The sequence below is a fragment of the Lithobates pipiens genome, unplaced genomic scaffold (genome assembly GCF_037356315.1).
Source record: "Lithobates pipiens isolate NorthernLeopardFrog02 unplaced genomic scaffold, aLitPip1_a1.2 Scaffold_10, whole genome shotgun sequence".
NCBI lineage: Eukaryota > Metazoa > Chordata > Amphibia > Anura > Ranidae > Lithobates > Lithobates pipiens.
The window spans coordinates 32,539,452-32,667,231 of NW_027507686.1; the positions used below are offsets into that span (position 1 = coordinate 32,539,452).

Genomic DNA, 127,780 nt, shown 5'->3' on the forward strand with positions numbered 1-127,780 from the left:
GAACACCGTTTAAATATGCAGGAGCGACTACCGTATGTGTTTTCTTTGCTGCGCGAGCTCGCAGTGACGGGGGGCGGTTTGAAAAAAAAATTATTTATTTTATTTTTATATTAAAAAAAAATTTGTGACAGTAATAGGTGGTGACAGGTACTCTTTATGGAGGGATCGGGGGTATAAAAGACCCCAAATCCCTCCTTTGTACTGCAAAGTATTCAGATCACCAAAAATGGGATATCTGAATACTGTATATTTTTTAAAATCCGGCGTCATTGGCAGCCGAGTAAACATCGTTGTGACGTCGCTTCCGTGTTTACATCAAGGAGACTAGAACGAAGCTGTTTCTGGCTTCGTTCCAGTCTGTCACTAGCTGCTGCAAGAGCCGGATCGTCGATCAGCCCTACCGTGCCACCAGGAGGCCCGGGAAGAGCGGCGGGAGATGTCCCTCCGGCTCCTCTGGGATAACAACCGAGTGGCTTTTAGCTGCATTGGTTGTTATTCTCGGGAAGCCGATCGCCCGCTTTAAACAATGGTGCCTGGATGATGCCTGCTGCGGGTATCTACCCATTATAACCCTCGAAAGCAGAGTACGCACATCTGCGTACACTTGGCGGGAATGGGTTAAGCACTTGTATTGTTTTTAAGGTTTAATACATTTCATAATTGGGGAGCGTGGTTACAAAACACATATCCATCATCTGGTTTGTAGGAAGGAATGGAGGGGCTGGTTTACGGGAAGGAATGATGGGCAAGTCCACGGGAAGGAATGATGGGCAGGTTTATTAAAGAGAAACTGCAACACATAGTGCTGGTCCCCAACTCTCCAGAGGTTGGCACAGCTTCTGAACACATGAATAGCTGTGTACATAAAATGTTTGCTTCAGAGCTTCACAGATATCCAATACATAGTTTGAACATCCAAATGGTGGAAAACTTGGAGCTCTGGAAAAAAAAATAAAAAATACAATTCTTTTACCTACAGGAGAGAGAACATAAAGTCCTGTCTTCAAGCTCCAAGTATGATATAGATATAGATAGACTTTTTAGGATCTCCAAGGACACAGGAGCCATGGACATGGTTTTCTTTAAAAAGCTATTCAAGTACCCAGAGCAAAAAAAAAAAAAAAAACAGGATAAAACAGCATAAATTGATTGAAACTTTTATTAACAGATAACGATGTACAGCTCATATAATTTAGGTGTAATTTAGTTTAGCATGTATAGGGTTACACCTAGCTGCCATCTGTGACTGTGCCATTATTTGCAGCTTTTCATTTGAAGTTTGCCTACAGCCTAAAAAATGTGATGGAGGCCATAGTTTATCTTCATTGTAAATAAACCTGATAACTGCATCCCAGAACCGCTTTCAAAGATCCCAATCCAGCAAGCTTCCATCTTCCCCCGGATGTACTCTTATGACTATTTTATCTTTGGCAACTGTCAGAAGATGGCAGCACTTGTGATGGCTGCAGGGGGAGGCGTGTGTTTTGGGGTGGTATAATATCAGCTATCCAGGCACTAACAGGTGTTTTTTTCCATTTTCATGTAAAACTCTTTTTGAACAACATGTGAAACTATGATATAAGAAATATATAAAATGACTGCTGATCATGGCTATAGCTAAGCTGTGATTAGCTACCTGTAATCCTTATTTCCTGTATAAAACTCCCAGTGGCTAGATCAGTGATGGTGAACCTTGGCACCCCAGATGTTTTGGAACTACATTTCCCATGATGCTCATGCACTCTGCAGTGTAGTTGAGCATCATGGGAAATGTAGTTCCAAAACATCTGGGGTGCCAAGGTTCACCATCACTGGGCTAGATGGACAGAAGAAACAGCACCCCATGGAAATCGTTAGACACCTTGTTGTAAGGCACCTTACTACATGCAGTGTGCACAAACCTGCAATAAAAAAAAAAAACAAAAAAAAACACACCTTTAGATCTGCTGCCCCCCCCCCCCCATTAAAAATATGTCAGTTTGCATCGTGTAAGGTACAGACAGCCAATCACCTCCTCTGCTTCGCTCCAAAACTAAACCTCCCTAGGCTGCAACTAAGAGGCAAATGTGTTAGTGAGGCAGATGTTGGTGTGACTGCAGGGACCCCAATTCCAAAAAGAGGCGTTGGTGTTTGATGGAATAAACTTCCACTTTTTTATGGGGGTGGGGGGGGGGGGAGCCATGGATCTACAGTAGTCTGTCACTTTAAAATAATATCCTGGGAGAGGGATATTGATCTGCAGGAGACAGCCATCCAATCTGAACTACACAGAATAGATTTGCAGAAGACGAGGGCTGGCAGATTTGAACTGGCTGAATGGTTGCAGACTCCAGTGCAGCTCTCATGGGACAGCAGGAGCAATGAAAATAACCATTTGCCTTTATAAAATATATTAAAAATGTTTAGTATTGAACATGCAGGGCATGAGGACACTTAGTGTGTGTAGACCTTACATCATCGAACCTAATAGCTGGAGGACGTATTTTGTGATTCTGGGAGAGGTATCTGGAAGAAGCACCTAATAGGTGAGCCAGTCCTGCTGGTCGATGTAGCTGGCTGTGTCTGAACACAAAATTAAAATCTTCCTTTGTGTTCAGTGCAATTTGCTTAAGCGTGTTAAAGTACATAAAGCAGAAATTTCTTCCCAGAGAGGAGGAACAGGAGCTGCAGGCCACAGGCTGATCAGTGACCAGTAGACTCCTGAGATTAGCACATCCTGTAGTGCAGGTCTCCAGTGAGATCTCTGCTGTGTCACAATATGGAAATACAAACCCATCCTACAGAGGCTCTGCAGCTGAACAACTTGTCACAGAGGCTGCGGTTTAACTCTCCTCGTCTTCTTCTTTATCCCTCAATCCTTCGCTCTGACGTACCCTTCCTGTCATCTCCAGCAGAGCCTGTGCCTCCGGATCCGCATCCAGTACACTCTTCTTGTTTTTGGCCTGAAAACATAATTATTTGGTTTTATGAAGTCAAAGTTCCCAACAGTGAGAGGGTCAGCGCACACACAGGATGTTGGGGGAAAGTAGTTAGGACCCCCATGGTTCTAGTTAGACAGCCCACAGATGTTATTAGGTGCCAAAGGGCATAGTTAGGCGCCCCATGGACACAGTTAGGTGCCTCATGGATGTAGTGAAGCTTCCTGCACCATGGGCAGTGGCAGGAATAGGGCCTTGTAGCAGTGAGAGAAATAGTGCCCTAGGGGTCAGAAAAGGGAAAAGAAAAAAGGGAAAAGAAAAAAGGGAAAAGAAAAAAGGGAAAAGAAAAAAGGGAAGAAAGGCGGCGCAGAAGAGCAACTGGGAGACAACAGAGTGCGGTCACCCTATATCAGGAAGTACCTGAACAAATACCTCTGTGGCAGGATCCCCAGGGATTTTTTTCAATGAAAGCTGCATATTTAACACATAGAAAACATTCTTTTGAAATTAAATTAACATGTCAAAGCTTATACAAGATTTTAATGATTGGGATTATACAGGCTTTAAGTTGGCTCCAGAGATGCCGTTTCCATGCGGAGTGGCTTTTATTTTCATCCTGGCACACGCTTTCATGCCCGACTGTCCTACTACCTAAATTTCTCTAGCGTTCGGTATCCAGCACTTTTTTCACTCCAAATTTTTACTGAAATCTTATGAATTTGGGGACTTTATTTACATTTATGGACTTCAATTATACTCATACAGTTATTACTGCAATACTTTGATCGGCTATTATTGCACTTTGTTTATAGCAGTTTTCTAAAGTTGTTCATGTTTTTGTTTGTTTTTTTTGCACATATCACATTCATTTAACACTTGAGTAGATAATACACATTAGCAGCGCCATTTCCATTTACACATTATTGCTTTTCAATGATCAGCGTCGCCAGCATTGGGGAAAAAATAAAAATTTGACAGGCTGGTTGTACACGCATCAATCACTAGACCTTGTCTACAACCAGCCTGCCCATACATGGATCTAAATTCATTTGGTTCCTGCAGAACTGGCTGAATTTTGAATCCATGCATGTCCATCCTTAAGAAGCACTGTGCATTAAATCTGGCCACTTGGGATAGGGGAGGGTATAAATGGCTGGCTTTCTAGTACACAGCTGTAATGTTTTTTCCAAAGAATCAATAGTTTACCAATTACACTGCACTCTAGTGAGTGTATAAATCCTGAATAATATAATCTGAGGTTATGCGCACGGTTTCTTTAATTGCCTCAGATTGGCAGAAGTACCAGCACAGAAGGTTACTATTGAGCTATCCTTGGCTTACTTTCTTCTGAAAATACTAGTTGCCTAGAACAAGGTTACAGCAAATGAAAGTCAGACATAAATCACAGAGGGCTCATAGTGGATGCAGCAATGGTATGAAGCTGAATTTCCTGAGGACTTTTCCTTCCTACCTGTAGGTGTTCCGGCAGCTCTCCAAGTGCCCAGACCTCCATGGTGTCTATAGTGAAATCCTCTTTGGCGGACAGCTGGGGACTGTTATAGGTGGTACACCGCGGCTTGGCTTTGCTGTGTCCTTTCCCAAAGTTGCTATCGATCCACAGACCAAAATACTCATGTTGTCCTCCCATGCCCTGCCGGAAACCAAACACACTGACATTAAGGACATGTACGTCAGTTATTTAGCAAGCTGTTTAATACATTTGCTGCTTTTGTTTTTTTTATTATAGGATAGCAAATGGTAAAATGAACCAATTATTAATATACTCACATTTTTTTATTAAATTTATTTTTAATGATGTAATTGTATCTTACAGCTACTGTATTATTTAGAGGCCATTGTCATGCTGCACGGACATCAGCATTTATTTTATTTTTTTTTGGAGAATGAACCTTAAAAAGGGGTTGTAAACCCTTGTGTTTTTTCACCTTAATGCATTCTATGCATTAAGGTGAAATAACTTGACAGTGACCACCCCCCCCATTTTACTCACCCGAGCCCTTTGTTTCCTCGGCGGAGACGCGCTCACCTTCTCTGCCCAGGGTTCTCGGCTCTTGATTGGATAGCAGCGCAGCCATTGGCTCCTGCTGCTGTCAATCAAATCCAATGATGCGGGCGTCAGGGGTGGGGTTGAATCCGGCATTCCGTGTCTATGGACGCAAATGCTGGACTCGGGAGCGCGCCCACAAGTTAAACCCCCCCCGGAGAGCACTTCTCCTAGGGGGTTATACGAACGGGGAGACTCTGTGCAAAACAATCTGCACAGTGGAGGCAAGTATGACATGTTTGTTATTTTTTTTAAAATAAAAAATTGGGTTTACAATCACTTTAAGGCTTTATGCGATTACCATTTCACACATTAGCTGACATATTGGTCATATGATTGGAAGCAACTCTGGTTCCTGATCGTTAGTGGGGACCCCCAATGTCAGGTGCTACCTGTCAAATGGAGAACTGAGAATTGCATTCCCTCTGCATGGGGCATCTTTCATGGGAATGTTAATCTACAGATTGCATGCAGGATTGGTTAATAGACAGAGGGAGGCAGACACTCACCAGTCCATTTGGAATGGTCTGTTGTCCGTGGTTCAGGTACATGTAGTGATCATTATAACCACTGTAGGTGTAGATATCAAGATGTGGGGACACAGTAAAGAGGAAGCATCTGCTGTCTCCTATAGAGGATAAAAATATTGAGTTGTTACATAATGGAGGTTCCGCAATATCATCAAGGGGAGGGGCTCAGTGCTGGCACATAGATGTGGCTTAAGATATCCAGACACATAAATTGACAGTTGCTCAATCCTATCCTTTTTTGCCAACACCAATGGGCCAGCAAGTACAGTGTGTGGGAGGAGGGGGAAACACCCCAGCAGGCACAGGGTGGGTCTACTCACTGGGGCAATAACACAATCAGCACCAGTATAATGACCAAATTATTAATAATGACTAGAAACACTGATGGAAATAATGAAGGATATAGTAATCATATTAACCATTGGTGTAATTTAGAGATGGGGAATGGAAGAGTATTGTCACTGCTCTAGCAAGGCACTGGTTAATCACTCTAGTTGCCTATCCCGGCCCAGTTACGGCCCCGGTCGCCTATCCCGGCCCAGTTACGGCCCCGGTCGCCTAACCTGGCTCTATTATGTACTTGTGCTCTTATAGCACTGTTCCCTTGCCCTAGCTGTCTTATGGCACTGGATCCACTGTGCCTTTGCTAAAGCACTGATCCTAACCTTGGATCTACTGTGGTACTAGTCACCTATTCTGACTCGGTTATGGTAAGTTCCCCTGTCATGGCTCTGTTATTTCTTAAAATAATGTCTTTCCCCACTTACTGAAGGTTTGAATCTAGTGCCTCATCTCTGCCCTTCAGTGACAGTTATGTTTCCTTGCTCTGTCTCTGTTTTTGCACTGGTCTCTGCCAAGTCTTGCTTATGGCACTGGTTCGCTGTTGTAGCTTTGTTAAGGCACTAATCCTGTATCTTTGCTCTGTTATGGGACTGATCTCCTATTCAGGCTCTGCTATGATGCTTGCCTCATATCCTGGCTCTGTTATGGCACTGGTCCCTTACCCTAGCTCTCCTATGGTACTGGCTCTGTTGTGGCTCTATTTAGGCACAGATTCCATATCTTTTCACTGTTACAATACTGGTCCACATAGCTTATGTCAGTGGTCCCCTGAAGTAGCTCTGTTTTGAAACTGGCTTTGGTATGGCACGGTTCCCCTTCCATATCTCTGTTAAGGCACTGTTCGGTGCCATGGTTCTGTTATAGCAATGGTCCTTTGCCATGGCTTTGTTGTGGCAGTGGTTCCCTATAGTAGCTCTGTCAAGGCACTGTTCCCCCGCCAAGACTCTTATGGCATTGGTTCCCCATCCCAGATCTATTGTGGTACTGATCCTCTATCTTCTCTTATGCCACTGCTCATCTACTTTAGTTCTGTTTCAGTGCCTTGAAATAGTTTTCATACCCCTTAAAATGTTCCACATTTTGTCATATTACTAAACTAAAAACATAAATGTATTTTATTGGGATTAGACCAACACAAAGTGAATCATAATTGTGGAAGGAAAATGATAAATGGTTTTCAACATTTTATTACAAATGAATGTTTGAAAAGTGTGGCGTGCATTTGTATTCATTCATTTGTATTGTATTTGTATACTTTGTAGAACCACTTTTCACTGCAATTAAAAAAAGTATTTGTGGGTAGGTCTCTACCAGCTTTGCACATCTAGAGAGGGATTTTTTTTGCCCTAATCCATATTAGTGATGGACGAACTTCCGACGGGACGTTTCGCGAACGCGAAACGCGAACGGGCACAAACGTTCGCGAAAACGACCGTTCGCCGCGGGCTCCATTGACTTCAATGGGAGGCGAATTTCGCAAACCTTTAGGTCGAATTTGCGGCCACGGGGTAATTATTAGGGGGTAGCACGTAGTCCCACCACCTGGACAATAGCATAATACATGTATGAGGTGAATTTGGGATCGATAACTACAAGCATTTTTTTTTTTATTTGGGAAATTGTTCTGACAATTCAGGACTATGGAGCTAATGAAGGCAATGGAGGAGAGGGAAGGTCAGGGACCAGGGTAGGCAAACAAGAGGGTGCAGGAGATACAGAGCACTGACAGCAGCACCGTAATACAGAGCACTGACATCAGCACCGTGACATACAGCGCTGACAGCAGCTCCGTGACATACAGCGCTGACAGCAGCTCCGTGACATACAGCGCTGACAGCAGCTCCGTGACATACAGCGCTGACAGCAGCTCCGTGACATACAGCGCTGACAGCAGCTCCGTGACATACAGCGCTGACAGCAGCACCGTGACATACAGCGCTGACAGCAGCTCCGTGACATACAGCGCTGACAGCAGCTCCGTGACATACAGCACTGACAGCAGCTCCGTGACATACAGCGCTGACAGCAGCTCCGTGACATACAGCGCTGACAGCAGCACCGTGACATACAGCGCTGACAGCAGCTCCGTGACATACAGCGCTGACAGCAGCTCCGTGACATACAGCACTGACAGCAGCTCTGTGACATACAGCGCTGACAGCAGCTCCGTGACATACAGCGCTGACAGCAGCACCGTGACATACAGCGCTGACAGCAGCTCCGTGACATACAGCGCTGACAGCAGCTCCGTGACATACAGCGCTGACAGCAGCTCCGTGACATACAGCGCTGACAGCAGCTCCGTGACATACAGCGCTGACAGCAGCTCCGTGACATACAGCGCTGACAGCAGCTCCGTGACATACAGCGCTGACAGCAGCTCCGTGACATACAGCGCTGACAGCAGCACCGTAAGCAGCCCCAGGAGGAAGTCAGCACAGCACAGGGATGGTGTGATCCCCTCATAATAAGAACCCCCAGGAGGAAGTCAGCACAGCACAGGGATGGTGGGAGCCCCTCATAATAAGAACCCCCAGGAGGAAGTCAGCACAGCACAGGGATGGTGGGAGCCCCTCATAATAAGAACACCCAGGAGGAAGTCAGCACAGCACAGGGATGGTGGGAACCCCTCATAATAAGCAGCCCCAGTAGAAATATGACACCGCTCAACCTCTTCAAAGAGGAGGGTAGGGGCATATAGTACGGTGTGCTTTTTTGGGTCAGGGAAGTGAGCCAAATGAATTAAGAAGGTCTGTGTGCTTGATTCCAAAAATTGTTTATAGACATATACATGGTCTACTGATCACATGTGTTGAATTCCTCCGAGATCCATGCCTCATTCATTTTTAGAAATGTGAGGTAGTTAACACTGTCGTGAGCTAGGCGAGTACGCTTATCGGTCACAATCCCCCCTGCTGCGCTGAACGTCCTTTCGGACAGGACACTGGATGAGGGGCAAGCCAACAGTTCGATTGCAAATTGGGCAAGCTCTGGCCAGAGGTCAAGCCTGCCCACCCAGTAGTCTAGGGGTTCATCACTCCTCAGAGCGTCCACATCGGCCGTTAACCCAATGTAGTCGGACACCTGACGGTCTAGGCGTTCCCTGATGCTGGATCCGGATGACACCTGTCGATGGGTCGGCTGAAAGAATGACCTCATATCCGAAGTCACCAACACATCTTCAAACCGGCCTCTTCTTGCAGGCGCTGTTGGATTGGTACCCGCAAATCCTTCTCTGGGAGTGGGAATTGCTCCTCTGCCAGCGCACGCAAAAGCAGAATGCAGCATTTCTCGAAGCAAGGCCTGGAAGTGCTGCATTCTGACAGCCCTCTGCGACGGCGGTAACATTTCCGCCATTTTGTGTTTGTACCGGGGATCTAAGTACGTTGCCACCCAGTACTGGTCCTTGACCCTCATGCTTTTTATACGGGGGTCCCTATTAAAACACTGGAGCATGAAGGCCCCCATTTGCACTCAAGCGGAAGGTATGTGGTGGTGGTGGTGTTGTTGGTGGTAGTGTCTTTGGGGGTGCACATAGCAGAGAGTGAAGAAGAGGGTGCAGATCGAGAGGATGAGGAGGGTGCAGAAGAATAAGGCTGAGTGAGCCACTCAACCAAGTCTGGTGCGTCCTTTAAAGTAATTGAACGCACCTTCTGCAACTTCCCACTTTGGCTCAAGGCTGTTGCTCCTGCCCTACCCCTACCACCCCTGCGGAAGGGCCTGCCTCTTCCTCTGCCTGTCATTTTTTAAATCACCCTGTGACAAAACTCTTAGTCCCTATACCGCTGAAGGACTGCTGCAGTATAGGGCAGCGGTCAGCAGTAGTGCACGTCAACCCTATGTATTGTGGACCGATAGCGGTCCTTACAGAACAGCAGACTGTACTGCACTCAGGCCTATGTACCGTAGCACCCTATACCAAGTTACCAGTCCTTATAAAAACTTTTGTGGACCAAGCAGGTTGTGTGTTAGTGATTAGCAGACTGTACGTCAGTCCCTATACCAATGAAGGACTGCTGCAGTATAGGGCAGCGGTCAGCAGTAGTGCACGTCAACCCTATGTATTGTGGACCGATAGCGGTCCTTACAGAACAGCAGACTGTACTGCACTCAGGCCTATGTACCGTAGCACCCTATACCAAGTTACCAGTCCTTATAAAAACTTTTGTGGACCAAGCAGGTTGTGTGTTAGTGATTAGCAGACTGTGCGTCAGTCCCTATACCGCTGAAGGACTGCTGCAGTATAGGGCAGCGGTCAGCAGTAGTGCACGGCAACCCTATGTATTGTGGACCGATAGCGGTCCTTACAGAACAGCAGACTGTAACGCACTCAGGCCTATGTACCGTAGCACCCTATACCAAGTTACCAGTCCTTATAAGAACTTTTGTGGACCAAGCAGGTTGTGTGTTAGTGATTAGCAGACTGTACGTCAGTCCCTATACCAATGAAGGACTGCTGCAGTATAGGGCAGCGGTCAGCAGTAGTGCACGGCAACCCTATGTATTGTGGACCGATAGCGGTCCTTACAGAACAGCAGACTGTAACGCACTCAGGCCTATGTACCGTAGCACCCTATACCAAGTTACCAGTCCTTATAAGAACTTTTGTGGACCAAGCAGGTTGTGTGTTAGTGATTAGCAGACTGTACGTCAGTCCCTATACCAATGAAGGACTGCTGCAGTATAGGGCAGCGGTCAGCAGTAGTGCACGGCAACCCTATGTATTGTGGACCGATAGCGGTCCTTACAGAACAGCAGACTGTACTGCACTCAGGCCTATGTACCGTAGCACCCTATACCAAGTTACCAGTCCTTATAAGAACTTTTGTGGACCAAGCAGGTTGTGTGTTAGTGTTTAGCAGACTGTGCGTCAGTCCCTATACCGCTGAAGGACTGCTGCAGTATAGGGCAGCGGTCAGCAGTAGTGCACGGCAACCCTATGTATTGTGGACCGATAGCGGTCCTTACAGAACAGCAGACTGTAACGCACTCAGGCCTATGTACCGTAGCACCCTATACCAAGTTACCAGTCCTTATAAGAACTTTTGTGGACCAAGCAGGTTGTGTGTTAGTGATTAGCAGACTGTACGTCAGTCCCTATACCAATGAAGGACTGCTGCAGTATAGGGCAGCGGTCAGCAGTAGTGCACGGCAACCCTATGTATTGTGGACCGATAGCGGTCCTTACAGAACAGCAGACTGTAACGCACTCAGGCCTATGTACCGTAGCACCCTATACCAAGTTACCAGTCCTTATAAGAACTTTTGTGGACCAAGCAGGTTGTGTGTTAGTGATTAGCAGACTGTACGTCAGTCCCTATACCAATGAAGGACTGCTGCAGTATAGGGCAGCGGTCAGCAGTAGTGCACGGCAACCCTATGTATTGTGGACCGATAGCGGTCCTTACAGAACAGCAGACTGTAACGCACTCAGGCCTATGTACCGTAGCACCCTATACCAAGTTACCAGTCCTTATAAGAACTTTTGTGGACCAAGCAGGTTGTGTGTTAGTGTTTAGCAGACTGTGCGTCAGTCCCTATACCGCTGAAGGACTGCTGCAGTATAGGGCAGCGGTCAGCAGTAGTGCACGGCAACCCTATGTATTGTGGACCGATAGCGGTCCTTACAGAACAGCAGACTGTACTGCACTCAGGCCTATGTACCGTAGCACCCTATACCAAGTTACCAGTCCTTATAAGAACTTTTGTGGACCAAGCAGGTTGTGTGTTAGTGTTTAGCAGACTGTGCGTCAGTCCCTATACCGCTGAAGGACTGCTGCAGTATAGGGCAGCGGTCAGCAGTAGTGCACGGCAACCCTATGTATTGTGGACCGATAGCGGTCCTTACAGAACAGCAGACTGTAACGCACTCAGGCCTATGTACCGTAGCACCCTATACCAAGTTACCAGTCCTTATAAGAACTTTTGTGGACCAAGCAGGTTGTGTGTTAGTGATTAGCAGACTGTACGTCAGTCCCTATACCAATGAAGGACTGCTGCAGTATAGGGCAGCGGTCAGCAGTAGTGCACGGCAACCCTATGTATTGTGGACCGATAGCGGTCCTTACAGAACAGCAGACTGTAACGCACTCAGGCCTATGTACCGTAGCACCCTATACCAAGTTACCAGTCCTTATAAGAACTTTTGTGGACCAAGCAGGTTGTGTGTTAGTGATTAGCAGACTGTACGTCAGTCCCTATACCAATGAAGGACTGCTGCAGTATAGGGCAGCGGTCAGCAGTAGTGCACGGCAACCCTATGTATTGTGGACCGATAGCGGTCCTTACAGAACAGCAGACTGTACTGCACTCAGGCCTATGTACCGTAGCACCCTATACCAAGTTACCAGTCCTTATAAGAACTTTTGTGGACCAAGCAGGTTGTGTGTTAGTGTTTAGCAGACTGTGCGTCAGTCCCTATACCGCTGAAGGACTGCTGCAGTATAGGGCAGCGGTCAGCAGTAGTGCACGGCAACCCTATGTATTGTGGACCGATAGCGGTCCTTACAGAACAGCAGACTGTAACGCACTCAGGCCTATGTACCGTAGCACCCTATACCAAGTTACCAGTCCTTATAAGAACTTTTGTGGACCAAGCAGGTTGTGTGTTAGTGATTAGCAGACTGTACGTCAGTCCCTATACCAATGAAGGACTGCTGCAGTATAGGGCAGCGGTCAGCAGTAGTGCACGGCAACCCTATGTATTGTGGACCGATAGCGGTCCTTACAGAACAGCAGACTGTAACGCACTCAGGCCTATGTACCGTAGCACCCTATACCAAGTTACCAGTCCTTATAAGAACTTTTGTGGACCAAGCAGGTTGTGTGTTAGTGATTAGCAGACTGTACGTCAGTCCCTATACCAATGAAGGACTGCTGCAGTATAGGGCAGCGGTCAGCAGTAGTGCACGGCAACCCTATGTATTGTGGACCGATAGCGGTCCTTACAGAACAGCAGACTGTAACGCACTCAGGCCTATGTACCGTAGCACCCTATACCAAGTTACCAGTCCTTATAAGAACTTTTGTGGACCAAGCAGGTTGTGTGTTAGTGTTTAGCAGACTGTGCGTCAGTCCCTATACCGCTGAAGGACTGCTGCAGTATAGGGCAGCGGTCAGCAGTAGTGCACGGCAACCCTATGTATTGTGGACCGATAGCGGTCCTTACAGAACAGCAGACTGTACTGCACTCAGGCCTATGTACCGTAGCACCCTATACCAAGTTACCAGTCCTTATAAGAACTTTTGTGGACCAAGCAGGTTGTGTGTTAGTGTTTAGCAGACTGTGCGTCAGTCCCTATACCGCTGAAGGACTGCTGCAGTATAGGGCAGCGGTCAGCAGTAGTGCACGGCAACCCTATGTATTGTGGACCGATAGCGGTCCTTACAGAACAGCAGACTGTAACGCACTCAGGCCTATGTACCGTAGCACCCTATACCAAGTTACCAGTCCTTATAAGAACTTTTGTGGACCAAGCAGGTTGTGTGTTAGTGATTAGCAGACTGTACGTCAGTCCCTATACCAATGAAGGACTGCTGCAGTATAGGGCAGCGGTCAGCAGTAGTGCACGGCAACCCTATGTATTGTGGACCGATAGCGGTCCTTACAGAACAGCAGACTGTAACGCACTCAGGCCTATGTACCGTAGCACCCTATACCAAGTTACCAGTCCTTATAAGAACTTTTGTGGACCAAGCAGGTTGTGTGTTAGTGATTAGCAGACTGTACGTCAGTCCCTATACCAATGAAGGACTGCTGCAGTATAGGGCAGCGGTCAGCAGTAGTGCACGGCAACCCTATGTATTGTGGACCGATAGCGGTCCTTACAGAACAGCAGACTGTACTGCACTCAGGCCTATGTACCGCAGCACCCTATACCAAGTTACCAGTCCTTATAAGAACTTTTGTGGACCAAGCAGGTTGTGTGTTAGTGTTTAGCAGACTGTGCGTCAGTCCCTATACCGCTGAAGGACTGCTGCAGTATAGGGCAGCGGTCAGCAGTAGTGCACGGCAACCCTATGTATTGTGGACCGATAGCGGTCCTTACAGAACAGCAGACTGTAACGCACTCAGGCCTATGTACCGTAGCACCCTATACCAAGTTACCAGTCCTTATAAGAACTTTTGTGGACCAAGCAGGTTGTGTGTTAGTGATTAGCAGACTGTACGTCAGTCCCTATACCAATGAAGGACTGCTGCAGTATAGGGCAGCGGTCAGCAGTAGTGCACGGCAACCCTATGTATTGTGGACCGATAGCGGTCCTTACAGAACAGCAGACTGTAACGCACTCAGGCCTATGTACCGTAGCACCCTATACCAAGTTACCAGTCCTTATAAGAACTTTTGTGGACCAAGCAGGTTGTGTGTTAGTGTTTAGCAGACTGTGCGTCAGTCCCTATACCGCTGAAGGACTGCTGCAGTATAGGGCAGCGGTCAGCAGTAGTGCACGTCAACCCTATGTATTGTGGACCGATAGCGGTCCTTACAGAACAGCAGACTGTAACGCACTCAGGCCTATGTACCGTAGCACCCTATACCAAGTTACCAGTCCTTATAAGAACTTTTGTGGACCAAGCAGGTTGTGTATTAGTGTTTAGCAGACTGTGCGTCAGTCCCTATACCGCTGAAGGACTGCTGCAGTATAGGGCAGCGGTCAGCAGTAGTGCACGGCAACCCTATCTATTGTGGACCGATAGCGGTCCTTACAGAACAGCAGACTGTACCGCACCCAAGCCTATGTACCGTAGCACCCTAGACAGACCAAGTTACCAGTCCTTATAAGAACTTTTGTGGAACAAGTGAGTTGTGAATGATTAGCAGACTGCAGCAGAAGGGCAGCAGTCAAGTATAATATTCTTTCTATATTTGGAAGAAAGAATATTATACGTGTACAAGCCTATTACCGTACCACTGATACCAGTCCTGAAAAGAACCTTTGTGGAACTAATAGTAACAGCAAGTCTTTAAAATTATCCTCACTGCCTGACACACTGCTTCCTGCCTGTCCCTATACAAATTGGCAAAAAAGAGTAGGCTGGAACGATTAGCTGGAACAGCTCTTTTGTGGACCTGATAGTAACAGCTAATGATGATGATGATGATGATGATGAAGAAAGACTAATCTGGCTGAGCTGTCCCTAAAATAGCAGCATACAGCGCTCTGTCCCTTTATCTAAACTGACAAAAGAAACTCAGGCTGCTGACCTAACACCTATACCAGTCCTGAAAAGAACTTTTGTGTACCAAATAGCTAGCGTTTTCTCTGTCCCTACTCCACACAGGATCCTTTCCCTACAGTGACAGAAGAAAGAATGTAAAATGGCCACCGGATCGGGTGTATTTATAGGTTAGGGGGAATGTCCAAGTGTCCATGAGCTGTCATGTCTCAATTGGTTGTCCTGTAACACATGATAAACGTGTCACGAAAGGTTAAAGTTCTTGTATACATTAAACACGTAAGTCCGCCGGGGCGAACGACGGAAAAAGGCGTTCGAACCCGCGGACGGCGAAAGTCGGAAATTCGCCGCGAAACGACCGCCGGGCGAACCGTTCGGCCATCACTAATCCATATGTCCCTCTTTCTTTACTTTTTTCTGTCACTACTCACTCTGTCACCTGGCATTCAGACTGGGTCATGTCATACACAGCCACTTTCCCCCTCCTTCCCCTTTTTCTTCCGCCCTCTTCCCCCTCCCCCCCTTTCCCATGCTAACCCTCTCCTACACATCACACATCCACCCCAACATTTTCTTTTTTCAACGCATTTTTCTTTCACAATTCTCAGATTATCTGTAGTTCTTACCATGCATTTTTTCACCCATTAGGCTCAGTTTTATATTTCCATATTCGTTTTCACTTACTAAACGCCCTTGTTGTCCCGGTGGTTGCCTGTGTGTGCATTCTGTGGGCCTCCTCGCCCTTGGATGGGCCTCCTCAACTCCCGTATCATCGCTTTGGGTGCCTAGGCTTTCGGCGCTGCACTTTTGACTGCATGGCTATGTGTAAGTGACCACTAGGTAGGGGTATTTCAATCTCCCCATGTTCCATCATTGCAAACATTAATTTACCACTACTCTGTATTTTCAGACCAATCACGAGCTTGCTCCTGACGAGCGGTAGTAAGCCGCGAAACGCGTAGAGCCAATAATCGCCGTGTATTTTGGTACCCCAATTTCAACTAGCATCAATTCTTGAAAAATTGCATCAACTATGTTGTTTTTTTCTTTACTAATCCACTGCAACAACCAAGAAGTCATAGATTCAAAGTTGTTGCCTACATTGTATTATTTGTTTAATTTATTTCCATATTTGGTTGTCTTATGTATATAATGGAGGTGCGCTTTTATAACCTACTCTGTATTGGTCAGTAAGATTATATAAAACAAAATGTCAATGTTAATAATGTGTCTGTCTGTGCACCTCTTTAATATACATGTAATTTTGTCACATCATATAATCGCATAACAATATTTCTCCTTTTTTTTCAATAAAAGACCCCGTACTTCATTTAAAGTCCCGCTTAGCTCTTGTTTTTAATTTTATATCTTATATCTGATAGGGATGGAGGCTATGACCTCATTTAAAGTCCCAAAATGTCCCCCTCCCCTTTTCCCATCATGTTACTAAAAACATAAATGTATTTTATTGGGATTAGACCAACACAAAGTGAATCATAATTGTGGAAGGAAAATGATAAATGGTTTTCAACATTTTATTACAAATGAATGTTTGAAAAGTGTGGCGTGCATTTGTATTCATTCATTTGTATTGTATTTGTATACTTTGTAGAACCACTTTTCACTGCAATTAAAAAAAGTATTTGTGGGTAGGTCTCTACCAGCTTTGCACATCTAGAGAGGGATTTTTTTTGCCCATTCTGCTTTGCTAAATAGCTCAAGCTCTGTCAGATTGGATGGAGAGCGTCTGAACAGCAATTTTCAAATCGTGCCACAGATTCTCAATTGGATTTAGGTCTGGACTTTGACTGGGCCATTCTAACACATGAATATGCTTTGATGTAAACCATTCCATTGTAGCTCTGGCTGTATGTTTAGGTTCGTTGTCCTACTAGAAGATGAACCTCCGCCCCAGTCTCAAGTCTTTTGCAGACTAACAGGTTTTCTTCTAAGATTGCCCTGTATTTGGCTTCATCCATCTTCCCATCAACTCTGACCAACTTCCCTGTCCCTGCTGAAGAAAAGCATCCCCGCAACATGATACTGCCACCACCACATTTCACGGTGGGGATGGTGTGTTCATGGTGATGTGCAGTGTTAGTTTTCCACCACATAGTGGTTTGCTTTTAGGTCAAAAAATTTAATTTTGGTCTCTTCTGACCAGAGCACCTTCTTCCACATGTTTGCTGTGTCCACCAGATGGCTTCTAGCAAAATGCAAACTGGACTTCTTATGGCTTGCTTTCAACAATGACTTTCTTCTTACCACTCTTCCATAAAGGGTAGATTTGTGGAGAGCACGACTAATAGTTGTCCTGTGGACAGATTCTCCCACCTGAGCTGTGGATCTCTGCAGCTCCTCCAGAGTTACCATGGGCCTCTTGGCTGCTTCTGATGAATGCTCTCCTTGCCCGGCCTGTCAGTTTAGGTGGACGGCCATGTCTTGGTAGGTTTGCAGTTGTGCCATACTCTTTCCATTTTCGGATGGATTGAACAGAGGTCCGTGAATTGTTCAAAGCTTGGAATTTTTTTTATTACCTAACCCTGCTTTAAACTTCCCCACAACCTTATCCCTGACCTATCTGGTGTGTTCCTTGGCCGTCATGATGCTGTTTGTTCACTAACAAACCTGTGGGCTTCACAGAACAGCTGTATTTATACTGAGATTAAATGAAACACAGGTGACTTCTGAAGGCACTTGGTTCTACTAAATTTTAGTTAGGGGTATCACAGTAAAGACGGCTGAATACAAATTCACGCCACACTTTTCACATATTTGTAAAAAAAAAAAAAAAAGTGAAAATCATTTATCATTTTCCTTTTACTTCACATAAAATCCCAATAAAATACATTTACGTTTTTGGTTGTAAAATGACAAAATTAGGAAAATTTCAAGGGGTATGAAAATGTTTTCTAGGCACTGCATGACACTGGTCCCCTGCCATTGCACTGTAATTGCACTGGTTCCCTATGCTGGTACTGGTCTCCAGCCCTGGCTTTTTTTAATGGCCCTGGTCCTGCCACAGCTCTCTTACGGAACTAATTCCCCACTGTTGCTTTGTTTTGGTAGCCTAGAATCTCACCTTTAAACTGTGGTTTTACCTCCCAGCTCTGCGAGGCAAACCCTCCAAAGATGAAGCCGTCAGAGTCCCGGAGAACCAGCAGGCTTGGTCCCTGGTCCACCAGGTGTCCACAGAGCTGGGAGAAGCTCTCTCCGTGAATCTGGGTGGAGAAGAGGAGACGCCAGCGCTGCTGTATTTCAGAGGGGAGGTGAGAATTCAGAAACATGACGGAAGGGAGGTCCAGGAGGCTGCAGAAGGACATCTGCTTCCCTTTCTTACATTTTGGTACCAGAGAGCTGAGGTCCAGCTGGTGCTCTGTGCTCTCCTTCATGATGGACAAACCCAGCGTCACCACGATCCGCAGGAACATAGAAACCATTGGAGCCCTGTACAGCCAGTCTGTTATAGAGGTCTGGGTGAAGGAGGAACTAAGGCACTCCACCTCTTTAAGGGACTGTTCACCTGGAACACAGAAGGTGAGAAGAATTGTCTGTAGCTCAGTAAAACAAGGAAGGGAAATATCAAAAAGGTGGAAATATCACATACCTGCTGAATATAACTGTGACAGCAGCTGTGCCGCCAGAGTGAGCGTCCCTGATTTACAGTCGCGGGTGTTTTCCAGGTTCCAGCCGTTCAATGCATTTTTTCGCTGTAGTACGTAAACCACCGCCCAAATCAGATCCTCCAGGAACTGGGGAAAGAGAGACGGTCAATTCCTTGTTACAGCGCATGTTCACTGAGATCTGCATTATTCCATTAAATCAAAAAGACTGGCTGCTCAGCCATCATGCTAGAGGGAATGATAGTCAGACTGAGGTCCAAGGGCCACACAATAAATACCAAAGGGCCACACATGGCCTTCTGGCTGCAGGTTGGGAACCAGGGATCTGAATCCTGATAAAAAAATAAAAAATAAAAAAAAAGTTACTTGTTCCTTAACCACTTCAATACCGGGCCAATTCTGACACTACTCACTTATATGTAAAAAATCTAAATTTTTTGCCCTTCCGCATCGGTCAGAGTGAATGGGGTAGCCTCCAACCCATTTAAGATCAGCAACGGGACGAGGCAGGGTTGCCCACTCTCGCCACTCCTGTTCATAATCTCCCTAGAACCCCTGTTACAACATATTAGGCTCAACCCAGACATAAGAGGACTCGAAACGAGCACTTACCACCACAAAGTTGCGGCATACGCAGACGATCTGCTATTCTATGTCGCCAATCCCCACACCTCATTACCAGTTTTGATGTCAGAAATACGCCACTACGGGACGCTCTCAGATTTCAAAATTAATTTCCAGAAATCTGAGGCATTAAAATGTCTCCCTACCCCCCAGCTCCCGGGCTTCTCTTGGCAGCAACTTTCCCTTCCGGTGGTCTCCCCAGGCGAATAAATATTTAGGCACCAGAATCCCATCGGAGCTGCACCTTGTCTATCAACTTAATTTTCAGCCACTTCTGACCACCTTTTCCTCAGACTTAGAGAGGTGGAAGAACCTAGCAATCTCCTGGTTCGGTAGAAGCAACGTACTGAAGATGAATATCATGCCACGGTTGCTTTATCTTTTACAAGCTCTACCAGTGAGACTACCACGGACTTTTTTCCATAAAATGCGCTCGATAATGACCAAATATATCTGGCAAGGCAAGCCTGCGCGGCTTAAAAGCTCCCTGTTGCACCGACCCAAACTTAGAGGGGGGATGGGTCTCCCTGACCCTGCGCTTTATTGCACAGCAGTTCATATGAACAGGGCAGTAGACTGGTGCCGGCATAAATCACATAAGCTTTGGGTCAGTCTGGAACAGAAATCGGTACTAGCACCTCTTGAAGGCTTGCCATGGAGTGGAGGGAGGCCTCCCAGTTCCTTCCCTTCCCACCCATTAATAGAAACCACTCTACAGGAGCTTCACAGATATTTTAGATTTACCAAGACGCCCAGCTTTCCCTCTCCGATGGCACCCATAATCGGACATCCGAAATTCTTGCCAGGGATCTCTGACAGGTCTTTTCGGATCAGACCAGAGCAGAGCATCGTTAGAGCCTCCTCATTCTCCGGACCTTCAGATTGGAACAACCTCTCGAACATGTACCCTGGCTTTGGCTTGACTGCTCTGGGAAGGTGGAAACTTTTACAGCTTTCGCACTTTCTCAGATCCCTGCCGGATGCTGCAGGCTTTCGCAGATCACGCACACCCTTTGAAGATCTGTGCATGGGAGAGGAACCGGTCCGGAAATCCCTTTCCTACTCATACAACATTTTGCAGACCAGCGCTTCCCTAGATGATCCCCCATACCTGAGGAAATGGGAGAGGGATCTTAATGTCCAGTTTACTGATGACCAGAAGAGTAGAATCCTATTTTGTGCGCATAAGTCCTCTTTATGCAGCAAATACCAAGAAATCTCCTACAAAGTGCTGACGCGCTGGTACAGGACCCCTTCGGTGCTAGCGTCGATATTCCCAGGACACAGCCCCCTATGTTAGAGATGTGGAACTCAGAGTGGCACGATTCTACACATCTTCTGGGAGTGCGCAGTGCTGACGCCCTTCTGGAGTCAGGTACTAGGAATCATCCATAAACTCACTGATATTGATCTGAAAGACAACCCAGCGGCAATACTATTGAATTTGACCCCAATGTCCAGTAGGCGCTATCGTAAATCTTTGCTGAATCACCTCCTCAATGCGGCCAGGGCATGTATTCCCAGTATGTGGAAGCAGAGGTCCCCTCCGACGGTGATGCAGTGGTTTGCCAGGATTAGCGATATACAGCGTATGGAACGACTAACGGCGGCTATAGGGGAAAGAGAGGAGGAACATAGTGTGCGGTGGTCACACTGGGATCTGTTTCGATATTCAGACGGCTTCAAATCTTACACATAAACAGACAGTCCCTTAGGGGCAATGGGGCCTTGGGTCGGCGGCCTCACCTTCTCCCCCCCCCCTCCTCCCTCCCCATCCTTATTCTTTCTTATAAGCTACCCCCTCTTTTCTCTTGCGACACCATGGGTGTCCTTCATCTTTCCTCCTCATAAAAACGAAAATCCTCCTGAATGCGATACCCCAGCTTGGTGCCGCCCCCAGCCTCATGGGTGCGAGCTCCATAGCCTAACTAAAACGACAGGGACTTGCTCCAGTCAATTACATTAAGTAACCTGGTCGCTGTAAGGCGAGGGGCACGATAGTCCTCCCTTTGGGGAGGCCCTACTACACGTGATCTCCCAGAATGCGAATGCAGCACAGATATATGTGCAACATGTTTTGGGTACCTAGATATTCCCTCCCGATCAGTAGATAGCATTGTTGGTTAGATTGGAGCTTTTGGACACATATAGTTGATAACGGCTATTCGCATCACTCCATCACAGTATGTCTGGATAGACTTCAACAGTTTATTCTTAACAGTATATTTGGACTGGTGTGAGCTCTCATGATCCATTATTGTAAGTTCCAGCTGATTGTCATGTCGTTTTTTTATATGTTTGTTTGTATAAATCTGCATTCTTTAAATAAAAAAAAAAAAAAAAAAATAAAAAAAATAAAAATTTTTTGCCAGAAAAATTTCTAATATATTATATTTTTTTTAGCAGAGACCCTACAGAATAAAATGGTGGGTGCTGAAATTTTTTACATCATATGATATTTACGCAGTGGTTTTTCAAACGCTTTTTTTGCAAAAAATACTCTTTAAAGCAGAGTTCCACTCATATAAAAGTCAACAGCTACAAAAAGTGTAATCAGACGCTCACCTGTCCCACGGTCCAGCGATACGGGCGAGTGAAGCCCCGCTCCTCTCAGCGGCACCGGCATTCTGACTGTGGGCACCTGCCTGTGGCTTCACAGCTGGGCACACACTGCGCATGCGCGAGCTGTGCTGCGCGCTGTGATTGGCCAGGTAATCTTCTGGGACCTGTGACGTCCCAGACGATTGCACGGAGGGAGGGGGTGAGAGGTGAACATCCTTCCGGTGCTGCAAAGCCCCGGGAGGAAGTGGGAGCTGGGTCCCTCTCCTTTTGTAGTTTTCCCTTTTTGTAATATCCGCTCCTGCAGCTTTCCAGTGAGTTTTTGAATACACATTTTTGATGCATTTTTGCCCCTGCTTAAACCGAAGAGCCGGTTGTTAAGGAGTAATCAGCGTCCCTGCTGACAGCTAAATGCTAATATAAAAAAAAAAAAATTGGCAGCAAATAAGAAAAATTTAAAAAATAATGTTGTGGAGTCCACCACAATCCATAATAGGCCCTTCGGGTCTGGTATGGATTTTGAGAGAAACCCCCATGCCAAAAAAAAAAAAAAAAAAAAAAAAAGAAGAAGGATAGAAAGAACACGTGTTCCCCCCCAAATTCCATACTGGACCCTTACGCAAGCATGCAGCACAGAAAAGGGGAATGAGCGCCCCCACCTCCTGAGCCATGCCAGGCCACATACCCTCAGTATGGGGGGGCTTTTGGGGCCTCTTTCAACCCTAGCCACTGGTTGTGAGGGGTCTGCAGGTTGGGGGCTTATCGGCCTCAGGATCTGATCTGAATCTATGCTTATTGGAATCCCCAAATCCTGGCCTCCCTATGTTAATGGGTATGGATTTACTTCAGGGGACATTGTTAAACAAAAACAAAGGAATTGTCAAAAACGGTCTGTGTGTTTTATTTATTTTTTCACACTTTTTTTGGTTAATGAGTCCAGATTCCGATAAGACCCTGCTCACAGACCCTTGCAACCACCAGCCAGGGTTATAGGGGAAGAGTCTCCCTACCCCAAAAGCACCCCCCCCCCAAATTGTTGTGTGAAGGTGGCCTGGTATGGTTTGAGGGGGGGCGCTTGCTCATCCACCCTTTCCTGGGCTGCATGCTCCGATAAGGGTCTGGTATGGATTTTTGGAAGGACCCCATGACATTTATAAAAAAAGAAAAAATGTAAAAAATTGGCACGGGGTTCCCCTTAAAATCCACAGATGTGAAGCCATGTTAAATGGACTGTAGTGGGTTTCTGCAAAATGCACTAAAAAATACATAGATGTGAACCTAGGCTAAACATGTCATGCTCGTGAAATGGTGCCAAACTACAATACCTAAATATTACAATAGGTTGAATAAAGACACCAGTCAATCCAGTTCAACCTGAGTGAGTGTGGGCGCGTGTCTACAATTGTCCTTATCCCTGTACATTGTGTCTCATAAAGATACTCCTCTATTATATATTATTTAAGGTACCCATATAGCGCCATCAATTTTTGCAGAGCTCCACACATACATCACACAGTCACATTGGTCCCTACCCTCAAGGAGCCCACAATCCAAGGTCCCCAACACACATTCATATACTAGGGCGAATTTTGGACAGAAGTCAATTAACCTACCAGCATGTCTTTGGAGTGTGGGAGGAAATTGGGGTATCCGGAGGAAACCCATGCAGGCATAGGGAGAACATGCAAACTCCAGGCAGGTAGTTTCGTGGTTGGGATTCGAACCAGTGACCCTTCTTACTGCTAGGTGAGAGTGCTAACCACTACACCACTGTGCTGCCCAAGCCCAAATTGCGATCTCGATTCAACCCCCCCCCCCCCCCCCCCTCACAAAAACTTAACCTGACATTTCCTTGATTCTATGTGACAAGTGCAGAGCCATTCTCTGCTCACAGCTGTCAAACATTTGCTGGCTTTTTTTTTTTTTTATCAACATTCCACCCAGCCCTGGGAGATGAAGAGAAACATTCTAAAAGAACAACATTTTACAATAGATCAAAGGGAAGAACTTCTGTCTTCCCAAGCTTTTTACTGACACGTGTTGCTTACGAGTTAAAATCTGTATTTTCTGCAAGAAAATTTAGGACCACCAAACATTATATAATTTTTTTTTTTAGCAGAGACCCTAGAGAATAAAATGGCAGTTGTTGCAATATTTTATGTCACACTGTAATTGCGCAGCGGTCTTTCAAATGCAATTTTTTTGTTGAAAAAATACTTCAATGAATAAAAAATAAAAAAATAAACATTAAAGTTAGCCCAATTTTTTTGTATTATGTGAAAGATTATATTACGCCACGAGAATCGTGATCTTTATTCCAAGCAAAAAAATAAATAAAAAAAACATGATTCTCATTTTAGCCAGAATCGTGCAGCTCTAATACAATCCATCCAAACATCTCTATAGGCAACACTTTAACCACTTGAGGTCCGGGCCATAGCTGAACGATGGCTACAGTGCGGACCTCAATTTCCGGGAGGCCGTCATAGGACGTCCTCCCCTGTGCACGCGCCCTGCAGGACACGTGGGGAGTGCGCTGTGATCACCGAGTCACGGAGACTCGGCTGATCACCGATCCTAGTTAGGGGCCGATCAGCCAATGGCAGCTGATCACATGATGTAAATAAAAGGAAGGAGGGACATCTGCCTCCTCTGTGCGATTAAGTACCCCCCTGCCAGTGCCACCTGTCATTGTCACCTGCCAGTGCCCACAGTGCCACCTATCAATGCCCAATGGTGCCAATCAGTGCTGCCTATCAGTGTAAGCAATCAGTGCCCATCACTGCCGCCTCATCAGCCTACATCAACGAAGGAGAAAAATTACCCGTTTGCAAAATGTTATAACAAAATATAAAAAACAAAACAAAAAAAATAATTTTTTAAAATTCGGTCTTTCAAAGTGAAAGTGATCAAATACCACCAAAAGAAAGCTCTATTTGTGAGAATAAAATCATAAAAATGTAATTTGGGTACAGTGTTGTATGACCGCGCAATTGTCATTCAAATTGTGACAGCGCTGAAAGCTGAAAATTGGTCTGGACAGGAGGGGGGTTTAAGTGCCCAGTAAGCAAGTGGTTAAAATCCCTTAAAAGGTACCAGTTTAGAGTTACACAAGTCTGGAGCCAACATTATTGTTCTCACTCTGACATGGTTTACATATACTTGCAGGACCTTATGTATGTATTTGCATGTGAGCACCGGGGGAGGGGGCACTTGAATTTTTTTTCTTATTAATTTATTTTATTTACCCCAGCTCTCTCCCTGGCCTCCAATGCAGTCCACCAGACACAGATCGGTCTGATCGGCTGTTTCCCTGGCCGTTAACAGCCAGGTGAACAAAGAACTGAAACCAGAAGTGACAAAATCCTGCTTGCTTCTGGTTTTTGAGGTCACAGAGACAAAAAGATCAGTTCATTACCTGCTGTGTAGTGCAGCTGATGCGCACTGGCTGTAGCGGTCGGCAGGAAACCCCCCCTGCCACTACCGCCCGTAGAAGTGATCGAGTCAACCACCTCGAGTCACTTCTGCTTTACAGGGAATTGCCGGCTGTAAATTTTGATACCAGGATGATACCTGCATGTGAAGACATCATCCTGGTGTAACCGCTTCACTCCCAGAACGTCACATGACATCCACCCGGGTGAAATGGTTATTCCTTTTTGCGGCAATGGCTGTCAAATGTTAATATAAAGGCCCGGCTCCACGTTCCTAGGGTGACAACACTGCATTTGTACGCATTGTGTGTCACCCTTCTATGCATGTTCCTGATGAGAACTGTGAGTGGAACAGATGATGCACACAGCTTGCTGCAACATGTCCAGCTTCAGCAACAGGCAGCGATCACAGCCAGCACAGGGATGTCCACAACATCTGTACATCCTGGAGCCAGAAAGCACAGCCCTGCATGGGGAACGGATTAAAATGCCTCGTGTGAACCACACCTCATTATCAGGATCCCGGCATTATGGCGGATTTAGGGTGTGGTGTAAGACCTTTCCAGTGTCCATTGGCCACATGGCACACTGATGTCTGTGCAGTTGGCCAAGGAGTGTTATGGGGTCACAATGACTCTGGTATCAGGGAGGTGGCCCAATGTGGAGCTACATGTGACAACAACATGGAGGCTCACCTTCTGCACCTCTTGTCCCGTCACTTCCTCTCTGTTGTCTGGTGTCATCATGTGAACGGCAACGGCTCCTTTCTCATCCGCTGTTCCTCTCAGAATATCGACAATGAACAAAGCGTATTGCTCCCTTCTAATCTCCGGGGTGGCGGGAGAGGCCTTGCCGGTGGGGTTCTCGCTCTGTATACCATGGAAGATCCGATTAGACATGGTGCTGGGCAGGGAGCTTCCGATGGAATCCTGGGAAAAACAGAGGTGTCTGGATTTAGGTGATGATGGGATATTTCAGATCAGAGTCTCCCCCTCTGCAGGAAAATATCATGCAGCCTGGAAACTCCCCTTCATCCACTAGATGGTGATGTACATGTAGATAATGATTTCCCTGAGAAAACTTTGCCCCCTGCTAGGCCCAAACCCCTCTACCAACACAAATGTTCACCCCCAACTAGGCTCACATACCCTAATACCAACCTTTAACCCTTCTCACCAAACAAAAAAATCACCCCCTCAGGCCCAAATTCTCCCCCCCCCCCCCCCAACACAAATCTTGGTACCCAGCACCCCACCCTCTAAAGCCAAAATCCCCCCTCCCAACATGAATCTCGGCACCCCTCCCTTTCAGGGCAACCCTCCCCCCTCAAAATTTAAACGTTAGTGTAGCAGCTTTGCAGTGGAAGGGTGAGCATAGAGCAACTTCCCTTGGACCAACCAAAATACCCCCTCCCAACTCAACTCTTGGCATCCAACCCCCCCCCCCCCCCCCCCCCCCGGCCAAAATCTCCCCTCCCAACACAAATGTTTACCCATCCTCCTCCTATTGCCAGGTCCACATACATACACCGCCCACCAGGCCCAAGTCACCCCTCCCAACACAAATCTCTATCTCCCAGGATTAACTCTCTGCCCAAATCTTCGCTTTTACCCCATGCAGGCCCCAAAATGTTTGTTCTTTCACATTTTTGATTTTGTTATTATTATTATTATTATTATTATTAATAATAATAATAATAATAATAATAATTAAAAAATCCAAAACAAACATTCAGATAATTTCTATTATAATTAAAATATTACGTTTATTAAAGAGAGTTTGTTATCCCCCTTCAGACTGAAGGGGGGATAGCCTGCACAAGGGTAGGCAGATGAGGAGGGAGCAGGGCTCGAGTCCTGCGGGAACGCATGGGAACGGCGTTCCCGTACTATTCCCACAGCGGGAACGCCGTTCCCATTAGCTGCCTGAGGCTATGCAGCGCGTAGTTCGCCGCCGCTCCTCAGCCGCCGAGTGACTGGTTGCTAGGCAGGGGCCGCTCCGCATCTAGCAACCGGTCACATGACTTCGGCCGTGCACGTGGGCACGCACTGACGCGAGTCAGTGGGCAGGCTGACACACGCTGCGCGCCTGCTTGGATCCGGAGTTCCGGACTGTCCCCCCCCTCCTCCCCTCTACCCAGTGCCAGTCAGTCCTGGCCTCCTGGGGCCACACGCTGCACTTTTCCAGTTTACTTCTCCTTCTCTACCAGGTTAGTCACTAGTGTGTAAGTTGTACTCTGCAATACCCTGCCAATACTCATCAATACTCTGCAATACCCTATCAGTATCGATACCCTGCCGATACCCTGCCAATACCCTGCCAATACTCTGCCAATACCCTATCAGTATCGATACCCTGCCGATACCCTGCCAATACCCTGCCAATACCCTGCCAATACCCTGCCAATACCCTGCCAATACCCTGCCAATACCCTGCCAATACTCTGCGATACCCTGCCAATACTTTTCAATACATACCCTGCCAATACCCTGCCATACCCTGCCATACCCTGCCATACCCTGCCATACCCTGCAGGGTTTTTGGAACAGGGTGTATTTGTGGTAGAAATTCCCTGCGAGGGAAAGATCATCACCCATTGTGTTGATTGTTTTGTTTGGCACGTTATTTTGTTTTTGTAAACTGGCACTTTACAATAAATGTTGTACTGTATTTTCTGTGAAGTATATATGCATATGAGCGTACCTTTTTTTTTTTTGGTGGGGGAGTGGATCTTGGGTGGGAGTTCCCACACTTTTTCCCAGGACTTGACCCCTGGGAGGGAGTTGTAGTAGTCAAGGTGGGAAATAATCAAGGAGTGAATAAGTTGTTTTGGGGTGCCGTTAGTCAGGAAAGGGCTAATTCTGGAAATTTTGAGGAGGTTAAGGCGGCAAGATGTAGCCAAGTGATTGGATGTGGGGGCTGAAGTAGAGGTCAGAGTCTAAGATTACACCCAGCAACCTGGCATGTGTGAAGGGGCCAATGGTTGTGCTGTTGATCGTAATGGCAAAGTCATGGGGAGGGGACTGAGAAGAAGGAAACATAACAAGCTCACTTTTAGAAAAGACTGGGTTTGAGGAAGTAGTCATCTATACTGATATGTTGCTCAGTAAGTTTGTGATATGTGAGGAGATGAAGGGGCGGTGTTGAGGAGTGGAGAGATAGATCTGGATGTTGTCGGAAGCCATGATGGGTTATAAACTAGCCCAGGGAAGCGGTATACAGAAAGAATAGGAGGGGGCCCAAGGATGGTGCCTTGAGATACCCCAACAGAGAGGAAGAGGAGATGGTGGTGTATGTGACACTGAAAGTGCACTGAGGTAGGAGGAGAACCATGAAAGAGCAGAGTGACAGAGGCAAAAGGAGTGGAGTTTTTCGAGGAGGAGTGGTCAGTCAACTGTGATGAGGGCCGAAGAAAGGTCCAAGAGTATGAATATGGAGTACTGCCTGTAGTTTTAGCAGTTAGTAGGTCGTTGGCGAGTTTTAGTAGGGCAGTTTCAGTGGAATGTTGTGGGCAGAAGTGGACTGCACGGGATTGAAAAGGTTGTTGTCAGTGAGGTAGTAACTCATATGGTTGTGGACAAGGCAGTCAAGAAGCTTTGAGGCAAATGGGAGCAGGGAGATGGGTCTCCAGTGAGGGGTTTTTGTTTTTTACCAGGGTAGCCAGTGCATGTTTGAGCAGGGAGGGAAAGGTGCCAGAGGAGAGGGAGAAGATGATGAAGATGTAGTTTAGAGAGTTTAGGATAGAGCAGGAAGGTGGTAGCAGTAATTGTGAGGGGACAGGGTCTAGGATCCAGGGGACAGGTGGCCCATGGAAAGGAGTTTGGCAGCTTCCTCAGTGGTAACAGGGCTGAAGCAGGAAAGTATTTAGTGCAGTGTTGGACCTGATGTGTTGGTTGGGGGGAGGAAGCTGGACATCTCATCACAAATTGTGCCGCTTTTGAAATGATTGGCACAATCTCCTGGGCAGTAAGCAAGTTGGTGGGTGGAGGCAGTGAAGTAAGGAATTATGGGTAGAAAAGAGTTGACCAGCTTTAGATGAGAGGGTTTTGATGAGAGAGAGAGGTGTAGTAGGTTTGTTTAGCAGTGTGGGGGCAAGAGTTGTATTTTGAGAAGGTCAGATTTGTAGAGGGTGAAATCTTGCAAGGATTAAAGAGGAATTAAACCCTGATGAGTTTACTTCCTCTTTCATTCCCTGCAAAGGTAAAGCATAATGGACTACTATGCATCGCATAGTAGTCCATTATGTGTCACTTACCTGACACAGGAGCCAGCGAAGTCACCGCTGTCCCCTGTAGTCCGGCGCATCCATCTTCTCAGTGGGTCTCGCTGCTCTGCCGCTGTCATTCGGCGAAGCCGCAATGACGTCAGTCCCGCGCGTGCGCACGGGAGCCACCACGCGCGGCATATTCGCTGTTGACGGTGCCGCGCTCAGTGCGCCTGCGCGCCGCTGTCTACGGTGCATGCGCTGTCTTTCGGCAAATATCTCCTAAACCGTGTAGGTTTAGGAGATATTTCTTGGACCTACAGGTAAGCCTTAATCTAGGCTTACCTGTAGGTCAAAGTGTGTTGTAAGGGTTTACAACCACTTTAAGTTTTACCCCCAGCGCGCTCAAGAGCGTAGTTGCATCTCCTGAGACTTCTGATGTCGTCCGTTTGCCAGGGTTGTAACATACCAGGCCTGATTTTGCATGTAGAGAGAGGAGCGACTGTGTCCAGGAAGGTTAAAAGTATTTTCTATGTTAAGTTGTGCTATGCTCTCATATGAGGGAATACTAGCAATAAACCTTAATAATGCAAAATTTTTATAATATATCTCCGTACATAAATAAAAATTGATTGGCTAATTGATTAGATCATATTTTAAGGCAATTTTCTAAAATGTGAAATGAACACACGATACACCCAAGAGTCGTGGTTAAAAGAGATAAAGACCTCCACCTCTGCACACACTGCCGCCAAATTACTTACTGACTCCAAATGATCTCCTATTACAGGAGATCACACTGGCTTGTGGCTTAAAGCGAAGTTCCACCCAAATTGAAACTTCCACCTCATTTGTCTCCTCTCCCCCTCCGGTGCCACAATTGCCACCTTTCGGGGTGGGGGTGTCCTTGACAGGTATCCTGTTCCCACTTCCGGGAGTCCGGGCCCCTGACATGACTCCGGGGCTCCCCTCCCTGTCGCCGAGCCAGTAGGAGAGAGGAGCGGGGCCTGATACATGCGCAGCAGGGTTCCCGGCGTGAAGCCGTAAGGCTACACTGTCGGGTTACCTTACCCGCAATGGTGGCGGTAGCACCTGACAGCTGATGGAAACATCAGCTGTGGTGCCAACATCACGGGACTCCAGGACAGGTAAGTGTCCCATTGTTAAAAGCCAGCAGCTGCAGTATGTGTAGCTGCTGGCTTTAATTTAGTTTTTTTGGGTGGAACACCGCTTTAATACCCAGCCAGGGCCTTTTGAGAGATGAAACCGTGATCTCAGCATCTTCACAGAATGTAATCTTTCAGGGGCACATGTTGCCCATTGATCCCCGAAAAGACATAAAAGCTTCCATAGTGTAAAATCCAAGGTTACTTTATCTAAATAAGAAAGTATTGCATTTGCAGTTAAAACAATAAGATTGCAGTATAAACAAGCTGGCTGGCTCTCGATAGCAGCCCCAGTCACTCCGTGACCTGTATGAACGTGGTGACGTCAGCATGTTGCACCACCCTACGCGTTTTGTCACCTCGGTCGTCGACCTGGGCCTGTTGAGTGGCACTATGTGTCCCATAATGGTTGTATTCAGAGCTCACTTACCGTCAGTCTTATCCACACAAGAAAGGAAGCAAGCTTTAGTGGTATTCAACAGGCCCCAAGACGATGCCAGGTGTGACAAAAACGTGTAGGAATGAGCGACGTGCTGATGTCACCATGCTCACGCAGGTCCTGGAGTGACAGGCTGCTATAGAGAGCTGGCCGGCTCATTTATACTGCAATTTCTTATTGTTTTAACTGTAAGTGCAATACTTTATTTAAATAACGTAACCTAGGATTTTACACTAGGGAAGCTTTTATGTCTTTTTGGGTATCAATTACATTCTGTGAAGACGCTGGGATCACCGTTTCATCTCTCAAAAAGCCCAGGCTGGGTATTAAGCCACAAGTGAGTGTGATCTTCTGTAATAGGAAATCATCTGGAGTCGGTAAGCGGCAGTGTGTGCAGAGGTGGAGGTCTTGATTTCTTTTAACCACGACTCTTGGGTGTATCGTGTGTTAATTTCACGTTTGAAAAATCACCTTAAAAACAGTGGACTATTTAAAACATGATCAATTAATCAAATTTTTATTTATGTATGGTGTCACTATATATAAACATTTAGTATTATTAAAGGTTTATTGCTAGTATTCACTCATATGAGAGCATAGCACAACTTAAAGCGTTTGTATAGTCAAAATGTTAACTTTTACCAACAGGTAAGGCTATAATAAGGCTTACCTGTAGGTAAAAATATCTACTAATCCTGTACGGTTTAGGAGATATTCTTCTCGCAATGAGCCGCTGATTTCAGCGGCGCATGTGCACAGGGGATTCTCGTCTGAAAGCCCGGCAGACTCCGGACTTTGCCGGAAAGAAGTCTCCCGTGCGCATGCGTGGGAGCGACAACATCGCAGCTCCCACCACCCACATCACTGGAGCCGCGATACCCGGAAGACACGCAGAGGCAACATGTCAGCTCCCTCAGAGCGCACCAGGTGAGTTACCGACGCCTTGTTCTAAGGTGTGCATTTCATAATGAGCTAGTATGTGATACTAGCAGTGCATACTAGCTCATTATGCCTTTTGCCTTGCAGGTGTATAAAAAGAGAAAAAGAAAATTGGGGTATACAACCGCTTTAATATAGAAAGTTGTTTATTTTGTGCGTATCTCTCAAGTTGCAGCTTTGCTTTCTAACAAAAATAAATAAATAAATAAAAATAAAAAATACAAACTTATTTATGTTCCATCCATTCACTTATTCACTTGTTATTCTTGTCTGATAAGTGCAGTAAATTAAATTTTATTCTATTTGACAGGTTAAGAGTATGTTGTAGATGAAAGTGGTCAGGTCTGGCAGGACAGGGGTGTGATTTTATCATAGAGGCAGTCAGGAGGGGTGGAGAAGGTTCTTCAGGTAACGGTTTGCAGTATGGGAGGCAGTATGGGAGGGAGGAGATAGGGAGAGTATGAAACGGAGAAGGTTGTGACTGGAGAGAGGAAAGCGGATGTTGGAGAGATTGCAAGGAGTGCAGAGGTGGGAGAATATGAGGTTGAGAGTGTTTAGAAGAGAAGATAAAAATCCTGGAGTTGAGTAGCTGAGAAGTGGTTGAGGTGTTAACATTGATTGGAATATTAAAGTCACCTAGGATGATGGCAGGTGCTTCAGAGGAGAGGAAGTAGGGTCCCCCGGAAAGTGTGACACCGGTCCAGGAGGCCGATAAATGACTTCCATCCTTAGACAGACTGGAGAAAGAAGACAAATGCAGCGCACTTCTAAAGAGCAGAGTGGAAGAGAGGGAGGTGTAGAAGGAACTTGGAAGGTGCATTGTGGGAAGAGGAGAACCCCAACACCGCCTCCTTTTTGTCCGCTTGGTCTGAGTGAGTCCAGAGGAATATTACACATTATTTGCATTATCTTATATCATGTGATTTAGCGGAGTTACTCCACAAGATCCAGGAGACGAGAGCCGATTGCTCCGCCCCCATGGGAGTCCTACCTGGAAAGCAGCCAATCCCAGGCTTTTCTTGGTGGAGTCTTTTGCTTGACATAGCTTTTCGAAATTGCTCTGAATTTCAGCCTGGTCAGCAGGGGGGACCCGCGCCATGCGCTTCTGGAAGACGCTACTTTCTGCGTTCCCCATCGCCGGTCACCGCAAAAAAGACCCACTGAAAAATCAAAATATTCAAAATGAGAGAAGCATGGGCAGAATACACCAACAGAGAGGATATATAGGGGAGGGTGGAGCATGAAATACACCAGACAGAATATATAGGGGAGGGTGGAGCATAGAATATACCAACAAACAGGTTATACAGGGGAGGGTGGAGCACAGAATATACCAACAGACAGGTTATACAGGGGAGGGTGGAGCATGGAACATACCAGACAGACAGAATATATAGAGGAGGGAGGAGCACGGAATAAACCAACAGACACGATATATAGGGGAGGGTGGAGAATGGAATATACCGAAAAGAAGACCCATCTTGATTTTCTAGGAGGGCTGCAATATAAGCCCTAACCCGAAAAGAAGCCCTAGTTAAAGTTCTTGTAAAATCATGTAATCCACGCTGTAAAAGGATCATATAAATGTCCAGTGCGTGTCTATATGTAACATTATTGTAGAAAATACCTAATTTATAGAGCCGCTGGGTGCTCACGTGACCTTCCCGCCGGATGTTAGCGGCCCCGCCCTCTGCAGTGCTCGGGTGGGAAAGAAGAGCTCCGGCGGGTCATGTGAGCGCCCAGCGGTGCTGTAAATAAGGTATTTTCTACAATTATGTTACATAAAGACACACACTGAACATTATATAATCCTTTTACAGAACGGATTACATGATTTTACAAGGACTTATTTTGGGGATTGCAGAGATGCCGACTCCTGAGCTGACAGGGAGGGAGGGAGGGGGAGAGAAGACGGGAACCTTTTTAAAAACATTTTAAATGTTTAATTCCTGCGGAAAAAAAAAAAAAAAAAAAAAGTAGATTATTGAACATAAATATAGAAGATATTCTCTAAAAATAAGCCCTAATGCATTTTTTGTGTAGCCAAAATATATATAAGAGCCGGTCTTATTTTTGGGAAGCCGGTACTGACAGACGGGATACACAGAGGATAGAAATAAACACTTTTGGGAAGGGGGGACCCAGGATATACCAACAGACACCATATACGGGGGGGGGGGGGGGGGGATATCAGACTATGTGCAGTACATACAATTTAGGATGTAGCAGGGAGAGAAGCGGGGACCACCATACGAAGCTTGGCGTGTATACGGGGAGTCACTGGATATATATCCCAGCACTGGGCACAGCCGTCTCCCCTCCCCCTCCCATAAATACTCCGCTCAGAAATTCCATGACGAGATCAGATATTGATCTGCAGAGGAGGAAATCAGAACACTCAGCTGATTGGCTGGAGAGACAATCCCAGAACTCCGAACCTCACCAATCACCAGGACTGTCAGTGACAGGACAGTGCGGTCTCCTGTGTCAGTGACAGTGCGGTCTGATAGGGAAGCTGGCCCTTATGTACCATGTACAATGTCACCTCCATCCCACAGAGTGTATTTATAGATAATACTGACACTCCTCTCCACTGTTACCTGTAAACACGCAAGTGTTCAGGGAGGGGCTATGTTATGGGTGATGTAGGGGGTGGGGGGTCTACATTTATCATCACTTCATTCTAATGGGGGGGGGGGAACTGACCACACACACCATCATAGGATAGGGTTACAGACCGCTCTCTCTCTCTCTCTCTCTCTGGTGACCGCACTCCTCTCTCTCTCTTTCTGGTGACTGCACTCCTCTCTCTCTCTCTCCGGTGACCGCACTCATCTCTCTTCTCTCTCTCTCTCTCTCTCTCCGGTGACCGCACTCCTCTCTCTCTCTCTCTCTGGTGACCGCACTCATCTCTCTCTCTCTCTCCGGTGACCGCACTCATCTCTCTCTCTCTCTCTCTCTCTCCGGTGACCGCACTCATCTCTCTCTCTCCGGTGACCGCACTCATCTCTCTCTCTCCGGTGACCGCACTCATCTCTCTCTCTCCGGTGACCGCACTCATCTCTCTCTCTCCGGTGACCGCACTCATCTCTCTCTCTCTCTCTCTCTCCGGTGACCGCACTCATCTCTCTCTCTCTCTCTCTCCGGTGACCGCACTCATCTCTCTCTCTCTCTCTCTCTCTCCGGTGACCGCACTCATCTCTCTCTCTCTCTCTCCGGTGACCGCACTCATCTCTCTCTCTCTCTCCGGTGACCGCACTCATCTCTCTCTCTCTCTCCGGTGACCGCACTCATCTCTCTCTCTCTCTCTCCGGTGACCGCACTCATCTCTCTCTCTCTCTCTCTCCGGTGACCGCACTCATCTCTCTCTCTCTCTCTTCCGGTGACCGCACTCATCTCCTCTCTCTCTCTCCGGTCACCGCACTCATCTCTCTCTCTCTCTCTCTCGGTGACCGCACTCATCTCTCTCTCTCTCTCTCCGGTGACCGCACTCATCTCTCTCTCTCTCTCTCCGGTGACCGCACTCATCTCTCTCTCTCTCTCTCCGGTGACCGCACTCATCTCTCTCTCTCTCTCCTGGTGACCGCACTCATCTCTCTCTCTCTCTCTCCGGTGACCGCACTCATCTCTCTCTCTCTCTCTCTGGTGACCGCACTCATCTCTCTCTCTCTCTCTCTCCGGTGACCGCACTCATTCTCTCTCTCTCTCTCTCTCCGGTGACCGCACTCATCTCTCTCTCTCTCCGGTGACCGCACTCATCTCTCTCTCTCTCCGGTGACCGCACTCATCTCTCTCTCTCTCCGGTGACCGCACTCATCTCTCTCTCTCTCCGGTGACCGCACTCATCTCTCTCTCTCTCTCTCCGGTGACCGCACTCATCTTCTCTCTCTCTCTCCGGTGACCGCACTCATCTCTCTCTCTCTCTCTCGGTGACCGCACTCATCTCTCTCTCTCTCTCTCCGGTGACCGCACTCATCTCTCTCTCTCTCTCTCCGGTGACCGCACTCATCTCTCTCTCTCTCTCTCCGGTGACCGCACTCATCTCTCTCTCTCTCTCTCCGGTGACCGCACTCATCTCTCTCTCTCTCTCTCTGGTGACCGCACTCATCTCTCTCTCTCTCTCTCTGGTGACCGCACTCATCTCTCTCTCTCTCTCTCTCCGGTGACCACACTCATCTCTCTCTCTCTCTCTCCGGTGACCGCACTCATCTCTCTCTCTCTCCGGTGACCGCACTCATCTCTCTCTCTCTCCGGTGACCGCACTCATCTCTCTCTCTCTCTCTCCGGTGACCGCACTCATCTCTCTCTCTCTCTCTCCGGTGACCGCACTCATCTCTCTCTCTCTCTCTCTCCGGTGACCGCACTCATCTCTCTCTCTCTCTCTCCGGTGACCGCACTCATCTCTCTCTCTCCGGTGACCGCACTCATCTCTCTCTCTCCGGTGACCGCACTCATCTCTCTCTCTCTCTCCGGTGACCGCACTCATCTCTCTCTCTCTCTCCGGTGACCGCACTCATCTCTCTCTCTCTCTCCGGTGACCGCACTCATCTCTCTCTCTCTCTCTCCGGTGACCGCACTCATCTCTCTCTCTCTCTCCGGTGACCGCACTCATCTCTCTCTCTCTCTCCGGTGACCGCACTCATCTCTCTCTCTCTCTCCGGTGACCGCACTCATCTCTCTCTCTCTCTCCGGTGACCGCACTCATCTCTCTCCGGTGACCGCACTCATCTCTCTCTCTCCGGTGGCCGCACTCATCTCTCTCTCTCCGGTGGCCGCACTCATCTCTCTCTCTCCGGTGGCCGCACTCATCTCTCTCTTTCAGATGACCGCACTACTCTGCACTCATCTCTCTCTGGTGACCGCACTTATATCTCTCTCTCTCTCTCTGGCGACCGCACTCCTCTCTCTCTCTCTCTCTGGCGACCGCACTCCTCTCTCTCTCTCTCTCTCTGGCGACCGCACTCCTCTCTCTCTCTCTGGCGACCGCACTCTCTCTCTCTCTCTCTCTCTCTCTCTGGCGACCGCACTCCTCTCTCTCTCTGGCGACCGCACTCCTCTCTCTCTCTGGCGACCGCACTCCTCTCTCTCTCTGGCGACCGCACTCCTCTCTCTCTCTGGCGACCGCACTCCTCTCTCACTCTCTGGTGACCGCACTCATCTCTCTCTCTCTCTCTCTCTCTCTCTCTCACCTCTCTATGGGCTTCTCTCTCTTCCCGTATCATCACAAGCCCCGCCCCCAGTCCAGGGATTCCTAGGTGCTTGCTTCATCCACCAATCAGATCACAGAGTTGGGCGGAGTTAAAGGCCGGGCGTAACGTTCTCCCTCCTCCATATTCGAGACTGGAAAAAAATGGCAATACCCCGCCCCTTCTCTGACATCACTTCCACCGGATGACAGACTCGTGCCAGGGCTCGGCTTTCTGCCAGGTTCAACGTTCTGTCCAAACAAAAGCACTGATTCCGCCCCGCCCCGCCCCTAGGACTCTGTGAAATGACAGTTCATATCAGACGTCTCTCCCTTCTAGCCCAGTAGGGTGATTGTATTTAGTTAGTGATGGAGGGGGAGGGGAGATCTTTATATCCGCACTGATGAGGATCCTGAAAGATCTCTTTACTCTTTTCCTGCATTTTCTGCTTGTGTCACAGAGACAGGAAGGGATGAGAAATATTGCCTGGTTGTCACCAGAACAGGAAGTTCTGAGAAATCCCCTCTCAGTCAGTTGTCACCAGAACAGGAAGTGATGAGAAATCCCCTCTGTCAGTTGTCACCAGAACAGGAAGTGATAAGAAATCCCCTCTGTCAGTTGTCACCAAAACAGGAAGTGATGAGAAATGCACTCTCAGTAGGTTGTCACAGAACAGGAAGTGATGAGAAATCCCGGCATTCAGTTATCACCAGAACAGGAAGTGATGAGAAATCCCCTCTCAATTGTCACAGAGACAGGAAGGGATGAGAAATATTGCCTGGTTGTCACCAGAACAGGAAGTGCTGGGAAATCCCCTCTCAGTCAGTTGTCACCAGAACAGGAAGTGATGGGAAATCCCGTCATTCAGTTGTCACCAGGATAGGAAGTAATGAGAAATCCCCTCTGTCAGTTGTCACTAGAACAGGAGGTGATGAGAAATCCCCTTTGTCAGTTGTCACCAAAACAGGAAGTGATGAGAAATCCACTGTCGGTCAGTTGTCACCAGAACAGGAAGTGATGGGAGATCCCCTGTCATACAGTTGTCACCAAAACAGGAAGTGATGAGAAATCCCCTCTCAGTTGTCACCAGAACAGGAGGTGATGAGAAATCCACTCTGTCAGTTGTCCCCAGAAAAGTAAGTGATGAGAAATCCCCTCTCAGTCAGTTGTCTCCAGAACAGGAAGTGATGGGAAATCCCCTGTCATTCAGTTGTCACCAGAATAGGAAGTGATGAGAAATCCCCTCTGTCAGTTGTCACTAGAACAGGAGGTGATGAGAAATCCCCTCTCACTTGTCACCAAAACAGGAAGTTATGAGATATCCCCTCTCAGTCAGTTGTCACCAGAACAGGAAGTGATGAGAAATCCCCTCTCAGTCAGTTGTCACCAGAACAGGAAGTGATGAGAAATCCCCTCTGTCAGTTGTCACTAGAACAGGAGGTGATGAGAAATCCCCTCTCACTTGTCACCAAAACAGGAAGTTATGAGATATCCCCTCTCAGTCAGTTGTCACCAGAACAAGAAGTGATGGGAGATCCCCTCTCAGTTGTCACCAGAAAGGTGATGAGAAATCCACTCTGTCAGTTGTCACCAGAAAAGTAAGTGATGAGAAATACCCTGTCATTCAGTTGTCACCAGAACAGGAAGTGATGAGAAATTCACTCTCAGTCAGTTGTCACCAAAACAGGAAGTGATGAGAAATCCCCTCTCAGTCAGTTGTCACCAGAGCAGGAAGTGATGGGAAATCCCCTCTGTCATTCAGTTGTCACCAGAATAGGAAGTAATGAGAAATTCACTCTCAGTCAGTTGTCACCAGAAGAGGAAGTGTGGGTTATTCTGCCAATGGAGACACCTGTTCTGGTGGCAACTAGTAGAGGATTCCCTATCTCATTGGAGAGATGTCCTCTCACTTTCTGTTGTGTTTTGGACAGGAAGTGGTAACCCCCCCCCCCCCCATAGGACACAAATATTATCTAATAATTGTCATTCCTCCTCCACCCAGTACTAAAATAATCTCTCTTTACATGTAAACTTTGTCTCGGAGACACTCAGAGAAGCTCGGAGACACTCGCAGCTGGGTGGGGCGTGTGTCAGAGCACCTACGTTTATGAGCCTCACCAGCAGTGGTTGTGGAACGAATCATCTGAGTTTCCATTATTTCCTATGGGGAAACTCACTTTGGTATACAAGTGCTTTGGATTACAAGCATGTTTTACTGTGTAGGTTTAGGAGATATTTCTTGGGCCTACAGATAAGCCTTAATCTAGGCTCACCTGTAGGTCAAAGTGGTTTGTAAGGGTTTACAACTATTGTAACAATTCATGGCACTGCAAACGCAATGAGCCATTTTCACGTGTTTTTTGAGAGTCTGGAAATGATTGTGGAATTTTCCCAGAACACGAAAACCTTACTCACGAGGCCTTACTCTAAATATGAGTGCAGCAAATTGCACACAGGGCTCAGCGGGGGTGTAGGGATGTACCCAGACACAGAGGGGAAGGGGAGAGCACTCAGACTAGTTTTATTGATTCATTTTTTTATTTATTTTCATTTCTCGCACACATCTTAAGGTTTAACTAACGGAAAACCTTTTGTTTTGGATAGAGTGCAGAGGGATTAGAACACCTGTCAGGTTTTTATTGCTGTCTGTGCCTCCTTTAGGGAGATTCACCCTCTCTATTTTTCATGTTTTCCATTACCACTAAAAGTGAAAGAAAATCCCAAATTTTGGGTTGTCACCAGGACAGGAAGAGAGGGGTAATGTCTCCAATGGGGACACTAGTTCTGGTGACAGCCAGGGATTACAAAATTGAAAAGTTCTTCCACTTAAGGGCCGGTTCACACTGCGGGCGATGCGAGGCGACACCGACTTGCCTCGCCGCGACCTCAGCGGCGACTTGCAAATGACTTCTGTATAGAAGTCAATGCAAGTCGCCCCGAGGTCGCCCAAAAGTAGTACAGGAACCTTTTTTCTGAGTCGGAGCGACTCGAGTCGCTCCTCTCAGAACGGTTCCATTGTACAGAACGGGGGCGACTTGTCAGATTGCGGCGAGGCAAGTCGTGTCGCCTCGTGTCGCCCGCAGTGTGAACCGGCCCTAAAGAGGAAGACAACTCTGATGGGTGTTACTTCCTCTTTGTCTCCCTGCAAAGGTAAAGCATAATGGGCTAGTATGCATCGCATAGTAGCCCATTATGTGTCACTTACGTGACACAGGAGCCAGCGATGTCACCGCTGTCCCCTGTAGCACGGAGCATCCATCTTCTTCCGGGTATCGCTGCTCCGGCCACTCACAGAGCCAAAGCATCGATGATGTCACTCCCGCGCATGCGCACGGGAGCCCCTGCTAATGGCATATCTCCGTCAGCAGCAGCATGCCCAGTGCACCTGCGCGCCGCTGTCTATGGCACATGCGCCGTAGACAGCGGTGCCTGTCTTTTTGTAAGTAGCTCCTAAACCGTGACGGTTTAGGAGATATTTCTTGGACCTACAGGTAAATCTTAATCTAGGCTTACCTGTAGGTCAAAGTGGTTTGTAAGGGTTTACAACCACTTTAAGGGAGACTCCATTTCCTGAATAATGTTTAGCAGCCCTCCAATGTTTTCCTCTCCCTCCTGTGCTGTTTTTTTTCAGGTGAATAAGCAGTTTGGTATCGCAGACCAGAACCCTCAGGGGGACCATCACCTGGGTCATCCCCAGAATCTCCCATCCTCACTGAGCCAGGCAATCCTCATCCTCACTGAGCCAGGCAATCCTCATCCTCACTGAGCCAGGCAATCCTCATCCTCACTGAGCCAGGCAATCCTCATCCTCACTGAGCCAGGCAATCCTCATCCTCACTGAGCCAGGCAATCCTCATCCTCACTGAGCCAGGCAATCCTCATCCTCACTGAGCCAGGCAATCCTCATCCTCACTGAGCCAGGCAATCCTCATCCTCACTGAGCCAGGCAATCCTCATCCTCACTGAGCCAGGCAATCCTCATCCTCACTGAGCCAGGCAATCCTCATCCTCACTGAGCCAGGCAATCCTCATCCTCACTGAGCCAGGCAATCCTCATCCTCACTGAGCCAGGCAATCCTCATCCTCACTGAGCCAGGCAATCCTCATCCTCACTGAGCCAGGCAATCCTCATCCTCACTGAGCCAGGCAATCCTCATCCTCACTGAGCCAGGCAATCCTCATCCTCACTGAGCCAGGCAATCCTCATCCTCACTGAGCCAGGCAATCCTCATCCTCACTGAGCCAGGCAATCCTCATCCTCACTGAGCCAGGCAATCCTCATCCTCACTGAGCCAGGCAATCCTCATCCTCACTGAGCCAGGCAATCCTCATCCTCACTGAGCCAGGCAATCCTCATCCTCACTGAGCCAGGCAATCCTCATCCTCACTGAGTCAGGCAATCCTCATCCTCACTGAGCCAGGTAATCCTCATCCTCACTGAGCCAGGCAATCCTCATCCTCACTGAGCCAGGCAATCCTCATCCTCACTGAGCCAGGTAACTCACCTTGGCCCCCTGGTGTCTGGAGAGGGAGAGTTACAGCACGCGACCTCTCTGGTGTAACGATAATAAAGATGCAAGCTGTGACCTATCTTGTAAAGATTACAAATGTATAATTTTTAAGGCAATGACCTAATGAAGGTCCCAAAAGCTCAACTCAACGTTGGCCAATAAAGAAGATCACTGTAATCCGACCTCCGAATTTCCCTTCACTTTAATTGCCCACTCTGATTTCACTGCACACTGTGAGCTTTCCTTAATGTGCATTAGAAGCTGCAGCAAGTCAGAGAAAGCCCATCTCATCTTCTGGCTGGAGGATGTCCAACATCATCTAGTCCTTTCCTCCCCAGCCTGACTGAGCCTGGCTTACACCTTTCATTCATTTGATTCATGAGCATTCATTTGATTTCAGTTCTTTCAATCATGGAGGCTCAGCACCTGGGTGTTCCTTAGGACAGTCTGTATGAAGATGCAGCCTGTCTAGGAATGCCCACATCTCCAGCCTGACACCCACCCATCAAGGCAACTCCTGCCAAGAGCCAGCCCACTGCTTCCATCAGGATTGAAGGTTTTTAAGAGGAGTACTGGGGCCGGGTGCTGAGGTGTTTTCAGGAAGCTATGAACAACACCTTGCTGGTCCCTCCCACCAGCCATGATCTGCCTGCACTGCAGAGAGAAGTACAGGGTCTAAAATAAGTTATATAATACAAATTAAAAAGCTTTATTTAAAAATGTCATTAGAAAGTTGATGAGGAGGGAAGCGAGGCAAAATATGAACAGACTGAACTTTAGCGTTATATCAAAATGTTGTGTATTAATAAAACTTTACATGGTGGCACATGAAGGTGGTAGAAGAGAGAAATGGAGAGAATGGGGAGAAGAAGGAAGAGAGAAAGACAGAGATTGATGGGGGGAGAGGAGGCCAGAAGAGATGGAGAAAGAAAGAACTATCTCTGTGTGATTGGATATGCAAATTGAATGTTGGGTTCCATCACTTTTTGGGGGGGGGGGGGTGTCCTTAGAGAAATATAGGAGGACGTATAGAATGAAATGGACATATGAAGAATAGATGGAAGTCTACAGCTCGATGTGCTCTCCTCCTTCCTCCACCCTTCTGGAAAGGATCTTGCTCCAGAAATTGAACTTGTCCTCCTTTAGCCGGGCAGATGCTTTCTGCTTCAAGTTAATTTCCAAATATTGTTCCTTTTTGTCATACAGAGGCCATTCCACCCGACCCGGTCCATTGGGGTTACTGCCAGGAATAAGATAATTCACATTTTAATTTAGAGCATCATATTAAAGGCATTTGTGTCTCACAATCTGTCTAAAACTTAGGGGTCTATTGAGCAACAACAACAACAAAAAATCGGGTAAAAACAAATGTTCTTTAGGCTAATTCCTCTTCTGAACAAATGCTTTTTTTATTATGGGCAGTAGTAAAATACTATACTATGGCCACTAGATTGCCTTGAGGAGCATAAGGAATACATGCATCTTTGTCAGTGGCGTAACTAGAACCTTCAGGGCCCCGATGCAAGAAACCATGACGGGCCCCCCTGAACCCCAGCCAGGGCCCTTCCCTCCGAGTCCGGCGGTGGAACTCCAGTGCGTGGTCACAGGTATGACCTTTGTGAGCCCCGTAGTTCCACCACTGGTATCAGTAGTTTTTTTTTATTTTTTTATTTTTAGGTGCCCCATTGGGGGACTGTCCCTGTCTGGCTGGGGAGAACAGACATCAGACTGAGTGGCAATGCATGGAGCAGGAGAGGGGTACTCTGAGGAGCCGGCTGAGGACACAGGTCATGCAGGGAATGCACAACTAAAGAGCAGCCAGTGCGATAGTAGAGCATGGAGCTCTTCTAGTCACCCTCCACCTCTAGCCACCCATGTGCATGGTGCACTGGTACCCCTAGCTGCCTATGCTGCTGCCGGCCATATGTAGAGGGGGCTGCATGGGCCCTCTGCATCACAGGGCCCGGTTGCGGTCGCAACTGCTGCACCCCCTATAGTTACGCCCCTGATCTTTGTAACAAGAAATACAATGTAACAATTCTAGAGAGCATCAGTAAATAAATGGAACTATTGGTTCTGTAGAACATAAAGTCCTACAAAGTTCTCAGAGCAGATCTGTTTTGAATCTGCCGCCTCATTCTCTTCATGTTTAGGATCTACAAACCAACAACAATGATTCTATGAAGGAAGGACCACGCGTCTTCTTACCCGTTCCGTGCAAAGTTGGCCCAGTATCTCATGATGGTTCTGGAGAGGGCCTTCTCTTCATCAGTTGCATCACCTTCATGGAAAAAAAAACAAACACTTTAAATCCAGAGATTTGAAGACTTTATAGCCAAAAAAAAAAAAGGCAACGTGAAGAGTAGAGTAAGCCATAGTAGGTAGATCAGACTGGGATGACAGATCCTAGATATGGGATTTGACATCATACCCAAGGCAAGGAACCTTTGAAACAAAGCTTTCCTTTCCTTTGTGCCCCATAAACTAAGCTCTTCTAACCTATCCTCCCATCTTCTCAGCTGGAGGATACCTCCTTAGTTCTGACACCAAGTCCAGCCACATCTCATCAAAATGTTCCTTTCCAACTGGCTGGGTCTCTTCCCACTGCCTACGGGCGTGCAGTAGAACCTCATAGTCTTTTATGGAGACATCTTCTGTCTTCCAAGTGGCGCTAAAGACCCATACACACTATCAGTTTTTCCTTCAGATTTACCAAAACCATATAATATGAGGTCAAACCTTAGGAGTTTCAATGTGTATGCAATCAGGCAGGCCCTTGCATTACATGGTTTTGGTAAACCTGAAGGAAAAACTCAGCAGAAAAACTGATAGTGTGTACGGGGCTTTAGACGGCAGAAAGAAGAGGCCTGACCTGCCGAAGGTGAAAATCATGCCATGACACGGCTGGACTTTGTGCCCGATCTAGGTAAGTGTGCAGCTCAGAAGGTTGAAGGGTGGCTTAAATGAGCCCAGTGGGGGAAGGGGAGGGAAAAAGAAAGTTCCTCACCCGGTAATGTTCTATAAGGTTCATTAACTGTTGTCGGGAATATTAGAAATGTAAACCATTATTTTGTAAATTATAGAGGGGAAAACAAGATTAGGGCTTGAAATACACTCATACATCAAAGTACATCAATCGCCAGTGAGCCTTTATTTATTTATTTACTTAATTTATTTATCTGTTTATTTATTTTGTTACTTATCTGTTTGTTTGTTTATTTATGTGTTTATTTAATTCATTTAGTTATCAATTTATTTAGTTATCCAAGAAACGTAGTTATCTGTTTATTTATTTTGTCATCTGTTTATTTATCTATTTATTTAATTTAGTGATTAATTTATTGTTATCTTTTTATTTTTAATTTTAATTTTTTTTTTCCCTCAAGCAAAAAAGGGTTTATTGAGCATTAGAAATAATACATACATGTTCCAGAGCAAAGCCAATACACAAGATCATCAGAGTAAAGCTCACAGGGAATCAATGCATTATACACCACCTTTTACATAAAGCTAAACCTCTTATCTACGTATTCAAATAGGACAATACTCATCCTCGTATGGTACACCCATATAATCATCATCTTTGAAATATTTATTTAGTTATCTGTTTATTTTATTTTGTTATCTTTTTATTTGTTTATTGAATTACCATAATCTAGTTATCCATTTATTTAGGTATCAAATTCATTTAGTTATGTGTTTTTTATTTTTTTTATTTTGTTATCTGTTTATTTATTTATTTATTCGGGTATCTATTTATTCATTTATTTAATTAATTTAGTTATCCATTTATTTAGTTATCTAATTAGTTTACTTATCTGTTTATTTATGCAATGTATTTGGTTATCTGTTTATTTTTTTAATTTAGTTATCTACTTATTCATTTATTTATCTATTTGATTTAGAGTTATCTGTTTGTTTATTTTAGTTATCTGTTTTTTATTTATATAAGGCATTTATATACATTTGTAATAATCGGACTCTCCGCTATTGAATTGTTAATATAATGCAATCTTAGCTTTCAGGAATTACTGATTTTTTTAAATTTTTTTTATTATCCGCTAGTATTCTCTCCCTGCCAGAACAGGTCATGTCAGCTCAGTGTCAGGCTGTAAGGCCCCCCCAGAGGCTGTATTGGTGCCTGCCTGAGTGCAGGTCTGATCACAGATACTCGAATACACTGTTAGGATAAAAAGGTAAATTGGGGATTACATGAAATAAAAATGAAGGGCTTTGTTAATTGAAGGTTTACATCCAACCAGCAGCCCAGGCAGAGCTTAATGTGGTTGTAAACCTCAGACATGAAACATGAACAAAGCATATTCCTCTATAGTGTGTTTTTGTCTCAATCCAGAGCACTAAGTATCATTTCTGTCGTCTGCTTCATTCTCTTGCTATCTGCATGAGTCACTTCTGACATGTTTTCCTGACACCAAAAGAAAACTAGTGACAGGGAGGGGAGGGAGCTCCAGCACACAGCCTGTGATTGACAGCCTCAGCTCTGTTCCTGTGTGCCTTAACGGCGGCATAGTGAGCTGTATTTACCTGCAAAGAGAACACCGTCTCTCAGGAAGGGACCTCCAAACACGTAGACAATCTCATCCACGTGATCCGCCTTCACAAAGTCCGGCCGGACTCCATCAAACAGGGACGGGCGGTGCTGGTATTCATAGAAATAGACAGGAAGTCCGGCGTCTGTTCAATAAGAGATGGAGAGTCACAAAGAGGTCAGTCCGGCCTAAAGTGGAGCTGTCATCATCTATAAAGGGGGTTATGTACTACAACTGGAGAGTGCAAAATCTGGTGCAGGTCTGCATAACCCAATCAGATTCCAGGTTTTATTGCCAAACCTTTATCGAACAAGCAGAAGTTAGAAGCTGATTGGCTACCATACACAGCTGCACCCGTTTTAGTAAATACTCCCCAAAGGCAACATGCTGAGTAATGTGCCAATAAAGCCCTTCTACATATTTATTACTTCTTACAGAGATCACGGTACCCCCCCCCCCCCCCCCCTGACAAAGCCTCCATCTGCTTTTCCCTCCAGAAGGACAGTACCATCTTTGCTCAGGCATCATCCAGGGTCACCATCTACTCCCTGGTCTGAGATGCCTATTTAGAGATTGATCATTGGTGTAAATCCTGGTGCCTGTGCCATTCTTGGCTGTGGTCCCAAATGTCTGAGACTGCAAGAGAATAAAATGGTGGTTGTTGCAATATTTTATGTCCCACTGTATTTGCGCAGTGGTCTTTCAAATGCAATTTTTTGGGGGAAAAAAATACACTTCAATGAATAAAAATAAAATAAAAATTAAACAGTAAAGTTAGCCCATTTTTTTTGTATAATGTGAAAGATGATGTTACGCGAGAATCGTGATCTTTATTCCAAGCAAAAAAATTGAGATTTTCATTTTATCCAGAACCATGAAGCTCTATAATGTACCTTTGTAGCACAAGGTGAGGGGCTGCTGTTGCTGTCTGATCATAGGGGGAGTGGAGACTGAGGAAATGCTACCTCCTACCTGCAGCAGTCTGATCGTGGGGGAGGGGAGACTGAGGAAATGCTACCTCCTACTTGCAGCAGTCTGATGACATCATCTCAGTATAAGCAAAGTCACAGTAAAATTACTTACATATACATATCTCAGGTGATTATTAATGATACATACGATCATATAATATTTTCACAGCTGCTAATCTGGTAAGTCGAAAAAAAAAAAACCTTCTCTGTCTCATAGCACTGATTGGGGTTTGAGTCCTGGTTAACATTGGTTAACATTGGTGCGATGTGGGAACACTGCAAATCCACTGCGGGTTCCCGCATCACACCTGACTCGCAAGTAGTGTTAATTTTGTGGACTAAAACATTTTAGTCGACTAACTTAATACCATTTTAGTCTACTAAAATACGACTAAAACTAAAACAATTGAGATGACTAAAATGCGACTAAAACTAAAATGGCATTTTAGTCAAATAACTAAAATGGGACTAAAACTAAAATGAAATTTGACGTCAAAATGAACTCTGGTCTGTAGTGCATGTTCATCATATCTGAATACCATAAATAATAACCTATTCGATTTTTCACTCCAGCAGTAAAGAACGAGTTTGGAAATTGTAGAGAAATGTTTAAATAATGCATTACAATTTAACTGCACCCATTCGATTTTAGACAACTAAAATGATTTTAGTCGACTAAAAGGCACTGAAAATTTAGTCTACTAAATATGACTAAAACTAAAACAATTGCAGAAGACTAAAATAGGACTAAAACTAAAATGCCATTTTAGTCCTAAGACTAAAATGAAATGCAAAATTTCTGCCAAAATTACCACTGCTTGCAAGGCAGTTCACACTGCACTATGTGAGCTGCTGGGAGTGTCAATAGAATTTTAGTGACACACCAATTTCAGTTTGCATATCACATTGTGAACTTCATTAAAATGGGAACTGTAGAAGTTCTTGCACTGAACCTGCAACACCTCCAGTCCTCATCTTCTCTTCTCATTATTATCACTCTGTTTGGGTGGGTCCAGCCTTGGCTCAGATCACACAATCTACAATGGCTCATGTGGCCCTGAACACACCCAGACACTCCTCTGCTGCTCACTGGCCTTTGGGCTACAGGAATGGGATTTGGAATGTCGGCTGTTCTATCAGACTGGGAAACCAAAAATAAAAATGTGCTGTGCCAATGTCTCAATTTCTTTTTTTTATATATAATCATCAGCTCCATCTAGTGGCCATAATGCAGCATTTTTTCTTAAATACCTCAATCAGCAAAATACTTCATTATGACCACTAGATGGAGCTGATGATTATAGAAAATACACATTAGACACAATATGTGACAGTTGTGTGAATGTTTGAGGCATTCGCAGAGCAGTTTTTTTTATATATAGAGGCCTTATAATCTACAGACAAGTAGCTATTTATGTGGTTTATAAGTGGCGTTTGTGTTTGGGGGGGTCATGGGGTGTTTTTATTTAGATTCTGTGATGGAAAGATCCATGAGGATGTTCCTGGCTGGTCATGTGTATTCCAGTCCGATAATCAGCACCAGAATATAAAGATCCAAGAAGAGTAATTTGAACCAATTCAGCCCATCCACCCCCTTCATACCGCGGTGATAGTTGGCGACTCTGCGTGCAGGAACAATGAACAGAACATCTCCACAGATATCCAGGAAACGGTCACGGAATGAAAACGGATGGCTGACATCAGAGAGGTATTCATCCAGGACAGAAGGGAGCACAGCAGAGCTCAATCCCTACAAATTATAGCAATATCTTATAATCAGCGCAGTGATGTCATAGAAAGGAGGATATCAAACTGTAACCCTCACAATGTGCATTAGAAGCTGCAGTAAGTCTTCAGATGTAAAGCGTGTATATGATCTAAATTATTTATATTTATTTATTAAAATGCTTAACCTACGGAGTCTTAACCAAAGGCCTCGATGCACAAAACAGAAGACATTGACACTAAAAGACCTTAGGAGAACCAACATACAGAATAAAAGCCTGGGGGTCTGTCCATCACACCCCATTAAAATTAGGTGACTCCAAAAGCTTCTACAAGAAGTACGCTTTTCAATTTCTTTCAGAATTTCATAAAGTCATTCCAGAGTCTCAGTTCCAGAGACAAGGAGTTCCAAAATTCAGCTCCTCGTACATCACTCGTTCTCCCTCCGCATGTTTTCTTTTTGAATTTTTGAACCTTCAATATGGCCAAGTTCGCCGATCTCAAGGATCGGGTAGGCACATACTTGATCAATTTTTCCTCCAGGCACTCTGGGCCACATCCATGCAGTGCCTTAAGGACAAGACATTGGGGTTTGAACAGAACCTGTTCTTTCACGGGCAGCCAATGCAGGGCTCTAAGAGATGGAGTGATGTGGTCACGACGACCAACACCGGTCAGTAACCTTGCGGCGGCATTCTGAATCAACTGGAGCTTGTAGATGGTACAAGCAGGCAAACCCAGGTACAGGGCATTGCATAGTCCAGTCGACTGCTGATAATGGCATTGACCACGGCGATCTTATCAGAGTCTGCGATATAGCGAAAAGTCGACCTTAGGAGTCTGAGGTATAAATGTCATAAACTCACCACCTGATTTACCTGAGGGCGCAGGTTCACCCTAGAGTCAAAGATGACACCCTTGTCCCTGACCTGAGTGGCCAGGATCGGTGGTAATTGGTGGTATATATACTATCTGCAGAAGTGAAGAAGCCACACTTTGACGTGGTTTGGCTGGATAAATGCTCTTAAAATGAGTGTAATTCCCAGGCTCATTTATGTTTTACATACCATACCCATAACACTCCCACAGATATTCTTTAAGCAAATAAGAAGGGCTGTTATGACCTTTGTGTGGGGAGATAAACATCCTAGGTTGGCATATGAGATTTTGAGGAGACCAAAAACGGGAAGGTGGGGTGGGACTTCCAGATACAGTGTCTTATTACAGAGCCGTGGCCCTGATTGGTATTATGAATTGGTGCCACGACTCTGCTAGGAAACTCTGGTTGCCCCTGGAGAAAACACTAGCAGGTAGGAACTTGCCTGGAGCTCCTTGGATTCCGGCTTCCTATAGGGGGTTGTCGGAACATGTATCAACATTGACAAAGACAACATTATGTATCTGGGACAGAATGAACAGTACGGGAATGTTTGCTCCCCCAATATCCCCCATGATACCATTGGAAGGATTTCCCTGGTTTCCTCCAGGGGAAAAGAAAGGGAGTTTAGATCGTTGAGGAACGGATGGGAAGGGAAACTGTGCTGGCGTGGCCCCACGGGGGAAGTTGCTTCCATTGGTAGATTTGGTTCAGATATTGGGGAAAGTATCAATGGCTGAATGGAAATATCGTCAGTTGATGGACCTGTTTAACCACTTCCCGTCCAAGGATGTCATATGATGTCCTGGACTTTCAGTGGGAATATCTGAATGATGACTGCAACTACATTCAGGCATCATTGGTGTGCAGACACCCGGCATGCTTATATTGGGTAGTTTATTCAGCTGCCAAACCCCCAACCAATCACAGCCTGCCTCTGGCACATATCCCCTCCTAATCACAGCCAGCCTCTTGAACACAACCCTCTGACCAATCACAGCCTGCATTTTGAACACACCCTTGGACCAATAACAGTCTGTCTCTAGCACGCACCCCCTCCCAATCACAGCCTGCCCTTTGAACACACCTTCTGACCAATCACACCCTCTGACCAATAACTGCCTTTCTCTAACACAGACCCCCTCCCAATAACAGCCTGCTTCTTGCACACATCCCCTCCCAATCAAAGCCTGCCTCTTGAACATACTTTCTGCTCTTTCAGACTATAGAAATCAGGTACAGTGTGTGTCTGCACAGTGTCCTGTAACCCCACCATCAGAAAGAAGAGATGCATGGTCACATAACAGAACTTTTTAATAAATAATATATATATATATCTATCTATAGATATATATATATATATATATATATATATATATATCTATAGATATATCTATAGATATATATATATATATGATGCATTAAGGTGAGAAAACATGAAGGTTTACAGTACCTTTAAAGTTCATGTCTGTGTAAAGGTAGGCGTCCCAATACTTTTGGTAATACAGTGTATGTGTCAAATAAATACATTCAATTAAGAAACAAATTAAAAATACATAAAGAAAAAAAATTAAGAATTAAAAATAAATTAAATCAAATAAAAAAATTGGAAACATAAACGAAATAACATTTTAAAAAACGTTATAGAATTAATTAGAGTTTTGTTTTTATAAACTTTTATGAACCCGCTGTAACTCACCAGCATGGGAAGTTTATGGAGCGCCCGCTGTACCAGCTCCCTATTCATTCCTTCTGTTATTTCCGTCAGATTGAAAATCTGCCACAAAAGTGAATACATAAATAGTCACACTCAAATATCATGTGATATTAAGATATTAATCCCCTCCATGAAGAACCTGGGGGGGGTTGTAGAATAAACTTGTATACATTTTAGGGTGGATTTATAGAAAAAATTTGCAGCGCTATTTGTCCTGTGAAAATGCATGTAGATGAATTCTGTGTGAAGGGGCAAACTCGAATGTTATTAGGTTCTTGTCTCTCCAGGTCAAATGTTTTTCATCCAGAGGGAAACAGAGAAATATGGCACTATGGCCACTAGGTGGAGCTGATGATTATTGTAAATTCACTGTCTGCTCATTGTGAATTGCTTGGAATCGAACATAGATCGGGAATGATTACTCATTGAGTGCAGATGAGGATAGGGGGGGGGGGGGGTCCTTTCAGAACATTAAGGTGTAAAGTCCAGCTGCTTTTTTTTTTTTATTGGCCAGAGCCTCTGCCAGGTTTTTATTGTTCAGAAGGACACATCCCAGAGGAGCTGAGATTTTAGCACTTAATTGTTAAAAGCAATGAAGAGAAGATACAGTAATAATTTGACACATTGGCTCTGGTGAGGTGGTTCACATGAAACAAGGATCTCCGCCAAAGGTATCTGCAATGGGAATCAGAGTCGAAGGAGCGAAATGATAAAGGAGTTCAAGTGACTTTGATGGTTCACACCAGGGGCGTTGCTAGGTCTGCAAAAGATCTGGGGCGAGAGCCCATAGCAGCGTAGTAAAGAAAGTCATACGCTTGGGCGGGCATACAAATGTCATATACAGTAATATACGTGTAATATACGTGTGTATATATATATATATATATATATATATATATATATATATATATATATATATATATATATCTATCTATCCCCAGAGAGCCCCCCTTATATCAGAGTCCCCAGAGAGCCTCTCCCACTTACATCAGGGTCCCCAGAGAGCCTCCCCCTTAAATCAGGGTCCCAGACAGCCCCCTCACTTACATCGGGGTTCCCAGAGAGCACCCCTTACATTAAGGTCCCCAGAGAGCCTCCCACTTACATGAGGGTTCCCAGAGAGCCTCCCCTCCCCTTGAGGACCCCTGCAGAGACTTGGGGCTATAGCCCCAAAAGCCACCCCCTAGTGACGACACTGGTTCACACTAAGATCCATCACTATTTTGATTAGCAATAGATCTAAAAAAAAAACAAAAAAAAAACACTTGTGTAGGTGGTAGTATTGCCATTAAACTGCCTCTGAAAAGTGATCTCACGTGGAGCACTTTTCAGTGGGGTAAACACTGCCACCAATGTGTATGAGGCCCAACAGAATACATATTGGAAGAACTGCTGTAGTACTTGTTGTGTAACTTTGGACGCATAAAGTTGCATGACAAGTCTCAGCCCATTGTTTTTAATGGTATCTGTTTGGATCTATGATTGAAAGGGTTCCTACACCACTTTGATGCGACTTGAGTGCCAGAGAATGTAAAGTTGCATCAAAGTTGCTCAATTTCCAGTCCCACAAGTGTGAATGGAGCCTTAAACACACAATTCTTGTCTTGTGGAAGCCTCTGTGACATTGTTCTCACTTTCTCTAGGACCTTGTGAATGAGAGGTCCCTGTTGGGTGATGGTTGGCGGGGGATGGGATATGGATGACATTACCTGGGGCAGCATCCATCCGAATTCATGGTTACAGACACCCAGGAGGAGGGGGACTCGGTTGCTCTCCTTGTTGGCCAGGATCTCCTCCACCGGTTTAGGAAGGAAGACACCGTCCACGCAGATCGGCAATGGCAGGAATCCCTAAAGAAAGAGAAAGAGGCGATGGATACTGTGCAGATGAAGGGGCGGAGTCACATCCCCTGAAACGCGTTGGTTTATTCATTATCTCGGTGTGACACTTCACTTCTATGTTCATTCATCCTTCTCACCACCCAAGGTGACCATGGAAGCTCCACAATGTGTAGAACCCACCAAGCCAATATTCAGATCCCCTATATATACACCCCGCCATCATTTTGGATGAAAACAAGAATATAGAATACAGAAACCTCCAGGATCCAGCACCATCCATCAACTTCCCCCGAGAAATCATCTGTCACTGTCTGAGATTTGGGAAAACTTGACTTTGCTGTGAAATTGGCAGTTTTACATTTGCCACAATTTGGGAAAAATTCTCCTCTCATTTCACCTGTGCGGAAACACACTGCGAGACCAGCGAGAAGGACACACAAGCAAATGCAGATACCGGCAATAAATCAGAAGCTTACAGTGCCTTGAGAAAGTATTCATAGAAAGAAAAGAGAAAGTATTCATACCCCTTGAAATTTTCCACATTTTGTCATGTTATAGGTGGACGGCCATGTCTTGGTAGGTTTGCAGTTGTGACAACTCTTTCCATTTGCGGATGATGGATTGAACAGAGCTCTGTGAGATGTTCAAAGCTTGAGATATTTTTTTTATAACCTAACCCTGCTTTAAACGTCTCCACAACTTTATCCCTGACCTGTCTAGTGTGTTTCTTGGCCTTCATGATGCTGTTTGTTCACAAAGGTTCTCTAACAAACCTCAGAGGGCTTCATATAACAGCTGTATTTATACTGAGAATAAATTACACACAGGGGACTCTATTTACTACTAATTAGGTGACTTCTGAAGGCAATTGGTTCCACTATATTTTAGTTAGGGGTATCAGAGTAAAGGGGGTGAATACAAATGCACGCCACACTTTTCACATATTTATTTGTAAAAAAAAAAAAAATTGAAAACCATTTATCATTTTCCTTCCTCTTCACAATTATGTGCAATTTTGTGTTGGTCTATCACATAAAATCCCAATAAAATACATTTAAGTTTTTAGTTGTAACATGACAAAATGTGGGGAAAAAAAAGGGGGTATGAATACTTTTTCAAGGCACTGTATATAGCATGCCATCACTTGGTGCACTGGACCTATTATTTAACCACTAGCCGCCCACCCATAGTACATTTACTGCAGGTGGGCAGCAGCTACAGGCTAAGCGACATGCGGGTACATCACTTGGCACATGCACACTAGTGCGCCACCATCTGATGGATACAGTGGATCATGGTGCTCGGTACCCAGCTGCTGTGAGCGGCATGGGATCATTATAACCAATCATAGGGATCACATCATGTTATGTAAGCACATTGTCATGAATGGCTTTTATCAGCTTGCTTACTATTGTGGTGCTGTGATTGTTCCACAGCTATCACATGGTACAAGGCAATTCATAGTAGCGTTTTGTGTGATAGTTAAAGTGGAGTTCCACACAGTTTATTTTTTTACTTTTTTCCCATGAATATCTTTTTTTAATATTCTTAGTTATATTACTCGTGATTCATATAGATCGCCGCTCGATTTCCGATTTCCCATACTAATATAACTTTTATTCTGCCTTGCTGGCATTTTCCATATTGCTTGTGGGCATGTGAAGCCCACAAGCACTAATTTACAGGATAAGGTGCAGCTGAGCGACCAGCATGCACCGCTCGTTCTCGCGCATGCGCAGTAATGCTCTGTAGCGGTGCGGTAAAGTATACAGGTTGCCATGACAACGGGCGTCGTCGTCGGACGTGCACACCCCATTGTTACCCTGTTTCCCCTAAAATAAGACCTAGTGTGATTGTCGGTGATAGCTGCAATAAAAGCCCTACCCCCCCAAATAAGCCCTAGTTAAAGTCCTTGTAGGTCTTCTTTTCAGGGTAGGGCTTATTTTTGAGGAAACAGAGTAGGGCTTATTTGGGTGGTAGGGCTTATATTGCAGCCAACACCGACAATCACGCTAGGTCTTATTTTAGGGGAAACAGGGTATGGCAACCTAGCCCTCGGCGCTGCCCACTGCCTCCTGGGAAATGATAATACACATTTCCCAGGAGCATGTGACGTCAGGAGCCTAGGAGATGAAGGAGACAGATTTTGAGGGACCACATAGCAACAGGGATAAAAAGGTAAGTTAGGCTGCTTTCACACTGGGGCGGTATTCAGGCGTTACAGCGCTAAAAATAGCGCCTGTGTAACGCCTGAAAAAAACCGGCCCCTTTAACTCCAGTGTGAAAGCTGGAGGGCTTTCACACTGGAGCGATGCGCTGGCAGGACGGTGAAAAAAGTCCTGCTAGCCGCATCTTTGCAGCGGTGAAGGAGCGGTGTATTCACCGCTCCTATACCGCTCCTAGCCATTGAAATCAATGGGACACCACGGCAATACCGCGGGCGGGTTTAACCCCTTTGCGGCCGCTAGCGGGGGTTAAAACCACCCCGCTAGCGCCCGCACACCGCCGCTAAATCGACGGTAAAGCGCCGCTAAAAATAGCGGCACTTTACCGCCGACGCCGCTCCCGCTGCAGTGTGAAAGCAGCCTAAAATAAAAAAATTCTCCAAATGTTTTTTTTTATTTATTTCATGCACATTAATTACTTTTTTGGGGGGGGGCGGGGGGGGGGGGGTGGAACTCCACTTTAATAGTAAGCAAGCTGTGATGAATGAAAGCCATTCATGATAGTAAAAGGATTGCTTATAACAGTGGTCATCACTGTTATAAGCAACCACAGTGTAAAAAAAAGAAAAAAATCCCTAATCACCCCCCCCCCCCCCCCCCACAGTAGTACAGTGTTATTATGGTGACACATTAAACTACATTAAACTAGTCTGATGATAGTATGTAAAAATAAATTGTAAAAAAAAGAAAGTTACAATCAACCCAGCGCTGTGGGCTGTGATTGGACACAGCTAATCAGCAGGTCCTGGTCATGAATCATTGGCTGGGACTTGCTGACAGATTCCCGCTGTGAGGGGCGTACATGCATGTGCCCTAAACAGTACATTGTAGGCCGGACGGTCTGCAAGTGGTTAAGCAATAGTAATAAAAGTTAAAAAAAAAAGCGTAGCTTTTTGCTTTTGTTCTGTTTATTTATTTTTTCATTGTTTGAGTTTTTTTTAGGCAATACAAGTCCAAAAAATTCTTTGAACATTTTAAAGAGAGAGCAACACACATGCCCTCAGTGTTAAAAGTGTAAAATTTGCTATTTATACTTTAGTCCTAAAAAAGCTTTTAAAATATTTTTTTTTTTTTTTTTTATTCCTAGAGAAAGTTTTATTTTTTTTCACTTTTCTAGCTGTATTTTATTATCTTTAAAGAGACTGTGTTTTGTTTTGTTTTTTGTTATATTATTCAATATATTGTCCTGTTACATGATTTATAACATGAAAAAAAATGAATTAACAGAAAAACACACTATAAGACCCCTTTCACACTGTCAGCGCTTTTGAAGCGTGACAGCGCTAAAAATAGCGACTGTATAGCGCCTGAAAAAAGTGGCTCCATTCACTTTGGTGTGAAAGCCCAAGGGCTTTCACACTGGAGCGGTGCGCTGGCAGGACCTCACAAAAAGTCCTGCCAGCAACTTCTTTGGAGTGGCGAAGAAGCGGTGAACTCACAGCTCCTCCACCGCTGCTCCCCATTGAAATCAATGGGGCAGCGCTGCGATACCGCCGGAAAAACGTCGCTCCGGCTGCGTTTTGCGTGTGGATTTAACCCCTTTTCGCCCACTAGCGGGGGGTTACAACTGCCCACTAGCGGCCGAATAGCGCCACTAAAATGGCGGTAAAGCTTCGCTAAAAATAGCGCCGCTTTACCGCCTACAGCTCGATGTGAAAGCCCCCTAAAGGAGAAGGGGAAAAATACATTTGTGTGTTGTTTCTTTACCAGGAGTCCTGGAGTTTAAAAAACTCAAAAACAACCCCAGCAAAGGAGAAAGAACAACGCTGAAATAAAATGGGACACAAGATACGCCACGCAGCTCTGAGCCTGTCATTGAATATGACGTACCAGTTTTTCAGTGGCAAACAAGATCTCCTTCTCCGACTTCAGCTTTAGGCACTCCACCACCGAGGACACGTCACAGCCGGAGACCTCCGACACCACCTGCAGGAAGGACACACAAACCCCAATCAGAAATCTCATAAGTAAAAACTTTAGCAAAAAATAAAGTCCTGAGGCTTTACACAATAAGCCATAGTTGGTGGAGGAATTCTTCTGTCTGGATAGAGAAGAGTCTGGGTTGGCAGAGGTTGTACCAGGGGATCCTAGTGTCTCTGACCCATCAGAATCTGTGTCTTTTGTGCCCTCTGTGGTGTCAGTGTCCGCCCAGTCTGTGGTTCCCCAGTCAGTGTTAGAAAGTGTGGTTGTCAAGTCTGTGTCTGAACCTATTGTTTCTCCTAGTGTAGTGAAGGCAGTGGAGGGTGCTGGACCAGAGTGTATGGTGGTACCAACCCCTCCTCCGCGGCGTGGCAAAAGTGCGGCTGGAGGTCGGCAGACACCAAGGGATGGATTGGATGATGGTGGACAGGGAGGTAGGAAGGGGAAGGGAAGGGGGAGGCTGGCTGGTGCAGAATGCGGGGTGAATGATGTGGAAGTCGGGATGAATGATGTGGGGGGAGGGGTTAATGGGGGGGGGGGGTTTCGGAATCACATCCTGATGGTGATTAAATTTCAAAAGGTTTCTTAGCCTGGATTGTGTTTAACCCCTTCCCGCCGAGCGTACGCAGATGTGCGTACTCAGCTTCCGGGGGTATACCGGGATGATGCCCGCACCTGCAGGCATCATCCCGGTACCGTTTTTTTCAGCGGGTGATTGGCTTTCCAGCCATAACAACCAAAGTGGCTAAAAGCCGCTCGTCCCCCCCTCCCGCCGCTGTTACCGATTCCCCTTTCCGACGCCTCCGGCTGCTGGGGAGGGACTGGAACGAAGCCGTAATCGGCTTCATTCCAGCCTCCTAATAGTAAACACGGAAGCGACGTCATGATGTCACTTCCCGTTTACTCGGCTGCCAATGGCGCCGGTTTTAAAAAGATATACGGTATTCAGAATCGCCGTTTTCAGCGATCTGAATACATTGAAGTGTAAAGGAGGGGTGGGGGGTCTTTTAGACCCCCCATCCCTCCATAAAGAGTACCTGTCACCACATATTACTGTCACAAGGGATGTTTACATTCCTTGTGACAGCAATAAAAGTGATCAAATTTTTATTTTTATTTTTTTTAAAAACAATTTATTCATTTTCAAATAAATAAAAAAAAAAAATAAAAATGTTTAAAGCGCCTGCCGTCCCCGCGAGCTTGCGAAGCAAAGAAAACGCATACGGAAGTCGCGCCCGCATATGTAAACGGTGTTCAAATCACACATGTGAGGTATCGCCGTGATCGTCAGAGCGAGAGCAATAATTCTAGCACTAGACCTCCCCTGCAACGTTAACCTGGTAACCGTAAAAAAAAATTAAAGCGTCGCCTATTGAGATTTTTAGGTACCGTACTTTGTCGTCAATCCACGAGTGCGTGCAATTATAAAGTGTGACATGGGTCAAAGGTTTTGCTCTAAGAAGAAAACAAATGAAGATTGTCAATCCTGCCATTTGTAATAACTGATGTGGGGACAATATCCATAAGCCAGGAAGTAGGGGTACACCACCTGGATAGCCTGAGATCCCTGTTTTCTGCTGTTTGCCTTACAGCAGTAAGGTAAGGGGCCATTTCATTTGATGTGTGTGTACACACTGGTTTATTTGGCACCTTGTACCTGGAGAAGCACTGTACGAAGCATGTGGCACTTTATATGCTGTTTAAGGGCCGGTTCACACTGCAGGCGCGGCGAGGCGTCTCCGACTTGCCTCGCCGCGACCTGCGGCGACCTCAGCGGCGACTTGCAGAGGACTTCTGTATAGAAGTCAATGCAAGTCGCCCCCGAAGTCGCCCAGAAGTAGTACAGGAACCTTTTTTCTGAGTCGGAGCGACTCGAGTCACTCCTCTCAGAACGGTTCCATTGTACAGAACGGGGGCGACTTGCGGGAGCGAGGCGAGGCGAGTCGTGTCGCCTCGCATCGCCCGCTGTGTGAACCGGCCCTAAGAGACTGTTGTTTTCCTTTTCTTTAGTTTATATATTTTAATTGCACTGTGTGATTCACGTTTATGTTATTATCAATACAGTTTGCAGCGTTTTTGTGAGGAATAAGTTTGTGTGCATGACATATTCCCACTGGTGTATGCGATTTTTAGAGACACTGGACACTCTGTTATTGTGAAAATGTTTTATATTTTAAGTATAATTTGCAGCACTTGACACTTTATTTATGGACTACTCCTGATCACGATAGATGAGTTCACATTACTGTGCAGTCATATGTAACTGTGTATGTAATTATTAGGCACTTTAGATTTAATGTGATTTCTATCAAGCACTTGGACACTTTTACATTGTATGTTTAGTTTAATTTTCAGCATCTGACACTTTATTTACGGACTACGGTCTGGCACGATAGTTGGATTTATAGTATTGGTATATGCAACTTTGTATGCAATTTTGTATGCAGTTGAGAGTCGTTTATGTATTTTAAGGGAGCGCAACATCACTTATTTGATTTTTGTCACACATTTTTCAGTGGTAGGGCCGGTTCACACTGCGGGCGATGCGAGGCGACACCGACTTGCCTCGCCGCGACCTGCCGCGACCTCAGCGGCGATTTGCAAATGACTTCTGTATAGAAGTCAATGCAAGTCGCCCCGAGGTCGCCCAGAAGTAGTACAGGAACCTTTTTTCTGAGTCGGAGCGACTCGAGTCGCTCCTCTCAGAACGGTTCCATTGTACAGAACGGGGGCGACTTGTCAGATCGCGGCGAGGCAAGTCGTGTCGCCTCGCATCGCCCGCAGTGTGAACCGGCCCGTAGGGTTTTTACCTCTGTCTGTGTTCTGCTGCAACCCACCCCTAGTATTTAGTGAGATTTGTATATGATAGCGCAGGGAAATCCCAATTTTATCTACTTTATTAGGTACACCTCTTCAACTGCTTGGTAACACAAATTGCTAATCAGCCAATCACATGGCAGAAACTCAATGTATTTAGGCATCTAGATGTAGTTAAGACGACTGGCTGAAGTTCACACCGAGCATCAGAATGGGGAAGAAAGGGCATGTAAGTGACTTTGAATGTGGCATGATTGTTGATGTCAGGCGGGCTGGTCTGAGTATTTCAAAAACCACTGGAATTTTCACACACAACCATCTCTCATGTTTATAGAAAATAGTGGGAAAAAGTAAAAATATCCAGTGAGCGGCAGTTATGTGGAGGAAAATGCCTTGTTGAGGTCAGAGGAGAATGGGCAGACTGGCTCTAGATGATAGAAAGGCAACAGTAACTCAAATAACCACTTGTTACAACCAAGGTATGCAGAGTACCGTTTCTGAACACACGATACATCAAACGTTAAAGCAGATGGGCTACAGCAGCAGAAGGCCACACCGGGTGCCACTCTTCTCAGCTAAGAACAGGAAACTGAGGCTACAATTCGCACAGGATCACCAAAATTGGACAATAGAAGATTGGAAAAAACTTTGCCTGGTCTGATGAGTCTCGATTTCAGCTGCGATGTTCAGATGGTCGGGTCAGAATTTTGCGTAAACATGAAAGCATGGATCCATCCTGCTTTGTATCAACAGTTCAGGCTGGTGGTGGGGTAATGATGTGGGGGATATTTTCTTTGCACACTTTGGGCCCCTTAGTACCCATTGAGCATCATTTAAACCCCACGCCCTCCCTGAGTATTGTTGCTGACAATGTCCATTCCTTTATGACTACAGTGTCCCCATCTTCTGATGGCTCCTTCCAGCAGGATAATGCCCCATGTCACAAAGCTCAAATCATCTCACCACTGGACAATGAGGTCTCTACTTCAATGGTCTCCACACTCACCAGATCTCATCCAATAGAGCACCTTTGGGATGTGGTGGAACGGGAGAATGACATCATGGATGTGCAGCCAACAAATCTGCAGCAACTGTGTGATGTCATCATGCTAATATGGAGCAAAATCTCTGAGGAATGTTTCCAACACCTTGTTGAATCTATGCCATGAAGAATGAAGGCAAAAGGGGTTCCAACCCGGTACTAGCGAGGTGTACCTAATAAAGTGGCCTGTGAGTGTATACAGTATATACTGTGTATAAATACTAGGGAGCACCAGTGCTAACTACCAAGCCACTGTGTATGCTATCCACTACACAATTATTGTATAAGGCAATGTATGATGGTGGACTTACATTACGGTAGAAGGTGAGTTCCTCCGGCTTACTGACCGCCATCCCCGGCATCGCCACTGTACCGCTCTCAGCGATGGCTTTGTGAAAGAGTCCTTTTGTTAAAGGAGAGAGCACCTAAAACAGGGAAAGATAATAAATACTGTATATACATATGAAGCATCAGACTGATGAGCCCCAGAATAGGAAAGTAAGTCGGGCCGGAAATTTGAAGTCCAGCAGCCTCAGATACATTTGGACGAGAGGTGGTGAGTGAGCTCACCATCCATCCCTGTCTGTGACTGAAGTCTGCTGGAGTAAGTACACTAATGCCGCGTACACACGGGCGGACTGTATGGCGTACTTAGTCCGTCGAAACACATTTCAGCGGACAGTGCGCTCGTGTGTGGGCTTCTGCGGACTTTTTCAGCGTGCAGTCCGGAGTACTAAGAATTTTGTTTTTTTCGAAATTCTGTCCGTCGTACTTTGGTTTCAGCGGACAATCCGCTCGTCAGTATGCTAGTTCGACGGACTAAGAATGGCGCATGCCCAGAAAGGATTTACACGGCGGAAGGGTGCTTTGCTGTGTCTTGGACTTCCTATTTCTAGTCCCGTCGTACGTGCTGTACACGTCATCGTGCAAGCTTTCGACGGACTGTTTGTGCATCCGTGTGTGGTCAAGTCCGTTCAGTGGAAACTACGACGGATTGTCCGTCGGATTGTATGACGGACTAAGTACGCCATACAATCCGCTCGTGTGTACGCGGCATAAGGCAAATCAGGGTTCTTAGAGCACCCTTACATCAGATTTCTCCTTTACACCAGAGGCCACAGTGTTTCCCCTTTACATCAGAGTCTTCTCCGTACATCAGAGTTCTCAGGGTCCTCCCTTAAATCAGGGTTCACAGAGCATCCCTTATGTTAGAGTTCTCCCTTACAGTGAAAGGGAACTCTGTGGACTCTGATGTAAAGGGGAACTCTTGTTCTTAACTTCATATGATTAGAAATGTTATTTAATAGCAAAATATATATATATATATATATAGTTTATACTATAAAAAAATTGCAGTGCGCCGCTAAAGTTTTCAGGTTTGACTTGAAGAAAAGGTGGCAACCCTACTTCCCCCTGCCTGCAGCAGACTGATCACCGGGGGAGGGGAGACTGAGGAACTTCTGCCTCCTGCCTGCAGCAGATAGATGACATCATTTCACCCTAGGCAAAGTCACTGACTGGAGATCAAGCATGGCTTTTTAATAAAAAATAAGGTGGAGGTGATGCTTATTGGTGTGTGCAGCCCAGAACACAAACACACATGCGTATAGATCAGCAAAGCAGTGGACTGTGTCAGTAGAGCAGAGATTGGTGTCAGTAGGGCAGTGGACGGCGTCAGTAGTTTTTTTTTTAACTATTATTTTATTTATTTATTTTTTATATTTTTTAGGAGCCCTGTTGGGGGGCTTTGGTGAAATATCAAGGGTCTAAACCAGGGGTCTCAAACTGGTGGCCCTCCAGCTGTTACGGAACTGCAAGTCCCATTGTGTCTTTGCTTGAGGGAGTCATGCTTGTAACTTTCAGCCTTGCAATGCCTCATGGGACGTGTCGTTTCGAAACAGCTGGAGGGCCGCCAGTTTGGGAACCCTGGTCTAAACAGAGAGAAAGGGACTGAGGACAGAGCTTCCCCAGTCCCTTTCTCTGCAGCCTCAGCTGCACTGGACAGTGAATAAATAGGGAGTGCTCTGTACTGAAGTTTACTATGCTTCAGTTAAAACTGAACAAAGGAGCGATCAGTACAGATCACTCAATGTGCTCATTCATTCACCCATGCTGAAACATCCCCCGCAGCAGCCGATGGGAGAACAGACAAGAGAAGCTGGCAGCACTAGAGGGGGGAGAGACAGGGGATGCCAGGAAGCAGGGGGAATCGGCACTGCACAGGGTGATTAAGGTGTGCCCAGGCACTCCCAGCACACCCTGTGCACACACCAATGGTGATACTATTGCTGTATGAAATGTCAGGAAAGTGACAAAGCCAGAGAACTTGCATTTTCTTCAGGAGGCCAGCACTGGCAGCCCCCGGTAATAGTGGCACTTAAAGTCTAATAAATTGCTTGGCCTCGCTGGTGATCCTCAGTTAGTTGCCAAATTGGATCTTACCAAAGCTGAGACGCTGACTCCCCCAGCAGACTCCCCGAATATGGTGACAGAGTGCCGATCGCCCCCGAATTCAGCGATGTTCTCCTGCACCCAAAGGAGGGCCGCCACCTGGTCCAAGAAGCCCAGATTGCCGGGCAGCTCATCGTCTCCGGTACTGGAGGAAGAAGCAAATACATAAAAATTACTAAAAATCTGCATGCAGGAGTTTCCACAATGCAGGGCAGGGCCATGCCCAGGCATTGAGAAGACATGTCGGGTGCATTTACAGCAGCGTGGTGGGGCGATCGGGGTCTTCATTTGAGTTTTGTGCTTTAAAATTAAAGTGGAACAAAAATTGAGAGCTTTACCTGAAAAATCCCAGAATTCCCAGCCGGTACTGAATGGATACGACAACCACGTTCTCATAGACGCTGAGCGCAGAACAATCAAAAAGACTGGCTCCAGCCACCACCAGCCCGCCCCCGTGTATGAAGAACATGACCTAAAACCACAAGAATGCCGAGTGACATCACAAACTGAGATAATGTACAAATCACTATCACTCTTCATATTTATGTAGCAATTGTTGAGTAACATGTGGTGGAAAATCAGCAGTTTTGTTGCCTTTTGTTTGAACTCCAGCTCCACAGCAGAGCGCTGAGCATAGTCAGGAAATCACATTCATTACAACAGGAGGTTTGTCTATAAAACTTTTGTTGAATCACAGAATATACAAAACTAAATGCAAAGCTGAATAGTCTCTACATGTTTCGCCATACAGTAAGGCTTCTTCAGGAGAACTTTGATATCAGATGTTATACATTGTAATCACTATAATGAGAAAATATACAATTAAAAACACTCAAAAAACAAAATACAATTATATATTATATATTTTTTTTTTGTGTTTTAATTGTATATTTACTCATTATAGTGAGTACGATGCATAACGTCTGATATCAAAGTTCTCCTGAAGAAGCCTTACTGTATGGCGAAACATGTAGAGACTATTCAGCTTTGCATTTAGTTTTGTATGTTCTGTGATTCATCCTGTTGAATGTTTATTCTACGTATTCATTCTATTTTTACTTATTACATTTATATTTTTCTATATTGTTATTTTCGCGCCTCAAAAGTCCCATGAAATTCTCCCTAAATTTATTTATCACTTACTCTCAGTGCAGCTAAATGGGGGGATACAAAGTGAGATATTGAGAGAGTAGATTGAATTATAGACACAGTAAAGGAAATTTATGCAGATGAGGCTCTTTGGTTGGATTCTAAGGTATTTTTGGGGACCAAATGTACACAGAATTTTAATGAAAGTATATATTTACTTATTGTTTTACTCTTTGAATGTATTTACGCTTTAAGTTTGCATCACCATCACCAGCGGCCTCCTCTTTTGATGCGATACTCACAGGTAACTTTGATTTCTTTTCTCTGTCGCTCGGAGTGAAGATATTCAGATAAAGGCAATCCTCCGACAATGGAGGCATCTTAAATGGAGATTTGTAGTAGGAGGCAATTCCCTCCATAATCTCTACATGTTGCAAACACCTGAAAGACCAAAATACAAGATGATGACGCAGACGCAGAATATACCTGGATTGTGTCTCTGCTGGTGTAATGTTCAGGCTCTGCAGTCGGTTTGACAGTGGGGTCCTCCTATGAAAGTCTGCCAATAGGGGGTGGTAGAGGCAGCCCTTCTGTACAGGGTCCGGGCCCCATCAGTTCAGAAGTGGGGAAAGGGAAGGGACTTTTTAATTACCTTTGGGCACATCAGTAATCCCACGGCACAGCAGGCAGAGTAATCCTCTGTGCCGCGGATCATGGCATATAAGAGAAGCACAGTCAAAGCTATTTTGCCCATACTTCTCCTATGGATCCCTGGAGTGCAGTTTGTTCTGCACTCCTGTGACCCGTTTTCAGCAGACAACGGGCTAAAGCCTGTTGTCTGCTGACGACGCTCAGCCAATCCAGGCTCTGGAAAGATCCTGACTTCAAAGTCACAATCCACCCAGATGCCTGGACCAGGGTTGCCAACCTCCCGCAGCATTTTTGACTGACAAAACATTGAAAATTTACTGGCGGGGCACATTTTTTACTGGCAACCTGAGAAACTTCAGAACTTATATTGAAAAGTTTTAGACTAACACAGTGAATATTTGAACAGTATAAACATGATATGTAAACACGGACAATACCTATTACAGGGATATGTAATTAGCGGACCTTCAGCTGTTGCAAAACTACAAGTCCCATCATGCCTCTGCATCTGGGTGTCATGCTTGTGGCTGTCAGAGTCTAGCTATGCCTCATGGGACTTGTAGTTCTGCAACAGCTGGAGGTCCGCTAATTGCATATCCCTGCCCTATAACAATGTCATTTTCTTGATTTACACTTAAAAAGTCAACACATCTTAAAATTATCAGCCCCCAATATTTACTAGTAGGTGTAAAAAAAATCACAGATTTTTACAAACTGTCAGTAAATTTACCGGCGGTTGGCAACCCTAGCCTGGACCAGCAGCTGGCTAAGCCTCTCAGCGTGCCACGAGAGCCTGAGCAAGCTGCTCCCTCCTCCTCCTCCACAGCCTGGCTCTCCAGTGAGCAATGGAGGGGAAGAGCAGAGAGCCGGAGACTGGCAGTCATCGGCTCTCTGCAGCCTGAAGGCTGAGAACTGAGCGATTGGTGGTCTTTGATCGCTCAGGTCTCAATCTTGCAGCTGGTGGGGGTCAGATGCAGCATCCTCCTAGGTGCGTAGAATTATTATTTTTTCACAAACCCATGCTTCTGTTATAAAGACCACCAGTTCTGGCCTCTTATTTATCTATATCAGTCCAGGGCGTAACTTTCATTTTGTTGTTGGGAGCCCCTACACATAGGATTTCCCCACCTGGCAGGAATAATTGGACCCTATGATTTCTAACAGTGGCCCTGCCCCCAATTTGTGACAAAAGAAGTGCTGAGAGCAGCTTATGCATTAATTAAAGGGGTTGTAAACCTACGTGCATTAAAATGAAAAAACACCTTGCAGTGTCTGGCCCCCCAACCCCCCCTCCCCCCCCGTTTACCTTACCTGAGCCCCGAATTTCCATGGGGGTGTCCCCACTATCCTTCTCACCACGGAGTCCGGCTTTGATTGGATAGATTGATAGCAGCACAGCCATTGGCTCCCGCTGCTGTCAATCAAATCTAATAATGCGGGTGCCGGGGGCGGGCCAAGTCATACACTGTGTGTCTATGGATGCCGAGTGTATGACTCAGGAGCGCGCCCGCAAGGTAACCCCCTCGGGAGAGAGCTTCTCAGACAGGGTTATCTAATGCGGTGAGGAGTCGAGAGAGCCGCCGTGGGATCCAAATATTACCTAGTTTTGAGGAGCGAGGTAAATAGAATAGAGATTGCATTATTTCTCCCGTAATTTATCCGCCATTCATCTCCCACCACTCCTGTAATCTCTTTTGTAGGAACTTCTTGAGGATGCGGCTAGCATTTTACTATGGTGACTACTTCTAGATTGTAAGCTCTAACGAGCAGGGCCCTCTAGTCCCTCCTGTATTGATTTGTATTGTAAGTGTACTGTCTGCCCTCATGTTGTAAAGCGCTGCGCAAACTGTTGGCGCTTAATAAATCCTGTATAATAATATAATAATAATAATACTACAAGATGCAGTGGCACACTACGCTTGGAATGGCGTCTGGAAGTCCAACATCTAGCAGATTTTCTGTTTGAATGTTTTATTGTGTTTTCATAAGGCATAACAAAAGTCATAATAATAGTACCGTTCATATTGTACAATACAATGAAAAGAATAGATTACAAAAAATAAAAACAGATCTAGCAGATTTTACACCTAAATCCCTCTGGTATCAAGAAGTTATTATGCCCCCATCCCTGTGGATTCTAGCAGTTTTGTGTCTGTACGCCCCTGACATCTAACAATTATTGTGCCCATACCCCCTTGGCATCTAGCATTTATGTCCATACACCCCTGATAGTTATTGTGCCTATATCCCCTTGGCATCTAGCTGTTTTTTCCCCCTATATTCCTCTGGCAACAAGAAATGTTGTGCTCATATGCCCTTGACATCTAGCAGTTCTTTTGCCCATGTCCCTTTGGCTTCTAGCAGTTATGTGCCCACATCTCCCTTGGTATCTAGAATTTGTGTCCATACACCTGTGACATTTATTGTGCCCACATTCCCTTGGCATCTAGAGTTTGTGTCCATGCACCCATGACATTTATTGTGCCCATATCCCCTTGGCATCTAGAATTTGTGTCCATGCACCCGTGACATTAATTGTGCCCACATTCCCTTGGCATCTAGAATTTGTGTCCATGCGCCCATGACATTTATTGTGCCCATATTCCCTTTGGCATCTAGAATTTATGTTCATACACCCATAACAGCTATTTTTATAAAGTATAATAAGAAGCTCCTGTGTAAGCTCAACATAGAGTGTGAATGTATGGGATTTTAGATGTATCTTAAAAAAAGCAATAAAGAAATTATATATATATATATATATATATATATATATATATATATATATATATATATATATATATATATATATATATATATATATATATATATATATATATATATATATATATAATATTGATCTGAGCATTTTACAGGCAGCCATTGATCTTTTTGTCTGATATTGAGGCCATATTAAGGAAGAATATTACATCTCACCCCGTATAACCGTAAGGTCTGTCTAAATTGAATCAGCTTCACATTAAAAATAATTGAAACCGAATCTTCAAAAATAGGGGATATGTGTTCAAAACCCTTTGGCATCTTTCAGTTCTTGTGCTCATATCACCATGCCTGCTATCAGTTTTTTTGTTCCCCACATCTGCCTGTCATTTAGCAGTTCTTGTGCCCGTATGCACTTGGTGTCTACCAATTTTTGTGCCAAAATCACCTTGGGATCTATTAGTTCTTGTGCCCATATACGTACCCTTGGTGTCTACCATTTTTGTGCCCATATCCCCTTTGTGTATACCAATCTTTGTGCCCATATCACCTTGGAACTAGCAGTTCTTGTGCCCATATCCTCTTGGTGTCTACCGTTTAGAACTCTAGATGTATCCTATCCTTGTACATGTGCACATAATCTCATATTTTAAAAAGTTTTCTTCAACTATGTCCTGTATGTAATAAAACATTTTGTTATTTTTTATACTTATTGTGGAGTATTGAAATTACCTCTTTCTCTGACACCCCCAAAAATCATGCCAAATTACCCTCCCTTGTTCACATTTATTTTCAGGGATGTTGGTGCCATTTCTTTATCATTTACACCCACCCATATTGCTATTTCCTGGTGTCTACCAATATTCGTGCCCATATCACCTTGGGATCTAGCATTTATTGTGCCCATGTCCCCTTGGAGTCTACCAATGTTAGTGCCAATATCACCTTGGGATCTAGCAGTTCTTGTGCCCATGTCCCCTTGCAGTCTACCAATATTTGTGCCCATATCACCTTGGTGTCTATAATTTTTTTGTGCCCATATTACCTAGGGATTTAGCAGTTCTTGTGCCCATATCCCCTTGGTGCCTACCAATTTCTTTGCCCATATTACCCTGAAATCTAGCAGTTCTTGTGCCCATTTCACCTTGATGTCTACCAATTTGTGTGCCCATAACCCATTGGTATCTACCAATTTTTGTGCCCATATCATCTTGGGATCTAGCAGTTCTTGTGCCCATATCCCCTTGGTGTCTACCAATATTTGTGCCCATATCACCTTGAGATATAGCAGTTCTTGTGCCCATGTTCCCTTGGAGTCTACCAATATTTGTGCCCATATCACCTTGTGATCTAGCAGTTCTTGTGCCCATATCGCCTTGGTGCCTACCAATGTTTGTGCCCATAACCCCTTGGTGCCTACCAATATTTGTGCCCATATCACCTTGGGATCTAGCAGCTAGTGCAGAGATGAATAAGAAAGACCCCATCACAATGGCCCGGGCAGGTGGGTGTCGCTGGGACCCCAAGTGTAGGAATCAGACTTCCAGAGTTGGCGTAGGGATCTAGTGGCTGACTCAACCGACATCCACCCAAAATTGAAACATCTATTTTTGGCAGATTGATCTGAACCCTTTTAGAGAATGGGGCAGAATACATGAAGAAGCACAGATGGTGAATTCCTGACACTTACATGGGAGGATATTGGGAGGCGTCTCGGATGGATTCCCAGGGTTTGGGTAATTCTGGATTTGCAAATCTCAGTTTGCCAACTGGAGGCTTTGCGAAGGGGATCCCATAGAAAGCATCTGCAGTTCTTGGAGTTTCCTTTACTGGCTCGATGACCCCCCGGAGCTTCCCGTACTTTGTGTCCACCAATGGCCTTTCCTTTGCTTGGCCTGAAATCAGAGAAAACACACAGAGATTGTACACTGTCCACCCTGGTGATCCCATTTCCAGTCTATATTAAATAATATGTCAGTGTAACCCTTCCAAGTATTTATTACCCCTCACAGAGATCACAGTATTCCTCCTTACAATGCCTTTATCTTTTCTGTCCAGAAGGATGGCACCATCCTTGTTCAGGTATCATCCAGGGTCAACAAAAACTCCCTGGACTGAAATTCCTGATCAAAGATGACACAATTGTGTAAATCCTGGTTTCTGTACAGGTTTTGGCTGTGATTGCAAATGTCTGACACAGATCAGCCTCTACTGCAGACTCTCACCTTATGATTTGCTACAAAGTTACAATGTACAGTCTAATCCAGTGATTCTCAACTAGGGTTCCTCCAGAGGTTGCTAGGGGTTCCTTTATGAGTTCCTTCAGCATTGGGCAATTTCTGCCTCTCAGATAAGTTCCCCCTGACACCATTGATCTTTTTAGCCATCTGTAAGGAGGTAATTCTTCCCAATGACCACAAATGTAAGGACCATTCCTCTCACTGACCATCACACTAATGTATCACGAGTTGTAGATTTCAAATTTTTAGCAGGGGGTCCTTGAGACCGGAGAACTATTTCAAGGGTTCCTCTGTGTTGAAAAGGTTGAGAAAGGCTGTTCTAATCACCGGGGAGACTAAGAAAATGCTTCTTTCTGCCTGCAGTCTGATGACATCATCGCAGCCTAGACAAAGCCACTGACTGGAGCTCAAGGGTGGCTTTTTAATAATAAAAGATGGTGATTTTCTGAGAAATTATTCTCTTACTGTATATTGTGATAGGTCATGAATTTATGCATAAAGAATGTTTATAGTGTTATTTTTTTATCAATAGCTCCCATAATGTTCAGTGTATGTAGTTCATATGTAATGCTAGAGAGGACTGTCAGAGACCGGGGACATACAACAGGTTATGTTGGGGACATGACACTAATAGAGGTCATTGCTATTATGGCTTTAAAAATCAATACTCCCATTACGGACTGCTGGGGTCCAAAGGCCACACAACAAGCACCAAAGGGCCGCAGGTTGGGCACCGGGGATATAGAGTTTCTCATAATAATTATTAAGAGATAATGTTAATCCCGCAGATAAGTTCTTCTATTAACTAGATTCCTGGCACGTAAAAGACATCGGCATTTATTAAAGTCCAACACCAACTAAAACTTTTCTACTTAGTGTCTGTCTTCTTGTCCCTGTGATATATATCAGCAATCAACCATCATTCATGTCTTGGTGTCACAGAGACAGGAAGTGAAATGAACTCTACCTGAAGGGGGAAGGGCATTTCAAGAAACCAGTTTGTCCTACCAAAATAAAATAAAAATAATATGTGAATTTAACCTGTAATGAAGAAAAATATTCTATAACAGTGATGCCCAAACTGTAGTCCTTCACTCTCCTTTAACTTGCCCAAGGATGACACCCATGATGGGACATTATTCGTTCTACAGACAATAATAATGGGGCACTATTCCTCCCACTAACACCAATGATGGGACACTATTCCTCCCACTCACACCAATGATGGGACACTATTCCTCCCACTCACACCAATGATGGGACACTATTCCTCCCACTCACACCAATGATGGGGCACTATTCCTCCCACTCACACCAATGATGAGACACTATTCCTCCTACTCACACCAATGATGGGGCACTATTCCTCCCACTCACACCAATGATGGGACACTATTCCTCCCACTCACACCAATGATGGGGCACTATTCCTCCCACTCACACTAGTAATGGGGCACTATTCCTCTTACTGACACCAATGATGGGGCACTATTCCTCCCACTCACACTAGTAATGGGGCATTATTCCTCTTACTGACACCAATGATGGGACACTATTCCTCCCACTCACACCAATGATGGGGCACTATTCCTCCCACTCACACTAGTAATGGGGCAATATTCCTCTTACTGACACCAATGATGGGGCACTATTCCTCCCACTCACACTAGTAATGGGGCAATATTCCTCTTACTGACACCAATGATGGGGCACTATTCCTCCCACTCACACTAGTGAAAGGGCACTATTCCTCTTACTGACACCAATGATGGGGCACTATTCCTCCCACTGATACCAATAATGGGCACTATTCCTCCCACTAACACAAATGACGAGGCACTATTCCTCCAATGACACCAATGATGGTGCACTATTCCTGTTACTTGACACCAATGATGGGGTAATATTCACTCCACTGACAACAATGATGGGGCACTATTCCTCCCACTGACACCACAATTAGGCACAATTCTTTCTGCTGATACCAATGATAGGGCACCATTAATCCCACTGACACCAATAATGGGGCACTATTACTTCCACTGATGCCAACAATGAGGGTCCTATTCCCCTAACTAACAACAATGAAGCTGAGGGTTTTTGAAGCATCCTGGAGATGGAGCCTAGGGTTCCTGAAACTACCCGGAGCTAGAAGTTTCTGGATCTACCTGGATATGAAGACAGGGGTTTCCAGATCTACCTGGTAATGGAGCTCAGGGTTTCCAGATCTACCTGGAGATGGAGCTGGGGGTTTCAGGATCTACCTGGATATAGGGGTTTCTGGGTCTCTGTGAGCTGTGTTTTTTAAGTAGCCTTGAGTTAGAGCTGGGGATTCTGGTCTGGATCTACCTGGATCTAGATTTCTGGATGTACATGGAGCTGGGGATTTCTGTGTCTACCTGGGGTTGGGGGTTTCTGAAGCTGGCAAGAAATGGAGATGAAGCTGGGTGCTTCTGGATCTACTTGCGGCTGGCCAAAGCTGGGGGGGTATCCAAATCTGCCTGGAGTTGGGTGTTTCTATGTCTGCCTCTTGATCTACCTAGAGTTGGGGGTTTCTAGATCTACCCAGAGTTGTTGTATTTTTGGACCTACCTGGAGCTGAAAGTTTCTGGATCTGCCTTGAGCTGGGGGTTTCTATATCTGCCTGGAGCTGGGGGGTTTTCTGGATCTACCCAGAGTTGCAGATTTCATATACATTATATACATTAGGTAACTTGAGATCTCACCTGTCCTGAGGAGGACGAATGAGGACAGGCAGAGGAGAGCGCACACCTTCATTGTCCCTCTGCCGTTCTTCTACAACCTGCAATTAGGTCTTCTGATATTTGGAATCAGATTTTTATATCTGGTATTGGTTCCATGACAGGAAAGACACACCCCTTATCATTTTCACAGCTTGGCCAGCTCAGCAGATTTAGAAGTCCAAAGTTCTAAAAGCTCCTGTATACACATCCCATGTTCTGTGGAGCAAATGCACTAAATACCTTCTGTGTAAAATATGATACACCGCCTGGGACAAAGATTCCAACCAATAGGGAAAAAACAATATCCCGACTAATGAGCACCACAAAATCTGTTCTCAGCCCATCACCCCACCTGAAAAAAAGTTTTTCCTATAGTTCTACTTGAAGTAAAGTGTGTGAAACATTGTCCTTGCCTGGTCTGAAGTTACTAAAGAGGTGCATCGTAAGTAACCAGCACACATCTAATTAACAAGTGGTTCTTTGACACATTGGTGTATATGAAGACATCAATGTAGACTGAAGCAGCAAATTGTAATGGAAGTGTAACCAGCAGCCTGTTGATGCTGGCATGGTCTCTAGCAGTGAGAGAGGCGTTGTCGGCACTCCCTCCGCCAGCAGACTGTCTCCCAGAGTAACGGGAATGGATTGCACCGCAGAGGTTCCAATCCTGTACGGAAATTTTTGAGAGTTAAGTTGAGTGCACGTATGGAGTGGCACTATACTTCGGAGTAGTAGTGGAAGATGCTGGACAGGTGGTTGTGGACATTGGCTCAGAGTTTCCCTCCTAAGTGCAGATTACATAGAAGGTGTACATTGTTACGGGGAAACAAGAGTTAACTGCAGAACAGTTGCAGTGCAATTGTACTTAGCGTACACTCATCTCTAAGAGTAGAGGTCTGCCTAAGGTCGAGTATTCCTCCACAACAGCCTCAGCCTTGTCCCTAGGCACTGGTGAAGACAACACAAAGTAAAGGTAGCCCAAGTGTACGTGTAAAGTGACCCTGTACTAAGTGTCTAACGTAGACCAGAAGAACCCATGCAAGGCAGGCCTTCCATTTGACCCAAGTACTTGGCGCCCAACAAGTTAATGGGAAAACATGGAGGACGTGACAACCAACCACCACTCCTGCCCTCATGTAGTATAGGGGCCTGCCTGACTGGATACAAATTGAATGGGTTGTTTGGGTGGGTCCTCATATTACATAGTTTTACAAAATCACATGCTTTCCAGACAACCTGAGAAAAATGCTGCCCTTTAGCAGATGCGTGGCAGTGACACGCATTGTTAATGGCACCCCCACACATCTGCAAATGTGCACATTCTTGCATTTTTACATGCGCCAAGCTGCATGGTGCTGCAGTACCATGTTGTTCGGTGTGGCATGTTTTTGGAATAGAGTCAGTAACTTATTTACTGCAATTCTCACACATAATGCACATACAGTAATGCACCCCATTGAAATACATTGCCTGCCTTATACGTGTCACGTGGAAATACACCCACGCACGGTTATACCTGTAGGTGTAAACCAAAGTCTACAGGAGATTGTACATTCAGATTGTATAGTGTATGGCCAGCTTTAGGGCTGAGGAAATCTGTGCCCTGGAAGTAAGATGGCTCATTGTTGATGTCTCCTTCTGAAAATGCTAGCTCCCTGGCTGCAGTGCCGGTGCCAGCATAAACAGCCACCTTTTGGACGCCGGACCTGGGGGGGGTAAAATCCTTATCCCCAGCCACTTGCTGTGGGCAGTCTGAACTCAGGAACCCTTCTAGGCCATTGTTAAACTAACTACCAGGGCAGAGGGACAACCCCCGGGACAGTCAACCCAGAGTCCCAACAAGTCTGAAGACATGGTCACTCTGAACTCAATGGTGTCCGTCTAATCAACAGACAAGAGATCTCATGTTTGATCAACACTGAGGTCCAAGGTCATGGTCATGGAATATGATGTCTACGTGCATAGATTTGCAGCCTGGGGACAGCTCGACCCCTGTTGGCTGTCCCTCCAAGCAGCCAATAATCTACCTATCCTGGTAGAGATCATCACTTAGGTGAAGAATCAAATTGAGGACCAGGTGGTGGGGTGGGTCAGAGTAGTAGTGACCCGCAGCCCAGTTAATTTCTCAGTGCTCGTGGTGCTAGGTATGAATGTCTTGAATGACATTAATCTGCCCGCCTGTTGGACAAATATAAGCATTCAGGCCGAAGGCGCCTGTCGCTGTGGCTTGTGGGCAGTATGGCTCAGAGTACTTCAGGCTTTTGTGGCACAACACAGAGCTACTAAGAGGCAACCTGAACAAGTAGGGGTGGCCTGTACCCTCCTGAAGCAAAAGTTAGTTTTGGAACCACTGCAAGAGGTAATCTGGTCCCTGCCAGTGGGAACCCATAGAAATCTACAAGGAGCCACAGTGATGGTAGAACCCTACAAAGATCCCATGATGCCCAAAAAATGGCTGGTGCACCATACCATATCTAAGGTTCACCTCGGAAGGATGTTGATACAGCTCATCAACCTGGGAACAACCCCAATCTCACTGCCCAGGCATGCTGCGTTGGCTTACATATATGCTGTACCTCCCCACTGCACCTCCAAGGCCCAACCAAGGGTGCCCCCTTGTAGGTAGCCATGGCTTCTTGGAATAAGACCTGATACAAGTCCCTCTGAGAGCAGATGGACGTAATGGAAAAAAAGCAGCTTACTTACTCAGCTATTTGGACTCATGCGCCCCCCGACAGTACCTATTCTCCACACGAAAATGTCCTCTGGAAATCAGTATCACACGGTCCCATTGATCACAGAAAATATTTATACTGGAGTACAGGAAGCCATGGGACACAGGAGCCTGAAATATTTGTATTTATATCTGCTCTAAAATTTATTTTTATTTTTTTTATTTTTTTTTTAGTAGATAATTGCCAAGTGGTTCAGATCTTTAAATTATATTATCCTGTCTCAGTTTTGCTGCTGATCTAATAAAGTGGACAGGGCTGGTGCTGTTTCACTTCAAGCGATGAAGGTCTAATTTTTCAGCAAATTTTTACATATAATGCTTGATCATCGGCAGACATCACAAATATCTGCATACACCTGAGACTGGGAAAGCAATATTATTAACCAACAGAAACATTCCAAATTTTAGCATGAATAAAAACAGTAATAGTAATCATCATCAGAGTCACCTTCATCAATATCATCATTCATATCATTATCCACATCATCTATCGTCATCATACGCTCATTATATAATTGTCATCAACATCATCATCTTCATCAATATCATCATCATATTATCATCAATATCATCATATCATCATTCATATCATTATCCACATCATCATATGGTCATCAATATCATCAACAGCATTAAAGGGGTTGTAAAGGTTTGTTTTTTATTTTCTACATAGGTTCCTCTAAGCTACTGCATTGTTGGTTCACTTACCTTTTCCTTCGATTTCCCTTCTAAATGTTTTTTTTCTTTGTCTGAATATCTCACTTCCTGTTTCTCCTCAGTAAACTTCTCACCATCACCAGAGCTGGTGGTTAGTCAGCCAGAACAGCTTACTGAACAGCTTACTGAGGAGGAACAGGAAGTGAGAAATTCAGACAAAGAAAAAAAAACATTTATAAGGGAAATCAAAGGAAAAGGTAAGTGAACCGACAATGCATTAGCTTAAAGGAACCTATTTAGAAAATAAAAAACGAACCTTTACAACCCCTATTATCACATCATCATTCTATCATCATCTTCATCATCATATCATTCTATCATCATCATCATCATCAACCTCACCATCATCCTCATCATATCAGTGTCATCATCTCAATTATCTTCAATGCAGCAATCAGTACCACCTTTTGTTTGTTCCCACCCACCTCTGTCAGTTCCCACCCATTTTGTGTGCCCCACCCACCTTTGTATGCCGTCTGCAACTTTTTTCTGTCCGCGCTCACCTTTGTATGTCTCCTCCCACTTTTGTTTTGTTCCCACCCACCTTTGTCCCCACCTACTTTTTTTCTGTCCTCACCCACCTTTGTCTGTCCCCACCTACCTATGTACAGCACCCTACAAGCCCCTTCCAACAGTCATGATTTGACTGCATTGCCTAAAGAAGCACAGAGACGACCCCGTAATGATATCCCTAGGTCTAAAAAAAAAAGGTATATGGTGAAAAAGATTTTATTTTTATTTGAAGGGGAGTGTTGATGGGTGGGGGTGGGGGGGGGGGGGGGGGGTCAAGGAAAAATATGAACATGTTGTTGGAAGAAGGTGATAGAAAAAAGACAGACAGAGAGAGTGAGGAGAAGACAGAAGGGAGGAACATCAAGAGATAGATGGAGGGAGAGGAGGCCAGAAGAGAGAGAGGAAGAAATGGAGGGGGATGAAAATGTAAAGTGAATGTGGGTTCCTTCATCTTGGGGGTCATAAAGGAGAAGATGGGGAGATGGAAGGAGAGAATGAGAGTGATATATTGAGAATGGATGGAGGTCTACAGCTCAGAGTGCTCCCCTCTCTCCTCCAACGTTCCAGAAAGGATCTTGCTCCAGAATTGGAACTTGTCTTCCCTTAGCCGAGCCGATGTTTTCTGCTTCACGTTAATTTCCAAATCTTGTTCCTATGTGTCATACAGAGGCCACTCTACCAGACCCGGTCCATTGGGCTCCCTGCCAAAAATAAATTATTCACATTTTAATACAGAGTGTCACATTAAAGACATTTGTGTCTCATGATCTGTCTGACTCTAAACCCTTGTGCACACGGTCGGACATTCCGACGGAAAATGTCCGATCCAACCGTGTGTGGGCTCCATCGGACTGATTCCGTCGGAATATCCGACCGACAAAGTTGTAGAGCTGGGCTATAAAATTTTCCGACAACATGATCCAATCGGACTTTGTCTGATCGTTTGTAGAGAATTCCGATCAGACAAAGTGCCACGCATGCTCAGATCAAATTCCTAGACCAAAGCTATTGGCTACTAGCCGCAACGTAGTCCCGTGGTAACAAAATAACGTCATCACATTCTGAACGATTGGATTTTCCGACAACTTTGTCCGACTGTGTGTATGCAACACAAGTTTTGGACAGAATCCGTCGGACAAAATCCGACGGATTTTGTTGTCGGAACGTCCGACCGTGTGTACAAGGGCTTAGAGGTCTATTTATAATAAAAAAAAATCTCCTAGCCATTTGTTTGGCGAATCAACACAATCATTCTGTGCGAATTGGGCAAAAATAATGTTCTTTAGGCTGATTTCTCTTCTGAATGAATGTCCTTTTGTGATAGGCAGTAGTAAAAAAATATGGCGCGGGGGCGTGCTGCGGTGCGATCTGTCACCGACTGTCTCTACCAGACACAGCTGATGACTGATCAGTGTACCGGTCTGCTGTCAGTACCATGTGGCCGCTGTAATCAATCACAGCAGGTCACATGACAGTTGATGGATAGCTTTCTTTCAAGCCATATATTGTGTACAATTGTGTTGTTAGCTGTGATTGGTCACAATGATCACATGGTACAGACTTGGGCCAATCACAGCTAATCACACAAGTCAACAAAATAAACAAAATGAATCAATTTCATTCTTTAATTCAGTAAAATTCTTGTTTACAGTAACAAAATTCATTGCTATATGCAAACATAATGTGTAAAAAATAAAAAATAAATAATAAAAATGATCACTTCCCCAGAGTAGTACAGTGATAATATGGTACATTATTTTGCTCTGGTCAAAGTGTGTTAAAAGGAAAATATATAATACATTTTTTTGTCCTCTTACTTAATACCTCAGACTGTCTACTTTCCAAAAAGGGGTCATTTGGGGGATATTTGGACTGTCCTGGCATTTTAATCACTTGCCAACCATACACTGTGTATATATGGAACGGCGGCAAGGCAGTTCTGCTGCGCAGCATCACATACCCAATACGTGATCCTGTACTTCCGGGTCTGGGGCGCACGGGCACCGCTGCCGGCCCGCTCCTGCTGTGATGATTCTGTACACAGGCAGAATGGCGGTCTGTCAGTACAGAAGACATGGAGCCTATGTCTCTGCTAAGCAGGGGCGCCGATCCATGCCTTTCCCTAGTACAAGCACCTCCCCCACAGTAGTAAAAATCTGGTCAGGAACGCATTTAACCCTTTGGTCAACCCTGATGTTTAACCCCTTCTAAGCCAGTGTCATTAGTACAGTGACAGTGTGTATTTTTTAGCACTGATCACTGTATTAGTCTCACTAGCCCCCAAAAAGTGTCAGTACTGATCAATTTTCAAATATATAGAGTATTGTATATACCATAGATTGCAGATGCTATAACTAAAAAAACTGTTAATATACTTTTTTTATTTTCCAAAGACTTGTAGCAGAATACATTTTGGCCCAATTTAATTTGAAGAAATTTAATTGTTTTAATTATCAATTAATATACGCTTATTGGGATTATTTTTTTACCAAAAATATGTAGCAAAATACATATTGACCTAAACTGATGAAGACATTAGATTTTTTTATTTGATGTATAACTGAAAATAAAAAAATATTCCTTTTTTTAAATGTTTTAAAATAAAATAAATAAATAAAAAAAATGTAACCAAAGATATGTACAAGAATACACTTTGGCCTAAATTTATGTAGAAATTAGATTTTTTTATTATTTTATTGGATATGTTTTATAAACAGAAAATAAAATTTTTGTTTCTTCATTTTTGGTCTTTTTTTATTTATTTTATTTTTTTAACAGAAAGATTGTAAATGCTATAAGTAAGAAAAAAATTAATATATACCTTTTTTTAATCAAAGACATATAGCAGAATACATTTTGGTTTACATTTTATAAAAAGGAAAATTTATATCAAATACTTACCGTAATTTTCCTTTCCTGATGGACTCCATGGCAGCCTACGTATGGGTTAATCCCCGCCTCTCATACCTCATAGGACCCCACTCCCATAAATCTTTGCTTCTGAACAGAGACTGTGTTCCGTAACTTAGCCTACTCCAGCAAATGGGAGGGAACTCCTGCTGCCATGGAGTCCATCAGGAAAGGAAAATTACGGTAAGTATTTGATATAAATTTTCCTTTTTCCTGACAGACTCCATGGCAGCCTACGTATGGGAAATAACTAGCCATACACACCCGGGTGGGAAATTGCTGGTTAACAGAAAAAGGTTTAATTGGCACCGTCAACAGATAAGACATGCAAACCAAAATTAACCGACGATAAAGAAGCCGGCTCAACACAATAATGTGTCATAAAGGTATTAATTGATGACCATGAGGCCGCTTTTTCAGATTACTTCTGGAGAAACATGACGAGCAGCCGCCCATGATGTTGAAACGCTCCTGGTAGAATGAGGTGTCACCGCCTCTGGAGGAGCCAAACCCTTAGCTTTATAAGCCCCTTGAATAGCCTGAACAATCCAAGCTGCGATGGTTCTTGAAGAAGCACGCGATCCCTTATTCTTTCCATGGAAGTAAACAAAGAGATGGTCAGAAGTCCGAAAAGGAGCTGTGGATTCTAAGTACTGTTTTAGAACTTCTCCAACATCTAAAGGATGAATGTTAGAATCTCCGGAAGTCCGAAAAGTAGGAAGAACAATCTCCTGGTTCTCATGAAATACAGATGTGACCTTAGGATTTGACCCTAACATGGGAGCCAAGACCACACGATCCGGGAAAAACGTCAGAAAAGGTTCTTTGCAACCCAGAGAGCTGATCTCGGAGACCCTCTTGGCCGGTGTTATAGCCACCAAAAAGGCGGCTTTGAGAGAAAGAGCCTTGATAGATGACTGAACCAAAGGAATCCTGGACATAAGGAAGATCCTATTTGGAGAATCTTGTTTTTTTCTGGGGTCTGAGTCTTATTGCTCCCCTGAAAAACTGTCTGACAAGACGGTGTTTGGCCCAGGAAACACCAGTGAATGCAGAAATTGCCGAAATTTGAACTCGTAAGGAACTCACTGATAGTGACAGGTCTAGTCCCGTCTGTAGGAAACCCAAAATGTCTTGAATCTTCGGATCACTACAGGAACTGCCAACGGAAGAAGTATAGTCAGCAAACTTTGCCCAAATTCTTTGATAGACTTTATTAGTACCTGGCCTTCTAGCATTCAGTAGAGTAGCAATGGCAGTACTTGGACACCCTAATGCTTCCAACCTTCCCCTTTCAAGAACCAAACCATCAGATGAAGATGGGCCGGGCATGGGAGAGATGTTCCCTGTAGCAGGAGATCTGCCCTGGAAGGGAGAGGAACTGGATCCCGAAAACTCAGCTGCATTAGGAGCGGAAACCACGGCCTGTTGGGCCAAAATGGAGCAACCGTCACCACCATAACTTTCTCCCACCTGAGTCTTGAAAGGAATTGCAGGATGACCGGGACTGGGGGAAAGGCATAAGCCGTGCGAAACCACCACTGATCCGTCAGTGCATCCATACCGAAGGCCTGAGGACAACGACACCTCGTATAATATTTCTCCGGCTTGAAATTGCATGGGGAGGCAAACAGGTCCACTTCCGGCAGGATCCCCAGAGACAGAATCCATGTGAATATCTCAGGATGGAGAGACCACTCGTTGTTGTCCAGGGAAAACCTTAATAGGAAGTCCGCCTGGACATTCTGAATTCCGGGGAGATAAACCGCCATCAGATTTGACAAGTTCATCTGAGCCCAAGACATGATCGGGCTCACTTCCCTCAGCAGAGAGAGACTGTGGGTGCCTCCTTGTCTCTTGATATAAGACACTGCTGTCGTGTTGTCCATCCTTAGGAGAACCGAGGTCCCTGAAATCAGGTGAGAAAAGGCTTGAAGCACGAAGCTCTAGAACATTGGATACTACCTCTTGGGCTGGAAATTCCCACACGCCCTGGGCTATTTCTGACAGACACAGGGCGCCCCAGCCCTTGTTGCTGGCGTCCGTCGTTACTGTGATCCAAGAGACGGCAGCTATGGAATGGCAATTGAGGAGGTTCTTTCGTTGGAGCCACCAGAAGAGACTCTCCCGCATGGAGGGGTTATCCTGACCAGATGGTCTCGAGACCCCTGGTCCCATTGTAGAAGAAAACCCTTCTGAAAGGGACGCATCCTCCATTGTGCCTACTTTATCATGGGGGCTGTGGATACCATAGTGCCAATTATCTTGAGGCACTGCGAGGCCCTGAGAAGAAGAGAATGCAATGCAGGCCGAATCCTGTCTCGGATCACTGGAATTTTCTACACCGGAAGGGAGATGGTACTTTCGACCGTGTTGAACTGGGCTCCGAGAAAAATCAAAGACTGAGTTGGGTCCAGATGACTTTTTTCCCCGGTTCAACAGTCAACCGAATTCCGTGAGTGTCGAGATGACTTGAGTTCGATGTAACAGTAGCTGTTCTCTGTCTTGGGAAAGCAATAGTAGATCGTCTAGGTAATGGTGTAATCGAATACCTTTGATCCTGATTAGTGCTACCACAGCCAGTGAGAAAACACTCGAGGCGATGTTGTAAGCCCGAACGGGAGACATACAAATTGAAGATGTAATTCGCCCACTGCAAACCGAAGGTACCTCTGAAATTCTTTTGCGATCGGAACATGGAAATAAGCATCCTTCAAGTCTATGGAAATCAACCAGTCGCCTGGTTGTATTGACTGACGTATTGTTAGTAATGTCTTCATCTTGAATTTTTCCTTCTTGATGAAGGGATTCAGATGCGTTAGGTCGATAACTGGTCTCCAGGAGCCATTCTTTTTGAGGACCATAAAGAGGGGGGAGTAGACCCCTTGAAATCTCTCTCTGGTTGGGACCGGAATGGCAGCACCTTGAGCCAACAGGGAATCTGTGTTAGACAGGAGTACCTTTCTTTTTTTCTTCCACAAGTGGTAGGATTGTACCTTGATGTAGTTGACTTAGAGGATTTTTGGCTTGAAGACTGAGTCCTTCTCCAATTCTTCCTAAATTCCCGACCAGGCCTGTAACGGCGAGCATCTTTAGCACGCTCTTGTTCTTGTCTGGGCTGAACTTTCCTCTGACCCAAGAGGCGACGATCCTGGGGTAAGAACCCTGATTTACCCCCAGTAGCACTGGAAATGGCAGAATCAAGTTTGTTCCCGAAGAGGGAGGGTCCCTCAAAGGGAATCTTACACCATGCCTGTTTAGGGGCAGGATCTGCAACCCACGGACGAAGCCACAGAGCGCGCTTCGCAGTAACTGAGGAGAGCATGACACGTGCCACTAGGCGGATAATATCAAGGGATGCTTCCCCCAAAAGACTGATGCTAACTTCAGTTCATGTACTGGTGAATTCCGGATAAGTTCTTCCGAAACGCTTCCCAAAGCCGCACCAACATCATCCGTCCAAGACTCCATGGCTTTAGATAAAGCTGCAAGAGCCAGAGCTGGCTTACAAGCCATGCCTGCGGTGATATAAATGCGCTTCAGGTCGGTGTCAATCTTCCTCTCTAAACCATCCTTTAAAGAAACGGTATCTTCAAGAGGGAGTGTAACATGTCTGACTAAGCTATTCAACAACAATACTGCGCAAATTGAACAAAAAGGAAAAGTTGAAAAGAAAGGAGGGTAAAAAATAAACTGTAAGCTGCTGACACGCTAAAATTAGGGACTTTTTAGCTGGGAGACATGTCAAAGATAAAGTGTAAGCGCTCAACTTATATATATATATGTTTCTTGAAGTGATCCAAAATCATACGTGCTCCTGTATATCAAAATATATATAGAATAACCCCAAGGAAAAAAAGGGGGATAATACTGTATTGCAACAAAAAAAAAAAAAAAAAAAAAAAAGATCTATAAAGTGACCTATGAATGTATATGTGAACAAAAATGGGGACTGTGTGGATATTTATCCCAGTGAGAAGGAAAACCAAACAGTAACTATAAATATATGAAAATATAACTAATAACAGTAATAAAGTCCATAAGCAAACATATAGTCCATATGAAAACGTGCAAAATGTCAGTCCAAACGTGTTGTGATAACAGCCAGGATTCTGTGGTATTGTAACCAAAGAAGATGATATTTCACCCTGTGACGATCCCACCACCTTATAAGGTACAGGCTTACCGGATCTATATGACCCTAGCAGACATACGCCTCAGGGGTCAATCAAAGCTTATGGTCCTAGCCAAAATGGTCCCAAGGATTGGATGTATCAATCGTGCCGTGTACGATCCCCACAAACGACTAGATGTAATCACTGTTCTTCATATGCATATACAAATCCGACAACGACTCAGGCATGGAAGATGAAGAAACAAGGCCAACATGGCATAATAACGTTTTATAAAAAACCTTTAATAAAAATTTTTTTGCTCAAACTCACATTTCCAAGGTGAACAGTAAAGCATGTCAGAGAAAAAATGGCAGTAGCGGAGTCCTCCCGACGCGTTTCGACCTACAGGTCATCATCTGGGGTGGGCTCCCACTACTGACATACTGCCTTATATAGGTACTTACACAATACAGTGATGCCATTCCCCCATGTGTCACAATCGTGCCCACTTCCGGTATATCCAAGATGGCGGACGGGCGTGCGTTCCACGCCTCCGTTGTTGTGCGTTCCACCCATGTATCTAATCTATTTGGGCCTGAAAGGCATGGTTGGAGATAGTAACGGCCCCACTTCCGGTTAGAATGGAAATGGCGGCCTGGCGTGCGTTCCACGCCTCAACAAGGCTGAATCAAGATATTTAACTTCCTCGCTTTTAAACGGGTACATTTTGGCAATCTTGGAAATTAAGGAGTTCTTCCTCTCCACTTTTCCCCATTCGTCTGAAATAATCTCACCGAGCTCACCCAAGAAGGGGAAATTTGGGCGGTCCTTCTTAAGGTCTGATTTGATTAGTGAGTCACATGACTAGGCTCTCGCTCAAGTTTTTTTTATTTTTATGTTTACACCCATTCCCTGTAATAACACTCAAAGTCCCAATTCCACCGCTGTGCTTTATAAATGTCATTTTTATTAAAGTAGCGCTATATCCACAGTAAGGACATACTGCTGCTTTGTAAATGCCTCCCTTAGAATACATGTTCAATGAATATATATTATTATTTCCCCAATAAAATGTATGTAAGTTTGTTGGAACTAAGTAACTAATTTCTCTTTTCTGATTGGCAGGTTATCAATGGCGACTTCTACCAGTTTGAGCCCGACTGGTTTTCCATGGGGGTTGTGGTATACATGATGGCTACAGGCACTGTGCCGTTCCGTGACCAAACCACGCAGGTATACTGGAGGGCCGTCAGTTTTGAAAATCCTGTGTACCCCCCAGACGTGGACCCGCACCTGAGGGACTTCATAGAAGGAGTAAGTACAAGACAATTTCTAATTTTGAAGAGGCACAGGGAAGGTTTCTAGGCCTACTGCTGCTGCTTTAGGCGGAGTAATATAGGGGTGTTGCCAATTCTGGTTGTCAGCTGGATTGTTGGGTAGTTTGGCTGGGGCTGAGGGCTTAGAAGATGCCACATGGGGTCAATCCCTGATGTGCACATTGTATGAGGCTATTAACCGCTTGCAGACCAACGCACGCCGATGTAAGTCGGCAGAATGGCACTGGCAGGCAAAAGGGTGTACAGGTACGTCCCCTTTAAGAAGCGGTGTCGCGAGTGCGTGCACGCCTGCCGAGGTCTCCGAGAACGCGCGTCACGTGGACTCCATGTCCGCCGGGTGCCCACGATTGTGTCACAGAGAGAAAGAACGGGGAAATGCTTATGTAAACAAAGCATTCCCTGTTCTGCCTAGTGACAGGACAGTGATCTACTGCTCTCTGTGATCAAGAGAAGTGATCACTGTCCTATGTGTTCAAGCCCAGCCCCCTCACAGTTAGAATCACTCCCTAGGACACACTTAACCCCTTCACTGCCCCCTAGTGTTTAACCCCTTCACTGCCAGTGTCATTTACCCAGTAATCAATGCATTTTTAATCACACTGATCGCTGTATAAATAACAATGGTCCCACAAATGTGTCAAAAATGTCTGATGTGTCCGCCATATTTTTCGCAGTCCCAATAAAAAAAATCACAGATCGCCGCCAATACTAATAAAAAAAAAATTAAAAATAAAAATAGTATAAAACTATCCCCTACTTTGTAGACGCTATAAATTTTGCAAAACCAATCAATATATGCTTATTGCGATTTTTTTTTACCAAAAATATGTAGAATACATACCGGCCTAAACTGAGGGAAAAAATTTTTTAATATTTTTCGGGGATATTTATTCTAGCAAAAAGTAAAAAATACTATGTTTTTTTCAAAATTGTCGCTCTTTTTTTGTTTATAGTGCAAAAAATAAAAACCGCAGAGGTGATCAAATAGCACCAAAAGACAGCTCTATTTGTGGGGAAAAAAGAACGTGAATTTTGTTTGATTACAGAGTCACATTGTCAGTTAAAATGACGCAGTGCCGAATCGCAAAAAACGCTCCGGTCTTTGGGCAGCCAAATGGTTCGGGGCTGAAGTGGTTAAAGCAGAACTCCTCCCCATTTATTATTGTTTTGAACGTGGTGGGGAGGATTAGATCACCTGCCATCATTTTAATCTTGTCTGTGTCCCTGTTGTGGACATTTTTTTCATATCCTGTCCTTGGGACACGGAAATCTCACCAAAGGGGGACACAGAAAACAACCACAACAGAGAGGTTCTAACCCTTTCCAACTCCATTCATCAAACTGCTTTTATCGCCCTGTGCTGGTAAATTATGTTAATGAGAAGGGAAAAAATCTTTAAAAATATCTAATCTCCTCCCTTTTCTTGTGGCTGTAATTCTACTTTAAGTGTCACCGCCAATCTAAAGATCTCAGGGAGTTAGAAGCAATCTAATGGCGGCACATCATAATGTTTGCTCATTTGTTGTGCTGGAATATAATATGAATTCCATCCATGTCAGTAGACATCCAGCACCTGTACTTGGCTATATATGTGTCTTCACATGCTATGATCCTCCAATGGGTGAAAGGACCACCCACGAGGAGACGCACTGTAGTCAGTTTTTTTTTCTTTTCTAAAAAGTACAAAATGAACTCAAAATAACTCTTAATTTCTCTTTTATAGCTGCTATGCAAATATCCGGAGAAAAGGCTTGGAGTCGGCAGAGACATAAGACAGCATCCATTCATGAGGCTCATCAATTGGAAGTCGATGGAACAAGGGAAAGGACGGCCCCCTTTCTCTGTAGGTCCGGTAAGTACACAAATCTTTATAGAATGAGGATTCAAAAAGAAGATTGTTACACACTGTAAGGAGCATTGCTGTGTCCTTACAGCTAATGTAGGGGGTACAGACATATCCCAGCCTGCAGGAAAACCTCACAGACTAATCAGTCAATATTTCATTTTCTACGGGAGAAGTAAATAAGAATGAAACTTTCTAGGCATCAGACACAATGGGGATGATTTACTAAAACTGGAGAGTGAAAAATCTCATGCAGCTGTGTATGGTAGCCAATCAGCTTCTAACTTGTCAGCTGATTGGTTACCATGCAGAGCTGCACCAGGTTTTGCACTCTCCAGTTTTAGTAAATAAACCCCATTGGTGCACAGCTGGGAGTGATAGTTGAAGTGAGAAGGTGCAATGGTTCATAATACAATGTCTGGGGTGTCTAGGACATGTGACTTTGACCATCATGATGTGGTGGAAGGCATGGGACCAGACATTTAGTTTGCATCCAGATTTGTATCCTATCTGCTCCTCCACTGCATGGAAAGAGGAAGAAGGTTCTAGAATGTATTAAAGAAGTTAGTTAATGTTAAAGCCCAACTCAAAAAATAAATAAATCGCGCAATAGGCAACCACCACCCCCACCCCACCCTGAACTCTAATGTTTTATTGCTTGTAAACTCTAGGGGCAGAGAAAGAGGGACCTAGCCCTAACCTCTCTGCATCATCATGTACAATACAGGCCTATCAGTCCTACATTGTATGTGGGGGGTAAGAATGTGACTGTGGCTGGGAAAGCTTTAGAGAAGGTCTGTGAGGGACGGGTTGCATAGATGAAGGCTGTCCAAAGCAAGGAATACATTATTACACCTTATTCCTCTACCCCTAGGCACAAAATCCACCCCCCCCCCCCACACACAAATACTGCAAGGGTAATTTATACTTGTTTCAGGAATTGGGCTTTAAGCAATATCCTGATATTTACTCAGGTCAGAGATCTATGAATACAGAATCTCATATTTGTTTTTTCATTTTGCAGCCCACCAACATGGACATGGTAACATCTTCTCGACTTCCTCCGTCAGCGATAGATGGCAAGGCATTGGACATTCCAGGAAGGAGAGTATTCTTGCCTGGATTCCCTAACATCGATGGGATATGATCAACCTATAGTGTGTGTGGTGTGTGTGGTGTGTAGTGTGTGTGTGGTGTGTAGTGTGTGGTGTGTGTAGTGTGTGGTGTGTATAGTGTGGTGTGTAGTGTGGTGTGTTGTGTGTGGTGTGTAGTGTGTGGTGTGTAGTGTGGTGTGTTGTGTGTGGTGTGTAGTGTGTGGTGTGTAGTGTGTGTAGTGTGGTGTGTTGTGTGTGGTGTGTAGTGTGTGGTGTGTAGTGTGTGTAGTGTGGTGTGTTGTGTGTGGTGTGTAGTGTGTGGTGTGTAGTGTGTGTAGTGTGGTGTGTTGTGTGTGGTGTGTAGTGTGTGGTGTGTGGTGTGTAGTGTGTGTAGTGTGGTGTGTTGTGTGTAGTGTGGTGTGTGCTGTGTGTTGTGTGTAGTGTGGTGTGTGCTGTGTGGTGTGTGCTGTGTGGTGTGTGCTGTGTGTAGTGTGTGTAGTGTTTAGTGTGCGTAGTGTATCGTGTGTTGTGTGTTTAGTGTGTAGTATAGTGTTTGGTGGACAGTGTGTGCCAGCAGCGTGCCAGGCAGCAAGCCCACCCACATCAGGGCGACAGCCAAGCAAGTCCACCCAAATCAGGATGCCGGCTATCAAGCCCACTGACATCAGGGTGCCAGCCAGCAAGCCCACCTGTATCAGGGTGATGGCCAATAAGCCACCCACAGCAGGGTGCCAGCCAGAAAGCCCACCCGCATCAGGGTGCCAACCAGCAAGCCACCCACATCAGGGTGCCAACCAGCAAGCCACCCACAGCAGGGTGTAAGCCAGAAAGTCCACCCACAGCAGGATGCCAACCAGCACCCCACCCACAGCAGGGTGCTGTCAGCCTATGTTACACTATGGGGACGGAGCAGCCGGGCAGCCGGGGAACACAGGTCCTAATTTGTGTGCATTCAGGGCCACTCACCCACTCCTGCACACCTGTCAAATTAGGGCTGTGTTTGTCCAGCCGCTGCGTCCCCTTAAAGTGGTCAATGGACATGATAATGAAGATTCTTCATATTTGGACAATAGTCCTTGATGTGACATAATGCCTGGCTTGGACCTATATACTGATATATTCATGAGAAATGTGGAGAGGACAATTCATCTGTAAAGACATTGATATCATCTTCAGAAGATCCAGATGAACAAAGATTCAAGAAAAAAAACTGCATTGTACAGAGGAGCCACCCACAGCAAGGGGTCAGTCAGCAAGCCCACCCACAGCAGGGAGGCCAGCCAGCAAGCACACCCACAGCAGGGAGGCCAGCCAGCAAGCACACCCACAGCAGGGAGGCCAGCAAGCACACCCACAGCATGCTGCCAGCCAGAAAGCCCAAGGGTGGATGGACATGATGAAGATTGCTCATATTTGGACAATAGTTCTTGATGTGACATAATACGTGGATTGCATCAATACACCCATATATTCATGAGAGATATGGAGAGGACAATTCATCTGTAAAGACACTGATATCATCTTCAGAAGATCCAGATGAACAGAGATTCAAAAAAAAATGCACTGTACAGAGGCGCCACCCACAGCAGAGTGCCAGCCAGGAAGCCCACCTGCAGCAGGGTTCCAGCCAGCAAGCAAGCTACAGTAGAGTGCCAGCCAGCAAGCCCACCCACAGCAGGGTATGTTGAAGAATAATCTGTAATCTCAGACCGTCTCTCGATTCAAGGTAAAACATCTATTCCATATGCAACAGAAATGGTTACATGTACGTTCAGGCTTCATAAATCCATTTCTGCCTGTCATAGGAGTACATGCTCCTTTTTATCACCCTTAAACCTTCCCCCTTCCTGCTTGTAATGTCCTGATCACATGTATAATTTCAACCTTTATTCTGAACGTGAAGCAGGAAGGAGGGAATACGGGCAACACCCTGCCACAGGATGTTCTATACATGTGATTCTAAACATTTCATTGTTGTGAGCTATGTGTTTTTCAATTTCTGCTAATGTAAGCATTTTCATATTTATATGATTATTCAGCATATTGAAGTATAATAGGGTTATATAAAACATATATTTCTAAGCATTTTTAACTTAATTAAGATAAAGCTATATTTCTATGCATGTTCATAATTGACATTTAGAGGTATAATACTTAATTTCTCTAACAGAGTGCCAGCCAATAAGCCACCCACAGCAGGGTGTCAGCCATAAAATGCCCACCCACAGCAGGGTGCCAGCCACAACGTCCATCCACAGCAGGGTTCCAGCCAGCAAGCCCACCCACAGCAGGCTGCCAGCCAGAAAGCCCAAGGGTGGATGGACATGATGAAGATTGCTCATATTTGGACAATAGTTCTTAATGTGGTATAATACGTGGATTGGATCAATATACCCATATATTCATGGGAGAGACGGAGAGGACAATTCATCTGTAAAGACACTGATATCATCTTCAGAAGATCCAGATGAACAGAGATTAAAAAAAAAAAGCACTGTACAGAGGAGCCACCCACAGCAGAGTGCGAGCCAGGAAGCCCACCTGCAGCAGGGTTCCAGCCAGCAAGCAAGCTACAGTAGAGTGAGAGTCAGCAAGCCCACCCACAGCAGGGTGTGTTGGAGAATAATCTGTATTCTCAGACCGTCTCTCGATTTAAGGTAAGACATCTATTCCATATGCAACAGAAATGGTTACATGTACGTTCAGGCTTCATAAATCCATTTCTGCCTGTCATTGGATTACATGCTCTTTTTTATCACCCTTAAACCTTCCCCCTTCCTGCTTGTAATGTCCTGATCACATGTTTCTATTTTTATATTTCTAAGCATTTTTAACTTAATTAAGATAAAGCTTTATTTCTATGCATGTTCATAGTTGACATTTAGAGGTATAATATTTAATTTCTCTAACAGGGTGCCAGCCAATAAGCCACCCACAGCAGGGTGTCAGCCATAAAACGCCCACCCACAGCAGGGTGCCAGCCACAACGTCCATCCACAGCAGGGTACCAGCCAGCAAGCCCACCCACATCAGGGTGCCAGCCAGCAAGCCCACCCACATCAGGGTGCCAGCCAGCAAGCCGACCCACATCAGGGTGACAGCCAGCAAGCCTCCCCACATCAGGGTGCCAGCCAGCAAGCCCCCATCATGGTGCCAGTCAGCAAGCCCCCATCAGGGTGCCAGCCAGCAAGCCACCCATTAGGGTGCCAGCCAGCAAGCCGACCCACATCAGGGTGACAGCCAGCAAGCCCACCCATATCACAGTGCCAGCTAGAAAGTCCACCCACAGCAGGTTGCCAGCCAGAAAGCTCACTCACATCAGGGTGCTAGCCAGCATGCCACCCACAGCAGGATGCCAGCCAGCAAGCCCACCCACAGCAGGGTGCTGACAGCCTATGTTATGCTATGGGGACGGAGCAGCCGGGCAGCCGGGGAACATAGGTCCTAATTTGTGTGCATTCAGGGCCACTCACCCACTCCTGCACACCTGTTAAATTAGGGCTGTGTTTGTCCAGCCGCTGCGTCCCCTTAGGCTGGATTCACACCTATGCATTTCTAGTGCTCTTTGCATTTTGCACTACAGAATGTGTTCCATAGGAAACTGTAGTGCAAATCTGCAAACTACAAAAAGCACTAAAACTGCATATGTGTGAATCCAGCCTTAAACAGGTGGATGGACATGATGAATAGTGATGGACGAACTTCCGACGGGACGTTTCGCGAACGCGAAACGCGAACGGACACAAACGTTCGCGAAAACGACCGTTCGCCGCGGGCTCCATTGACTTCAATGGGAGGCGAATTTCGCAAACCTTTAGGTCGAATTTGCGGCCACGGGGTAATTATTAGGGGGTAGCACGTAGTCCCACCACCTGGACAATAGCATAATACATGTATGAGGTGAATTTGGGATCGATAACTACAAGCATTTTTTTTTTATTTGGGAAATTGTTCTGACAATTCAGGACTATGGAGCTAATGAAGGCAATGGAGGAGAGGGAAGGTCAGGGACCAGGGTAGGCAAACAAGAGGGTGCAGGAGATACAGAGCACTGACAGCAGCACCGTAATACAGAGCACTGACATCAGCACCGTGACATACAGCGCTGACAGCAGCTCCGTGACATACAGCGCTGACAGCAGCTCCGTGACATACAGCGCTGACAGCAGCTCCGTGACATACAGCGCTGACAGCAGCTCCGTGACATACAGCGCTGACAGCAGCTCCGTGACATACAGCGCTGACAGCAGCACCGTGACATACAGCGCTGACAGCAGCTCCGTGACATACAGCGCTGACAGCAGCTCCGTGACATACAGCGCTGACAGCAGCTCCGTGACATACAGCACTGACAGCAGCTCCGTGACATACAGCGCTGACAGCAGCTCCGTGACATACAGCGCTGACAGCAGCACCGTGACATACAGCGCTGACAGCAGCTCCGTGACATACAGCGCTGACAGCAGCTCCGTGACATACAGCGCTGACAGCAGCTCCGTGACATACAGCGCTGACAGCAGCTCCGTGACATACAGCGCTGACAGCAGCTCCGTGACATACAGCGCTGACAGCAGCTCCGTGACATACAGCGCTGACAGCAGCTCCGTGACATACAGCGCTGACAGCAGCTCCGTGACATACAGCGCTGACAGCAGCTCCGTGACATACAGCGCTGACAGCAGCACCGTAAGCAGCCCCAGGAGGAAGTCAGCACAGCACAGGGATGGTGTGATCCCCTCATAATAAGAACCCCCAGGAGGAAGTCAGCACAGCACAGGGATGGTGGGAGCCCCTCATAATAAGAACACCCAGGAGGAAGTCAGCACAGCACAGGGATGGTGGGAACCCCTCATAATAAGCAGCCCCAGTAGAAATATGACACCGCTCAACCTCTTCAAAGAGGAGGGTAGGGGCATATAGTACGGTGTGCTTTTTTGGGTCAGGGAAGTGAGCCAAATGAATTAAGAAGGTCTGTGTGCTTGATTCCAAAAATTGTTTATAGACATATACATGGTCTACTGATCACATGTGTTGAATTCCTCCGAGATCCATGCCTCATTCATTTTTAGAAATGTGAGGTAGTTAACACTGTGGTGAGCTAGGCGAGTACGCTTATCGGTCACAATCCCCCCTGCTGCGCTGAACGTCCTTTCGGACAGGACACTGGATGAGGGGCAAGCCAACAGTTCGATTGCAAATTGGGCAAGCTCTGGCCAGAGGTCAAGCCTGCCCACCCAGTAGTCTAGGGGTTCATCACTCCTCAGAGCGTCCACATCGGCCGTTAACCCAATGTAGTCGGACACCTGACGGTCTAGGCGTTCCCTGATGCTGGATCCGGATGACACCTGTCGATGGGTCGGCTGAAAGAATGACCTCATATCCGAAGTCACCAACACATCTTCAAACCGGCCTCTTCTTGCAGGCGCTGTTGGATTGGTACCCGCAAATCCTTCTCTGGGAGTGGGAATTGCTCCTCTGCCAGCGCACGCAAAAGCAGAATGCAGCATTTCTCGAAGCAAGGCCTGGAAGTGCTGCATTCTGACAGCCCTCTGCGACGGCGGTAACATTTCCGCCATTTTGTGTTTGTACCGGGGGTCTAAGTACGTTGCCACCCAGTACTGGTCCTTGACCCTCATGCTTTTTATACGGGGGTCCCTATTAAAACACTGGAGCATGAAGGCCCCCATTTGCACTAAAGTGGAAGCGGTGTGGTGGCCTGGCTCCTGCTCATCATCCAGGATAATGTCGTCCTCTTCATTCTCCTCTCCCCATCCTCGCACAACAGGGATCCCAGAAAGGTTTAAAGCATGCTCTTCTTGCTCCTGCTCATCCGCCCCGGCACCATCCTCCTCTGACTCCTCATCAGACTCCTGTTGTTGACTTGTCTCAGATAGAGTAGCCCCCCCTGGGAATTCATCCAGCATTGCGACTTCCTCATCTTCCCGCTCCTGCTCCTCCACAGCCTGATCAATGACACGACGCAATGCACGCTCCAGAAAGAAGGCATAAGGTACCATGTCACTGATGGCGCCATGGCTGCGACTGACCAGTTTGGTGATCTCCTCAAATGGCCGCAGAAGTCTGCATGTGTCGCGCATGAGCAGCCACTGGCGCGGTGAAAAAAAACCCAGCTCCCCAGAACCGTTTCTTTCGCAGAGTTCATACAGGTAGACGTTAACTGCACGTTTCTGCTGGAGCAGCCTATCAAGCATATAGAAGGTTGAGTTCCATCGCGTCGGGCAATCGCAAATAAGACGTCTGACCGGCAGATGGTGTCGCCGCTGAATGTCAGCAAGGCGAGCCATGGCCGTGTAAGATCTTCTGAAATGGGCCGAGATTTTCCTTGCCTGCCGCAAGATGTCCTGGACCCCAGGGTATTTGACAAGGAATCGCTGCACGACCAAGTTTAAGACGTGTGCCATGCACGGCACGTGCGTGATTTTGCCCTGTTTCAATGCGCTAAGCAGATTGGCACCGTTGTCACACACCACTTTACCAACTGTCAAATTGAGCGGTGTTAGCCACTCATCTGCCTGTGAACGCAAAGCTGAAAGGAGTGCCGGGCCAGTGTGGCTCTTTGCTTCCAGGCACAACAGACGCAGCACGGCATGGCAACGTCTCACCTGGCATGTGGAATAGGTTCTGGGGAGCTTGGGCGGTGCAGTGGAAGAGACGCTAGCAGCGGAAAAGGAGGAGGCAGCTGAGGAGGAGAGGGAGGAGGATGGAGTAGGAGGAGGAGAAGAAGAGTCAGGCCTGCATGCAATCCGTGGCGGTAAAACCAAATCTACACGGGTGCCACGGGTTACATGCTTGACGGCCGTCAGAAGGTTCACCCAGTGGGCAGTAAAACTGATATACCTTCCCTGCCCGTGTTTGCTAGACCACGTGTCTGTGGTCAGATGTATCTTGGCACCGACACTGTGTGCCAGAGATACATTCACTTGCCGCTGAACATGGCCATATAGCTCTGGGATGCCCTTCTCTGAGAAATACTTCCTTCCTGGGACCTTCCATTGTGGTGTTCCAATGGCCACAAATTTGCGAAAGGCCTCCGAGTCCACCAGTTTATATGGCAGTAGTTGGCGGGCTATGAGTTCTGACAAGCCAGCCGCCAACCGTTGGGCAAGAGGGTTATCCGGCGTCATCATTTTTTTACGCTCAAACATTAGGCCCACGGAAGCCTGCCTTTTTGCAGAAAAATGTGAGCTTGGCGTGATGGAAGGTGGAGTGGAGGACAATTGTGAGGAGAGAGGAGAAGGAGAAGTAGAAGACGAGGCTGGACGGTGAGAGCCTGCAGTGTGGCTTTGTGTGTTCCGTTGCTCCCACTGGGCTCGGTGATGGCTGCTCATGTGCCTTCTTAAGGCGGTCGTCCCTAGGTGAGTATTGGGCTTACCGCGACTAACGCGTTGACTGCAAAGATTGCAGATGGCAACGCTATTGTCAGCAGCGGACACGTTAAAAAAAGCCCACACTGCGGAGCCATGTGCCGGTGTCCTGGGAGCGCCAGATGTGACCGTACATGGTCGATGACTCGCTCCTGATACATTTGCAGTCTGCTTTGTCCCTGCTGTGCAATGTAAGTCATTGCTGCTTCTCCTCCCTATCTGCTGGTCCATATCTCCCTCTGAACTCCCCTCCTCTTCCTCTCTTGTGGGCACCCACGTGACATCACTAGACACGTCATCATCAACGTCACCTTCCCCACCGCTATAAGTAGAGTAGGCAGCAACACCGGGGACCAACCTCCTCCTTGGGCTGATCTGGGTACTGGCGTCAGACTGCTGAGTAGCGCTTGTTGCTACCTCCTCTTCCTGATCCAATACCAAGAGTGGCTGCGCATCAGAAATGTCCTCTTGATATGGATCGGAAAATAATTCCAGTGACTCAAGCGGAAGGTATGTGGTGGTGGTGGTGGTGGTCGTGTTGTTGGTGGTAGTGTCTTTGGGGGTGCACATAGCAGAGAGTGAAGAAGAGGGTGCAGATCGAGAGGATGAGGAGGGTGCAGAAGAGTAAGGCTGAGCGAGCCACTCAACCAAGTCTGGTGCATCCTTTAAAGTAATTGAACGCACCTTCTGCAACTTCCCACTTTGGCTCAAGCCTGTTGCTCCTGCCCTACCCCTACCACCCCTGCGGAAGGGCCTGCCTCTTCCTCTGCATGTCATTTTTTAAATGACCCTGTGACAAAACTCTTAGTCCCTATACCGCTGAAGGACTGCTGCAGTATAGGTGAGCGGTCAGCAGTGGTGCACGTCAACCCTATCTATTGTGGACCTATAGCGGTCCTTACAGAACAGCAGACTGTACCGCACTCAAGCCTATGTACCGTAGCACCCTATACCAAGTTACCAGTCCTTATAAGAACTTTTGTGGACCAAGCAGGTTGTGTATTAGTGTTTAGCAGACTGTACGTCAGTCCCTATACCGCTGAAGGACTGCTGCAGTATAGGGCAGCGGTCAGCAGTGGTGCACGTCAACCCTATCTATTGTGGACCGATAGCGGTCCTTACAGAACAGCAGACTGTACCGCACTCAAGCCTATGTACCGTAGCACCCTATACCAAGTTACCAGTCCTTATAAGAACTTTTGTGGACCAAGCAGGTTGTGTATTAGTGTTTAGCAGACTGTACGTCAGTCCCTATACCGCTGAAGGACTGCTGCAGTATAGGGCAGCGGTCAGCAGTGGTGCACGTCAACCCTATCTATTGTGGACCGATAGCGGTCCTTACAGAACAGCAGACTGTACCGCACTCAAGCCTATGTACCGTAGCACCCTATACCAAGTTACCAGTCCTTATAAGAACTTTTGTGGAACAAGCAGGTTGTGTGTTAGTGATTAGCAGACTGTACGTCAGTCCCTATACCGCTGAAGGACTGCTGCAGTATAGGTGAGCGGTCAGCAGTGGTGCACGTCAACCCTATCTATTGTGGACCGATAGCGGTCCTTACAGAACAGCAGACTGTACCGCACTCAAGCCTATGTACCGTAGCACCCTATACCAAGTTACCAGTCCTTATAAGAACTTTTGTGGACCAAGCAGGTTGTGTATTAGTGTTTAGCAGACTGTACGTCAGTCCCTATACCGCTGAAGGACTGCTGCAGTATAGGGCAGCGGTCAGCAGTGGTGCACGTCAACCCTATCTATTGTGGACCGATAGCGGTCCTTACAGAACAGCAGACTGTACCGCACTCAAGCCTATGTACCGTAGCACCCTATACCAAGTTACCAGTCCTTATAAGAACTTTTGTGGACCAAGCAGGTTGTGTATTAGTGTTTAGCAGACTGTACGTCAGTCCCTATACCGCTGAAGGACTGCTGCAGTATAGGGCAGCGGTCAGCAGTGGTGCACGTCAACCCTATCTATTGTGGACCGATAGCGGTCCTTACAGAACAGCAGACTGTACCGCACTCAAGCCTATGTACCGTAGCACCCTATACCAAGTTACCAGTCCTTATAAGAACTTTTGTGGAACAAGCAGGTTGTGTGTTAGTGATTAGCAGACTGTACGTCAGTCCCTATACCGCTGAAGGACTGCTGCAGTATAGGTGAGCGGTCAGCAGTGGTGCACGTCAACCCTATCTATTGTGGACCGATAGCGGTCCTTACAGAACAGCAGACTGTACCGCACTCAAGCCTATGTACCGTAGCACCCTATACCAAGTTACCAGTCCTTATAAGAACTTTTGTGGACCAAGCAGGTTGTGTATTAGTGTTTAGCAGACTGTACGTCAGTCCCTATACCGCTGAAGGACTGCTGCAGTATAGGGCAGCGGTCAGCAGTGGTGCACGTCAACCCTATCTATTGTGGACCGATAGCGGTCCTTACAGAACAGCAGACTGTACCGCACTCAAGCCTATGTACCGTAGCACCCTATACCAAGTTACCAGTCCTTATAAGAACTTTTGTGGACCAAGCAGGTTGTGTATTAGTGTTTAGCAGACTGTACGTCAGTCCCTATACCGCTGAAGGACTGCTGCAGTATAGGGCAGCGGTCAGCAGTGGTGCACGTCAACCCTATCTATTGTGGACCGATAGCGGTCCTTACAGAACAGCAGACTGTACCGCACTCAAGCCTATGTACCGTAGCACCCTATACCAAGTTACCAGTCCTTATAAGAACTTTTGTGGAACAAGCAGGTTGTGTGTTAGTGATTAGCAGACTGTACGTCAGTCCCTATACCGCTGAAGGACTGCTGCAGTATAGGTGAGCGGTCAGCAGTGGTGCACGTCAACCCTATCTATTGTGGACCGATAGCGGTCCTTACAGAACAGCAGACTGTACCGCACTCAAGCCTATGTACCGTAGCACCCTATACCAAGTTACCAGTCCTTATAAGAACTTTTGTGGACCAAGCAGGTTGTGTATTAGTGTTTAGCAGACTGTACGTCAGTCCCTATACCGCTGAAGGACTGCTGCAGTATAGGGCAGCGGTCAGCAGTGGTGCACGTCAACCCTATCTATTGTGGACCGATAGCGGTCCTTACAGAACAGCAGACTGTACCGCACTCAAGCCTATGTACCGTAGCACCCTATACCAAGTTACCAGTCCTTATAAGAACTTTTGTGGACCAAGCAGGTTGTGTATTAGTGTTTAGCAGACTGTACGTCAGTCCCTATACCGCTGAAGGACTGCTGCAGTATAGGGCAGCGGTCAGCAGTGGTGCACGTCAACCCTATCTATTGTGGACCGATAGCGGTCCTTACAGAACAGCAGACTGTACCGCACTCAAGCCTATGTACCGTAGCACCCTATACCAAGTTACCAGTCCTTATAAGAACTTTTGTGGAACAAGCAGGTTGTGTGTTAGTGATTAGCAGACTGTACGTCAGTCCCTATACCGCTGAAGGACTGCTGCAGTATAGGTGAGCGGTCAGCAGTGGTGCACGTCAACCCTATCTATTGTGGACCGATAGCGGTCCTTACAGAACAGCAGACTGTACCGCACTCAAGCCTATGTACCGTAGCACCCTATACCAAGTTACCAGTCCTTATAAGAACTTTTGTGGACCAAGCAGGTTGTGTATTAGTGTTTAGCAGACTGTACGTCAGTCCCTATACCGCTGAAGGACTGCTGCAGTATAGGGCAGCGGTCAGCAGTGGTGCACGTCAACCCTATCTATTGTGGACCGATAGCGGTCCTTACAGAACAGCAGACTGTACCGCACTCAAGCCTATGTACCGTAGCACCCTATACCAAGTTACCAGTCCTTATAAGAACTTTTGTGGAACAAGCAGGTTGTGTGTTAGTGATTAGCAGACTGTACGTCAGTCCCTATACCGCTGAAGGACTGCTGCAGTATAGGTGAGCGGTCAGCAGTGGTGCACGTCAACCCTATCTATTGTGGACCGATAGCGGTCCTTACAGAACAGCAGACTGTACCGCACTCAAGCCTATGTACCGTAGCACCCTATACCAAGTTACCAGTCCTTATAAGAACTTTTGTGGAACAAGTGAGTTGTGAATGTTTAGCAGACTGCAGCAGAAGGGCAGCAGTCAAGTATAATATCCTTTCTATATTTGGAAGAAAGAATATTATACATGTACAAGCCTATTACTGTACCACTGATACCAGTCCTGAAAAGAACCTTTGTGGAACTAATAATAACAGCAAGTCTTTAAAATTACCCTCACTGCCTGACAACACTGCTTCCTTCCTGTCCCTATACAAATTGGCAAAAAAAGAGAACGATTAGTGGTTACTGGAACAGCTCTTTTGTGGACCTTGATAGTAACAGCTAATGATGATGATGATGATGATGATGATGAAAGACTAATCTGGCTGTCCCTGTAGCATACACCGTCCTTTCCCTTTCTCTAAACTAACAAAAGACACTCAGGCTGCTGCAAGAATCAGCAGCACAGCAAACCTATCAACACCTAACACCTATACCAGTCCTGAAAAGAACTTTTGTGTACCAAATAGCTAGTGGTTTATCTCTCCCTACTCCACACAGGAACCTGTCCCTATCTTAACAGAAGAAAGAATGTAAAATGGCCACCGGATCGGGTGTATTTATAGGTTAGGGGGAATGTACAAGTGTCCATGTGCTGTCATGTCTCAATTGGCTGTCCTGTATCACATGATAAACGTGTCACCAAAGGTTAAAGTTCTTGTATACATTAAACACGTAAGTCCGCCGCGGCGAACGACGGAAAAAGGCGTTCGAACGTGCGGACCGCGAATGTCGGAAATTCGCCGCGAAACGACCGCCGGGCGAACCGTTCGGCCATCACTAATGATGAAGAATCTTCATATTTGGACAATAGTTCTTGATGTGACATAATGGATTGGATTGGACCTATATACCGATACATTCATGAGAAATTTGGAGAGGACAGTCCATCTGTAAAGACATTGATATCATCTTCAGAAGATCCAGATGAACAAAGATTCCTCATTTTTGGACATGACATTTTGAAGTTTATCAAACAAGCAGTTGTAAACTGCAAACCATCAAAAGACATCGTGAAGTCCACCCACAGATGTATAATCCAGGGAGTAATCCGATCGCCTTCGGGGGTCAGGAAGGAATTTTTTCCCTGTTAGAGCAAATTATACCATGCTTCATCAGGGTTTTTTTCGCCTTCCTCTACATCTACATGGGTCTGGATAATCACACAAAAAAAAAAAAAAACTGCACTGTACAGAGGAGCCTTGACGAGGCAGTGCAGCTTCCACATACATTTGCAAATGTGTGCAATGTGACTGCCTGCACGGGCATGCACGGAGTGCCAGTACCCACCGCCCTCACACAGGGTACGGATTCATACGCCTTGTGTGAAGGAGGCCTTAGGACCGCACTTTACAGAGCAGCCTTGGCAAAGTAGTGCCGCTTCCCCATTTGCAAATGTGTGTAACTAAGACCTCTGTTTTTTATGTCAAGTGTTAGATTGTACATTTTTGGATTTATTTGCAGGCTAGCTGGTAAGTGTGCTGGGAAATCTTTTGTTTTTGTGTTGTGCAAAGCCCTTCCATGTGCACCTTACTTCAAAAGCTAGTTCTAAACTGCTGTAGCTGTCCTGCTTTGTACACTGCTATTAGATACAACTCATATTATACATATACAATTTTACTGTTGTCAATAAACATCAGATGACAAGTAAAAAAATTCCCAGAGCACAATGGGTTACACAAAGAGGCAGACGGCATAGCAGACAAAGCCTGAATTTAGGAAGATATGTGTGACTGAACTCTTAGGGGGGTAGCCGTAGAAAGAAGGAAGAGACACGGCTGTAAATGTAGGCCTGCTAAAAGGGGATGTTTCAATGCCCTGCATAGCAGGCCTCTGTTGTAGAAGCCCTTTCCTCAGAGGATGGACACCAAGCAAAAAGAAGAAGCTCATTAATCTTTACTCTGTGGGCATTCCACTCCTGAGAGGTCAGGAGGAGATGGTAGTACCAAGAGGAGTATGAAGGTAAAAGGAGGATACTAAGGTCAAAAAATAAAGAACAAAAGCCAATGGAAACTGCCATGAAAATCAGAATAGATGGGGATGATCTGTGACCATCAATGAAGTGCATGTGAAGTGCTAACTGCGCAAGAAAAAAGATGGGAGGCCGAAACAAAGAGGAATAGGCCAAGAAATAGACTGACTCACCAATGAAATAAATACGTGAATATCTCAATTTCCTCTGAAATATGCAAACAAGGAGAAGGATCATTCCCGCACATCCAACAAAACCCATAGGTAGTGATGGTAACAACAGTCTCAGCTCAGACTCCATCCAGGCCTTGCCCGCTCTGACATGTTTCGCCCTGTCCACTGGACTCAGCCTTGGAGGACCTCCATGACTCAGTCCCGTGGGCAGGCGAAAAGAGTTTAGGGGCAGGGCCTGGATGGAGTCTGGGCTGAGGCTGCTCTGACCATCGCTACCTATAGATTTTGTAGGATGTGTGGCAAAAAATGATCCTTCTTTTTGTTTGCATTCACTGAGCTGAGACAAGCCCAGTGGTGTCACTAGGTTTGGTGTCACCTGATGTGTAAAAACCTGGTGTCACCCCCCTTATCAGACCAGCTCAGGGTTGGTGGTTCAGCTACTGTATTTTATATATATATATATATATTATAGTTGTGTCCAGCAGCACTGCCGTTATCAGACCAGCTCGGGGGGAAGCTCAGCTATTATATGTATATTATATATATAAAATAGATGTGTCCAGCTGCACCCCCTTTAGAAGACCAACTCAGGGGGTGTCAACTCATCTACTAAATATAAAGATATCTGTATATATCTATATCTATCTATATATAAAATATAGCTGTGTACAGCTGTACCCCCATCCTCCCCCATTAGTAGAATGGAGCTTAGGGTCGGCAGGTCAACTACTATATATACATTCATATTATAGCTGTTTCCCCCTTAGCACACCAACTCAGGTGGACGGACACCATATCAACCCACCACCTCCCTACACTTATCACAGCCGTTTACCTGGGGTTTGGGCAGCAGAGGACACCCCCATCGCAATCCACCACCCCCCTGCACATTACTGCACCAGCTCAGGGCCAGGGCAGGCAGCTCAGTCCTGGGCGGCAGCTGGAGAGGACACAGTGTGCAGCGGCAGCCGCACCGCCTGGGTGGAGAAGATGCGTCAGGCTCAGCAGTGCAGTAGGAGGAGGAAAGCACAGCAGGCCAGGTGCGCCCGCGCCGCTGGAGGTGTTCCGGCTAAAAAAAAAAACTGCCACAGGGAGTCAGGGCCACCCTCGGGATGGTGTCACCCCTCCGGCAGGTGTCACCCAGGTACAGACTGCACCCCCTAGCAAGGCCACTGGACAAGCCCCTTGATAGCCTGCACTCCCCATTGACTGTTCTCCAGACTTGGACCAACTGATTTGTTCCAAATTCGCTGATTTGGAACAAAGTCCCTCTGTTGCTCTTTCCTCTTCATTTGTCCCTCATTTTAGTCTGATCTATATAGTTGTATATAAAATGCATAATTTCATTTCCCAGTGCTAAACCTTTTATCCAATTTCTAAGCAGCTGTATTTGTCAATTTCAAAAAGCCAGTATAAAGGAATAGTAGTGGTAAAAAAATAATTTGTAGGTTTAATCAATCATTCTCAAGAATCATTCTCAATAATTCTCCTTTAATAGGGTATGGGAGGTATCCTATGCCTACATACTTTTGCTAATAGGTGTTCCCATCTCAAAAAGTTGGGAGGTGTGTAAAACGGTAAAAAGAAAGAAATCCTAAATACAAACACCAAATTAAGAACATCAAGTAAAGCACTCAAGGGGTATACAGTATATAGTCCATAGTGCATAAGCAGCAAAGATCTCTGCAAACCACCTGAATTTTGGAACCTGTGCCTAAAAAAATAAAAATAAATAAAAATATAGGCAGGCAAAACAGCAAATGATGGACTTGTGTCTTTTTTCAACCTCACCTACTATGTAACTATGGGGCTGATTTACGAATGGTTTGCGCCATGAGTTGCGGCGCACGCGATGTGCAACGGGCGTTTTCATATTCACAAAACATTTGCGCCTGTAACACAGCGCAATTCCCCATTTACTATTATATTCTCGGCGCACGGGAGGTGGCGATCGGTGCGCCGCTATAGTCCAGGCGCACGCAATCTTCAACTCAGGATTTAAAGAAGGTGGAAGTGCCAATATTATGGGGGTGATGTGGGTGATATGAGGAAGTATAGTTTTAACTGTCCAAGTAACAAATATGCCCAAAATAGAATAAGAAAGTAACTTTCTGTGAACAAGCCTGCAAATACACTTAGAACTGCGCAAGGTCAATTTATGCACTGCGCATGCGCAAGCGGAATTTGTGCACGTTCAAATGCTTTGGTTCACTGCGCCGGAAAAATCTTAGTAAATGTCAAGCAATGTAAATGCATTTGCATAAGTTGAACGGGCGCACCTCTCAAGTTGACTTTTTTTTGACGCTAGTTCACTTTTATGTTTTTTTTTTTAAGGCTATTTGCACACAGGTCATGTTAGCATTAAGAAATAAAAATGCGTGGGGGTCCCCCGAAATTCCATACTAGGCCCTTCAGGTCTGGTATGGATATTAAGGGGAACCCCGTGCCAAAAAAAATAAAAAATGGCATGGGGGTCCACCTCAAAATTCATACCAGACCCTTATCCAAGCACGCAACCCGACAGGCCGCAGGAAAATAGTGGGAGACAAGAGAGCGCCCCCCCTCCTGAACCGTACCAGGCCACATCCCCACAACCCTGGCTGTTGGTTGTGGGGGTCTGCGGGGGTGGGGGCTTATCGGAATTTGGAAGCCCCCTTTAACAAGGGGACCCCAGATCCAGGCCCCCCGGTGTGAAATGGTACAATTTCACAAAAAAAGTGACAAAAATGTTAAAAATGACAAGAGATGGTTTTTGACAATTTCTTTATTAAAGTCTTCTTCATTCCATCTTCTTGGGGTCTTCTTCCTTCATCCTTCGGTTTCTTTCTCCATCTTTTTCCTCTGCTTCTTGATCCGGTCTTCTCATTCAGCATCTTCTGGTTTCGATTTTGAGGGGACCCCCACGCCATTTTTTTTGTTGCGGGTTCCCCTTAAAATCCATATCAGACCTGAAGGGCCTGATATGGATTTTGAGGGGGACCCCCATGCATTTTTATTTTTTTTGCCGTGGGGTTCCCCTTAATATCCATACCAGACCTGAAGAGCCTGGTATGCCCTTGGAGGGGAACCTATGTCGGTTTTTCATTTAAAACTAAAGTCGCATGGCCTGGGGGTGACTTAAAGTGGTGTTGTAAGTCGCCCCAAGTCGTATTGAAGTCCCAAGTCGTGCTGTGATTCATACTCAAGTCGTGTCCAAGTTGCCTCCCAAAGTTGCACTGGAAGTTGTGTTGCCCCTGTGTGAATGGACTGTTAATGATACGACGTGCGCTATTATCAATGGGATATTATTATCGTCTGCGCCGTGTGAGGGGTTAGCTCGGCAGCGAGTGTGTGTGACCCCATGGATGGGTTCACAACACAAAATCAGGCACAGCAGACAGCGTTGTAGGTGCAAAAAAACAAAAGAAGCGGTTTATTTATGCTACATGCAGTGATACATATAACAGCCAAACAAAAATAAAACATGAAAATAAATCCTGGTCAGCTCGACCTCTAACTACACACTTAGATTCCCTGTCTAACAACTGAGTGCAGCCTTGTGCTGCACCAGTCCCTGTCTCTGTTGTAGAGGTTTGCCACACAGGCGTTAACTCACCGCACAGAACAGGTGTCACACTCCCCATTCTATACAACACAAAACTGGTTCCAGGATGGAGCATCTCCCTAAGCATGCTGGTTTTTTTTTGTAGAGGTCTTAATGAGCCCATTTACTTCAGCTGGGCTCATTAACTCTTCCCCTCTAGTTGTACAAGTCTGCATAAAGCCTGAATCTAGGGCACACATATTTCCCATCCTGGATACAACCAGGTGACTTTACCTGCCTGCTGCCACATACCCCCCCTCTTCTTTCAACCTTGGGGTTGTAACACAAGCAGTCAGACACGCATGTATCCGAGACAAAGCATCCACATTTCCCATTTTAACACCAGGGTGATGCTTAACTGTAAAGTTAAATTCCTGTAGGGCCAGGAACCACCTATTTACCCTTCTATTGGTCTCCTTGTTTTGAGCCATCCACTTTAAAGGAGCGTGATCAGTCACCAGGTCAAAGTGCCTACCTAGCAGATAGTACCGAAGGGAATCTAGAGCCCACTTCACTGCTAAACATTCCTTCTCAATCGTGGAGTAATTTACCTCATGGGACTTCAACTTCCTGCTGAGGTAAATGACTGGGTGCTCTTCCCAGTTCCAGACCTGGCATAACACTGCTCCTAACCCAACGTCTGATGCATCAGTTTGTACCACGAAGTCCTTAGAGAAGTCTGGTGAGTACAACACTGGCTGGCTACATAAGGCTGTTTTTAAGGACTGAAATGCTTCTTCAGCCTCTGGGGACCATTTAACCATGACCGACTCTTTCCCTTTTGTCAGGTTGGTGAGGGGCACAGCCTGAGAAGCAAAATGGGGAATGAATCGTCGATAATAGCCAGCGATTCCCAGAAAGGCTCGTACCTGTTTCTTGCTGTTGGGACGTGGCCAACTCTGTATGGCCTCGACTTTATTGACTTTGGGTTTTATCACCCCCCTCCCAATAGTGTACCCAAGATATTTGGCCTCCTCCTGTCCAATGGTACACTTCTTTGGATTGGCCGTAAACCCAGCTTCCCGGATAGAGTCTAGGACTGCTTGTACTTTTGGCAAATGTGAGACCCAGTCTGTGCTATGGATAATCACATCATCCAGGTAAGCTGCAGCATATTTCTGATGGGGCCTCAGAATCTTATCCATTTTCCGCTGGAATGTTGCAGGTGCATTCTGTAACCCAAACGGCATTCTCTTATATTGGAATGCCCCATCTGGGGTTACAAACGCAGTTTTCTCCTTGGCCGACTCGGCCAGGGGAATTTGCCAATACCCTTTGGTGAGATCAAGAGTTGTCATATATCGGGCTGTTCCCAACCGGTCAATCTACTCATCTATACGCGGCATGGGGTAGGTGTCAAATTTTGTAACTTTATTCAATTGTCGAAAATCGTTACAAAACCGCCAGCTCCCATCAGGTTTGGGCACTAGTACGATAGGACTGGACCAGTCACTCTGGGACTCCTCTATCACACCCAATTCCAGCATCCTTTGAACCTCCCCACGTATTGCCTCCCGTCGGGCCTCTGGTATTCTATAAGGTTTTAGTTTTACCCTTTCTCCTGGCGGGGTGATAATGTCATGCTCTACGCCAGATGTTTGTCCCGGCAGCTCAGAGAAAATCTCTTTGTTGCGAAGTACAAACTCTTTAACCTCCTGTTGTTGAGCTTTCGATAAGGTGTCTGCTATTCCAACCTCAGGAACTAAGCAATCAGGCTGTGCTTGTGACAAAGTCTCTGCGACTAAGGATTCTCTATCCCTCCAGGCTTTCAGCAGATTGACGTGATAGATCTGCTCCGGCTTTCGCCTTCCTGGCTGTCTAACCCTGTAGTTCACCTCACTAATTTTTTCAATTACTTCGTATGGACCTTGCCATTTGGCCAGAAATTTGCTTTCAACCGTAGGGACTAGCACCAAGACCCTATCCCCCGGGGAAAAAGTACGGGTCTTGGCCCCACGGTTGTACACTCTCTGCTGTGCTAACTGCGCTTGGGTCAAATGTTCCTTTACGATTGGCATTACCTGTGCAATTCTATCTTGCATCAGGGCGACATGCTTAATCACACTCCTGTGAGGAGAACTCTCATTTTCCCAAGTTTCCTTGGCGATATCCAGCAGCCCTCTTGGGTGTCTCCCATAGAGCAACTCGAAGGGTGAGAAACCCGTAGAGGATTGGGGTACCTCCCTAATGGCAAACATCAGATAGGGTATTAGACAGTCCCAATTCTTTCCATCTCTATCCACCACCTTCTTTAACATTTGTTTTAGGGTTTTGTTGAATCTTTCAACCAACCCATCTGTTTGGGGGTGATACACAGATGTACGCAATTGTGTCACTTTGTACAACTTGCATAGTTCTTTCATAACCCTGGACATAAAGGGTGTACCTTGGTCCGTAAGCAGTTCCTTACAAATACCCACGCGGCTAAAAACAAGAGATAGCTCTTTGGCTATGGTTTTGGCCGAGGTATTTCGAAGAGGAATTGCTTCTGGATAACTGGTGGCATAGTCCAATATAACCAAAATGTACTGATGCCCCCTAGCAGACTTCATTATCGGACCTACCAAATCCATTGCGATCCTCTCAAAGGGGACCTCAATGATAGGAAGAGGTACCAGCGGGTTACGGAAATGTGGCATAGGTGCCGACTTCTGACACACAGGGCAGGAGGAACAATAATTTTCTGTTTCCTTCATGACCCCAGGCCAATAGAATCTCTGCAGTACCCTCTCTCTGGTTTTCTCGGCCCCCAGATGACCTCCCAGAATGTGCCCATGGGCCAATTCTAACACCAACTTCCTGTAAGGTTTGGGCACTACAAGTTGCTCAATGGTTTCTTCTGCCCTTTGAGCCACTCGATACAGCAGGTCCCTTTCCATAGTGAAGTAAGGATAAGTGCAAGTCTTATCTGGGTTCACTAACTCGCCATCTATTTTCACCACATTTTCCCGTGCCTTTATTAGGGTGGGGTCTTTTAACTGTTCTGTGGCAAAATGTTCCCTGTGAACCTCAAGATCCGAAAACTCCACAGACGGCATGTTTTCATCTGAGGATGTTGGCTCCTCCCCAGTTTCTCGAGTTTCCCCCGGCAATACCGACAAGGGAAATTCAGGAGAGTCCTCACCACTCCCAGAGGAATTCTGGTCATCTTCCTGGTTTATAGGGGCACCAGTGGGGGGCTCAGGACAATCCCAGAGTTCCCAGAATTTTGGAAAATCCCTTCCCACAATAGCATCATGTGGTAAGTGAGCCACTAACCCCACCTGATGAGAGAGGTTACCTTTGGGGGTCTCAAAAAACACTGAAGTTACAGGATACTCTCGGGTGTCCCCATGCACACAAATAACAGCCACCTTGTTCTTCCTAGAGACCTTTGTAGTAACTAATTCAGCTTTTATCAATGTTACCAGGCTACCTGAATCCAGCAACACATCAACATTTCTACCATTAATACACATTTTACATAAATGTTTCTCAGGTCCCTGAATGGCAGTGCATGCAACTGTCGCAAACAGCGACTGACGTCTCCCTTATAAAGTCACATTGCATAGGCTCATCCACAACTGGGCAATTGGCTGCAATATGTCCCTCTTGCCGGCAGCGGTAGCAAATAATCTTTTTCGCTGCCTCTTGCAGCATGGGCTTCCTGGGCTGCTCCCGCCAGACCTTAGGTAGAACTCCCATCCTCTCACTCTCTCCACCCTCACCCCTTGGAGTCATCTTACCCGCCACTGGGGATGATCTGGTCTTAGGATGGAAAGTCCGTGAGTCCCTGGAAGAGGTGGTCAAGTTCTCTGTAGCCAAGTACCTCTCAACCAGATCCACAAGTTTATCTGCATTTTCTGGGTCTCCATGGCTTACCCATTTTTGGATGGCAGTAGGAAGAGCTCTCAGGAAACGATCCATAACAACACGTTCCACAATGTTTGGTGCGGTCAAAATCTCTGGCTGCAGCCACTTCCTGCTCAGGTGAATGAGATCATACATTTGAGATCTGGGGGGTTTTCCAACCTGAAAAGTCCAATTATGCACACGCTGAGCCCGGACGGCCAGGGTGACACCCAGCCGTGCCAATATTTCTGTTTTTAGTACCACATAGTCTTTTGCTTGGTCAGGCTCTAGGTCATAATAAGCTTTCTGCGATTCCCCAGTTAACAGAGGGGCCACCAGTCCAGCCCATTGCTCCTTAGGCCACTTTTCCCTTTCAGCAGTCCTTTCAAATGTGGTCAAAAACACCTCCGGATCATCCTCTCCAGTCACTTTTGTCAGTAAACGGCTCACACCAAAGGATGCGGTATTATTGTAACCACTTGCTTCATTGGTCTGCGGACGTTGCTGTATCAATGTCTCTATTTGCTGTTGAAAACTCTGCTCCTGCTTCTGCAACAGGTCTATGAAGCGGGCTTCAGATTGCTGCTGTGCTTGTTGCTGAGCTTCCAGACTCTGCTGCAAAGTTGCATTTGTCTGCTGCTGGTCTTGTTGCTGAGCTTCCAAACTCTGCAGGTGAGCTTTCTGCTGAGCTTCCAGACTCTGCTGGTGAGCCTTCTGCTGAGCTTCCAGACTCTGCTGCAAAGTTGCATTTGTCTGCTGCTGGGCTGCAAGGCTCTGTTGTTGAGCTGCAAGGCTCCTTTGTAAACCCGCATTTGTTTGCTGCTGATTTGCATTTGCTAGAGCCAGCTGTCTCAGTATCTCCTCCATGCTGGCCTTAAAAAAAAAACTGCCAAAATTCTCCACCAACTGTGAGGGGTTAGCTCAGCAGCGGGTGTGTGTGACCCCCTGGATGGGTTCACAACACAAAATCAGGCACAGCAGACAGCGTTGTAGGTGCAAAAAAACAAAAGAAGCGGTTTATTTATGCTACATGCAGTGATACATATAACAGCCAAACAAAAATAAAACATGAAAATAAATCCTGGTCAGCTCGACCTCTAACTACACACTTAGATTCCCTGTCTAACAACTGAATGCAGCCTTGTGCTGCATCAGTCCCTGTCTCTGTTGTAGAGGTTTGCCACATAGGCGTTAACTCACCGCACAGAACAGGTGTCACACTCCCCAGTCTATACAACACAAAACTGGTTCCAGGATGGAGCATCTCCCTAAGCATGCTGGTTTTTTTTTGTAGAGGTCTTAATGAGCCCATTTACTTCAGCTGGGCTCATTCACTCTTCCCCTCTAGTTGTACAAGTCTGCATAAAGCCTGAATCTAGGGCACACATATTTCCCATCCTGGATACAACCAGGTGACTTTACCTGCCTGCTGCCACAGCCGGCATATTATCATCTGCTGCGCTTATGCATGCGCCGGTTCACACGCTCAAGTAATAATTTATCTAGCGCACAAATTAAGGTATGAACCGATGCAGCGCATTCATCTTAGTAAATGAGTCATTACTACAGTATCTCACAACTACACCCTGCACATGTGACAATACTGAAGAAATTACACTTTGCTACAATGTAAAGTTGTGAGTGTACAGCTTGTATAACAGTGTACATTTGTTATCCCCTCAAAATAACTCAACACACAGCCATTAATGTCCAAACTGCTGGCCAAAAAAAGTGAGTACACCCCTAAGTGAAAATGTCCAAAATGAGCCCAAAGTGTCAGTATTTTGTGTGGCCACCATTATTTTCCAGCACTGCCTTAACCCTCTTGGGCATGGAGTTCACCTGAGCTTCAAAGGTTGCTCATGACATCACGGAGCTGGTGGATATCGGAGAACTTGCGCTTCTCCACCATACGTTTGAGGATGCTCCACAGATGCTCAATAGGGTTTAGGTCTGGAGACATGCTTGGTCAGTCACCTTTACCCTCAGCTTCTTTAGCAAGGCAGTGGTCGCCTTGGAGGTGTGTTTGGGGTCGTTATGTTGGAATACTGCCCTGCGGCCCAGTCTCTGAAGGGAGAGGTTCATGCTCTGCTTCAGTATGTCACAGTACATGTTGGCATTCATGGTTCCCTCAATGATCTGTAGCTCCCCATTGCCGGCAGCACTCATGCAGCCCCAGACCATGACACTCCCACCACCATGCTTGACTGTAGGCAAGACACACTTGTTTTTTTTTCTCCTCACCTGGTTGCCGCCACACACACTTGACACCATCTGAACCAAATACATTTATCTTGGTCTCATCAGACCACAGGACATGGTTCCAGTAATCCACGTCCTTAGTCTGCTTGTCTTCAGCAAACTGTTTGCGGGCTTTCTTGTGCATCATCTTTAGAAGAGGCTTCCTTCTGGGACAACAGCCATGTTGACTAATTTTATGCAGTGTGCAGCGTTCGGTCTGAGCACTGACAGGCTGACCCTCCATCCCTTCAACCTCTGCAGCAATGCTGGCAGCACTCATACGTCTATTTCCTAAAGACAACCTCTGGATATGGCGCTGAGCACGTGCACACAACTTCTTTGGTAGACTGTGGAGAGGCCTGTTCTGAGTGGAACCTGCCCTGTTAAACTGACTTGCAAGGTCTTGTTCAGCATTGTTTCCATGTGGCGGCGGCCATCTTAGTAGAGGCCGGAGTCTGCTTCCTCATGTTAGAACCTCCAGCAAGGAGAACAGTCAGAAGAACACTAGTGACATCACTAAATCTCACTCCAAACCTCCAGAGACTAGCAGTGGGATGCAGCAATGCCTTAGATCACACACTGCAGATATACAGCTATGAGGAATTAGGCACATGAGTGCCTAGGCACACTCATATACCAGGAAGGGCGATCTTTCAGGAGGAATTGGAGACAAAGAATACATTTTAGGGTAGAGTTTAGGCCAGGGGTGCCCAACATTTTGAAGAGCGAGGGCCACTTAAGCGAATTGGTAACTGGTCGTGGGCCACAATGAGTGGAGTGGGAGGATGAGAGGTCTGTGTCCCCTGACACAGCCCACTCTACTCTATGAGCCCTTTGAACCAATCCGATTCGCCCAGATGGAAGGGGCCGATGCCCTTTTTTTTAGGTAGGCGAGTGTAAACAGACACAAGTCTGTTTACATCTGCTGCTCCATAGAGGTGAATAGTAAGTCCAATTGGGTCGGACCAATCATGTGAAAGGGGCCTAAGGCTGCTTTCACACTGATGCGCTGCAGTTTGCCCAAACCGCGGGTGCAGCGCAGTGAACCAGTGGATTTTCTGCAGGTTAGCTGCACTTTGCCGTAAACTTCTATTATATCCTGCAGGTTTGGCGCACTTTCTGAAGGCGCAACAAACCCGCAGGTGATAACAGAAGTCTATGGCTCAATGCAGGTAACCCGCAGCTGTACTGCACCTGCGGATCAGTTTGAAAGCAGCCCAGTAACCACTGCAAAACAGATATATCCATATATACTGTGAATTTAGTAGTAAACTTACATTTAATAACCATCTTCCATTCTGGTATCGCTGGCTGTTGCTGTCCTAGGCAAAGCGCATTTGGTATCACTCCACCTGTGACAGGAGTGGGCACTATACAGAAAGCATTGTTAGCACTGAAAGCATATGTGGCTCTGCTCCGCAGCCACTTGCTTGCACTACCAGTGGCTTCATTCACAAAACTGCTGCTCTGGGATGGAGGGTCAGAAACCCGTGATCTGGGCTTGCCAACCTGCCATCATAGAGCAGGAGGTCGAGGGCCACTTTAGAGGGCTCCGTGGGCCACATGTGGCCCCCGGGCCACTGGTTGGGCACCCCTGGTTTAGGCACAATTGACATTTATATTAGTTTCCTATAACAGCAAATCCTCAGTTTTTCAGTTTGGATCCCCTATAAAATCTCTTTGTATTCCTTCACCTTCGCCCTTGTGATACACACCACTCACTAGGGAGACATCAACTCCATAGCAATAGCAGCTCCAGGGTGTCTGTTATATCATCTGTATGGTGCTGTTTGGTTCACATCAATTGGACTCCAATTCTCTCAATTATCCAAAGAGGGAAAAACAAATAAACACCATCCTCTTGTTCCCACATAATAAAAGTACAATAAAAGGGTAATACTTTCAAATTCATATTAAATTCTTATTAATAATGAATAAACCCCCCTCATATAACCCTGCTATACCTAGTTCAATAACACCATCACAATCAGAGAAGTCCAGGATTCAAGTGGATTGAAGAGATTGACTCTGCAGCACCCAAGTATAAACTCCTCTCTTTGCCTTCATGTAATACCCGCCAGCAGCGCTTCACTTGTATAATTAAAACTAATCACAAGTGGAATAAAAAAAAAAAAGAAATATAATAAAAAGTTCCAAGTCTCAAAAAAGTTCATGATATTCCTAGAAAACTGTAAGAAAAGAGTCCGTGTGCATCCATCTTCCAAACCTTGGGACCGGATCCAGCTTCAAAATAGCTAAAAACAGACATGCTGTAGCTGCTCCCCTGCAGTGCTGAACTGGTAAACAGCGATATCAGCCAGAGGAGGGAGCTCTGCACTATGGGAACTGTAGTCCAAGGGAGAGAGGCTCTACTTTAACCACTTCAACTCCAGAAGGTTTACTCCCCTTCATGACCAGGCCATTTTTTGCGATACGGCACTGCGCTATTTTAACTGACAATTGCACGGTCATGCAACACTGTACCCAAATAAAGATTATGTCCTTTTTTTCCCACAAATAGAGCTTTCTTTTGGTGGTATGTGATTCCCTCTGCGTTTTTTATTTTTTGCCCTAGAAATTTTGAAAAAATATATATATTTTTTTTTTACTTTCTACCTTAACCACTTAAATATGGCTACAGCACGCTCGGCTTATTCTGGGAGGGCGTCCATGGACATCCTCCCAGAATCTCGCTCTCGTGCGCCCTCTGGGGCGGGCTCCCAGAAACATCCGTGACCACTGGTAGCGGCCGTTTACCATGTGATCGCACCGTCATTGATCACTTGTAAACAAACCCTCCTCTCTCTGTTCTGATCTGTACAGTGTGAGGCGAGAGGGGGAGAGATAGTTTGCAGCAGCGCTGTGGGATGGATCTGTAGTGCCCACAGCGCTGCTCAGTGCCCATACTCTGCAATAATCTGCAATACTCTGCCAATACTCTGCCAATAATCTGCAATACTCTGCCAATACTCTGCCAATAATCTGCAATAATCTGCAATACTCTGTCAAAATTCGGCAATACTCTTTTTTGATTTATAGCACGAAAAATAAAAAAAACAGCGGTGATTAAATACCACCAAAAGAAAGCTCTATTTGTGTGAAAAAAGGACAAAAATTTCATATGGGTACAGTGTTGCATGACTGAGTAATTGTCATTCAAAGTGTGAGAGCACCGAAAGCTGAAAATTGGTCTGGTTAGGAAGGGGGTTTAAGTGCCCAGTGGTCAAGTGGTTAAAGCACATCCAATAAAAACAATTATATTTCTTCATCAGTTTAGGCCAATATGTATTCTGTTACATATTTTTGGTTAAAAAAAATCCCAATAAGCGTATGTAGCAGATGACATTTTGGATAAAATGTCACACGCATGTAAATTTAGTTTTTGCCTCAGAACAGTAGGGGTTCTGAGGGGTAATTGAGTAGGTTAGGCCTTAACACTAGTCTGGCCAGGCTATGTTTGGAAGTTCTGCCTGGTCATGTGAACGGTGAGGTGCACATGACAGGCCAGAACCAGGTCTGGTTGGATGTTTGGGTATCAGCCTTCTCGGAACCAATCAGTGGGAATTCCGGGGCCCGCTGAGGAGTCTGGGAAGGGGTACTTAAAAGGTGTGGGTCACGTGTTCAGGAAAAGGAGTTTGTGAGACCCGTGGGGTCTGTTCGGTTCCAGGACAGGGATAGCCCCGTGAGGGGTCCCGGTCATGGGGTGTTCGACACCCCGCAACATGTTCCTGTGGAAGGCCCCTGATAGACCTGTCTGGTCTGAGGTAGGGATCCATCTGTTCCCGAGTCTCAGGACCCGGCTGGTCCAAGGCGCAGTAACTGAGGGAGGATTCAAGGTGCCCGGGTGTGCTCTCGGCTTGGAGGGACACCGCAGCTCGTGGAAGTGACTCTTCGGAGGGGGGGGGGCAGCAAGTGGCATCCTGGGAAGTGCCTGGTTACTGAGTTGGGAAGGACATTCATGCTTTTCCAGTACCATTGAGGAGATGGGAAATGTTCCAGGTATTGAGGAAAAGGTTCCTGTTCGCCTTTGGTTACAACTTGTACACATTCACAGGACTGTTTCAAGTTTTGAGTCAACGTGCTGACTGCCATGATCTCTGGCTAGAGATCTGTTCAGCCTTGAAGTACCCAGCTGCGAGTGGCTACTCTCTGGGTGGAATTATAGACTGCTAGACCTGCAGTTCAAGGTGCCTCAGTTCTTCACCCGTGCCCTCTGTTCCCAATGAGACTGTGTTGTTTGGAAGTTAATATTGCAAAATAAAACCCTTTAAAGAGGACTTCATCTGTGTCAGCGTTCAAGTTGTTGGGTATCAAACCTGAGAGCCCCTAGATGTGGAATAGCAGGCCGAGAGAAGGTAACTAGTAAGCCCAATAAGTCAAGGCCACACAGCAAAGGTTGTGGCCGCTACACGTATATTGATTGGTTTACGCAAAAGTTATAGTGTCTACAATATAGGGGCATAGCTATAGGGGTCTCAATTGTGACCCGGCCCCATGCTCCAGGGGCCCATGCGGCTCCCCTGTGCCGAAATCCATAGTATCCAGCACAGTGCGAGGAAACATCGAAGGGGGTGGGGCGAGAGGTAGAGAGTGAGATATGATGGTGTGGTAGTGCAGGAGAAGAGCAGCCCCCCTGTCCCCCTGGACAGTGACAGCATGGCGGCCGCACGCAAGAGCCAGACTGGTATGTTAATTGTAACCCCGCACCATGTCCCTGAGCCTACTTTGCTCTTCTGTCCCTGAGCCAAGAGAACCTGTCATGGGGGACAGGATTAAGAGCCTGGTAACCCTGCCCCCCATCACTGAACCCACTCTCTCTCCTGTCCCTGAGCCTTATACCAGTTATTGGAGGGGGCAGAGGACCTGTCATGGGAAAGGGGATCCACAGAAGGCCAAACTACAAGTCCCAGAAGAGGGGGGAGGAGCAGAGGAGCCCATGAGGGTCAACTAAGTATTAATTAGACCAACCACCTACTATGACTGACCTAGTTCCTGCTGCCCCCGATAAAATAACAACGTAAAAAATACTGGCACCAATGGCAGAACTGCCAGGGTAGAAAAGGTCACCCTTGCAACTGGGCCCTGGCGTTCTCCCACTGTGGGGCGGCCCCAAGACAACAGGAAGGGGACCCATTGCAGAACGTGTGAAAGGGTCCTGCTACAGGACCACAATAAAGTGCCCTGCGACAGGAGTAAATGGCCTTGGGCTCAGAGGAAAGGGCCCCAGCCGGGGGTCAGAGGGACCCTTCGTGGTTTCTTGCACCGGGGCCCTGAAGGTTCTAGTTAGGCCTCTGTCTACCAACTATGGGATAGATTTGTTTATCTTTTTTTTTTACTAGTAATGGTACTAATAGCAGGACTTCAATATTGCGGCAGACAAAATCGGGCACTGACACTTTTTTGAGGACCAGTGAGACTAATACAGTGATCAGTACTGAAAATATGTACCGTCTCTGTACTAATGACACTGGCTGGGAAGTGATTATACATCTAGGGAGCAATCAAAGGGTTAAATGTGTGCCTAGCCAGTGTTTGTGTACAATGGGGGAGGTGCTTTTACTAGGGGAAGACATGGATCCATGTCCGTGCTTTGCAGAAACACAGGATCGATGCCTTCCCTACTGACAGAACAGCAATCTGCCTTGTTTACATAGTTAGACTGCCGTTCTGCCTGTGTAACAAACAATCGGCGGGTGCCGGTGGACATCGAGATCCTGCCCACAGCCACTGCCCTGTAGCAGTAAAAACTAGTGGTCAGGTCATCAAGAACTTTTGAACTGCATTTCCCAGAGGGGGATTGCCAGGAGGGGAAGAGCTGCACTTTCCCCCGCTGTATAGGATGCAGCTTCCTTTTTGTCGTAAGGGAACCTGGAGAAAGCACAACGCTGTCCAGTGTGCCCCATAGGCTCCATAGCTGTTGCATAATGGTGGCCGGAGAAGAATCCAGAGTGCTGAGTTCAGATGTGCCAAGTCTGCTGACAGTAAGATTCACCTGGATGCAGAGCAGAGACAGACAGTACTCTAATCCCTGTGTGTGACCTCATAGTGAGCTGCAACATTGCTGGAACTGGTGAGATGTTGCTGTGGGTATTTACTATCTGCTGCTAGAGAGACTGAGCCCTTTAGGAACTGACCATACAGCCATCTAGTAGCCTTATTGCTACCTGCCGGCTTGACTGGGATAATTCTCACGTGCACCAACCACATAACTAGGCCCCAATGCTGGCCGGCTGAAGAGTTAGGACTAAAGACTATCCATTTATAGCTGTTATACAGAGACCTTTACCTATTGCTTATGCTAAGAGGTACCCCTCAGGGGATATTGCACCATATCCTAGCCATTCTCCTAGAGTGCATTATAGACTAGTATTATTATTCACATTGTAGTCAATGCTTATATGCACTGTTTATTGCTGATCTTGCTGATTGATGAGTTGATTCCAGTCTACTGGTACAGAGTTCTAACCTAAGTCACTTTGGCCTAGAGATCACATTGTTTAGTGGACTGCATCAGAATCATTCCTCTCTGCGTTCATTTAGGCTTCAATCACACCTGAGTGTTCCTGAATCGCAGGCAGAATCAGGAGCAGGGAGCATTTACTATGCTATTACTTCTTAATGGCACCCCAATCGCGGTGTGATTTTACCCGCAATTCCTTTTGCCATTATGCACTCTAGAGAATGGCTAGGATATGATACAATTTTGCCTGCCTGATTCTGCCCGCGATTCTGGAACGCCCAGGTGTGAATTGAGCCGCAAGCTCAAACCTCTAGTTATTCTAACCCATATTAATATGTTGAGTTCAATTACCACTAAAGGGTCTTGTGTCTATTTCCTGGTACTAAGGCATCCCCCAGCAGTGCTAAAAAGGCTGCTCCCCACCAAATATCAATCAGGCAGCCAGGTGGATCCTGACAATATTGTCAGGATCCTTCCATAAAGTTGAATTCCAGGCTAGAACGAACTATGTTTAAAACAGCTTCCACCCCTTTCTAACTCCTATTCTCGGTCTAGTCATGTGATCGTCTCCCATCGGCTGGCTTCAGGGGAGAGAAAGGATAACTGACAATGGTTACTCATAGAAGAGACCCTATGGGTGATGTCACCACCCAGTCATTCCACCCCTTGTTTGTGATCTCTCCTCTCCTCTGATGCCGACCGCTTGGGAGATCACGTGACCGGAACAGAGTGCCTTTGAAATAAGTGCAAGCATTTTCCTTCTACAGAGTAGTTAGCATAGGTAAGTGATGGTGAATCTTGGCACCCCAGATGTTTTGGAACTACACTTCCCATGATGCTCAAGCACACTGCAATGTAGTTGAGCATCATGGGAAATGTAGTTCCAAAACATCTGAAGTGCCAAGGTTCGCCATCACTGGCATAGGTGATAGAAAGATCATATGTGCGCCCTCCCAGCATCCCCTGATGAAGTCACGTGGTCGCGACGTCACGCGTAGGGACGGGATAGGCGCTCCATAGTGACGTAGGCAAATGAGCTCGTCGGAGATAAGTGTTGTTTGCATTTGTTTTATGTGAGTTTATGTGAGTACCCTGTACAACATTTTAATAAATAGACTGTTTAAAATTACTACACTATGACACTCCACCTCTTTTGATTTGCTCTTGCTCCCACTGAGAGACAAAGACGTAAGAAAAAAAAAGAGAGACCCTATTGGGATGATTATCTACCCAGATCCAGGGTTACGGGGAGAAGGATTTAATACGCACCCAATGTTTCTGTACGTGCGGTTGCCTCTTTTCCACAAGGTAAGGGGTCATTACTTATTAGAGAGTGTACGCACAAAGTAGAGAAACACCTGGATGGTTGCACTTCTGGAACTGTTGCACACTGCTATATTTGCACAGTGAAGCAACCGCACTTTGGAATTCTTTGCACCGTATGCATGGTTGAATACATTTATATGCCGATTCATATATTGAGAACTTTCTGAACTAATGGATTCATTTATTTGCAATCACTGAATTTTTCGTTATATATTAGATGGATTTGCATGGATCAAATGTATTAATTATTGCGTGTTACTTATTTATATATTTATTTTTTGCATAATTTTGCACAGCTGAGTGTCACAGAACACACAAGTTTTTTTCTTACATGGTATCGGTACACCTTCTTGGTGCACTATTGATTATAATTTTCTTTAGTGCTAATATTCACTTTGCACTTTATTGTGGATTTTGCACTGATTGGTTATGCACTATTATTTATATTTGCATTGTTTGCACGGATGACATTTTTGCACTTCTGCACTTTGATATGGTCTGATGGTCACACTTTAATTGAAAGGTGAAAGAACGTATTATCCCTCCTTGGCACAATAATTCAATATAAGAGTTTCTGTTGCACTTTGAGTAATATTTTTTTTTTTTCTAATATTATTAAGTCTTTTCCCGTATACTGTGATATCCTATCTGCTGGACTCTGTATTTTACTAGTCTTTTACCAACGCTGACGGCTGTAGCAACATATTTTTTCCCCACTGCATCTTTAATATATTTTATTCTCGTCCTTTTATTACTTTTACTATTCCCTACAAGAGCGCAACACCACTCTTTTTATATTACTTCCTATTTTAGATAACTGACATTTTACTGTGAAAGCTTTATTTTTAAAAATAAAATAAAACAGAAAGCACTTTGCTAAGCACCATGGGAAGGTTCCATTAAATCTTTACATGAAATCAATAATCAGAGATCATAGCTCCCAACTGTCCCTGATTTCGAGGGACTGTCCCTGATTTGGAGCAATGTCCCTCTGTCCCTCATTTTGGACTGAGCTATATAGTTGTATATAAAATGCACTATTTATCTTTCAAAAAGGGTTTCCCAGCACTAAACCTTTCATCCAATTTCTACATTTCTGCACTGGTAAATTTCAAAAGCCAATAAAAAGGAATAGTAGAGGTAAAAAAAAAAAAAGGCACAAGTGGATTTAATCGATCACTTTTTTTGTAGAATTCTCCTTTAAAGGGGGTGTGTCCTATGTCTACATACTTTTACTAATCCGTGTCCCTCGTTCCCATCTCAAAAAGTTGGGAGGTATGAGAGATATCTAATGTATATGTAGCACTAACCCCCGAAGGAGCTGCTGGTTATTTTTGGGCTTAGCCCTTGTACACACGGTCGGACATTCCGACAACCAAATCTGTCGGATTTTGTCCGAAACTGTTGCATACACACAGTCGGACAAAGTTGTCAGAAAATCCGATCGTACTTAACGTGATGACGTTATTTCGTTAGGATGGGACTACGTTCAGGCTAGTAGCCAATAGCTTTAGTCTAGGAATTTGATCTGAGCATGCGTGGCACTTTGTCCGATCGATATTTCTCTACACAGGATAGGACAAAGTCCGATCGGATAATGTTGTCGGAAAATTTTATAGCCCAGCTGCAAAACTTGGTCCGTCGGATACTCCGACGGAAACAGTCCGAGGGAGCCCACACACTGTCGGATTATCCGACAATACGGTCCTATCGGACATTGTCCATCAGAATGTCCAACCGCGTGTACAAAGGCTTACCGTTGCCTTCCGTTCTCCTTGTTTCACGTCTAGGGGATGTCCCGTGGTAGGCGGCCCAGTAACTTGAGACTGACAATAGATCCACTTGAATGGATTTTATTTGCAAAAACTCAAACCATTGAACAGTCTTTCAACTTGGGATCGGAGGGTTGGAAAGGGAGTTCAGGTACTCTCAATGTCAAAGTCCAAAAAACGTTAAGGAACTTGCTTACTTTGACTGCATCCAGAGAATAGCCATTCGCAGCTGGATGATCACTCAGGTTGGACAGTCCCTCTCTCACAAGGCCTAGCAGCCAACAAGGTGCTTACTCAGGTACAAAGTCTTTTATCACTGACATTGTTGCAGAACATGTAGGGAAACTAAGCGGCAGAACTCTTGTAGGATACCTGGATCTTTCAGCTTGCTTGGCGATATCCACAAGACCGGATTCTCTTGGTAACTGCAGCCCTTCCAGGCTCTGGTTAAGAAAACCAACCCATACGTGGTGTTCTTCTAAAGAGTCCTCCCCTGGAATGCTTGAAGTCACTGGGTCTCTCCCGAACCAGAGACGGCACCCAACCACCTCCGAATCCTCCTTTAGTTTCTTTGCTTTGGGCCAGCCAGCCCTGAGGCATCAAAGTTGGGTGGATCCGCACCCCAGGCCATAGAATTCCTGATGGCTGGTCAGAAGGACCAGGACCAAGTAGTCAGCACATCATACTGGACCGGAACCCCAAACCATGTGACGTCCGCGTCTTAAGTACCCTCTCCTAGAGGGCACAGCGAGACGGCCACTCCCACTGACCTGGCTCCGAAAGAGGGTAACTTAACCACTTGCCGCCCGCCCTATAGCAGAATGACTACGGGAAGTGGATTCAAAATCCTGACCGGACGTCATATGATGTCCTCAGGATTTTGAGCCACTGCATGCCCCCTGTGGGCGCGCATCGCGGCGAACAGGGACGCCACCAGACCACCAGGGATGCCACCCTAGACCACCAGGGATACCAGTCAGTGCCCACAATGGATGCCAATCAGTGCCCACAATGGATGCCAATCAGTGCCCACAATGGGCATCACTGATTGGCATGCATAACTGTTTGGCACTGATTGGCATCCATCAGTACAATATAATACAATACAATGTCGCCTATCAGTGCCCATCCGTGCCACCTATCAGTGCCCATCCGTGCCACCTATCAGTGACCATCCATGCTCATCCGTGCCGCCTATCCATGCCCATCTGTGCCGTCTATCCATGCCGTCTATCCATGCCAATCCGTGCCAGCTATGAGTGCCAATTTGTGCCACCTATCAGTGCCTTTCCGTGTTGCCTATCAGTGCCACATATCAGTGCCCATCAATGCCACTTTATCTTCATTGGTGCCACCTCATCAGTGCCCATCAGTGCCGCCTTATCAGTGCCCATCAGCGAAGGAGAAAATGTACTTATTTACAAAGTGTTCAATCTGAAACAAAAAAAACATATTTTTTCAAAATTTTGTCTTTTTTTATTTGTTTTATAAAAAAATAAAAACCGTAGAGGTGATCAAATACCACCAAAAGAAAGCTCTATTTGAGGGGAAAAAAATGTGGGTACAGTGTAGCATGACCGCGCAATTGTCATTCAAAATACGACAGTGCTGAAAGCTCAAAATTGGTCTGGGCAGGAAGGTGTTTAAGTGCCCTGTATTGAAGTGGTTAAGCGTCTGACCAGACCATAGTTCTACGCCTGCCACAAGAGACAGTGCCCCCTGTGGCCAGGCTGAACATCTCACAGCCCAGTTAGACTGACACAGAAGTCTAATTTAGGCAAATAGACCCAAACCAAACTGTCGTTTGAGTAAAATTTAACTTTGAAAAACGCTTAGTGTGTGCTCTTCAGGAGACCGCCGCTACATATACAAAGTTCAAGCTTTCCATATATTTGTAAATTAGCCGCTAGATGGCGCCCTGCACCAGCTAATCCATTACACGCATGGTAGATGAAGCCTTATGCCCTGTACACACAGTCTGACTTTCCGCTGGAAAATGTGCGATCGGATCGTGTTGTCGGAAAATCCGATCGTGTGTGGGCTCCATCTGACTTTTTCCGTCGGAATTTCCAACACACAAAGTTTGAGAGCAGCATCTAAAATTTTCCAACAACAAAATCCGATCGCTTAAATTCCGATCGTGTGTAGACAATTCCGACACACAAAGTGCATCACATGCTCAGAATAAATTACGAGACGAAAGCTATTGGCTACTGGACTCTTTATAGTCCTGTCGTACGTGTTCTACATCACCTCGTTCTGAACGATCGGAATTTCTGACAACTGTGTGCAACCGTGTGTATGCAAGACAAGTTTGGGACAAAATCTGTCTGAAAAAATGTGTACAGGGCATTATGCAGCGTACACACGATCGGACATTCCGACAACAAAATCCATGGGATTTTTTCTGACGGATGTTGGGTTTAAACTTGTCTTGCATACACACAGTCACACAATGTTATCGGAAATTCCGAACGCCCAGAACGTGGTGACGTACGACGAGCCGAGAAAAATCAATAGCCAGTGCGGCTTCTGCTTGATTCCGAGCATGCGTAGAACTCTGAGCGTCGGAATTGTGTACACACGATCGTAATGTCCGACAACGGATTCTATTCTCGGAAAATTTGAGATCCATATCTCAAAAATTGTGTGTCGGAAGTTCCGATGGAGCCCACACACGATCAGATGTTCCGATAAAAAGCTCTGCAGGAAAATCCAACCACGTGTACAGTACAGCACACGGTCCCCTCAGTACGGTGTATGGAGTGTACAGTACAGCACACGGTCCCTTCAGTACAGTGTATGGGGTGTACAGTACAGCACACGGTCCCCTCAGTATGTCGTTCAATACAGCACACGGTCCCCTCAGTGCAGTTTATGGGGTGTACAGTATAGCACACGGTCCCCTCAGTATGGTGTATGGGGTGTACAGTATAGCACACGGTCCCCTCAGTATAGTGTATGGAGTGTACAGTACAGCACACGGTCCCCTCAGTATGGTGTATGGGGTGTACAGTATAGCACACGGTCCCCTCAGTATAGTGTATGGAGTGTACAGTACAGCACACGGTCCCCTCAGTACGGTGTATGGGGTGTACAGTACAGCACACGGTCTTCTCAGTACGGTGTATGGGGTGTACAGTACAGCACACGGTCCCATCAGTACGGTGTATGGGGTGTACAATACAGCACACGGTCCCCTCAGTACAGTGTATGGGGTGTACAGTACAGCACACGGTCCCATCAGTATGGTGTATGGAGTGTACAGTACAGCACACGGTCCCCTCAGTACGGTGTATGGGGTGTACAGTACAGCACACGGTCTCCTCAGTACGGTGTATGGGGTGTACAATACAGCACACGGTCTCCTCGGTACAATGTATGGGGTGTACAGTACAGCACACGGTCTCCTCAGTACGGTGTATGGGGTGTACAATACAGCACACGGTCCCCTCAGTACGGTGTAAGGGGTGTACAGTACAGCACACGGTCCCATCAGTAAGGCGTATGGAGTGTACAGTACAGCACACAGTCCCCTCAGTACGGTGTATGGGGTGTACAGTACAGCACACGGTCTCCTCAGTACGGTGTATGGGGTGTATAGTACAGCACACGGTCCCATCAGTACGGTGTATGGGGTGTACAATACAGCACACAGCCTCCTCAGTACAGTGTATGGGGTGTACAGTACAGCACACAGTCTCCTCAGTACGGTGTATGGGGTGTATAGTACAGCACACGGTCCCATCAGTACGGTGTATGGAGTGTACAGTACAGCACACGGTCTCCTCGGTACGATGTATGGGGTGTACAGTACAGCACACGGTCTCCTCAGTACGATGTATGGGGTGTACAATACAGCACACGGTCCCCTCAGTACGGTGTAAGGGGTGTACAGTACAGCACACGGTCCCATCAGTAAGGCGTATGGAGTGTACAGTACAGCACACAGTCCCCTCAGTACGGTGTATGGGGTGTACAGTACAGCACACGGTCTCCTCAGTACGGTGTATGGGGTGTACAATACAGCACACGGTCCCCTCAGTATAGTGTATGGGGTGTTCAGTACAGCACACGGTCCCCTCAGTACAGTGTAAGAGGTGTACAATACAGCACATGGTCTCCTCAGTATAGTGTATGGAGTGTACAGTACAGCACACGGTCCCCTCAGTACGGTGTATGGAGTGTACAGTACAGCACACGGTCCCCTCAGTGTGGTGTATGGAGTGAACAGTAAAGCACACGGTCTCCTCAGTACAGTGTATGGAGTGTACAGTACAGCACACGGTCCCCTCAGTACTGTATGGAGTGTACAGTACAGCACACGGTCTCCTCGGTAAGGTGTACAGAGTGTACAGTACAGCACACGGTCCCCTCAGTACAGTGTATGGAGTGTACAGTATAGCACACGGTCTCCTCAGTACAGTGTATGGAGTGTACAGTACAGCACACGGTCTCCTCAGTATAGTGTATGGGGTGTAAAGTACAGTACACGGTCTCCTCAGTACAGTGTATGGGGTGTACAGTACAGCACACGGTCCCCTCAGTACAGTGTATGGGGTGTACAGTATAGCACACGGTCCCCTCAGTGCGGTGTATGGAGTGTACAGTACAGCACACGGTCTCCTCAGTACAGTGTATGGAGTGTACAGTACAGCACACGGTCCCCTCAGTACAGTGTATGGAGTGTACAGTACAGCATATGGTCTCCTCAGTACAGTGTATGGAGTGTACAGTACAGCACACAGGTACCCTCTGCATAGTGTATGGAGTGTACAGTAGAGTACACCTTCTCCTCAGTACACTGTATGGGGTGTACAGTACAGCACACGGTCCCCTCAGTACAGTGTATGGGGTGTACAGTACAGCACACAGTCTCCTCAGTACGGTGTATAGAGTGTACAGTACAGCACACGGTCTCCTCAGTACGGTGTATGGGGTGTACAATACAGCACACGGTCCCCTCAGTACGGTGTAAGGGGTGTACAGTACAGCACACGGTCCCATCAGTAAGGCGTATGGAGTGTACAGTACAGCACACAGTCCCCTCAGTACGGTGTATGGGGTGTACAGTACAGCACACGGTCTCCTCAGTACGGTGTATGGGGTGTACAATACAGCACACGGTCCCCTCAGTATAGTGTATGGGGTGTTCAGTACAGCACACGGTCCCCTCAGTACAGTGTATGGAGTGTACAGTACAGCACACGGTCCCCTCAGTACAGTGTATGGAATGTACAGTACAGCACACGGTCCCCTCAGTACGGTGTATGGAGTGTACAGTACAGCACACGGTCCCCTCAGTACGGTGTATGGAGTGTACAGTACAGCACACGGTCCCCTCAGTGTGGTGTATGGAGTGAACAGTAAAGCACACGGTCTCCTCAGTACAGTGTATGGAGTGTACAGTACAGCACACGGTCCCCTCAGTACTGTATGGAGTGTACAGTACAGCACACGGTCTCCTCGGTAAGGTGTACAGAGTGTACAGTACAGCACACGGTCCCCTCAGTACAGTGTATGGAGTGTACAGTATAGCACACAGTCTCCTCAGTACAGTGTATGGAGTGTACAGTACAGCACACGGTCTCCTCAGTATAGTGTATGGGGTGTAAAGTACAGTACACGGTCTCCTCAGTACAGTGTATGGGGTGTACAGTACACGGTCCCCTCAGTACAGTGTATGGGGTGTACAGTATAGCACACGGTCCCCTCAGTGCGGTGTATGGAGTGTACAGTACAGCACACGGTCTCCTCAGTACAGTGTATGGAGTGTACAGTACAGCACACGGTCCCCTCAGTACAGTGTATGGAGTGTACAGTACAGCATATGGTCTCCTCAGTACAGTGTATGGAGTGTACAGTACAGCACACAGGTACCCTCTGCATAGTGTATGGAGTGTACAGTAGAGTACACCTTCTCCTCAGTACACTGTAGGGGGTGTACTGTACAGTACAGCACATGGTTCCCTCAGTATAGTGTATGGGGTATATACAGCACAGCACACAGTCTCCTCAATTGAAATGTAGTCCCAGTTTGTGGTAAGGGGCGGAGCTTTCTCTGAAGTGAGCGGTTTCCCGCGAGGAGGTTATCATTCGGAGGGGGTGGAGCTCTATCTTAGGTGGGCGGAGGGATGCTGGTTTTGTTATCCTATGTATGGAGCTCTGTCCCCCCTCCCCTCCCCGCACGGTGTTCTCCCTCTATTTGTATCATGGAAAGGTGTATGTGGGCGGCGCTCCCTCGTGCTCTAGTTTTGTGGGGGGCGGAGTGACTCCAGAGTTGGGCTGTACACTCCTGCGCTCTTATATGGGGGGACGGAGTATTTCCAGCGGTGGGCGGTGCTCTTTAAAGATTTCTGCCACAGGGGCGGAGTGATCCTAGCACTGAGCAGTATGCTCTCG

General features: G+C 46.0%; 2 protein-coding genes across 3 annotated transcripts; both read right to left on the minus strand.

Annotated features, from left to right (window-relative positions):
- Positions 1-1,141: 1,141 nt before the first annotated feature.
- MEAK7 (MTOR associated protein MEAK7) lies at positions 1,142-37,351 on the minus strand. 2 transcript variants are annotated; one of them, XM_077453406.1, is made up of 8 exons: positions 37,211-37,351; positions 33,013-33,181; positions 25,969-26,202; positions 18,641-18,785; positions 18,116-18,556; positions 5,493-5,611; positions 4,390-4,569; positions 1,142-2,942 (listed from the first exon to the last, which is right to left on the minus strand). In XM_077453406.1, the coding sequence occupies exons 2-8, from the start codon at positions 33,154-33,156 to the stop codon at positions 2,823-2,825; spliced, it is 1,383 nt and encodes a 460-aa protein (XP_077309532.1). In that variant the 5' UTR covers positions 33,157-33,181; positions 37,211-37,351; the 3' UTR covers positions 1,142-2,822. The 2 variants fall into 2 exon arrangements, with proteins under 2 accessions (XP_077309532.1, XP_077309533.1); XM_077453407.1 differs by lacking the exon at positions 37,211-37,351 and adding an exon at positions 34,234-34,591.
- Positions 37,352-42,399: 5,048 nt separating this feature from the next.
- On the minus strand, positions 42,400-73,773 carry LOC143929287 (fatty acyl-CoA hydrolase precursor, medium chain-like). The gene is made up of 13 exons (XM_077453408.1): positions 73,282-73,773; positions 70,006-70,210; positions 65,246-65,384; positions 64,193-64,326; positions 63,846-63,999; positions 61,715-61,828; positions 57,455-57,550; positions 53,268-53,408; positions 51,541-51,618; positions 48,842-48,989; positions 46,264-46,413; positions 43,927-43,999; positions 42,400-42,958 (listed from the first exon to the last, which is right to left on the minus strand). The coding sequence occupies exons 1-13, from the start codon at positions 73,331-73,333 to the stop codon at positions 42,784-42,786; spliced, it is 1,659 nt and encodes a 552-aa protein (XP_077309534.1). The 5' UTR covers positions 73,334-73,773; the 3' UTR covers positions 42,400-42,783.
- Positions 73,774-127,780: the final 54,007 nt, after the last annotated feature.

What these genes read in the sequence shown, in the direction of transcription:
- MEAK7 (XM_077453406.1), bottom strand. Translation starts at nt 33,156, where the DNA reads ATGGGGAACGCAGAAAGTAGCGTCTTCCAGAAGCGCATGGCGCGGGTC. An exon ending in GTCACAGTTATATTCAGCAG is followed by an intron (nt 18,557 to 18,640) that starts GTATGTGATATT and finishes TCTGTGTTCCAG; the next exon opens with GTGAACAGTCCCTTAAAGAG. An exon ending in AGCTGCCGGAACACCTACAG is followed by an intron (nt 2,943 to 4,389) that starts GTAGGAAGGAAA and finishes TTATGTTTTCAG; the next exon opens with GCCAAAAACAAGAAGAGTGT.
- LOC143929287 (XM_077453408.1), bottom strand. Translation starts at nt 73,333, where the DNA reads ATGAAGGTGTGCGCTCTCCTCTGCCTGTCCTCATTCGTCCTCCTCAGG. An exon ending in AAAAGAAATCAAAGTTACCT is followed by an intron (nt 64,327 to 65,245) that starts GTGAGTATCGCA and finishes TTGTGGTTTTAG; the next exon opens with GTCATGTTCTTCATACACGG. An exon ending in AGACGGTGTTCTCTTTGCAG is followed by an intron (nt 44,000 to 46,263) that starts GTAAATACAGCT and finishes TTTTCCATGAAG; the next exon opens with GTGATGCAACTGATGAAGAG.